Source organism: Eschrichtius robustus, chromosome 20, assembly GCF_028021215.1.
Source record: "Eschrichtius robustus isolate mEscRob2 chromosome 20, mEscRob2.pri, whole genome shotgun sequence".
NCBI lineage: Eukaryota > Metazoa > Chordata > Mammalia > Artiodactyla > Eschrichtiidae > Eschrichtius > Eschrichtius robustus.
Genome location: NC_090843.1, coordinates 25,408,367 through 25,514,225, shown reverse-complemented (window position 1 = coordinate 25,514,225; position 105,859 = coordinate 25,408,367). Strand labels below are relative to the sequence as shown.

At 42.6% G+C, this 105,859-nt stretch overlaps 1 protein-coding gene across 2 annotated transcripts; it reads right to left on the bottom strand.

Annotated features, from left to right (window-relative positions):
- Window positions 1-15,941: 15,941 nt before the first annotated feature.
- ZNF652 (zinc finger protein 652) lies at window positions 15,942-87,171 on the bottom strand. Of its 2 annotated transcripts, XM_068529955.1 has the most exons (7): window positions 86,956-87,171; window positions 50,412-50,508; window positions 38,625-39,784; window positions 35,545-35,692; window positions 35,069-35,184; window positions 34,459-34,603; window positions 15,942-26,115 (listed from the first exon to the last, which is right to left on the bottom strand). In XM_068529955.1, exons 3-7 carry the CDS (start codon window positions 39,525-39,527, stop codon window positions 25,604-25,606), a joined length of 1,824 nt encoding a protein of 607 aa, XP_068386056.1. In that variant the 5' UTR covers window positions 39,528-39,784; window positions 50,412-50,508; window positions 86,956-87,171; the 3' UTR covers window positions 15,942-25,603. The 2 variants fall into 2 exon arrangements, with proteins under 2 accessions (XP_068386056.1, XP_068386057.1); XM_068529956.1 differs by lacking the exon at window positions 50,412-50,508.
- Window positions 87,172-105,859: the final 18,688 nt, after the last annotated feature.

The window sequence follows — 105,859 nt, the reverse complement described above, 5'->3', positions numbered from 1 at the left end:
TCTGCCATCTTGTATTTTGTGGTATGCTCTTGGCCAAGTCACTTCACGTATTTGGTTTTGTCACCTCTAAAATGGGAGCCGTTGTTTCTGATATACCCACAGGCCAGGGAACACCTAAGACTCCAAGGGTTCAGAAAGGCTACGTGCTAGAGGCAGTAAGGGAGGGGCAGAGATCAAATTCAAACCCAGCTTCTGAACTGAAATATTTCTGCTGCCCCACCAGCCTCAGGAGGTGGCTGTCAGCATCTCATCATGCAAGGTGATGCAGAGATATTTGGAAAGAGTTGATAAACTCACTTATTTTTTTCTTTGGTCATCATTAGGAATTTGTTAGGAGAGAGGGGACAGGCAAAGATACACCTTTATACTTACTTAATAGCCTTTTATTGAGTGCTACTATGTGCACAGGTGCTGGGGAGATAAGTATAATTATGATATGGAGAAAAGGAAGAAAAGTTAACTCCTTACAGCAGGCTATTGCCTGCAGAGAAAGTATCTGAATTAGAATCCTGGAATATTAGTGCTGGAAAATTTCTTAGGGGTTAATAGAGTCCTTATATAGATTGGAAAACTGAGGCCCATAATGGGGAAGGAGCTTGCTCAAGTTCCACAAGTTAGAACACTCAAGTGGTCTTTAATCAGATTTATTAATGAGAAAATAGGAGTGGTCCTTAGCCTCCCACCCTGATGAAGTGAAGCCAGGAAAGGTGGAGACGGGAGGGAGAAAGTGGAGCCATCCAGTAAAAGGAAGCCAGGAGCCCAAAACAGGGTCCAGGACCTAGGTCCTGCCTCCCTTCTGGCTTACATCCTTGAAGCCTGCCATTCCCTCGCCAGGGGATGCAGGCAGAAAAAGAGGGAGACTGGCCTGTCCAGTTCTGAGCCCTGCAACGGAGGGTTTTCCAGAACTTCACTGTGGGCGCTGACAATGGAGGAATAGGAATTCTCTCGTTTCCGTTAGTTGTATCTCGCGATGCGCTTTTGGCTACGTGGCTTCGCCCCTCAGTTTTGCCATCTGTAAAAGGGGGTTACTGGCCCCGCCGAGTCGCAGGCCCAGATGGCATGAGGATCAAAAGAGAGGCGAGCAGAGGCAAGATTATTTGTGCTCGGCTTTTCCCGAAAAGAATTCCGCCCCCCCTCCTCCAGGACCTGTCCCAAAGAGGCGTCTGGAAATTCAACAGAGCCAGCCAGTCTGGGAGTTAAACAATCAGCTGCCGACGAGGGGATCCTCGGAGACAGAACAGCTATTCAGACGGCGGGGGCGGTGAGCGGAGGCCGCGCAGCGACACTTGGAGAGAGCAGCTTTGCACACACGTCCCCTCCCGGCCCCCACCCGTTGCCATGGCCGCCCCCTCCTGCTCCCCGCTCTTCCCCCCACCCCGCCCCGCCCCGCCCCGCGCCTGCCGGGCGTCCCCTGCGCTTCCTGGTTCGCGGTCGCGGGAGTGCGGAGCGTGTCACGTCCAGGAAGGACGACTTGGCCCGCGGCAGGGCCGGCGGCGGGGCCGGCGTCGGGCTCGGGAGGGCAGCGGCCACCTGGCCCCCGCCACGCCTCCGTTGGCGCCACGTTCCGGGACGGGTGCGGCCGCCGGGAGCGACGCTTCTTGGGCCGGGGAGCCCACGCCCTTCCCGGCCACACGTGGCGCTCCCGGGGCGCCGGGCGGCAGCTCGCGGTTGCAGGGCGCACGGCCTCTCGCTGGCCCCCTTGGTCACCTCAGGACACTTGCTCAACTTGAGTTGGCAACTTGGGGGCTCAAACAACTTACGCTGGGCCCCCGCCTCCGATGCCCGGAGTCGAGTCCTAAGAGCGCGAGCCGTTCCTCTGCGCTTGGGTAACAACGTTACCCCTGCTCAAACGAGCCAATCAATCGTAGAACTAACTGTAGGATGGCATCCCATGGTGGAGCGGGGTGGAGCGAGCCTAAGGTTAACCCTGTGCGTTTTACTGCTGGGGAAACAGAGTCCCAGAGAAGGGGGTTGATTTGTTCAAGGTCAAGGTCCCAAGGTAAGTTACTGCCCAGCCGGGATTGGGGCCTACGTTTTGGTCGCCCAGCCCAGGGCCCTTTCTCCAACACTCTCCTACCTACATGAAATTAAATCAAACCCACCCTGGGGCTAAGGACAGTCAGACTTTTTGCCAGGAGTGGTTTGGCTAAATTAGTGAAATGCCAGAAGATGGAAGGTTTCTAATAAAAGCCTGCCTCCAGGGGCCCAGAGTGTTATAAGGTCTCACCCACTGGCTCCACAAATCACCTGCACAACCTTGCTGGCCGTTTGCAGCCTGGCAGCAGTGGGCCTTCCAACACCCCCAGGCTGCCTCTCCCCCCAGCACACACACACAATGGCATTTTCTTCTCTGGCACCTGGAAGGGGCGGAGATGCCCAGAGACCTGATTTGACCTCTGACTGCCTGTTTTTTCTCTACCTTTAAAAAATGCCCAGAACTGGGAAAGTGGGGATGGGAGGTGGATTTGATTTTTCTACTATCTTGTACCTCTTGATGGGGTTCTTCCATTCTACCCACAGGCGATTCTCAAACTGTGTCCCAGAATAATATTTAGACATCCCTTCCTTCTCAGTCTTTATGGAGGGCTAATTTAGCCATTATCCAAACATACCATGGCAGTGTTTCAAACCACATCAAGGAGGACCCTCGGCGTATAAGTCCCACTTCAAAAGTAGCTCTTCCTAGATCCCTGCCCTGCCCTCAAACAGTTCAGAGAGGAAATGGCCAGCTGTGTCTGCTGCGTTGATTGCAAACCTTAGCCTGGTCAAGACTTTCTTTGGTCAGGAAAACCCAGAGGGGAAACTGAGAATGTCAGCGGAGAATCTGGATCACCCCTCAGCATGTGTGTGGTTCAGCAAATCACTCAACCCCTCTAGATATTTCTCTTTCCATCCCCATTCCCTTGGGGAACCACTCCATTTTCTCACCTATTAGAGAAACACCATGTCGTCTCACACTGTGATGACAGACCTCATGCCCACAGATCACTGATCTATGCCCACAGGAATAAGAGAGGCACGTCTAACCTCCAGATCTTTGTCATGCCTGTGTACGTGATGTATCCATGTAACTTCTCAGAGACTGACTAGGTTGGAACACTTGGATCGTGCACACTTGGTCTGAGGGTTTAGGAATCCTAGGTCTTTCACCTCTCTGTGCCTCTCAGGCATTAGGGCCCAATCCTGGAAGTCAGATTGGGGTCATCACAGACTCTTAAATAAGGAACCCATCTTCAAGACCACCCTCTCATTCTGGAGAAATTCCATAATTACTTATTTGTATATTGAGTATCTTGAAAGATGAGATGATCAAGACAGTTCTCCTCACTCGGGAGCTCACAGTAGGACCATACACAGAGGAAGTGGTACTTGAGCTGGGTTTTGAAGGGTGAATGGTTGGCCCAGAAAGGTGGGTTGTGATAGAGGCTGGAGCCTCTATCAGGCTGATAGAGCCTGTTTTCTAGGCTGGTGCTCTTTGCATACATGGTCAGTGTTTCTGTCATCTTGAGATGACTTGCTGGGGAAGCCAACATGCAAGTGTAAGGATGAGAAAGGAGTGCTACAAGGAGGTCCTGGGGCTGACTTTCCGAAGGATGCAGCCTCAGCTCTGCAGTGAGCTTGCAGTGTGGCCTTGATTGGTCACTTCTCTCCAGGAGTCAGTTTCCTCACCTGTAAAATGAGGGCTGAGACTCCAAGCACTGTGAAACATGGAGTTTAGACCTAGAGAATTCAGACTCTTGAAACTGAAGCCCACCTGGCTAACTTTATCCCCTGTCACGTGGAAAACAGTGTCTCCTGGTGACTGCCCTGCCCATCAGTCTAGAGCACAGGAGTGAAAGTGGAGGAGGAGAGCCTGCGCCTGGGGCCCAGGCCTGCGTGAGCATGCGGAGGGTGAGATCAGGCCAGGCAGAGGGGCCGTGTGGCGGTGAGAGGGCTGGTCTGGAGGACGGTGGAAGAGGCAGAGGGGCTGTAGACAGTTCTGCCATTTGCTGGTCAGGCGGCCTTGATGGATCCTGCTCTCCTGTCAGGCCCACAAGCTGTGAGTCAACTGATGGGGCCGCTCTCCGGATTCACTAGAATGGGTCCCCGAGTACAGTGGAGGTTTCAGATGCTCCACCGTCGGTCTCCGGAGCTGAAGTCCCCAGCTCTCTCTTTGACCCTTCTGTACGGTCTGGTAACTTGGATCACAAAGAGGTGGAAAAAACCAAATCCTTTGAAAAGGTCCCTGTTCTTTCACTCAAGACAGCGGGTGTGGGTCTTCATGGACCCAACCCAAACGTGTCACATCACCCCCCAGTACATCATTCTATTCATTCTCCTTGTGGTGCCGACCCGGGCAGAAAGATGTGGCTCCCTGAGGGTGAGGAAGGTAAATAAAAGAGTCTTAATTTGGTAACTAGCTAATGTTTGAAGTTCTAATTTTATAGGTTTCCAGGGTGAACACTATTTTGTGGTCTGAGATTGTCTGGGATATTATTTGCTAACCGAAGCCACTGTCATTTACCTCGGCCTGCCTGCATTCCTGTTTTTTACAAGTTCTGTGGCTCCAGGACCACGTTGGGCTGGCATTTCCCCAATGAGTTCCCTGATTTTAATCCTCCGCTGGGCTGGCCTACGGAAATGAACGTCCTCTAACCCGGGCCCAGCATGAGACGAAGACAAACCCAGCTGTGAAGTCAGTGCATCAGTCAAGGCAGCTCAGTGGCTTCCTAAACTGATTTTTACAAAGTCACAACCAGAAAGCTAGAAAAGTAATTTCCAAATGCTGAATGCTGACTGTTCTCATTTTTCAGTTCAGTATTCCTGACTCCAGCGGAGCACCTCTCATTACTCTGACTGGTCAACCTCTCATTCCTCTGCTTCTGACCCCTTTCAGGGCTTGATCTGGTCACTTCACACGTGAGGGACTGCAGGGGGCTGTGCTGCATTCATCCTGCAGAGACCCCTGACTTCACCCCAACATCAGCACCTGCCCATTTCTCAAGCGGGAGACTTTTCGATGAAAGTCTTCTTTGGATGAATCTGTGCCCACCCACTCAGGCTGGCCACACTCCCTGGTTACCATTCCTATCATCCACTGACAACATTACAAAATGTGATTTGCCACCATCTATGATTATTAGCCTGGAGAGTTGTGATCCTGAATAGTTTTCTTCCTCCCTGGTCATGTATTTAACATCAAGTCCACATTAATGGCTACCACACAACAGGTGCTTGGGACAGGTGAGCTGTGGCCTTAAGTTGGGCTCCCTGGAAACTGGTGATTTGGGAGCCGGAGGCTTTGTGTCCACTCCCATGCTTCTGTTTTTCTTTTTTTTTTTTTAATTATTTATTTATTTATTTATTTATTTATTTATGGCTGTGTTGGGTCTTCGTTTCTGTGCGAGGGCTTTCTCCAGTTGCGGCAAGCGGGGGCCACTCTTCGTCGCGGTGCGCGGGCCTCTCACTATCGCGGCCTCTCTTGTTGCGGAGCACAGGCTCCAGACGCGCAGGCTCAGTAGTTGTGGCTCACGGGCCTAGTTGCTCCGCAGCATGTGGGATCCTCCCAGACCGGGGCTCGAACCCGTGTCCCCTGCATTGGCAGGCGGACTCCCAACCACTGCGCCACCAGGGAAGCCCTGTTTTTCTTAAAAGTAAGCCCTCAGATAGTGATGCTGCAACAGGCCCTGTATCAGCCAGGGCTCTATCAGAGAGACAGAACCAGTAGGAGAGATATCTGTATCTATCTATAGCTATAGAGACTTATTGCAAGGAACTGGCTTATACAATTGAGGGGGGCAGCTAGACATGTCCAAAATTTATTAGGCAGGCCAGCAGGCTGAAACTCTCAGGCAGGGGCTGACACTGCAGTCCACAGTGGAATTTCTTCCTCCTCAGGGAAATCTCACTGTTGAGTTTAAGGCCTTTCAACTGATTAGATGAGGCCCACCCAAATTATCGTGGATAATCTCCTTTACTTAAAGTCGACAGACTGTAGATGTTAACTGCCATCACAGCAAAACCTAGATTGAGTTGGTGTTTGATTGAATAAGGGTGTTATAGCCTAGTCAAGTTGACACAGAGAACTAACTATCACCGTCCCTGTGGCAGGAAAGGCAAACCCATACCCAGAGTATGTGTGGATTCCAGTCAAGTCTTGCTTCATCCAGAGTGGAAGGGATCCAATGTGGCCAACTTGTTACCAAGTGGCTAGTTGATTTCTTTGAGGAATGGTGGTGCCATATCAGGGCCATGGCATTGGCCTCTTAGTGGCAGGTTGGTTGGCAGTAGCTAGGTGAATCTTGGTGAGTGGGAGTCCATGCTAGTTGGACCAGTTATAACTTTCATTCCCTGCTCTCATGGATCTCCATTCATGTACCCATTGAATGAGCACGGGGGTGACCAATGACGGAGACTGGCTAATGTCAACTGGCCCAGTTATTTGGTCTACTTGGCATGTGTAGTGTAGACATGGTAGATGTCTCAGATGGCCTTTAACGTGTATTGCGAAAATCTTCACACCTCATGCCCATTCCCATAGGTCATTCTGCATATCTCTTTACCATGCTTCCTTGTCCCTGATCTTCCAAACTTTATTTCTCAAGCCCCTGGACAGCTAGTCAGACCATTTGCCCGTGTGCGTGTTTCTGGTATGCTCTTACCTCAGGCTGCTTCTCTTTCCACGTGCAGTGGATGTCTGGGTGCGCCGCCAAAGCTCTGCCCGCGGGAGGATCCTCCCTCACTGCTGTTCCTTGCGACGACCCAGAGAGGGTTGCAGTGCAGCACGAGTCTGTTCCCAGCGTGCGTCCAGCAAGCCAACCCATCTGTGAACCAAGCTCTCCTTCTTTTCCCCTCTTCCTTCAGATGATCATAAATTGCCCCCCCACCACCACTCCCACGTATCCACCAAACATGGATAACCAGTGGAGAGGTACCTGTGTGGTGGGAGACATGGGGGTCTGGGCCACGTGCTTGTGTAGCTTACTTGTACGTCCTACTTGTGCCCTCTGTCTTTGCTCAAGTTCAACTGATGAGTCTGACAGAATCGAGCTCATGATAGGAAGTTCTGGCTGCATGAACACTGATGGCCGTGGTCAGGTGTTCTGCTTATACCAGGGTTCAGTGGCATTCCAGAAGCTGTTCTGCAAAAAGCTTATAACGATCTTATGCAAATAGAATAGACCTGCTCCAGACCCCATGTGTCTACATAATTCTCCTATTTGGGCTTGCTATAAACTCCACATAATTTCTTCACGGATGCCTCTAATGCCACAGTTGTATGGCCCTTATCTGCGAAGTGGTAGGCCGGCTTGCACCATGGCCTGGACCTGCTGAAGAACTCTTTTCAACTCTGGACCCTGCTCAAAGTTGGCATCCCTTTGTGCCATCATTTACATGAGTTGAAGCAGCATTGCCAAGTATGGAAAGATGTCTCCAAAACCCATAGAGGCCCACAAGGCATTGTACTTTTTTCTTTGAGTTGGGAGGTGCAGGATGAAATCATTTGTCCTTTCTTATGGATGCCCTAGATCACTGGACCCCTAAACATTTCACTGATGTGGCAGGCCCTAGAATCTTCTTAGGGATTATTTTCTACCCTCTAGAATAAACATGTCTTAGCAAAGCCTCCAAAATACTTGCCACTTCTTGCCCCTCCAGTCTGATTAATATAATGTCATCAGTGTAGTGTATCAATGTGATACTATTCAGGATGTCAGACAGTCAGGTCTCTTTGGACTATATTACATCAGAGGGCAGGAGAGAGAACACAGGTGGAGGGTAGCGGGAATAAGGCCATAGTATATACTTTTATCCATCTAAAGTGAATGTAAATTTTTTCTGCTTCTCCTTGACAGGGATGGAAAAGAAAGTATTCACTAGATCAGTGGCTGTAAAACATGTACCTGAGGCTGGGTTGATTACCTTTAGCAAAGATACTACATCTGGCACAGCAGTTTCAATGGGGCTACCATTTGTTTAGTTTGCAGTGGTCCTTTTTTTCTTTTTTTTTTTCCTTTTCCGCTGTGCCACGCAGCATGTGGGATCTGCCCCAACCAGGGATCGAACCGAGCCCCCTGCACTGGGAGCGTGGAGTCTTAACCACTGGACCGCCAGGGAAGTCCCCAGTGGTCCATTTTAATCCCCTAGGCGCTGTCTGTTTTTTGCAAAGGCCAGACTGGTGAATTTAGCAAGGATAGAATGGAGACTGTCATTCCTGCCATGTTCTATTAATCACCTCTGTAGCTCTCTGTAGATCAGCTACACCACGCCCCCAAAATCTGACACAGCCACTCATTATACTTTTTTTTTTTTTTTTAATTTATTTATTTATTTATTTTTGGATGTGTTGGGTCTTCGTTTCTGTGCAAGGGCTTTCTCCAGTTGCGGCGAGCGGGGGCCACTCTTCATCGCGGTGCACGGGCCTCTCACTGTCGCGGCCTCTCCCGTTGCGGAGCACAGGCTCCAGACGCGCAGGCTCAGTAGCTGTGGCTCACGGGCCTAGCCGCTCCGCGGCATGTGGGATCTTCCCGGACCGGGGCACGAACCCGTGTCCCCTGCGTTGGCAGGCGGATTTCTAACCACTGCGCCACCAGGGAAGCCCCACTCATTATACTTGAATCCACCTTGCCTCTGATGTTTAAGTGCTACCATCTGCTTCCATTATGTATGGATGCCACCATCCCTATTGCTATTAGGGAGTCTAGCTCTGTACCATGGGCTGTGGTATGCAGAGGACAGACACATGGAGCTTCTCAGTGATGATGGTGTCCCTTACCAGAGATTTCTAATCCTTTTGGTAAAAGGGGTGTCCTTCAGGCCCTCCTGTGGAATATAGTCAGCTGTTGAATTTTCTAGCTCTTCATAGTACATCCACTCCAGCACTCTCACTTCTCTGAGCCTTCCACAGCCATTTTAACTTTTCTACTTCTCTAAGTGTAGGCCATTTTTTTTCTCCCAATTTCCAACAGCCATCTTAGCAGTGTATTAGCACCATCTCCTGGGATCTTTGCTAGGGTCCATTATCAGAATGCTCCCATATCAATAAACTGTCACCTATCCAACCTTATACCACCCTATATCCCTTGATCTAGTCCCATAATACTGTCCTGGCTTCTGTTAGTACATGCTGGCTAGGTCCTGCAACTTCAGAACATGGAGGCTGAATCAGTCAGAGTCCAAGGAGGAGACAGAGACCACACTGTAATTTGGACAGGGAAAGTTCAATATGTAGAATAGTGAAGTATAATAGGGAATTGGAGTAATAAAGGATTGGCTAGTAAAAAACAAAGAGAACTCAGAAGAGTATAGGAGTAGCAGATCTAAGGAACAGCCACTACCCCTACCTAATGCCGGGATGGAGCACCCGAGGAAGAGGCCATCCGTCCCTGGGCTGAGATCCGGATCTTGCTGAGAGGATATGGTCATGGCTCGAAGGACGGCAGAAAAGTCACTGTGGCGATGAGCAGGTGGACTTGCCGCAAGTTTGCCCTGCAAACTCACCAAACTCTGCCCTCCAGGATGCCTGGGGAAGCCATGCATGGGGAGGTGTGTCACTGGAGACAGTCCACTATGAAACCTACTGAGGGGAGGGCTGGGAAATGCTGCTGGCCGCTAGGTGCTGCTGACTGTCATGCACCAGAACTGGACAGTTGGGAAGCTGTCCACGCTGCAGAAGCCAGGAGCTGGAGAAGCTGCAGGAGCCTGCCAGGAGTGACACACTAGAATTAGGAAGGAAAACCCCTTTCTCCTGCAAAGGTCCTCCATGGCCCTCTAGTGATGAAGCTTAGCATTTTGCCAACTGGCAAAGGAGAAATATTTAAAGGGCTCAGAGGCATTCTTACAGATCAGGCAGTGAAGGGTATATTTGGGGCGAAGAGGCAAACATTGACAGTGGCACAGTCCTTTTCTTCCTTTGGCAAGGCCAGCACTTCCCTGGCTAGGTGATGTTGTGGCTTGGCCCTAGTTATTGGTTTGGTAGCCAGGAGGAGAGATGGAGTAGACTCAGCAAGGTGTGCAAGGCAGAGGTCTCTGCATCCTCTTCCAAGAAGGAGTGAACCACTTCTGCAGTACCAGAGGGTTCAGGGAGACCTGGGACTCCTTGGACTCAGATGTCCCCATTACAGATCTCAGGGTTCCACCCCTTCCCAACCAGGCCCCTGAACTTGTCACAGTAGACTTGCAGTGGACGAGAATTCAACTTTATCTGGAGCTGTGCTACGCTTATATTGAAGTCCTGGACCTGACCTTCAGCTTTCCTGCTTTCTGACTGCAGGAGATGAGAGTTTCTCCTTATATGCTGACAAGACAGTTAGTTTTCTAGTGCTGCGTAACGGGTGACCACAAACAGCTGTTCTAAACAACATCCACTTCGTATCACGCAATTGTGTAGGTTAGGAGTCTGGGCAGGCTGGACTGGTTTCCGCTCAGGGTGTCAGGTCCGCTGTGCCATATGATGACATAATCATAGGAGTAGAGTCCCATCGAATTAACAGGTTCCATGGATTAGGGCATAGAATCTTGGAGGGCCATTTTTAGAATCCTGCCTTCTACAGTCTACCCTGTGGCCCCCAAAGATTCGCATCCCTCCTAAACGCAAATTACACTCATCCCCTTCCAATGTTCCCAAGGGTCTCATCCTATTATAGCATCAATTCAAAATCCAAAATCTCATCTAAATATCATCAGCTCAAAAGTATAAAGTTTCATCATGTAAATCAGGTGCAGATGAATCTGCTGAGTATCAGCCACTAAGTACAGCTCCTGGGCACAGTTCCTCTCCATCTAGGGACCTGTGAAACTAAAGAAATAAGTTAGGGCTTCCCTGGTGGCACAGTGGTTAAGAATCCGCCTGCCAATGCAGGGGACATGGGTTCTAGCCCTGGTCCGGGAAGATCCCACATGCCGCGGAGCACTTAAGCCCGTGCGCCACAGCTACTGAGCCTGCGCTCTAGAGCCCGCAAGCCACAACTACTGAAGCCCGCGCGCCCAGAGCCCGTGCTCCGCAACAAGAGAAGCCACCACAATGAGAAGCCACCGCAATGAGAAGCCCGCGCACTGCAACGAAGAGTAGCTCCCGCTCGCTGCAACTAGAGAAAGCCCACACGCAGCAACGAAGACCCAACACAGCCAAAAATAATAAATAAAATAAATAAATATATTAAAAAAAAAAAAAAAAAGAAAGAAGTTATATGCTCCCAACACACAGTGGTGGGACAGGCTTAGGACAATGGTTGTATTCTGGTTCAGAAAGCAGGAAATGTCACCAGTCCAAAGCAGCTGTTAAATCTAGTCAAGCAAACTCTATTAGGTTTCAAGGCCCGGGAACAACTCTTCACGGCTCTTGACTCTGCCCTCTGGGCTCTTGGATCCCCCCTCTTCGTTTTTCATGGAAGACAGGACATGTTTGTAGCTGAGACCTTTTTTTTTTTTTTAATAAATTTATTTCTTTATTTATTTATTTTTGGGTCCTCGTTTCTGTGCGAGGGCTTTCTCTAGTTGCGGCGAGCGGGGGCCACTCTTCATCGCGGTGCGTGGGCCTCTCATTATCTCGGCCTCTCTTGTTGCGGAGCACAGGCTCCAGACGCGCAGGCTCAGTAGTTGTGGCTCACGGGCCCAGTTGCTCTGCGGCATGTGGGATCTTCCCGGACCAGGGCTCGAACCTGCGTCCCCCGCGTTGGCAGGCGGATTCTCAACCACTGCGCCACCAGGGAAGCCCGCTGAGACCTTTTTATCAAACTGCTTCCTGCCAGTGAAATTTGGGGGACCCAAAAGCCTTCTTTCATCTTCTACTCTGTGTCTTTCTTTTCCTGTGGGTATAAATTTCTCAAGAACCTTGTGGGCTTTGCATTGATGGCACAGGGAATCACTCCATTAGACAAAAGTCTCTCCCACATGTCTTTCTGAAATAATCCCTCTTCTATATTTGGCTTCTGCTGAGAAGGCTAAGGGGCAATAACCCCTAAGCTTCCTAGAGGACCCCTGGTTTGATTGAGATCTATGTCAAATACCTTGATATAGATTGAATCGTGTCCTCTCAAAATTCATACCTTGAAATCCTAACCCCCAGTACCTCAGAATGTGATCTTATTTGGAAATAGGGTTGTTGCAGAGGCAATTAAGATGAAGTCAACCTGGAATAGGGTGGACCCTTAATCCAGTATGACTGGTGTCCTTATAACAAGGGGAAACACACACACACACACACACACACACACACACACACACACGGAGATGCCATGAGAAGATGGAGGTAGAGATCAGGGTGATGCTTCTACGAGCCACGGAACTCCAGAGATTGCCAGTAACACTCCAGAAGCTAGGAGAGAGGCATGGAACAGATGATCAGTCTTCAGAAGGAACCAGCCCTGTTGACACCTTGATCTTGGTTTTGTAGCCTCGGGAACTGCGAGACAATACATTTTTGTTGTTTAAGCCACCAAGTTTGTGGTACTTCATTGTGGCAGCCCTAGCAAACTAATCTTGATCTCTTGTGACTGGCTTCTGGATCTTTCTGAAGCCTCGGCAAAAGGTTGTATAGCCACATACCAGGGCTTTTCTCTATGCCAGTTTTTGGCAGCCATTTCTGAATTTTAGTATCCTTTGCAACCTGGATAGGCTGAGAATTTCTCAAATCATCAAGTCCCCGTTCCTTTTAACAGTTCTTCCCTTGATTTATTTCTCTCCTCTTGTATTTTACTATCAGCAGCAAAAAGAAACCAGAAAATATAGAAACCAGAAACCTAGAAAATCTCTGCTAAATATCCACATTCCTTGCTTATAAGTTCTGTTTTCCACATAACTGCTAGACACAATTCTGCTAAGCTTTCTGCCACTACGTAACAAGAGTTACCTTCCCTTCAGTTCCAATAACATATTTCTCACTTCCGTCTGAGCCCTTACCGTCAGTGTCTTAAGTTCATCTTTCTATTAACGATCTGTTCATGGAGATTGAGGCTTTCTCTAAGGCAATTTAGGATCTCTAAATTTTCCTCATATTCTTTTGACCTGCACTGTCTTTAATGTACGTATTTCTACTAAAAGTCAGTTCAAGGCAATCTACCTTTTTAGGTATTTGTTATGGCACCCTGCTTCCAGGTACCCACACGTGTCTTAGTTTTCTATTGCTACATAACAAATATCACAAATGAGGGGGACTTTCAACAACACAAGGCCCTCCGGCTTTCACACTTGCCTTCAGTTGGTGGTTAAACACCCTTGGCCATTCATTATCTTTCCCTAATGCGTCAATGGTGCTCACCGACAGCCTTCAGATTCCACTGTCTATAGAATTAGTACCTCCCCCGCCTCTCAAAAGCCTGTGATATCGCCGCCCCCCCCCCCACTCCCTGCCACCCCAGAAGTGCATTCCCTTTTACAGGGTCACCACTGATGACAGTCTGAACAGTTGTCCCACCTATCACTAGTGATGGTGTCTCCATCACCAGCTGCCTACCAAGGGTACAAAATCCCGTTTTTGACTCTGCTTCCCCTAGCCAGTCCTGGTACCAACTGTATTAGGTCAGGCTCCCAAGAATGAAAACTTGGAAAGTCTTCAAAGAAGAAGGATTGGACAGAGGTCAAGTTGGGCAGAGTGGAACCGTGATGAATTCACAATAAAGTCCTCGGCTGATCTCACAGGAGCTCAGGAGAGGGCAGCGCTTCAAAATTTCCCCCCTTGAGGCAACAGGTCCGGGTCATGATACCTCTGTGCCAACTAGTCACTGGATGTGGGCTGCCCTTGGGGAGGGGAGGAGGTGTGACTTTGGGGGAGGTGGCTGTCTTCAGCTGAGAGCAATTCCTGGAGACAGACTCAGCTGAGAGCTGTCAGCACAAACGCTCTGGAGCAGCTGGGAGAATGAGTGCCTCGACCCTGAAGAGGGGAGAATCTGGGAAGCACACCACAGCATCCACTGCAATCATTGTTTTCTCTATCTGCTAATAGATAACATTTGTACTTCGTATTAATTTTCTATTGCTGCACAAATTACCCCCAAACTTAGTGGCTTAAAACAACAAACACGTATTATTCCATAGTTTGTTGGTCATGAATCTGAGCTCAGCTTAGACAGGTGTCTCTGGCTCAGGGTCACCAAGCTACTGGCTTGGGCTAAGTCACTTCTAGACTCTACTGTGCTGGAGAGCCCACTTCCAAGCTCACTCATGGGGTTGCTGGAATGCTTCCGTTCCTGCACAAGTCCTCCATAGGCTGCCTTAAGTATTTTCATGACATGGCAGCTGGTGAATGGAGAGGTAGAGACCACGACCAAGAGTCTTTTTGTAACTAATCTTGGAAGTGACACTGCATCACTTCTGTCATATTCCATTCCTGAGAAGCAAGTTGCGAAACCAGCCCAACTAAAGGTGAGAGGATTGCACAGGGTGTGACTACCAGGCGGTGGGGACCACCCTAGAGCTGCCTGTCACAACTACTACCTGGCAAACACCAAGCTGAGCATTTTACCTGCACGGCTTTATTCAATCCTCACAGTGACCTTAAGGGAGTTGCTATTAATATCCTCCCTTGCAGATGTGGAAACAGGCGCAGAGTGGTTAGATAACTTACTCGCAGCCACAGAAGTGACGGTTAGGGGAGAAAAGATCGAGCCCAAGTTTGTCTGTGAACAAGCCTGTGTGCTTCTAACTCTTATACTGTCTCCCCTGATAACATCTTGGGAAGGTCAACGTCGTTGCAAAGACTGAAGCTAAGTAAGGGGCTACCATGCTTTAGGTGCAGGGACTGGGGGTGAGATGTACCAGTCAGAGGGCTCTAAACCCAGGCAGTACCTAACCCAGGAAGTTCAGGAATAAGGCTGGGAACACAGAAGAGCAGGCCAGAAGTCTGGGTGGAGGGGAATTCTGAAATGGTGGTGTTCTTGATGAAATCAGCTGTGGACATGAGGAAACCCTCCTTCCTCTGCAAGTTCATAGCTGCTGAATAGGGATTGGAAATAGAAGTAGCAGGGTTACACATGAGCTAAAACTGTTACTTCGTTATGCCCCCCCCCCCCCCAAAGTTCTTGCATAACGGACTGTGCAAAGTTATAAGCTCTTAGTAACTGTTAGACCTAAATCTGAGGGCGTTTCCAAGTTATCTTATTGCTGTGTAACAAACCACCCCAAATCTTAGTGGTTTCTAACAAAAATAATTTATTTCTGGTGATTCTTTGGGTTGGTTGGGCAGTTATTCTGCTGGTATTACCTGGGCTCTTAAGCATGCGTTTAGTTGGAGTGTCAGCTGAACTGAAGGGTCTGCGATGGCCTCAACCACGTGCCTGGAACCTTGACAGGGACAGCTGGGACCTCTCTCTCCACGCAGTTTCTCATCAGTCAGTGGTCTCACCTGAGCTTCCTCAGTCATGTTCCAAGAGAATTAAAGGCAGAAGCTGCACAAGGCTCCAGGACTTGCAACATCATTTCCCCACATTTTATTGGTCAAAGAATTCCCAAGACCGGCCCAGATTCAAGGGAGCTGAGAATGGCCACACTTCTTACTGGGAGTTTAATGGAAGGAGGGGCAAGGACAGACTACAAAAGGGTGTGGACACAAGGAGGCGTGACTCATCGAGGATCATTGTACCGGCAGTGGGTTAGAGGCCCCATGAGACAGGACTGACTGCAGTGTGCCCAAGATTTGACCTGTCTCCACTGCAGGGCACCGGAATGAGAGATGGCTAATCTGTGCAGGAAGCTTCAGAGTTTGGACCCAGTCAGAAATAGAAACACGTTAAGACTTAAAATGTTAGAAGATCCAGTTAAAACAACCCGATTCTGTATGAAAGTGAATTCAGGCTGCTGCTGGAATAAAATGATACACATATACACTGCTTTAGAAGAAGATTCTTCAAACTGCAGGTAGGGCTTAGTGGGTCTGAAAATTAATTTAGTAGTTCACGATCAGCATTTAAAAAATAGAATAGAAAATATCAAAGTGCAGCACAAAGATATTTTTCTTGGATCTTTAATTCACGTGTATCAATAAACTCACAGATACGTATATTGGACAGCCAAGTAATGAGAAAATACATTTCTTACTGTGGGTCACAGCCAAAGTTTGAAAGCCACTGATTTAGTATACACTGGGGTAGGGGGAATATCTACTTTATATTCATGAAAAAAGTGTGTTAACATCAGCGTCTAGTCAGAGTTACAAGATGATAGAGAATAAGAATGGTAATTCTATGATTTGGGCAGTTTTGTTCCGTTCTAAGAGGTTTTAAACAAAAGGAACCTTGAACAAGATTTCCTTTCTATGTGCTTAACTCCCTCACTGGAATCCTTAGACAGAAAGGAACAGGGTGGATCCTGCGCTTGAAAGGCTCGGTAGAAAATAGTTGATCCTCCAGTGGCTACAGTAATAGCTCTGAGGGCAAGCCTCACTGTTGGAGAATTATTTACTTGTTTGTTGTCAGGTTTCCTCCACTGGAACACGGGCTCCACGAGAGCAGGGACTGTGTCTTGCTCACGGCTGAACCCCCGGTGGCCAGGTCAGGGCCCAATACATGTTAGGCACTCCATAAACATTTGCGGAGTAAACAAATGAGTGCAGGAATTAATGGGCATAGGGGAAGGAAAAGGAGCCTCATCCAAGTACCACATTTTATAATCGTCGCTTTGCACTGAGTGTACTCTGTAAGCGCTTTCCATCTGTCTTCTTTTTCTTCAGACTGATTCAGAACCCAACTGTGATCCTTTTTTTCAAACACTGTTTTCTAGGATATGTTCAGATTATCGTTCAGCTAGACAGAGTAGCGTTACTGAAACCAATCAGCACTGAGCCAGGCAGCAGAGAATAAAAGAGAACTAATCACTCTAACTTTGGCCAGCAGCGTTGAAAACATGTTACCCTTCATAAAGAGGTCAGCAGGATTTGTGGGCTGGGCAGCCTGTTAGGAGGACTGTCACCTGAGGATAAGGAAGAAATGAAGTGAAGAAATACACACAATGGATATGACTACTTTCTTTTTTTTTTTTTTTTTTTTACTGTGAACATTAGCATTAAGTTGGTTACCGTACACATCCAAAGGCCCAGCATCTCAGAAATATCATGAAGTGGCACACCTTGTACCAGAGTCTCATAAGAATAAAATAAACAATGCTACATCAAGTGGTTAAAAATACACAAAAAAGTAGTTTTAACAGTCTATAAATTTTTTATACTTAAAATCATGATTGAGTTGAAATTAAAAAGTGCATTTCAATTGCTAAAAAAATAATATTGGTATAGTTAACACAAGGGGGGAAAATCAGTATATTGAGGGATCTGACAGGATGCTGGAATACAGGGGACTCAGGGAAGCTGGGCAAGTTTGGAGACTCAGGAGGGAAGCTTGGTTCCCCCTTACTACGGTTCCCTGGGGCCAAGCAGCTCTCCTCTCCCCAGTATCTTTCCCATCTTACGAGATCCTGTCCTATTACCTGTCACCTCCCCAACCGAAAGGCTCCTCTAAACTTCTTTGCAGCACGAGAGGTACCTGTCCTACATGAGTCCAACTTCACCTTCAGTTGTGTCCTCACAGAGGTAGGAGAGGGACACTGCCCTCTTCTGGACTTGACACAAGTACCCCAGCTACATGGCCTTAATCCTTGTGACCTAGCAGGCAGAACAGGGACCAAGCAGCTTCTGTTTTGTCAAACTCCTTTGGACAAATGTTCAACATTCAACAACAAGCTTTGTAAACCTAACGCTGAACAATTCCTGGCAAGCAAACTGGATTTTTTCTTTAAGAAATGAGGAAAAGTGCAAGTGATTTCAGTACTGTTGGGGAAAACAAAAATAAAGATAAACAAGTTACACCTGGCCCCCTGTTACCTAAACCAATCACAGCTTCAGTTTTGTTTTTCGCCAAGTGCTGGGGTTGCAAGTGGATGCCTCTATCTGTCTGTATCGCTCAGGGTCAGACTTGGCTGGGGAAAAAGGGCCAAGGAGGTATCTGTTCGCAAGGCCATTCCAGGTGCAGATGCCTCCTGGCTCTACGGGCTAAATAGTTTGGGTCTGGTGTTTCCTCTTAGTTGATTACTGACCTGCTTCTTGTGAGGAAGGTGCTGCTATGAGCACAAACAAAACTTGCGGTCAGAGAGCTGGTGAGGGTCAGGAGCCCTAAGACAAGAAACTGACACAGAGGGAACACAAACTGAATTCTAACCGGGAGGAGTGACTGCTGCAGGGGACTCCCTACGGGTCAGGACACAGGGCTGACCCCGCTGACTTGGTCCCTGCTGTAACAGACATCTGCTTGGAGCAGAGAAGGTAAGAAGCACTTCCTCATTCATACTCCAGAGTTACCCCTGCCGCTCTTGTCCTTCTCAGAGATGTAATGGCCCTGCGCTGGTGGTGGGATCTGGGAGAAAAAAGTAAGGAGGGTGGCCTTCCTGCTCTGCATTTAGCACACAACGGATCCCCAGTGGGAAGGTTCTGGCTTTCAATCTCTGGCACCAATATGTAAAAAGGCTAATTCAGATGCCTGACCCACAAGGACCTCTGACCCACATATCAACCTTTGTTTCCATCATGAAGGCTGAGCACTTAGTGATAAGGGAAAATGTCTTAAAAACGAAGATCTATAAATAAATATTGAGCCTAGAGAGAATATTCTATAAGAGACTTAAAAGTGGGATCTTTCTTTAGAAGGTGAGAATAAAGAAGCTAAAGTATTGTGTTGCTCCCTTGTGGACAAAGCCAGTACTGCTGGTGGAGCAGAATCACACTGCCCATGTCAAGAGGAAGATGCATATTCAGACTTATGGGAGATTGAGAAGAATTCATCTGATTTTCAGAGGCTGCATATATATGGTTGGGGATACAACTTCAGCAGTAAACACCAAAACTATGCCACACAGTGTCTTTCTTTTTTACTTTTGGAACAAGTCTAATGAGTTGAATAATGAAGCATAGAAAAGATATTTCTAGGATAGGCTAGAGATTCTAAAAGAACAAAATATTTCCCACCAACCTTTGAATGCAATTAAACGCAGCCTCAAGACCTATGCAGAATGTGAGTTGGTGTCTCCGGCCTTGTGAGCACACGGTCCCTTTTCACCTGTTAAAGGCAGGTAAGAAGGAAGCCGCGTTTGTTCAGAGGAGCTGGATATTTAGAAACAACTTGATTCTTTGGCACATCCGCTATAGAGACAGGCTCTTTGGTTGATCAAAACCAACAACGCAAGTTCCAGATTTCCTTCCAAAGTTAAGCAAAATCCAGCTCCTACCCCTTCTTGCCCCATCCCCCAAATCATTTTCAAGTAATTTGTAACATCCCTGATCTCACCAGGGAAGCTCAAATAGTGTGAAACTAGAAAGCGGAGGAGACACTTCTTAGGGGCAAAGGCCCTTTGATACTTGTGCCAAACGTCTCCTACATACAAAGACATGAAACAAGCCAACAGTCTGTCTCAGGGATGTGGCTCCTCAGGTGTGAGCAACGCCCCCCCCCCCCCCACTCCCCGCACGGCTCCCACTGCTGTACTGCCTGAGATTCCCAGGAGAAAAGCCACAGATTCAAAGTGGTCACTTTAGGTAGCCAGTTACTACCTAAAAGAGGCAAACTTCTAGGTTTGGGGACTGTCAAGGCATACTAAAGCAAAAAGATTTCAAACAACAAGAAACTCTTGTTACTTATTTCTGTAGAAATCTACTTTTTGCATTTTGTAAACGAGTATTCCCATTCCAAACAGCCAGTGACATCTTCAAATGTCTTGAATTTATTCATTATCAAACATAAGCATTCTCACAATATTACACTGCCCCACCAATAACATACTGTCGCCAGATAAAAGGAACAAGAATTTATTAACAGCTGCCTTCTTAGACTCCCACTTCATGTGGTTGTTAGTTAGCCTTGAAAACCTGAGTATTAGTATTATTAACTTTAAGAGGCATGATGTTTTAAGTCAGAAAGGAAAAATTTCGACTAAGGCCAAAGGGCTCAACTCAATAGCTTTCATTCACTTAAAAAAAAAAGCAATCTAATTTCCTCATTTTAATGAGTTCTATTTGTTTTCAGTTTGGGAGGAGAACTGAAAGGGAGCAAGAGACCTGTACACAGCACAAGCTGCAGTTCTGACTGTGAAAGATGAGCCAATTGCTACAATGTTTCATCAATAAGGTGCTCATGTCACATGGAGAACACACTGAAACCTCCTTTTTACTACATCCTTCGTATACTACGTATCAACAATATTTTAAAGATTAATTAGATGTGAACAGGTAGAAGAGAAAGTAACTGGAAGTTTTTGAGGGACAGAAGGATGAGAGAGGCAGATCAAACACCAGTAAAAGGACTTCTGATAAACCCAGAGAGCAATTTTAAATTAATTTGACTAAAATAACATTATGGGTACAACCTGGCACAATGTTTCTCGAAGAGGGAGAGCAGATCAGAATAGGGCATAGCAAGAGCTGCATTCGAGATCCCTTAACCAGAAAGGGGAGGCATTCGGGAAGACTAAGATGAGAAAAAGATGTGCAAAAGAGATCCTCAATGACCTTTAATTTGAAAGAAACATCTACTTTCTGGTGAAAGAAAGGAACATGAGGAGTTCAGATAAGGATAAAACCTTTCATCACTAGAGATGTAATACGTGACGAAATAAGATATAAATAAAAGTTTAAAATGTAATCTAAAAGCGACATGGGGGAACAAAACAGAAATACATAAAAAATTCACATCCAAGGTTTCAGAGCTAGTTTGTAGAGACAAATCAATTGGAATAAGAGTGAGTTCCAATACTCATGGAGGATGAATAATCAGAGGTAGGATTTAGATCAGGAAAAGAATGTTCCATGATGCTGGCTTTTTGAAGGCACTCAAGAACAGAGTGAGAGAGACTGAAGCTGCAGTGAGATAATACAGGATTAGTGAGAGCGGTACGCTCACTAATCTGTCATAAGGAAATAAAAGCCACTCCAGGAACATTATGACAATACATATATTATCAAGTTATACACAGAGTCTAACAAGGTAGAAATCCACTTTGTAAGTAGTTTCTTACAACAATATAGCTTCTACTTAGGGAATGAGAAAGAGAAGTTTGTTTTCCCGATATGCAATTCTGCAAAATAGTTTAATGAAAAATTTGATAAGTGGTACATTATCTAGTTCTTTAAACAAATTTACCGAGGCTAAAGCTTCAAAGCTGGGACAACCAAGGAGTTTGATTTTCCTTTGAATCTTGCAAAACCTATCCTCTAAGACAAAAAGATCTGATCACAAAGTCTATAAAAAGTCTAGAGAGTATAAAAGTACAGAACTATGAAAGTAGATATATTGATGGCAACTTTTATGGCTTCCATAGAAAGTGTAGAGAGGGTCTCTGGTTTGCTTTATCGAGGTAGTGTCCAGGGTTGGAAGGTCATTGTTATTTGTTATAAACACTACAGATGACAAAAGCAGGTTAGCTAGGGTGTTGCCAGTACATAATAATGCCAGTATCTCTAGCGGCTAATGACCTTTCATTCCTGAAAAAAAAATGATCTTTTGGGAAATTTCCTATCTTGGTTTAGGCAAAGGAAAATTAAAACCCAATATTTACGTGCTCAATTTTATAGCCTGAAGAATTCCAAGTGAGTTGATTTTTGTAATGGGAGATAGTTGATAAAATTCTTAAATGTAACTTATCCCTTTTCCATCAAATACTTCCCATACAGTCTGCAACAGCACCGAAATGTTCATCATGTGGATCAGCGATGTAATAAAAGTTGTCTCTTCTATGCAGTAGCTCAAACAGATGGGTTTGTCTAACTTTAGTTTTATTCTCTCTCTCTCTCTTCTTTTTTTAAACATTAAAACCCCACCTACCATTCTGTGTTTCACTAACGGAAATCTTCAAGATGTGGTAAATATATATACACATCTGCAATGGATTTCTATTTCTGCTTGATTTTCTTAAAATTTAAAACTTCCAGTGAAATAAAAATTAAGCTAAACAAGCATATCCACTCAAAAAAACATAAAAAGTGAAAAAAATTTCAAGAAGTAGAAAATTAAAAGTTTACAAGTATCTCTTCAGAGTATTTTGCCACCAGTTAGTATACAAGCGGCAATCAAATCATAGGGAGGGAGCATTCTAACCACAATGAAAAGGTACTTCCAACCAATGTAGTTTTAAAAAAGATGGTACAACTATGGTAATGTCCATGCTCAGTCATTAATTTAGAACAGTTAATGTAAAAATGGTAGACTGTAAAAGTATACGTAACTGATTTGCAAAGGTTACTTTGAACTACTGTAGTAAAGTTTTATGTGGAGACTTCCCTGCTTGCTAAAAATAAGAATCAAATCACAAATATACATGGAAACTTTTAAACTGTTCATCTTAGTTTCTTCACTCAAATGTAAAATCTGACTCAGTATGAGCCTGCCCCACTCAATTTGAGAAAGCAACAAGCAGCCTTTCATTAAGGCTAAGGAAGAGTTTATATTTGAATGATCAATCTATGAGAAAAGAATAAAAAAGTGCAAAAAAAGTTTAAAAAGCAATAGCAACTCAAGCTGGGAATTTTCAAGTAAGTCTTAACTCTAGCAACGATACAAGCCTTTGAAGACAGTAAAGTCAAGTCATGAGAAACAGCCTCAATTTGGTATCTATATAATGCTGAAATGTGGCCTTTGTTGTCTTTAAAATTTAAGTACAGATAAGGGCTGAGAACTCAAACTCCTCCATAGTTCTTTTTTTCATAAACAGATAACAAGTAGGTAATAAGTTTTGAAGAAGTCACAGGGTGCTGTACTATAGGTGGGAGGGAACACACCATACAATGCAACTTTTATTTTAGTAGAGGACCCCAGTCAAAATTTTAACCCTGAGTTTGAGTCTTAAGCTTGTTAAACCTGATGCGCATATATGTTTAAGGCTTAATTCTGCAGTTCTTCTATTCAGAAGCATTAATGTTATGAATATTCTTAATGCATTTCATTAGGCATATGTAACATGACACTGATGAGGAGTCATTATATTCCGAGCAGTTTTCCCGAAGACCACAAACCCCAAATCAGGGAAGGTATGCTTATCTAGGGAAAAAAAAATTGGAAGTTTCCAGATTGTTCCACAGTACATTTCACTAAGAACTGTATTGTGTGACAATGCTGATATTTTAAAGAGATAATCCTTTCTTTGCTTCTGTTAAGGGTGGTGGTGATTATTTGCTTAATATTGGTTTTCCTATGTAGATATTGTTTTTTCCTATGTAGATATTTTCTTATGGCTATATTCACTTGAATGAAAAATCAAATACGACTCCCTGAATTTTCCAGTGTGTAATTATAGTACACCTCATAAAATGGTGGAGTCAATGGTCTCAAGTCTAGAATTCAGAACTGCTGCCCAATATTGTAAATTTATTTAGAACAAACTAAGGTATAACCAATTAACTAAGCTGTAATTTACATCTTAAACATCATTTTAATATTACAAGCTTGGACATGAAATAATGGTATGTCCACACAAAGGTGTATATCCACAACCTTGTCATGGAATGCCAAGGAGACTGTGTAAATAAGGGGAGGCAGCCACCAAAGATATAACAGTCATAAATAAGGAATTAACTTTTCTTATTGGTTTGGGTACTTGAGTGTTCAAAGAATGTACACAAATATTTAAAACCACATTCCTTAGAAGTTAAAACCAAAAACAGGAAAAGTATGTCTTGAGATACTTTTCCGTCTCATTCCCAAATTTTCCTATGCTCATTATAGAAGACAAAGGCAGTAATCAGAAGGAAAAAATCTGGAAATATTAAACCAAAAAGCTAACAGAGAATGCGATATTTTAAAAATAGGGACTTAACCTCAATGGAAAGAGTTCCAGTTTTCCTACCACGGAGCTAATCAGCCAGAAAAGTGCTGTAAGTCTATCTGCACACTTAATATTAAAAATAAAAAATAAATAAAAGTCAGGGTTCTGATTCAGGCAAAGACTTAAAACCTTGAGGAAAGAAAAATGAAGACATTTCAAGATTAAAAAAATGAGAGAGAGAGAGAGAGAGAGAGAAAGAAAGAAAGTAGACCTCGCTTTGAAACTCAGTTCGCTGAGATGAAAAATTACAAAATTTTTAGCTACACTGAGTCCGGATAAATGTGATCAGTTAAATATAACCAATCTGTTAGCCCTTCTGTTCAGCCTTTCTTATAATGAGCTCCTGATTGACCATGCTCTTTAGAAGTTACCCAAACTCTTTCAAACCTGCCCCATTTGCGGCTCTCCTTATCCAAGAAGGCTGCTATCACATCATCGCTTGCAGAGGACAGGGCAGCAAAACGTCGTTTTCTCTCTCTCACCACAATTTAAACTGTGTTAGAATAGCTCGAAGTTGTGACTACATCCATGGATAGAAGAGACATTTTAAAAGTCATAACCAATTTGTGTTCTTATCCAAATTTCTCAGCCACTATCAGCAACATCATGTTTGTGATTTTAGTGTACTATTTTATCTTTTTGTAACAATTCTAGAAAAATAAAGCAACCCTTAAAGTGAGCAGTGTATTAGGAAACTTCCATTTGTCGTCCCACAGAGGCTGAACCTGAACACGTTTCTGGGGGAAGAGAGACGTGACTGAGAGGAAACAGCCTCCGTCACCTCCTCCTCTTGACGGTGAACAGCTTTACTCAGATTTTCAAAACAGGCCAGCTTCAGGTGACCTCCCTGGAAAAGGCTCAACCCTCTGCAAATCATTCCATTCAACGTACTAACTGAACCCAACGAAACATGGAGGACACAGCATGTCCACGAGCCTAACAGGCCCCCGAGTGTTAAGCAGAGATTAAAAAACTACCAAGTACTTATGCCAAATTCCGAAAGCAAAACCTCGTTTTTGCAATAACCTGGTCTGGAGACCCTTTCAGATACATCTAGTCTCTGAAGCACCTTTGAGTTGTACGGATGTAAGAATAACTTTGAACTATAGAAGTTATATGCATCTTTAAGAATCACATTTTGATGATTATAAAAATTTTTTCTATTTTACAACATAGGTCCAGCTACACTGAAAAAATTACACTGCTTATTGAAATACATTTCATTTTAGAAACAGACTACTAAAGAAGTCTATACAAAAACTCTAAAATAATTTCTGTAGTAAAATAAAGAGTGCATTAGGAGAGCTACACAAAGAAGAAAATTTCCGTCTTTCTCTATAATGCTTGATATACTGTGAAACATGGCTAGCTCAACTCTGAAGCCAGCACCAAAAGCTGAAAAGAATTTGTTACGATACACAGTGATACAATTAATGCTCTGGATTAATGTCACAGCCTTCCCGATTAGTACAAAGGAAACCAGGCCTGTCCCCTCTTTGAGGAGAAGTCCAGGATATAAAAGCAAGCATACCTCATCAGCTGATATGAAATTATAAAATTCCACAAGTCTGAGTATTTGAAATTTATAAAAGTCACCAGAAAATGCAAGCAAATTGGGCTTTAGTTCGGTGGTTCCCTGGTTCGACAGTTCCCTCCGTGAGCTCAAGGTCTTCTTGTCCACTCCCTCGGATGTGCTGATTCACCAAGACCATGACAAAGCTCTTGGTGGAGGCTGAGGAGAGTCTGACAGCTACAGAAATGCTCACCAACCCCCTCTCTGCAAACTCACACCGGGGCACGGAACTCGTGGAGAACACATTTAAGGAGATGGATGTTAGTGATGCTGGGCTGAACTGTTCTTCTCTGCCAGGTGCCGCAGGAACGTGTCCTCACCCTGGCCCCTGTTATTTAAAGGCTCGCTCTTAAAGAGAGCTGGAGGTGGGGGGAGGTGAGGGACTGGGGGGATAGGAAGGTGGTGCGGGTGGTGAGGGTGCGCGTGGATGTGAAGGTGCGAGAAGGGGTGGGGCATGGGCCGAGGGGTTAGCGTGCTGACGGGGTTCATACTGATGGGAGGGGCGGGGGTCGTGGGGGTGCTCCCCACAGAAGGAACCGGGGTGGCCGGGGAGGTTGTGAGTGGGATCTGGACAGCAGGCGGCACGTTCACGGGGCTGGTCACCCGAAAGCACTTCTCCTTGTGGGCCTTAAGCATGTTGGAGAAGCGGAACCGCTGGCCGCACACATCACACGGATAGGGCTTCTCGCCTGTATGAGTTCTGCGGTGCCTCTTCATGTTGGGGCGGCTGGTGAAGCTTTTGCCACAGATTTCACAGATAAAGGGTTTCTCTCCTGAGACGAACACAGACACAAAAACAGGATTAACACACTAGGCGGCAAGTATGTGCTCCGGCTATTCCTCATATTAAAAAAGGAGGTTACCACTCCTCTCCCTTATGGCATATTATATTCTAATAGTCATAAAAGAGTTCCCCAAAGTTGGGACTTAACAAAAAAAGAGCAGATACAACTAAAACTTACTTACAGCCTACCATCTGGGCTTGGTTAAAAGAAAAAAAAAAGGCTTCTACAGTAGTGATCTTCCACATCCTACAGGAAGGAGTGTTCAAACGGCTTTCCTGTGTTCCAGCGAACCAAGCCCACAGATGAATCTCTGCCTCTAAGCATAGGCGAGCTGATCTGTGAGCAATTTCTGACATTCCAACCCAGAGTAGGACTTTGCTGAAAGTGTCTTGTGGAGTAAATAAGTCTCTGCACGTCTACTCGAACACAATCCTTAGAATGCGGCTTAACACTTTTGCTATTTGGGGAAATTCTGGACTGACTCACCCTACCACACAGATTTTGCACCACAGTGTTTCTCTGCAGGCGGTTCTCCATTACGTGGGACTGTCTGCACACCTGAAGAGCGCTCAGTGGTCCTGGCGCCAGATGACTATACGCCCCCAAGAAATTCTGACCATCAAGAATGTCCCCACACCATTTCCAAATGCCCATGGGTGTGGGGAGGGTTGAGCGGCAGGCTACCATTCTTGGTGGAGAACCACTGGGACAATGAGCCAGAAAGGAAACAAAACCCCTTCGTTCTAAGGGCACTTAGGGAGGAAATTAGGTTTGGGTTCTAAGGGCTTAATTTTTAAACTTCCTAACTATCCTTTGGACTTACTGCTTAGTTCTATGCTATGTCTGCCTGCCTCTCTCCCCAGGCCATAGGGAGAAACAAAATGATGTTTGAACACACATGTCCATGATCACTTCATCCAGAATGCTGTGGCGTGGTGTGGAATACCTGTCTACATGCGCTTCAGTGACCATGTGCTTGTATCTATCATTTCCTTCACCAATGCTCAGTGTATGTAGCTTGTATCTCTACCGTAGCTCCTGCTACAAGAGTTTGCTCTCACTTCAATTATTACTCCCTTTGTTTCTAACAGGTGTCCTTATTCTACTCTGTATAAATAAGAGCTATTGTGTATGGAGTCTTACTGTGTGCTTGGCACTGTTCTAATCACTTGACACCTTATTAACCTTTGGTGATCCTCACAGCCTTATGAGGTAGGTACGCTATTATCCCTATTTTACTGATGAGGAAATTAAGAAACTTGCTGGAGGTTCTACAGCCAGTGGAGAGGCAGGATTTAATACTCTGCAGTCTGGCGCCAGACACGTAAAACAATGGCGCGTCACACCTCAACGTTTTGTGCATTCCTGAACACACAAAGGAATGTTATTTTCTTACTGTTTTCCTCCACTTTGGGACTCCTTCTAACACTACGAGCAAACTCCTCTTTATCCATATTGTAGTCCTTATTTCTTCTCTCTGCCTTTGAAAACTGACATCTCCTGTTGCCTCCTTCCATGGAAGCCAGACTTTTCCTCACTTCCCATGAGAGACTGAATCGAACCGTCAGGAGGGATCAGTTTTCTCCATAGTTACCAGTACTATTTGCTCACTATAATATTTCTTTTATCTTCCTACCTTTCATTATTCAATCACTGCCACTGCTAGGATCTTCACTGTGATTCATACTCATCTTTCTAGATAAATTCTCTACTGGCTTCTGTTCCTTCTTTTTAATCCATTTCCTCCAATTAAAAACTTCAAATTCGGGCTTCCCTGGTGGCGCAGTGGTTGAGAATCTGCCTCCCAATGCAGGGGACACGGGTTCGAGCCCTGGTCTGGGAAGATCCCGCAGGCCGCGGAGCAACTAGGCCCGTGAGCCACAATTACTGAGCCTGCGCGTCTGGAGCCTGTGCTCCGCAACAAGAGAGGCCGCGATAATGAGAGGCCCGCGCACCGCGATGAAGAGTGGCCCCCACTTGCCACAACTAGAGAAAGCCCTCGCACAGAAACGAAGACCCAACACAGCCATAGATAATAAATAATAATAAAAAAAAAAAGAAAAAAAACCCCTTCAAGTTCTATGTTAAATGGAATTGATTAAATCAGTTGTGGTATACCCATCTAATGGAGAGTGCCATTAAAAGCAATATTATAGAAGTATAGAAATGTAGTTATTAACATGAAAATCTATAATCTATTATCTATAGCCTATTAAGTAAAACAAGCAAGTTATGAACACGCATGCATGGTATTATCCATTTTTAATGAAAAATATGTGTAGGAAAATATGGTAAGAAATACAACAAATGTTACCAGTGATCATCTCTAGATAATGGGATTATGAGTGACATTTTACTTTATTTTTTATGCTTATATGTACTTCCTATTTTCTAAAATAAACGTGACTTACTTGTATAATAAAATGTTTTAAAAGCACACCTGTTTGATAACCTATCAATCCCCTCGACCCCTTCCTCCTTGACTCTCCAGAGTTAACAGTCTTCATTCCTAACAGCCATGCGGAACCAGAGCCAAAGGACCTAATCTTTAAATTATTAGTCTAATACAAGCAAACATTCTCCACTTAATTCACTAATCACTTTTTAGGTTCACTAGACACTTTATTCATTGACAGTTTACTTAATATATGGACATGTAACTTTCTGTTATGTGCTCAAACCTGGATCCAGTCCTTGATCTCTCTCATCATCTATCTCTCATTTGTAGTCTTCTAGGCTATAATGATTTGCCGCAGAAAGACTAAAAACTATTAGAACTGGCCTACCATAAATCCATGTATTCAAATTTAAATGGGTCCTTTTAACTACTTAATAATCTTTTATCCATTTCTTGATGTCCTACCAAATTTCCCACATTTGTTATTCCAGACATAAACCCACAATCCCACCCAACTCTCTCATTATTCATTAGGCCCCATCTCCTAACTATGCTAATGACTGATGATAAGGTTTCCCTGAAACCTCAAGGTAAGATTACAATGAGGCTGAAACAAGGAAAAATCAAAATGTAACATTTGAAATCAACCATCTGCACAATGTCCCACTTTAAGGAAGTGCTAGTAAATGGGTGGCTGGAGGAGGTACTAACAGCTAAGTCCATCAAGGTAACTAGAAAGCACATATGTCAATACATCTTATGATGTAACCTGATTGTTACATACAGATAAAGCTAACCTAATTATGAGAAACAGTATTGTAATGAGTCTGAAGAATGCACATAATAAATGAAGACAGAATCTGCAGGGAAGATAGAAAGAGCAAGAATTTGGCTAGTTAGCTGTCTTTTGAACTTTCAAAGGAAAAAGTGATCTGGCCAATGAACACAAGCATCCCAATCTGCTTATGAATATCCTTGAGCAGCATCAGAAATCTGTGTATCTATATATCTGGCCTATCATAACATTACAATCGTTCACCTGGCTTACTGCAATATCCACCTGACTGGTTTCACCATCTCTATTCTTGCTTCCCACCCTCCAATCCACTCTCCACACTGTAGCCAGAGCGAACTTTCAGATGTGTCACGTTCTGCTTAAAACCACTGAAGAACGTCCCACTGTCCTTAGAATAAGCTCAAACTTTTCTACATGGCTTATTCTGTGATGTGGTACTTGCTTACTGCTCTCCAGTATCATGTCTTATTATACTCCCTGCCTCCCCTCATCCCCGAATCCATCAAACTCTAACCAACCTCATTTAGTTGTACTTACTGTGCTCTCATCACCAAACCACTGCTATGCCTTGCCTGTCTATCACCCCAACGTGACTATAAGCTCTGTGAATCTAGGGACTATTTCAGTCTTGTTCGCTACAGTAGCCCCGTTTAGTAGATTCTTAATTAATATTTATAAATAAATATTAGTTAATTCTAAGACATGCATTTCCCCCCAAATATTTACATCTGTGAAACTGACATATACCATAACAATCGGTGATGTGTCATTCTTTAATTTGCAGCATTTTCTTAGCGATATATAAATGAGGTTTGTCTTAAAACTGATGGCTTCTTGGATTCCATGAAGGATGGTACTCACAATGAAAATCATTCAATTACCTTCCTTTGCTGTAATTTCCTGTCCCTGATGATCTTGTGATTATAATTTAGCTTCTAATATAAACTGATTTTAGGCAAAGAATATTCAGACCAAAGAACATAAGAGTTCGGAACCACTTGTCACTCAGGCTTTTCACTGTAAATTAGCAACTTTATTTATATATTATTAAGATTATTTAGCACAGATCAATCCCTCTGACCCTCATCTGCTTGGGTACACTGACAAATTCTGGAAGCTGAGAACCAGACTCTGGGATGGTGCTTTTTGCCCTCATGATGTCCTGTGTATCCCGCCCTTTTATTACTTGCTTCATTAAATGTGTATCAGAATAACTAAGTATGTGTTTCTGTAGTCAGACTGCCTTGGACAAGTTCTTTACTCTCTGAGCCTCATCTGAAAAATGAAGATAATAATAATAGGTTATTGCGATACGTTAGAAATTCGAGGAAAGTGCTTAGAACACTATTTGGTACATGGTAGACATTCAGTGCATTTTAGTGCTGCTATTATTATCATTATCATCATCATCATCATCACTATCACTGGACCGTAAGCTCCTTGAGGGCAAAAAACAGGTCTTAATTCATCCTGTATCCCTCGGCACTTAGCACTGTGCCTGGTACAAAGAGAATCAACAATTATTCTATGTTGAACTCACGCCATGTCCACACCATCCCAGGAAACCCTGCCTGAGGGCTGGTCGGCTTCCCTAGATAAGATCTACCTCACTTCTCTTTAACTGCAAAGAAACAGCCCAATCAATGTCAGTTCCTGCAATGGCCTTAACCCCCACCAAAACATACTCTAAATGTGGTTTCATCCAGCCTTAAAAGGGCTATCCCTTTTCTTCTTTAAAAGCTAACCCTTTTTGGATCCTTTCAGGTACTACTGTCATCCTTATTTAGTACCAAGGAACCAGAGGCCTACAGGGGTTGCATAGTTCACTTAAGGTCACACTGCTAGTGAGTGGCAGAGCCAGGTTTGTCCAACTCCACCATCCAGCGCTTTCCCAGTGTGAGCATTACAAACAATACTAAGAGGCAGATGCAAACCAGGGAAAAGAATTTTAATATCGGTGTTAAACAAGGTCCCATATATATAAATATATACAAAGAGCTATTATATAAAGAGCTATCATAAACAATAAGAAAAAGCCAAACACTGCAATGGCAAGATGAATACAGAAAAGGCACAAGCAATTCAGAAAAGAAAATATACTGATACCCAACAAGCATATGAAAAAAAATGCTCAATCTTATTTAGCAATTAAGCGCAAATTAACACAGTAAGAAACCATTTTTCACCTATTAATTCAACATTGATTTTATTTAGCATTGGATAGGGTTGGGAAAATGGGTATTTTCATGCACAGCTGGTAAGAGCATATGTGGATGGCTATTTTGCAATACATATCACCAAGTCTTAAAACTATACACATCCCTTTGCCCTAATAATCCCAGTTCTAGGAATTTATCCCAAGTAAATAATCACGGATGTGTTAGCCACAAAGTTGTTTGTCACAGTGTTATTTATAACAGTAGAAAAAGTGGAAATAGAAATAATCTAAATGTCCAATAGGGAACTGGCTAAATAAAATGGAGATAACATCCTTAACAGGACCACTGTAAAGGTTATACTGATTAAATGAGATGATGTATGTAAAGTATTTAAGATAGTACTCAGAATATATGTGCATAATAAATGATGGCTATTATTACAGCAAATTTATAAGAAGGACTATTATACAACCATTAAAATGATATTACTGTTAATGACATAATACAGTAAGATAAAAAGCAGGTTATAACAGAGCATAAAGACCCAACTTTTGTTTTATTACTATATACATGAACGTATAAACACTTATGCATAGTATCTATATGTATATTAAGAAACTATAGAATTAAAAAAATATGTGCTAAAATGTTAACAGTAGTCATCTCTCATTGATAAGATTATAGATCATTTCAATTTTCATATTTTCTAATATACTTTAATAAGTATGTACTACTACTTTTAATGAGAAAAATAAAAACTTAAGTGAATTTAGGTGGCTGTATTCCTTTAGAAGAAACAGGGACTGTTCAGCTTGCCTATTTGGTCAAAGAAGAATACTTAACATAAAGTTTTATTCAACTTATACATTAATCACAAAATGTACACTTCAGTTTCATATTATGGACATTTAAGGGCCTGAAGAAAGAAAAAGGACAAAGGGGAAAGAAGAAAGAGTAAGAAACGCAGAAGGAGAAGGAGAGAGGGAGGACCCGGGAGGAAGAAGCGCAGGAAGACGGGCAGGAAAGAGGAGGTGAGGGCAGAGGCTTAAGTGGTTGGAGGTTCCTTCCAATCTTGCGACAAACATTTACTGGGCATCTACTATGTGCCAAGCACCGTGTGTGAATGTGATACAGCTTCGGCCTTCAAAAAAACTTATTTTCTGTCTAGTTCCATAGTTTCCTGCTGAATTAACAAAAAACTGCACCCTAAAAGCGACTCAGAACTAAGAGCCTGTCCAAGAGCCACCAGATTTTAAGAGGAGAATTTGTTAAAATACTCTGATATATCCTGCTATCCACTTAGGCTTCAAAGTTATCACTACCTTTTTTTTTTTTTTTTTTAAATTAATTTATTTATTTATTTTTGGCTGTGCTGGGTCTTCGTTTCTGTGCGAGGGCTTTCTCTAGTTGTGGCAAGCGGGGGCCACTCTTCATCGCGGTGCGCGGGCCTCTCACTATTGCGGCCTCTCTTGTTGCGGAGCACGGGCTCCAGACGCGCAGGCTCAGTAACTGTGGCTCACGGGCCCAGTTGCTCCGCGGCATGTGGGATCTTCCCAGACCAGGGCTCGAACCCGTGTCCCCTGCATCAGCAGGCAGACTCTCAACCACTGCGCCACCAGGGAAGCCCCATCACTACCTTTTGAGATGTAATTTACTAAACTCCTCTCATGGCTCTTCCTCTAGCTTATTCCTTGAAATCAGAGGTGCTGCTCTGAATGGGAAAGAAGCTCACCAGGCAGGTATTTTTCTTTGGACTTAATAGAGATGGGAACTACAGAGGCCCAGCCATGGGCAGAATTTCCTCACCACTAGTTAAGCAGGCTAAGCAAGATAATCTCTTGTGGTTCTTTCTAGCTCTGCTACTCTGTAGACTAATAGAACCTAGAATCCTGTGATTAGATTTTATTTAGAAACTTGAAATATGTTTCACACTGTTAAATTTGTGCAAAGACAGCTAATTCCGGAGTGTCAAGATGAGACAGACGTACAATGCCCCAGTGTTTACAGGCGGCTATTATTCTAACCAGCTTCCTGGAGGCTGTGTGATCCAATGCTTACAAGACTCAACCTATGCTATGAAGCATATACCTCTGAAAACACAACGTAGTTAAAATACTACTTAAACTCATTTGATGGATGTGTTCGTGAAAAGTAGTGCATTTTGGTAAATAAAATCCAATCAAACTTTAAGAATATTGAGAGGGTATCCTATTAAAAACAATGTCCCTCAGGGACTTCCCTGGTGGCGCAGAGGATAAGAATCCATCTGCCAATGCAGGGAACACAGGTTCGAGCCCTGGTCCAGGAATATCCCACATGCCACGGGGCAACTCAGCCCGTGCGCCGCAACTACTGAGCCTGCGCTCTAGAGCCCACAAGCCACAACTACTGAGCCCGCGTGCCACAACTACTGAAGCCCGTGCGCCTAGAGCCCGTGCTCTGCAACAAGAGAAGCCACTGCAATGAGAAGCCCGCACACCGCAAAAGAGTAGCCCCCACTCACGGCAACTAGAGAAAGCCCGCATGCAGCAATGAAGACCTAATGCAGCCCAAAATAAATAAATAAATAAATAAATAAATAAATAAATAAATAAATAAATCAATTTAAAAAAAACCAAAAAAACAATGTCCTACATTTTTTAAAGACCCAGAACCCTCTCCTTAGAAAAATAACATACACACATATGCAAAACAAGTTTCATACAATTTCAGGAGATCCCGTGTCCCAAATAAAGAGTCCGTCATCTTGAAGGAACCCACAGTTAAAAGGCACTAACAATTCTTTTTTAAATAAATAAAATTATGAAAACCTAATTTTTCGGTATTATAAATTTGTATTTTTATATATCAGGTTTATTTAAAGCGGAATTTGCACTTAGAATGCAGACGCGTGGTTTAGAATTTTAAGTAAACAGACTCACAGGTGATCATTAACAAGTGCTTGAGACATATCTGTACCTTTCCCAAGAAATTCTTACCAGTGTGTGTTTTCATGTGTTCGTCGAAGTACTGCTTCATGTTGAAATCCTTGCCACACCACTGGCACATGAACTGTTTGTGCCCAATGTGGATGCTCATGTGGGAGCGTAGCTGGTACTTGTACTGAAACCTTTCGTCACAGTTCTGCATTGGACACAGTGGAGATTTTTGAGTGCCAAGCATAGCAGCTTTACCTGCGCCCACCCTACCTAGCCTGAGATTAGGTATATTTTTCATACTCAAAATAGAACCTGCTTGTGTCAACTATTTGGCTCTGCTATACTTCTGTAGCTGAGTTATAATAAAAGTGAAAATTTCTCAAATAATTATCACTGAAGTATATCTAACGTCTCTGAATTACTGAGAAAAGTAAAATGACTTGTCACGTGTTATTCCCAAATTTAACCTAATCTAAGAGAGCTAACTCTGTGTTAAAAATGACCGCTCTCTACCCAGCAGTGACATAACACAACGCTCAGAGCACGGGTCTGACGGCTCTGTGGAAACGCAGCCTTGTGCCTTGCACGAGGCACACCTCTCTCCCACTGCTCACCACGTATACATAAGCCAGCCCCCATGCCTGGGCCTGGTGGGCAGCACATGCCTTACCTCGCATCTGAAGGGCTTCTCTCCAGAGTGCTGCAAGGAGTGCACCTTGAGTGACATACTGCGTTTGAATGACTTTCCACAGGTTTCACAGGTAAATGGCATGTCTTTCGTGTGTGCTGCAACACAGAATGCACTTATACTCAAAAACAGTCCACCAAAAGGCTCAAACGGGAAAAGAGGTATGTCCTACTGTAAGGTGGTCATGCCATCTTAATTGATTACTCTCTAATCTGTGAGGCTTTAACAGCAAAGTTCTGAAGGAAAAAAATAACAATGTTGAAAAGAAACCTGCGTGTGGAAGACTCTACCATCCAATTTGGTGATGCTTACTGAAGACACGGTGTATTTAGTTTCAGCAAGTCAAAACTGATTCAAATAAGGCAGTTCCTCATATCCTGCCCAATCCAAAGCATAAAACACACCAAAGAACAAGGGAAAATTATAGGTGTGCGAGAAAAGCAACAGAAAAAACTTACCAACCATGTGTTTCCGTACATGAGCCATGGTATAGAATTTCTTCTCACAAATTTCACAGGAAAATTTCTTTTCTGCATATCCATGGACGATCTTGATATGTTCATGAAGGGACCAGAGTTTCTTGAATGATTTATTACAGGAAACACACTGAGCAGGATAAATAGAAATAATCTTTATTTATAGGAGCTTCCAGAAAGCCACGCCTGCTGACTGGCAGCTGAAATGGGTGTGCTTTATTATTATTATTTTTTGGCCAAGCTGCACAGCTTGCAGGATCTTAGTTCTCCTGACCAGGGATTGGTTGAACCTGGGACACGGCAGTGAAAGTGCTGAGTCCTAACCACTGGACCACCAGGGAAGTCCCATGAAATGGGTGTGCTTTAGATTCGTGGCACAGGCCAGAATCCAAACAAATCCACGGAGTCCAGATTCCAACACCAACATCCTTATGTTCTATTTTCCAAGATGAAGTTTTTTAGAGACACTCTGGGGAGTATGAAGACAATGGCAAAAAGGAAGGCAAAAAGGAAGTTCCACTAATATCAAAGAACTGATAGACTGCTTTTATCGAGTTAGCATTATACCTTTGAAAAGAACCTTCAAGTTTTTTTTTTTTTTTGTACATGGATTACCAAGAGCAGCTGTTTCCTACACATGGGTTACTATGCAGTTAATACGTGTTTACCAGAGAATACAAACTAATTTTAAATTAACGTAAATAAAAACAAGATAAAGCATACATTGACGGTTATATATCTGTAGAAGTATAACAATGTTTTTGTGGCTTAGAGAATGCATTTGGAGCCTTCATTGACACAAATTATTGAGATTTTATTATATTTTCCCAAATCTAATTTTCTCTATTATTAAACATTTCCCCCTGGCAGAATTTAATATGACCCCTCAGCTGTTGGTCTCATCCTCCCTTTTCCCGGGGAGCCCAGCTCCAGATCTCTCACGTAGGCACCTGCAGGAGACACAGGCGGTCCTGCCCAGTTCCCTGTATTAGGGATTATCACTAGTCTAGGCTATCATAACATGTATCAAAATAAAATACTTCTGGTTAAAAACAATATTAGGAGGTTCTAGGTAACCATCAGACTCTGTGATACTGAAGGGAGCAAGTTGTTATTCACTGTAAATAAAGATCTCTGAACACATTATCCCTTCAGGAAACAAGGACTCCGAGAAGAGTCACAAAGATAAGCCTCTGGTTGGATACTGCTCGAGAAAAGGACAGACAACTCCTATAAGCTATTCTGTAGGGCACAGTTTTAATTTTTACTTGTTACCAGGTCATCAGGATTAGATACGCAAAAAGAGTTCCTTAAGCAGAATCCACAAAATCTAAATACAAGTTTAAATGAAATTATGGTGAGGAATAGTGAAGAAAGTCACACAAAAAAAGGATTTATTAAATGTTTTCTGTACTTAATGAAGCAAATTTAAGTAAAAAAAAACCCAACTATATAAACATCAAGATCAAGATATACCTTTTTCAGCAATGAATCATTACAGAACTAAGTTTGACCCCTAGGGTGCAGCACAGCATTGCACTCCTTTTGGCCTGAACTGTTGCAACCAATTCAGAACCAGGCCCTGGGCACCAGTAGTTATTGGAGGGTAGGCACCATGATTCAGTCTTCTTTTATTTACCAAGCGTGTCAGAGATCAAGTCACAACTGACGAATCAAAAAGCAGTGAATTTTTAGCAAATATAATTTATATTTTAAAAAAATATTATAATTTTTAAAAATTATGAAAATATAATTTATATTTTTAAAGTAAAGCAATGATCTTGGTTGTCGATTAAAAGCAAGAAAGAGGGCTTCCCTGGTGGCACAGTGGTTGACAATCTGCCTGCCAATGCAGGGGACATGGGTTCGAGCCCTGGTCTGGGAAGATCCCACATGCCGCGGAGCACCTGGGTCCGTGAGCCACAATTACTGAGCCTGCGTGTCTGGAGCCTGTAGGCCGCGATAGTGAGAGGCCCGCACACCGCGATGAAGAGTGGCCCCCGCTTGCCACAACTAGAGAAAGCCCTCGCACAGAGACGAAGACCCAACACAGCCATAAATAAATAAATAAATAAATAAAAATTAAAAAAAAAAAAAAGCAAGAAAGAAACATGAAAAATAAGGAGCACTCCAAATCAGGAGTATTCCAAGAAACACACTGAAACAAAACAATTTCATCTTCTAAAAGAAGTTTGGCTTAAATATGGTACAAGAAATTTCTATTTTACATATCTTTTGGCGACATCAATAGACTTACCTCTTATGAATATTCATTAATAGGCATTCACATGTGCAAACCAACATAGCTCAACAAAATATAATTCACTCAACATGATATAATTAGCACACCTCTTAACCTATCACAATATAGTCCTTTCAAGGACTAGCCTCGTTTGAATACCATGTTTTGTTACCTTAACAATACTGCACCGTAGCATTATATAACCCTACTGCCACGTGGGCAATATTTTCAACCAGCTCAGCCTCGTTTAAAGTCTGCATATTCCCATGGGCTTAGCCTCTTGACAAATTCAGTCTTGTCATCTCTCCACTGGTAAAAGCAAACTCACTCCTGGAGATCTTCCATTTCCACCAGTCTGAGTCATTATGCTTTTTGTCCCCATCAGCTGCACTAGCATCTGGCACCCTTTCAAACCTTAGAAAAGGACCTCTCTCTACTCCTGACCTTTACTTGGTATCTCCCACCTTGACAGAGAAGATGCCAGAATGAATTATATTACATGTCTTACAAGAGTAAATCTCAGTGCAAAGTCGGTGTTGACTTTACCTCCTTGCCAATCACCTTGCTTTACCACCTTGCCAGATCCCCCTTCCAATGTACCTGGGTTCCCACTAGTCCAGCGTCAGTTAAATTTAATGCTTTTGAAAGAAAATGTTAAGCCTGGTTTTGAAAAGACCAAAGCAGGGGCTTTTGAAAAGATAAATTGGTGAAAACTGTCCCTTCAGCCTCTATTGTATTTATTCTCTTGGGCAGATACCAGGTGAGTGTGAACAGCCAGGTTCTATCCTGGGAAGTTTGCCCTCTTGGTGATGAAACCTACCTGAATATTTTTTTCACAGTCTGTTTGCTGGTGAAGGGACAGCTCACTTTCCAGGACAAACTTCTTGCCACACTTATCACAAATCTGCATGCGCCTATGAGTAACGTTCATGTGCTTCTCCAGGTACCAGCGAGTATTAAACACCCTGGGGCACTTCTCACAGGTCAGAGTCTCTTTCTCTTCACACTTAGCTTTCTGGACTGGCGCTTTGGGCTCCTTTGCGGCCCGCTTCTTACGCTTAGGTGGCTCTACACTCTTCCTACGACCTCTTGTAGCTCTGGGAGTAGGGGAGGCGGCAGCTGCGGCAACAGAGGCAGCTCTCCTCGTTCTCCTTTGTGTAACGCTGACTTTCTCCACTATCTTCTCCTTTTTCTTCTGCCTTTCGTTTTCTCCATAGTCATTACTGTCATCCGTGGCCTCTTCCTCACTCTCTTCCTCTTCCTCCTCACTGCTTGTCTTAAGAACAGGAGTCTCTTTGGACTGAGAAGAGACACCCTTTTCCCCTTTAGATACATTTAATGTTTGATTATTAAGGTTTACCTCCACTATGATCTGCTCCCTTTTGTAGGAGACTTCCTCCTCCTCCTCCTCTTCTGTGTCATCAGAATTCTCCCGGTCTTCTTTAACAGCATGCACGTCAGACACTGCTCTTGTCTCCCTGAAATATGGCTGCTCTTCTGTTTCATGGAGATGTGGTTTGCTCATCTTGGTGTCTACTAACACAGAATAAGGACTTCCTGATTCCCTTTTGTACACTTTGGTGGACAGGTCGAGTTCCTGGTTGGCACCATGATAAAAGGTAGATGGCACTTGACCACGACGGCTATCTTCTTGTGCCATTCCTGTTACATGCACAGCACAGTTTTCAACCAGCTCCTGACAAGAACTGACTGTGTGGCTCATTGGTAAGTGGCCTAATTTATTAAGCAGTTCAGACTATAGAGAAATAGCTTTAGAACAGGGTAATTATTAAGACTCAAATCTTTTTCCATCCACAAAGAATCACTCAAATGAAAAAAAAGGTATTCCTGGAACCTGTGTGCAATTCTTCCAGTGTTGCAGCACCAAAGCGTAAGTCAAAAGGTTTGGTATTATGGCAAGAGCAGAGCACTAGTGATTTTTCTTTTGAAGAAAGCTGCAAATGACGTGGAGCATCTTATCTGCAAAGAAAAGCAAAGAGAAAAAAGATCAGATATCTCTTATTTCCTTCTTATAGCATGCACTGACATCATACAACAAACATATCTTAAAATGATTAAACTCTTTATATATACAATTCTTTATCCTGTTTAAATGGTTCAGTGTGGGCCATCATTTTACTGGGTTACATGAATTCAACAAACATCGTTAGAATGTAAATTCTAAGACAGCAGGAGTCATTACCTGTCCAGTTCACTGAGGTATTCTTAGAGCTTAGCACAGTGACTACCAGCACTTAGTAGGTGTTCGGTGTATATTTGATGACTAAGTGAATATCTGTTTTTGCATAGCATTCATTATCCTGGATGTACTGACATGGCAGAATATATGGTCTGTATCCCCAAGGAGTTTACAGTCTAGTTACACAATATGTGTTGTCCATGAAACACGCAAGGACCTTATGCTGGCTGGTTTTCTTTTCAATATCAGTCACCACCATCCACCACGGTGAGAGCTCATGGAACAAAGGGAGTAGTGGGCTAGGTACTGTGGACCAGGAAAATAAAGCAGCTAACTGACAACTACAGAAGAGAGAGAAATGTCACTGGCCTTAAATAATTTATAATCTAGGTATAGATATTATTGTTTTCAGGTTTCTTAGAGTAATTTCAAAGTTGCTAAGTATTTTAAAATTTGTTCTATGCATAGCTCTCTAGATCCACTCAATAACCAGGTGATTTTTCATGTGTCAGTTGCACAGAAGTCTAAATTCTAAGAAACGGTAACCATAAGGTTGATATGGTTCCAAGAAAAATAAAACCATCCATTAAAAAAAAAAGATGAGAAAGGCACATAATTTGCTTTGTGACATACCTCACATTGCTGCTTAGCCAACCACCTAACCTCTGAGTCATATGAATATTACTGCAAGCACATACCCTATCTAATTGACAAAAGGAAGGAAACTAGTATTTAACGAATACCTGCTATGTGCACAGAATTGTAAAGGTGCTCATTATTTATTATTTTTACTTAATATTCACTACAAAACTTTGGGGTTGATTTTTAAACTTATTTTAAATTTTTTATCAAAGTAATCACTCAGAAAAATCATACACAGTTTTACAAGTCAAATATACTGCAAGGTTTATAACAAAAGCAGCCATCCTCTGCCTCCTCCATCCCATCTGAGTCCCATACCTGAGACAAAGGTGTTCCTTTTAGCTGTTCCTCTTCCCCTTCCCCTTGTATTCTTCTTCTTCTTTTTTTAAAATTTATTTATTTTTTTAATTCTTGAATTTTATTTTATTTATTTTTTTATACAGCAGGTCCTTCTTAGTCATCAATTTTATACACATCAGTGTATACATGTCAATCCCAATCGCCCAATTCATCACCCCGCCCCCCCGCCGCTTTCCCCCCTTGGTGTCCATACATTTGTTCTCTACATCTGTGTCTCTATTTCTGCCCTGCAAACCGGTTCATCTGTACCATTTTTCTAGGTTCCACATATATGCATTAATATACGATATTTGTTTTTCTCTTTCTGACTTACTTCACTCTGTATGACAGTCTCTAGATCCATCCACGTCTCTACAAATGACCTAATTTCGTTCCTTTTTATGGTTGAGTAATACTCCATTGTATATATGTACCACATCTTCTTTATCCATTTGTCTGTCGATGGGCATTTAGGTTGCTTCCATGACCTGGCTATTGTAAATAGTGCTGCAATGAACATTGGGGTGCATGTGTCTTTTTGAATCATGGTTTTCTCTGGGTATATGCCCAGTAGTGGGATTGCTGGGTCATATGGTAATTCTATTTTTAATTCTTTAAGGAACCTCCATACTGTTCTCCATAGTAGCTGTATCCATTTACATTCCCACCAACAGTGCAAGAGGGTTCGCTTTTCTCCACACCCTCTCCAGCATTTGTTGTTTGTAGATTTTCTGATGACGCCCATTCTAACTGGTGTGAGGTGATACCTCACTGTAGTTTTGATTTGCATTTCTCTAATAATTAGTGATGTTGAGCAGCTTTTCATGTGCTTCTTGGCCATCTGTATGTCTTCTTTGGAGAAATGTCTATTTAGGTCTTCTGCCCATTTTTGGATTGGGTTGTTTTTTTTTTAATATTGAGCTGCATGAGCTGTTTATATATTTTGGAGATTAATCCTTTGTCCGTTGATTCGTTTGCAAACATTTTCTCCCATTCTGAGGGTTGTCTTTTCGTCTTGTTTATGATTTCCTTTGCTGTGCAAAAGCTTTGAAGTTTCATTAGGTGTCATTTGTTTATTTTTGTTTTTATTTCCATTACTCCAGGAGGTGAGTCAAAAAAGATCTTGCTGTGATTTATGTCAAACAGTGTTCTTCCTATGTTTTCCTCTAAGAGTTTTATACTGTCCAGTCTTACATTTAGGTCTCTAATCCATTTTGAGTTTATTTTTGTGTATGGTGTTAGGGAGTGTTCTAATGTCATTCTTTTACATGTAGCTGTCCAGTTTTCCCAGCACCACTTATTGAAGAGACTGTCTTTTCTCCATTGTATATCCTTGCCTCCTTTGTCATAGATTAGTTGACCATAGGTGCGTGGGTTTATCTCTGGGCTTTCTATCCTGTTCCATTGATCTATGTTTCTGTTTTTGTGCCAGTACCATATTGTCTTGATTACTGTAGTTTTGTAGTATAGTCTGAAGTCACGGAGTCTGATTCCTCCAGCTCTGTCTTTTTCCCTCAAGACTGCTTTGGCTATTCGGGGTCTTTTGTGTCTCCATACAAATTTTAAGATTTTTTGTTCTAGTTCTGTAAAAACTGCCATTGGTAATTTGATAGGGATTGCATTGAATCTGCAGATTGCTTTGGGTAGTATAGTCATTTTCACAATATTGATTCTTCCAATCCAAGAACATGGTATATCTCTCCACCTGTTGGTATCATCTTTTTTTTTTTTTTAATTTATTTATTTATTAATGGCTGCGTTGGGTCTTCGTTGCTGCGCACAGGCTTTCTCTAGTTGCGGCAAGCGGGGGCTACTCTTCGTTGTGGTGCACCGGCTTCTCATTGCGGTGGCTTCTCTTGTTGCAGAGCACGGGCTCTAGGCATGCGGGTTCAGTAGTTGTGGCACGTGGGCTCAGTAGTTGTGGCTCGTGGGCTCTAGAGCACAGGCTCAGTAGTTGTGGCGCACGGGCTTAGTTGCTCTGCGGCATGTGGGATTTTCCCAGACCAGGGCTCGAACCCGTGTCCCCTGCACTGGCAGGCAGGTTCTTAACCACTGCGCCACCAGGGAAGTCCGGTATCATCTTTAATTTCTTTCATCAGTGTCTTATAGTTTTCTGCATACAGGTCTTTTGTCTCCCTAGGGAGGTTTATTCTTAGGTATTTTATTCTTTTTGTTGCAGTGGTAAATGGGAGTGTTTCCTTAATTTCACTTTCAGATTTTTCATCATTAGTGTATAAGGAATGCAAGAGATTTCTGTGCATTAATTTTGTATCCTGCAACTTTACCAAATTCACTGATTAACTCTAGTAGTTTTCTGGTGGCATCTTTAGGATTCTCTATGTATAGTATCATGTCATCTGCAAACAGTGACAGTTTTACTTCTTCTTTTCCAATTTGGATTCCTTTTATTTCTTTTTCTTCTCTGATTGTCATGGCTAGGACTTCCAAAACTATGTTTTGTTTTGTTTTGTTTTTTTAAAATTTATTTATTTTTGGCTACATTGGGTCTTCGTTGCTGCGCTCGGGCTTTCTCTAGTTGCGGCGAGCGGGGGCTACTCTTTATGGCGGTGCGCGGGCTTCTCATTGAGGTGGCTTCTCTTGTTTCGGAGCACGGGCTCTAGGCACGCGGGCTTCAGTAGTTGCAGCGTGTGGGCTCGGTAGTTGTGGCTCGCAGGCTCTAGAGTGCAGGCTCAGTAGTTGTGGCGCACGGGCTTAGCTGCTCCGCAGCATGTGGGATCTTCCCGGACCAGGGCTTGAACCTGTGTCCCCTGCATTGGCAGGCGGACTCTTAACCACTGCACCACCAGGGAAGCCCCAAAACTACGTTGAATAATAGTGGTGAGAGTGGACATCCTTGTCTTGTTCCTGATCTTAGAGGAAATGCTTTCAGTTTTTCACCATTGAGAATGATGCTTGCTGTGGGTTTGTCATATATGGCCTTTATTATGTTGAGGTAGGTTCCCTCTATGCCCACTTTCTGGAGAGTTTTTATCATAAATCGGTGTTGAATTTTGTCAAAAGCTTTTTCTGCATCTATTGAGATGATTATACGGTTTTTATTCTTCAATTTGTTAATATGGTTTATCAGATTGATTTGTGTATATTGAAGAATCCTTGCATCCCTGGGATAAATCCCACTTGATCATGGTGTATGATCCTTTTAATGTGTTGTTGGATTCTGTTTGCTAGCATTTTGTTGAGGATTTCTGCATCTATATTCATCAGTGATATTGGTCTGTAATTTTCTTTTTTTGTAGTATCTTTGCCTGGTTTTGGTATCAGGGTGATGGTGGCCTCATAGAATGAGTCTGGGAGTGTTCCTTCCTCTGCAATCTTTTGGAAGAATTTGAGAAGGATGGGTGTTAGCTCTTCTCTAAATGTTTGATAGAATTCACCTGTGAAGCCATCTGGTCCGGGACTTTTGTTTGTTGGAAGATTTTTAATCACAGTTTCAATTTCATTACTTGTGATTGGTCTGTTCATATTTTCTATTTCTTCCTGGTTCAGTCTTGGAAGGTTATACCTTTCTAAGAATTTGTCCACTTCTTCCAGGTTGTCCATTTTATTGGCATAGAGTTGCTTGTAGTAGTCTCTTAGGATGCTTTGTATTTCTGTGGTGTCTGTTGTAACTTCTCCTTTTTCATTTCTAATTTTATTGATTTGAGTCCTCTCCCTCTTTTTCTTGATGAGTCTGGCTAATGGTTTATCAATTTTGTTTATCTTCTCAAAGAACCAGATTTTAGTTTTATTGATCTTTGCTATTGTTTTCTTTGTTTCTATTTCATTTATTTCTGCTCTGATCTTTATGATTTCTTTCCTTCTGCTAACTTTGGGTTTTGTTTGTTCTTCTTTCTCTAGTTCCTTTAGGTGTAAGGTTAGATTGTTTGAGATTTTTCTTGTTTCTTGAGGTAGGCTTGTATAGCTATAAACTTCCCTCTTAGAACTGCTTTTGCTGCATCCCATAGGTTTTGGATCGTCGTGTTTTCATTGTCATTTGTCTCTAGGTATTTTCTGATTTCCTCTTTGATTTCTTCAGTGATCTCTTGATTATTTAGTAACATATTGTTTAGCCTCCATGTGTTTGTGTTTTTTACGTTTTTTTTCCCCTGTAATTCATTTCTAATCTCATAGCGTTGTGGTCAGAAAAGATGCTTGATATGATTTCAATTTTCTTAAATTTACTGTGCCTTGATTTGTGACCCCAGATGTGATCTATCCTGGAGAGTGTTCCGTGAGCACTTGAGAAGAACGTGTAATCTGCTGTTTTGGGATGGAATGTCCTACAAATATCAATTAAATCTATCTGGTCTATTGTGTCATTTAAAGCCTCTGTTTCCTTATTTATTTTCATTTTGGATGATCTGTCCATTGGTGTAAGTGAGGTGTTAAAGTCCCCCACTATTACTGTGTTACTGTCGATTTCCTCTCTTATAGCTGTTAGCAGTTGCCTTATGTATTGAGGTGCTCCTATGTTGGGTGCATATATAATTGTTACATCTTCTTCTTGGATTGATCCCTTGGTCATTATGTAGTGTCCTTCCTTGTCTCTTGTAACATTCTTTATTTTAAAGTCTATTTTATCTGATATGAGTATTGCTACTCCAGCTTTGATTTCCATTTGCATGGAATATCTTTTTTCATCCCCTCACTTTCAGTCTGTATGTGTCCCTAGGTCTGAAATGGGTCTCCTGTAGACAGCATATAGATGGGTCTTGTTTTTGTATCCATTCAGCAAGCCTGTGTCTTTTGGTTGGAGCATTTAATCCATTCATGTTTAAGGTAATTATCAATATGTATGTTCCTATGACCATTTTCTTAATTGCTTCGTGTTTGTTTTTGTAGGTCCTTTTCTTCTCTTGTGTTTCCCACTTAGAGAAGTTCCCTTAGCATTTGTTGTACAGCTGGTTTGGTGGTGCTGAATTCTCTTAGCTTTTGCGTGTCTGTAAAGCTTTTGATTTCTCCATTGAATGTAAATGAGATCCTTGCCAGGTAGAGTAATCTTGGTTGTAGGTTCTTCCCTTTCATCACTTTAAGTATATCATGCCACTCCCTTCTGGCTTGTAGAGTTTCTGCTGAGAAATCAGCTCTTAACCTTATGGGAGTTCCCTTGTATGTTATTTGTCGTTTTTCCCTTGCTGCTTTCAATAATTTTTCTTTGTCTTTAATTTTTGCCAGTTTTTGATTACTATGTGTCTCGGCGTGTTTCTCCCAGGGTTTATCCTGTATGGGACTCTCTGCGCTTCCTGGACTTGGGTGGCTATTTCCTTTCCCATGTTAGGGAAGTTTTCGACTATAATCTCTTCAAATATTTTCTCGGGTCCTTTCTCTCTCTCTTCTCCTTCTGGGACCCCTATAATGCGAATGTTGTTGCTTTTAATGTTGTCCCAGAGGTCTCTCAGGCTGTCTTCATTTCTTTTCATTCTTTTTTCTTTAGTCTGTTCCGCAGCAGTGAATTCCACCATTCTGTCTTCCAGGTCACTTATCCGTTCGTCTGCCTCAGTTACTCCGTTATTGATTCCTTCTAGCGTATTTTTCATTTCAGTTATTGTATTGTTCATCTCTGTTTGTTTGTTCTTTAATTCTTCTAGGTCTTTGTTAAACGTTTCTTGCATCTTCTCGATCTTTGCCTCCATTCTTTTTCCGAGGTCCTGGATCATCTTCACTATTATTCTGAATTCTTTTTCTGGAAGGTTGCCTATCTCCACTTCATTTAGTTGTTTTTCTGGGGTTTTCTCTTGTTCCTTCATCTGGTACATAGCCCTCTGCCTTTTCATCTTGTCTATCTTTCTGTAAATGTGGTTTCTGTTCCACAGGCTGCAGGATTGTAGTTCTTCTTGCCTCTGCTGTCTGCCCTCTGGTGGATGAGGCTATCTAAGAGGCTTGTGCAAGTTTCCTGATGGGAGGGACTGGTGGTGGGTAGAGCTGACTGTTGCTCTGGTGGGCAGAGCTCAGTAAAACTTTAATCCGCTTGACTGCTGATGGGTGGGGCTGGGTTCCCTCCCTGTTGGTTGTTTGGCCTGAGGCAACCCAACACTGGAGCCTACCTGGGCTCTTTGGTGGGGCTACTGGCGGACTCTGGGAGGGCTCACGCCAAGGAGTACTTCCCAGAACTTCTGCTGCCAGTGTCCTTGTCCCCACGGTGAGCCACAGCCACCCCCCCGCCTCTGCAGGAGACCCTCCAGCACTAGCAGGCAGGTCTGGTTCAGTCCCCCCTGGGGTCACTGCTCCTTCCCCTGGGTCCTGATGCACACACTATTTTGTGTGTGCCCTCCAAGAGCGGAGTCTCTGTTTCCCCCAGTCCTGTCGAAGTCCTGCAATCAAATCCCACTAGCCTTCAAAGTCTGATTCTCTAGGAATTCCTTCTCCTGTTGCCGGACCCCCAGGTTGGGAACTCTGACGTGGGGCTCAGAACCTTCACTCCAGTGGGTGGACTTCTGTGGTATAAGTGTTCTCCAGTCTGTGAGTCACCCACCCAGCAGTTATGGGATTTGATTTAACTGTGACTGCGCCCCTCCTACCGTCTCATTGTGGCTTCTCCTTTGTCTTTGGATGTGGGATATCTATTTTGGTGAGTTCCAGTGTCTTCCTGTCAATGACTGTGCAGCAGTTAGTTGTGATTCTGGTGTTCTCGCAAGAGGGAGTGAGAGCACATCCTTCTACTCCGCCATCTTGGTTCCTAATCCCCTTCCCCTTGTATTTACTTTCATATTTCTAAACAATTTGATTATATTTCCTTTTTTTTTCTGGCCATGCCGCATGGCACGTGGGATCTTAGTTCCCTGACCAGGGACTGAACCTGGGCCCTCAGCAGTGAAAATGCCGAGTCTTACCCACTGGACCACCATGGAAGTCCCTGTGATTATATTTCTATTTCTTGACTTTTTTTATTTTTTCAATTTTAGATAGTACCACTTGTCTCCCACTATAGTTTTCTTACCTTATTGCTCCCAACTCTCCCTTCATCCTCCCCATATAGTTGTATCACTTTTTTGTTAAGTCAGTATTGCTTACACTATTATTGCTTTTATTATTATTAATAAATAATATTATTAAGTGTTACTATTAATAAGTTATAAATATAAATAAAATATATTAAAATATAATATATAAAAATATATAAAATATATTAAAATATAAATAAAATATAAATATTATTATTAAAATAAATAATATTATCTTATTATTAAAATAATAATTTTAATAATAAAATTATTGTAATAAATTATTATTTAACATTATTGCTTACGCTTTATTGCTTACACTATTATGATTATAATACATAATTCACAACGATTTCTATCATTCCTCTGCTATTGTCTCTCTTCCATTTTCTCTCCTTATGGATTTATTCTTTTAAAAAAATTATTTAGGGAATTCCTTGGCAGTCCGATGGTTAGGACTCTGTGCTTTCACTGCTGAGGGCCTAGCTTCAATCTCTGATTGGGGAACTAAGATCACACAAGCCGCACGGTGTGGCCAAATCAATCAATTAATTAATTATAAAAAATTATTTTACTTTCATTTTAGTAGAATTTCAGGAAGAAATGGTGATAAATGCCACCATGTTTTACTTGACATCTGAATAGATATATTTATACTTTTTTGTATTTATGAAAGAGGAAATTATGCCTCTGAGAGGTCAAATTATTTGTCTAAGATCACCTATCTATTAAATGACAGAAGCAATGTTTGACTCCAGGCCTGCCTGACTCCAAAGCTCATGGTCTATTTCCACTATGACAAATGACATTCCAAAATAATTAAAACTCAATTATTCCTGTAACCACATACCTTTTTGCATCAGTTTTGTACCTTGCATTTTAAGTAGGAAAATCATAGTAGCTTTATATTGTATTGCCCAAACTTCTGACCCGTGGAAATAATGTAAACTACTATAAGTACCAGTAAATAAATTTACCCACATTAATTATCTCAAATTAAGCAAGGGAGGAGAGACAGTAAAATTCAATTAACCAGAAAAAGATAGGAATAAAACAAAATCATGAAGACAAAGAAAAATAAATGAAAGGATATCCTCTGTGGTAGTGGTCAATTTGTTCTTCCGAAATACCCCTGACCCTCGGCCTTCTGGGCACATGACAGACCTGCACTTTCTGACCCTGCCCCCTCCCCTGTAGTTGGGTGGGGCTGTGTGACTATTTAACGCCAGTACAGCTGAGTAGAAGTGATACAGGGAAGAGCAATATGAGACCCTCCAGACCCCTCTTCCCTCTGAGACAGGGACAAGCAATCCTTAAGGTGATGACTGCTATGACTGCTACCAACCTGGGACACTAAGTAACAAAATGACCCACAGGATATGCATAATGCTGTGGATCTTTAAAATTTTTTGTTTTTTATTTAATTTGAAGGAGAGCATGTTTTCAAAGCCACTGAGATCTTTTTTTTTTTTTTTTAAATACATCTTTACTGGAGTATAATTGCTTCACAATGCTGTGTTAGGTGTTGGTTTCTGTTGTACAACAAAGTGAATCAGCCATATGCATACATATATCCCCATATCTCCTCCCCCTTGAACCTCCCTCTCACCCTCCCTATCCCACCCCTCTAGGTGGTCGAAAAGCACTGAGCTGATCTCCCTGTGCTATGCTGCTGCTTCCCACTACAAAGCCACTGAGATCTTGTGTTGTTTACTACTGCAGCATAACCTGGCCTCTCCTAGCTGACACAGGTGGAATCCAGAAGTGTGGTGCTGCCTCACCAAAAAACCTAAAGTATATGGTGAAGGCTTAGGAGCTGGGTAGAAGGAGGCAAGGAAAAAGTTATCAGAGGCTAAAAGGAGAGCAGCTCATATTGCACAGTGGTGAAGAGAGTTAATATGCCATAAAAACTTATAGCTCTAGTGGGAAAATGGACTATTAAGAGAGTGTGTTGGTTACTCTTGGCTGTATTTGACACATTGTTATTTGAAAAGGATGAATTCAGAAAAGAATCAGTCAGTTTCCAATCATGAAAAAAGGAGTCCAGAAGGTCAGTGATTTCTAGGGTTAGAAAAAGCAAGTGCTTAACACACAACTGAGAAGGTCTCTGAGCTACAAATGCTGATCAGAATTCAGTCTTGAGGCAAGGATCAAGTGAAAGTTTTGGCCTTCACAACCACTGATAAAACCTCCCAACTGATTAAGGCAGTGCTGAATAAAATAGCTTTTCTAAAAAGAGACTAAAGAGAGGTTCTCTCACCAAAGCAGTCTCTTAGTCTGTTTTGCTACAAAGCACGTTTCTTTGATGTAAATTAGTTCAAATGCTATTAGTAAATAGGGAAATGATGTCAATATAACACAGAAGTCTTGTTGGTTTATACGAAATTTTCCTGTTTGATCAGGAGAAAGCTTTCCCAAATCAAAAAGAAAGCTTTAGCAATATATGAAAACACTAAGAAAAAAGCTAAACATCCCACTTCTGTACCTTCCTTTAATGCAAGTTGTGGCTGGTTCAGCTGCTTCATGAACCACTGCACTTTCCACTTTATATCTGATGAAGTTGAGGGTATATGTTTTTCCTCCTGTGTTTAAAAAAGAAAGAAAGTTTTTGATTGCTGAAGCATACACCATACCATAGATCAAATTTTTACTGTAATGAAATTAGTCTCTATTATACGTAAATGTCTTCAAGACCCCAAAATCTCAGAGGAGGAAACAAGCACCCAGGGGATTTAGTCTGTAAAGCTCCAACCGACTGATGCTGAGTGCATATGCCACTGGAGACTTAATATGCTACTGTTTTTATTTTAATTAATTTTGCTTTTATTAGTGCACTGGTTACAGTGTTCCACAGCTTTTGAGTGGTCTGCCCAATCCTGTTTTTCCCATAAGCCCTGTTCATTTTAGTGTGCAATTCTGCAGAATTCAGGAAAGCATATATGGCATTATGGCAGAAATACCTGTATTCAAAATTAAGTCAAGGAAGAAGTATGAGACCAATAAGGCAGAGTTATGCAGCAAATCTATGAAGTATGGTTAGAAAAGAATTGTGGACGTGGCTAGGGCACATGGAGCTGACTGGAAACAAATAAGTAAAAATCCAACTAAGTTTTTGAGAGTTATACTGCCAAAACGACCACCAGCCTGGGCTTGAGAGCCTATGACTATTCAAGCCTTCTTAAAATGATCTTTGGGTTCCCAAGCATCTATGGCAGGAAGTGGACTAATAAAGCTGTTCATCCCCTTAAAGGGGTATATTCCTCATTGTCCATTTGGGATACAGCCAAGGAACATAAGAGGAAAAAAAGGAGGAGGAGGAGGAGGAGGAGGAGGAGGACCAATAAGCTGGAGCTAGGGGAGCAAAGAAAGAACAGACAAGCGAGCTAAGGAGCCAAGTCAGGGTCTCTTCAAGAACATTCCGCATCCCTGGAGGGGTCCTCTCAATGACTGCTCAGAGGAACTGCAGAATTTGCTGCAGTCCACTAACTGCTATATGTCTCCTGTTCTTCCCCCTTTCAAATGGGAGTGTTTATTTTTATCATCCTGTCGCTGGTCACCACTGTATATTGTATGTGAGGGCAGCCAATCATTTGTCAATTTCTTTCATAAGTCTATGGATCAAAAAGAGCAACATCTGGGCCTGATGTAGAGGCTACTATGTGCACCATCTCCTCACGAATAGACCACCAGTCATCACATCCTTGCATCACTCAGAGATCCTGGACTTCAAGCCTGATGCCATGATTTGATAGGACCTTGGGGTTCCCTACTTGGGGAGGAAGTGAGTGTATTTTGCCTGTGAGAGAGAGTAGATCGACTATCTGGTGACCAAAAGAATAGTGCTGTTTATCATATATTTTCAGCTGTCTCCCTGGCACAGGCAGTGTTGTGCTTCCTGGCCCTGCCTAGTTACATGGGACTACATGACTAGATCTGGCCATCATGTTGTGAAATAAGCAATGTGAGTCACTTCTGAGCTAGTGAGAGACCCTTCAGACTTCATTTCCCTCTTAGCATGGTGACCAATAGTGTACAAGAAGGTGGTTGTTTCATCAGCCTGGATCACTGAGTGACACGAGCAGAGCTCCCCTGCTGATCTATCATGGCCATGCAGTGAGAAACAAATCCTTCATTGTTTAAGCCACCTAGATTGGGAGGTGGTTTGTTGCTGCAGCACAATCTAGCTAATGCAGTTCTTTATGAATATGTATATGTATTACATATATCAATGGTCTCAGTCTTAAGCTAGACAGCAGAGACAATTGCTAGGTGAAAAGTTTTAAAATCAGACAGACGAAGGGATCAATTCACATGGGAATTCTCTACTTAATAAGTTAGAAAATAAGACTTTTCCTTCTTTAAAAAATTAGAATTAAAGTGCTTTATTCTATTTTTTTTTTTTTGCGGGGGGGGGGTGGGGCACCACGCTGCGTGGCTTGTGGGATCTTAGTTCCCCAACCGGGGACTGAACCCGGGCCCCGGCAGTGAGAGCGCTGAGTCCTAACCACTGGACCACCTGGAAATCTGCCCTTTTTTGCTTTATATGATTTTAAATGATGTACACATATATAGGATTACCATATGAACATGGAGTGGAAGAGCAGAGTCTTAAGCTGGACTCTGGACCGCCAGGGAAGTCCCCCCATATGAACCTGAAAGTGACATCTCACCACTATTAAAATCAGGAAGGCTCATAGAAACGCCAACAAATCACACTGTCACAACAGAAGACACAGTCTAATTGTTCACTTTGAGACACATTTGGGCATTCTGCCCACATTTTACTTTCTTCATTTGGTTTTGGCACCTTTTCCCTTGTCTGAGTTTTGGGTGATAATCTTTCTTTATTCTCTTTCCAGAAAACTTAAAATATCTCCTAAGAGCACAATAGAGTAACCTTTACAATACCAAAACCACATTAGGGAAATTAGAACCTTCCATGTTCCATTATCCAACTCTTCATGCGTATCCTCAGTTCTAACTTACTTATTACAAATCATCTTAGTTTTTTAGAAGACTCTCTAAGTGAACATATTGAGCTCTGAGAACCTGAAGGTAGACAGAAGAGGCGAATAAGAAATAACCCTCAATGATATTTAAAGCTGCTTAAATTCATCTCTCTATGGTATTAAAACAACACAAGTTCATCTGTTCTTAAAGATAATTGTCTGAAGTGGCATAAAATAAATTCCAAAATGAAGTGGGTCATTCCTTAGTGTCTTGCTATAATTAGTGTACACAACTTGGGGGAAAACGTGGTGTGTATGTCAGGGGTTCACCATCTGAGAAGCAGTCAGTCCTAGTACTGTAAAAGCTGGACCAGCTACTGGGAAGAAAATACAGTTTTTTTTAAAAAAGTTAGAAAATATGACAGCATATATACAGATAGTAAAGTACAGCTTTCAGAATGTGCTTTTTTTCAATGCCATTTTTTCCCGAAGTGGACTACAAAATAAGTTTATGCAGTCTTCAAGAGTGTTTATTAGTTTTAAAAGGAAAACAATTTTGTTCCCTGAGAAGTTTTAATAGTTAATTTCAACAAATTTAATTTTTTTCCTATTAAAATACGTACCTATGCATCCTCCTTGTATGTTAAAAAGACCCTATTTTGGACGAGTCTTTGCAAGTTGAAAAGGCAACCTGGTAAGGTGTATCAGTCTGGTACCTCTGCTTATTCCACTCCTTCAGAGCCATGGTCCCTGACCTGTTTCCAAAGCTCAAACCACCCATGTACTGCCAGACCCTGGTCCTGCTGAATGGAGAGGTTTCTAAAGCATACAACTACCTATGACGATCAGGCCAAAACTAAAACCACCAAGAAATGGAAAGGATCAAGGAGGGAAAGATAAATGCCTATCAGCAAAGTTCTTTCAAAAAAAAAAAAGAAAAAAAGATCCACTAGGAAGAATGGACAGGATGACATTTGGGTCTGTGACAGCAATGCAATGGTCTGACACTTTAGTCAAAGCTTTCCTGCTTTTGCCGAACGCTACTCATTTTTTTCTCATTAGGAAACTATGTCAGTGATACATTTGTCAAATAACAACTAATCTCAAAGTCTTTGGATGGTCAGGTAATTATTTAACAACTACTAACTATGTGCTTACTATGAGTAAAAAAAAAAAAACAAAACTAGAAATCTGAAAGTTTGGAAGAGACACTGCGTGCAGGTGGGAAAATCAGTAAAAGTTTTGTGAAGGACAGTACATTTCAGGAAAACTTGAAGGGCAGGCAGGTTTTAGACTGGCAGAAATGAAGGCAGAAAAAGTCATTTCTAGTAAAGTGAAATTAGAATGGGGTAATAGTGAGGTATATTCTTAAATTAATATTAAGAATATTAAGAATTCTTAATACTAAGAATATTCTTAGACAAGAGACCGTGTAAGCTGTTTAGTTTTGCTAGAATATAGGGCTTGAGGAAGGGAGAGGTGGCAAGATAGGTGAGTTATTATTATTTTTTAAAAATAAATTTATTTATTTATTTATTTTTGGCTGTGTTGGGATCTTCGTTGCTGCGTGCGGGCTTTCTCTAGTTGCGGCGAGCGGGGGCTACTCTTTGTTGTGGTGCGCGGGCTTCTCATTGCCGTGGCCTCTCCTATTGCGGAGCATAGGCTCTAGGCGCGTGGGCTTCAGTAGATGCAGCACACGAGCTCAACAGCTGTGGCTCATGGGCTCTAGAGCGCAGGCTCAGCAGTTGTGGCGCACGGGCTTAGTTGCTACGTGGCATGTGGGATCTTCCCAGACCAGGGCTCGAACCCGTGTCCCCTGCATTGGCAGGCGGACTCCCAACCACTGAGCCACCAGGGAAGTCCCAATAGGTGAGTTATTGCCATATTGTGGCCAACCTTGAAGGCTGGACTGAAGAGTTTGTAGTTAATATGGATGACAAGATAGAGCATCAAAGGTTTTTAAGGAAGGAACTAATATAATTAGAGTTGTGTTTTGGGGTCAAATTACATGACAGCAAACAACTGTAGACCTATATTTAAGTATATCTTTGAGACATATATATGATAAAACAGATATACAATTAAGCAAAATAGAATAAACTTAAAATAAGTAAAGAAATTGAAGTAGTAAAAAAATAGGAGTAGGAAAATAATACCAGGAATTAGGATAAAAACAAAATAAAAGCACAAACGATTTTACACTAAATCCTATATTAGTACTGACTAAAATAAAATTTAAAATATCCAAACTGTAATTCTAAAAAGTTCTCTACAAGAATGCATTCCTCATGAAATAATTAATTTCCCTACCTAGTAATTAAACTGAGTGTAAGACTCATGTCCACACTAAAACCTTAATTTTTTTTTGGTGATAATACAGTAGGTTCTACTTTCAGTAGGCCTAATATAATGAAATCTCACCATGTCCTGTCTTTTCCTTAAAAACAATCTGTAAGAGCAGCCACTATGGAAAACAGTATGGAGATTCCTCAAATAATTAAAAATAGAACTACCATTCGATCCAGCAATTCCACTCCTGGGTATATGTCCAAAGAAAACTCCTATGTTCAATGTAGCATTATTTACAATAGCCAAGAAATGTAAGCAACCTAAGTGCCCATCAACAGATGAATGGAGGAACTTCCCTGGCGGTCCAGTGGTTAAGACTCTGCGCTTCCATAGCAGGGGGCACAGGTCCAATCCCTTCTCGGGGAACTAAGATCCCGCATGCCATGCGGTGTGGCCAAAAAAAAAAAAGATGAATAGATAAAGAAGATACGGTGTGTATGCATACGTATATATTTACACACACACACACACACACACACGCACACAATATTACTCAGCCATGAAAAAGGATGAGATCTTGCCATTTGTGACAATATGGAGGGATCTAGAGGGTATTATGCTAAGTAAAATAAGTCAGATACTGTATGATTTCACTTATATGTGGAACCTAAAAAACAAAACAAGTAAGCAAACGACAAACCAGAAACAGAGTCACAGATACAGAGAAGAAACAGGTGGTTGCCAGAGGGGTGGGGAGCCGGGGGTGGGGGGGGGGGGTGGGGGGAGGGGAGAAACAGGTGAGGGAGATTAAGATCTTGTTCTTTTATATAAAACAAGCCATATCATTATGGTAAAGAATGTGTGACCGTACGGGCTTAATGATGGGATCGATAATTAGGGTTCATTTTTTTTGGCTGTGTTGGGTCTTTGTTGTTGCGCGCGGGCTTTTTCTAGTTGCGGGGAGTGGGAACTACTCTTCTTTGCGGTGTGCGGGCTTCTCATTGTGGTGGCTTCTCTTGTTGCGGAGCACGGGCTCTAGGCGCGCCAGCTTCAGTAGTTGCAGCATGCGGGCTCAGTAGTTGCAGCATGCAGGCCCTAAAGTGCACGGGCTTAGCGGCTCTGAGGCATGTGGGATCTTCCCAGACCAGGGATCGAACCCGTGTCCCCTGCATTGGTAGGCGGATCCTTAACCACTGCACCAACAGGGAAGTCCCGGGGTTCATTTTTAACCTAAATTTTGGTACTGTCAACCCTTAAATTTTACCAACCTATGCCTCAGTCTGCCAATCTGAAAAGCGGGAGCCAAGAAAACAAACTGCAAAACTGAAAAACTTGGTAAATACTACCCTCTGATCTACGAAACACATATGGTAGTGGTGACAGTTATATGCATTTATATGATACTTTAGATTACATAAAGCACATTTATCATACATTTGTTAAACATTTATTAAATGCTTACTTTCTAAAGGTGCTCACAGAATCGACCTGGGATGCACTAGAAAAGCTACCAACACCAACATGTAAAAGTCAACTTTACAATAAACAAAACCTCAAATGACATATATCATTGGACCATATTTTAGATAAACATCATAAAGTGTTCTCAGATGCCTATATTTTATATAGTTGAAAAATATAACTAGTTTTAGTGCAATCTCATCTACCAAAATTTAATGTCAAATAATTATTTTTAAGCAGTCCATTTAATCCGTTATCTGTAAGAAATGAAATTGAGAAATGCCTGTCACGTCCAACTTTAGACAAACCTTTTGTAAAAATAAAATTTCACTGCAGTTTTTCACATATGCATTTTTTTATTTATTATAAATTTATTTATTTATTTTTGGCTGCGTTGGGTCTTCGTTGCTGTGCGCGGGCTCTCTCTAGTTGCGGAGAGCGTGAGCTACTCTTCTTTGCGGTGCGCGGGCTTCTCATTGCGGTGGCTTCTCTTGTTGCAGAGCACAGGCTCTAGGCGTGTGGGCTTCAGTAGTTGTGGCACACGGGCTTAGTTACTCTGCGGCATGTGGGATCTTCCCAGACCAGGGATCAAACCCGTGTCCCCTGCGTTGGGCGGGGTGGGGGGGGGGATTCTTAACCATTGCGCCCTCAGGGAAGCCCCACATATGCATTTAAATGAGACTGTCGGAGAGGTACTTCTCCTAGGTACTACCTAATTACCTTCAAGCATCAACAGTCTCCACATTTCCATATAAGACAATAAAAACTAATGTGCATTACTCATCACACAGTGGCTTAAGCAACCTTAACTTTCAACAATAACCCCCTAGGGCCAAAGAAGAAATCAAATACTAAGTAGGTTACACTGCAGGACCTGGATGATTACAGCATATTTTTACAACATTTTTCCATTATTCAATTCAATTCACAAAAGTCATCTACAGACAGGAGGATGTAATTTAAACAAAGGAGTTATTTTTAAAAGAAGAGTAAGAGTTTTGTATTATTGTTATCTTTCCCATTAAAATCTGACAAAGTCCTGGATACATGAACACTTTCAGCACCCTTAAAAACAATCAGAAGAACATATCGACAAGATACATAATCTTAGAAAGTCTCAGTCTAGCTTTGACCAAAGGTTGTTTTATGGAACGCAATTATCACATTTAATGCACTAGTCCATTTTCAAAATGGCTATCAATGTGAGTACCTTGATCATTAGTAGTTGATATCCTGCCTATTAGCTTTATTAAGAAAAATCAGAGACTTAAAAGGCCTTGTGAATCTTACTTTTCTTAAACTCCTTAAAAGTAACACTTTAAGTTAGAACTGAGACCTGTTTAGCAGGTTCAGATGTCCGCATCGTGGTTACCTATAATGTAAGCCATTGTGAGGGGCCTATGTATACATCAAGTTGACTAGATCATTGTGAACTTGAATTAAAAACTCATTTAGAAAATGAAAATAACTGAGAAATGCCCTCATTACATTCATACGTTATATTTTACAATGTGTGAACACCACCAGGAAATGTTGGAATTTAATTTATATATTTATATATTGTTACCGTTTTCTCATTAACAAAAAATTTTTGACACTTCAAAAATTAACATTTGGAAGAAAGTTTAACTGAACTAGTCTTAAACCAGGTATAAACAACTAATCTAAAACAAATTATTTGAAACCCTATGGGAAGGTTTAACCCAAACCATGACATACCCACAACATGTCCAATGGAAAAAGATGAATCGCTAACATACAACTTGCCTTTTCCTTCCTAAGTCTGTATTTTCTTCTCCTTGGCTGTAATTCTTAAACTTTTAAGAATCTTTGGAAAACTACAAATCTTCTCTCCCCACAAAAATGAACACATAAACATTTACATGCAATTTCAAGGAGTCTGCCCATTTCGAGAAATCCATCCATGGATCCCCCTAGGTATCCCCAAACCCCAGTCTAGGAACTCCTGTCGTACAGCAGCTTTTACTTTTCTATATTTGTAATATACATTTAGATTAAGTTGGTAAGTTAAAATTTCCTCTACCTCCTTTGCTCTTCTTTCCTACATCTTTTTCTCTGAATCTCTCCAGCATATCTATGGTCATAAAAGAATTAACAGTTGAATGAAAGAACTGTGTTGAGTAACATCATTAAATGTAGAATAAAAGATCTTAGTATAAACCCCAATATGCTAATTAACCAGATGTATAACCTCAGACAAGCCAGTTAATCTCACTTGATCTCAGTGTGTTCCTGCGTAAAAGAAGAATAATAGTACCCACACCTATTTAATCTGATAACACAGGCAAAGTTCCCAGTACAAAGGGGGCTTTCAGTGTTGGCTCCTTTCTCCTTCCTACTTGAGAGGATCATTCCTAAAGAAGTTATAGATTATGGATAGCAGAGCAGAGATTTATGTCATTTTAGAGTTTGTTGCATGCATTTTTCCACAGTGAACATGATGCAGTGGAGATGAAAGAAAAGAAAAGATGGGGAAGGGAAAGTTTAAAAACTGAAGTAGGCCATAAGCAACCAAAGGAAGAATATAAACCGAACTTTACCAAAATAGAAACCTTTGGGGTGTCAAAGGTCACTATCAGAAAAGTAAAGAGATAACCCAGAGAATGGGAAAAATATTTGCAAATCATAGGTCTGATAAGGGTCTAGTATCCAGAATATATAAAGAACTCTTACAACTCAACAATAAAAAGATAACCCAATTTTTAAATGGGCAAAACACTTGAATAGACAATTCTCCAAAGAAGATATACAAATGGTCAATTTGTACAGGGAAAGATGCTCAATATCTTTAGTCATTAAAAAAACGCAAATCAAAACCACAATAAGATACCACTTCATACCTCCTACGGTGGCTATAATAAAAAACTGGAAAGAAGCAAGTGTTGGCTAGGATGTGGAGAAATTGGAAGCTTCATACATTACTGATGGGAATATAAACTGGTACAGTCACTTTTGAAAACAGTTTGACAGTTCCTCAAAATGTCAAACATAGAGTTACCAAATGACCCGTCATCCCACGCCTACGTATGTACTCAAGAGAACTGAAAATATATGTTCATACAAAAACTTGTATGTAAATGTTCATAGCAGCATTGTTCATAATAGCCCAAAAGTGGAAACAATCCAATTATACACCAACTGATGATGAATGCGTGCATAAAACCTATATCCACACAATGGAATACTATCAGTCATAAAAAGGAATGAAGTACTGAGACGTTGTACAGCATGGATGAATCCTGAAAACATTATGCTAAGCAAAGAAGCCAGACACAAAAGACAACACATTGTATGATTGCATTTACATGAAATGGTCAGAATAAGCAAATACATGAAGACAGAAAGTAAATTAGCGATTGAGAGGAGCTGGGGTTAGGGAGGAGCAGGGAGTGACTGCTAACGGATTCCAGGTTTCCTTTTGGGGTGCTGAAAATATTTTGGAAATAGATATTGGTGATGGTTGCACAGCTTTCTGAATACACTCAAAAACACTGACTTGTACACTTTAAAATGGTGAATTATATGGTATATAAATTATATCTCAATATAAATAAACAAATGAAATGAGATGAAATAGGCTATCTGGACACTAGTAGTCCAAAGATGGTCTGAAATAAAAGATTATCTGAAAATTAGGTATTTTATATAAAAATGACATTATTGACTTACTGGATAGGTCATAAGTGATGAATTGGGCTCTAACAGCAGGGATGCAATGAGACTGAGTGGAAAATTCAAAACCACCCACAGTGCTGAGCGTCAGAGAATTTGGACTGGCTCTATTTGGGGCTCTTCCATACTGCTGGGCAGGTTACCTTACCTTTCGAACCCTCAGTTTTCTCAGCTACACACTTAAAGGATTCCCTCCCACCAGTGACACTTACTGTTTCTGCTGACTGTTTCTTTCCATTCTCTTGCCTAGCTCATCTGGTCACCTACTGCCACACAATATTCCCAACCTTTTCAACATTAAGGGCTATCATATGCTCCCCTCGCCACTCTTCCTATGCCCCTCCCATGTTCCCATGGAGCACTGTTTTTAAAAGTTGTGTCTAAGAGGGACTTCCCTGGTGGTCCAGTGGTTAACACTCCCCCCTTACAATGCAGTGGGTGCAGGTTTGATCCCTGGTCCGGGAACTAGGATCCCACATGCTGCGTGGCACAGCCAAAAAAAAAAAAAAAAGTTGTGTCTAAGAAATTGCATTTAGGTCATACTTTTTTATTTTTTGCTAACCAAATATAAAAAAGTAGCCTATCATAACTTCTTGGTTAGACTCTCCAGCTTTTACCATAATTTCCGTTTGACTTTCTGAACACTAAAATTAGCTTATTAATCTCAGGATGGGGATGCCTGAGTTAAGGGAATATGCTATCTACAATCTTGAAATAAGCATGACACTAAATGGGACTGGCCCATAGCCTTAACCATGGTATAGGTAACTTTTTCCAAAAACAACACTAGGTCTACCACACTTTCTCACAGTAGAGAGAGATATGACCACGTATAACACCATTCCTTGGATGATTCTATTCAATCCTCTGCCTTGATCAGAAGGCGTTTAAGGCAACATGCCAAATGGGATGTAGAAGCAACCTATGAAGCCTCAGATAACCTGCCATACCCATTGCTACCTTACTGTTAATAGTCCTTTTTTTTTAAAACATAAGCTGTAGGCTGAGTAAAACAAAGCCAGGTAGCAATGCCACAACTGTGTCAAAATTAAAGGCAAAAGTGCCCAATCACTCTGTAGGTGGTGCAGAGCACAACTCTACCCAACAGAGGTGTTCTGTGCTGGATGGTGGCAAACTGAGCCAATGGATCCTCCATCCCTTTTGGGAAGTACAGCTGAACATAGAGAAGAGGTTGATACTGGGGTCTGGGCTGTAACCCTAACCACACTGAGTTATGGTTAATGAATCCTCACGAGATATCCAGTGTGTCACGGCCTTGGAAGTGATGGGACTCTTTACTAAAATTGCTGCTTCTCAAACATAGGGTCTATTTGTGAATGCCCAGATCTCCTTTTTTTTTTTTTTTTTAAATAAATTTATTTATTAATTGATTGATTTTTGGGTGTGTTGGGTCTTCGTTTCTGTGCGAGGGCTTTCTCTAGTTGTGGCGAGCGGGGGCCACTCTTCATCGCGGTGCACGGGCCTCTCACTATCGCGGCCTCTCTTGTTGCGGAGCACGGGCTCCAGACGCGCAGGCTCAGTAGTTGTGGCTCACGGGCCCAGTTGCTCCGCGGCATGTGGGATCCTCCCGGACCAGGGCTCGAACCCGTGTCCCCTGCATCAGCAGGCAGACTCTCAACCACTGCGCCACCAGGGAAGCCCTAGATCTCCTTTTTTACTCTAAAGAGAGATATAGCTTTTAACTTTTTTTTTCTGATTATAAAGGCAAAGTTTACAGGTCAAATGGGTTTATGCACTGTGTTTTCTGTCCAATTACCGCACTCTACTCTTCATTCACAAGCTTTAACTATCATCTATACGCAAAGTACCAAGAGTCTAATATAAGAAGATATTTATTTATTTATTCCTTCAAATAATTATTGTATTGACCGCAACCTTCACAAGCTTAAATTTGTTTCGGGAGCAAGAACTATACACCAAAAATAAGTTACAATTGGGTCTTCCCTGGTGGCGCAGTGGTTAAGAATCCACCTGCCAATGCAGGGGACACGGGTTCGAGCCCTGGTCTGGGGAGATCCCACATGCCACGGAGCAACTAAGCCTGTGCGCCACAACTACTGAGCCTGCGCTCTAGAGCCCACGCGCCACAACTACCATAGCCCGTGCGCCTACAGCCTGTGCTCCGCAACTAGAGAAGCCACCGCAATGAGAAGCACGCGCACCGCAACGAAGAGTAGCCCCCGCTCGCTGAGACTAGAGAAAGCCTGCACGCAGCAACGAAGACCCAATGCAGCCAAAAATAAATAAAATATAAATAAATTTATAAAAAAAAGTCACAACTGCCAAATAAAACAAATGGTATTTTTTAAAAAGGTGCCATATAACTATTTAAAAGGGCAAGAAAGATGTAGAATGGACAGGCTATGGAAAGCCTTGTGAAGAGTATGAGATCTGAGCTAGGTCCTGAATGAAGGAGGGATCTGAAGAAGCAGAGAGGAAATGAGAAGACAGGATGAGGAGAGTAAGGCTGTTATCGTGAAGAAGCACAGTATACTTAGGCCCAGTCAAAGGGACTTTACCAGGGGTTAGCTGGTGATAAGGTTATAAACGCAGTCAGTGTAGGGACAGAAAATGGAAGGGTTTGACTGTAGAGCTGAGAGATGTGGGCATCACTAACAGTGGCAGAGAGAGTCAAAAAAAAAAAAAAAAGGGAAAATCAACAGAGTTTTCTCATTAGATGTGAAGGCTAAAGAAAAATATCAAAGATGATTTAGACAATTTGAATTTCCATACCCATATCTAACAGGAAAATACAGGTGGGAGAGCACATCTTTTTTATTACTGTTAAGACAATCAGCCTCAATTCAGAGATCTAGTTCTATCTTTTGCAGAGTGACTAGATAAGTTTTTTGCTAAATATTCCTAACATTCCTTTACAATGACAACCACTACCAAAAAATTAAGTCCAAACCTCCTTCAAGATTAGACCCCACGCACCACAACTACTGAAGCCTGCGTGCCCTAGAGCTCGTGCCCCACAAGAAGAGAAGCCACCACAATGAGAAGCCCGTGCACCGCAACGAAGAGTAGCCCCCGCTTGCCGCAACTAGAGAAAGCCCGTGTGCAGCAACGAAGACCCAACACAGCCAAAAAAAAAAAAAAAAAAAAAAAAGATTAGACCCCTCACTTTACCTTTCTAACATCATTTCCCTCCACATCCCTCCACAAACTCTATTAAGGTCTGTCTACTCAATGTTCCCTGAGCATGCCATATAACTTCTCATGCCAGTCATTTGTTAATCCTGCCCCGTCAGCCGAGAATGCCCTTATTTCTCTCCCTGTCAACTGAATCTCACTAATCTCTCAATATTCAGTTCAAACACCACTAACTCTTTCTAAAAATCCCCAGCCCCTATCACTTTTCCTGTGTGTATTTCCACTCTACTACTCCTGGCTTTATTACACTTATTTCATCCCGTATTGTATAAAATTTGTTTATATGACCACATTCCCATTGCCAGTGACTGATTTAGAGGTGGGTCCATTATTAAGTTTTGGACAGAGAGATTTAAGTGAAATCAGCTGGAAGGCTTCTGAGAAAGATTTCCAAACTCTTAAAAAAGAGCATAAGAAAGCACTAACCACCACCCTCTGCTGGATGTCATCTTGTCTGGATATGATGCCTGGAACTGTGGTACCCATCTTGCATCCATGATGAGAACTGGCTAAAGGACAAAGCAGACAAGTCCAAGATGGCAGAGCAGAAGGTGGAAAGAATGTGGGTCCTTGATGATGTCACTAAACCACAGATTTAAGCCAATCCTAGACTGAGGCATCTTGTTACTTGTTATGATAAATTTTCCTTATTTTCAAATTATTTTGAATTGGATTTTCTATCATTTGAAGCCCAAAGCATCTTAATTTATACAGTCATGTTTGAGATGCAAATTAGACGTCTATGCAGAGACATCAAGTAGTCAATTGGATAGAAGATCAGGGGAGAAGTCAAGACTGGACCCGTATATTTGGGAGACAGCAGCATACAGAAAGAATTTACATTTGAGGGCTGGGAACACCGGATAGAGAGAGAAAAGAAAGCTTTAGGGCACCCTACGGGCAGAGGAGAAAAAGCCAACAAGGAAGAAAGAAGAAATTAACACTGAGGGAAAATGAAAACACTAAACTGCAAGGCGCAGAAGCCAAGAGATTAAGCTTCAAGAAAGAAGAACTGTTCAGCTGCATCAAATGCTGCTAAAACACTGAGTAAGATAGAGAAAAATGACCACTGAATTTAGTGGCTGAATAATTCCTTAACATAAAGGCCACCTTGTCCTTCCACAGCCTCCTTCTCCCTGGAAAAACAGCCGTCTTGAGTTAATTAGTATGATGGTTAAGGGCTCAGACTTGGGCTGAGTTCTGGAGCTACCACTCCTAGCTGTGGGGCCTGCTCAATCAACCAGCCTACCCTGTGAGAAGGAGGGAATGGCAGCTGAGGAATGGCAGCTGGAACTGGACTCCAAATAGACAAAAGGTTTGCATTCGGTTTTTAAAGATGGGAGAGACTTGAGCGTGTTTACATGCTGATGGGAAGGAACACCTTTTACCACAAGGAGCCCATTACAAGAAAACATTTTGGAATTTATTAGAGTAGGTTAGTTTATTAAGCTTTAAAAAATTATATACAGATTAAAAAGTATGATAAAGCCACAAGCTTAATCTCTACCTCATCTCAGAACATATCAACCAAAAGAAAAACGATACACATTATACGATATAACGATATAACGATACACGATACTTATTTATCACAATAAGTAGTAATAGTAAATAGTTAATGAAAAGTACCTAATCTTCTCTTGGTTTTACTAAAAAGATGATTCCAATATTAAAACACAAAGTACTAAATCATAAAAGCTCAGATATTTTAAAAGCTAAGGAAATCTATAACATAGCTACCTAAAACTGTTTGGAATACCCTCCTAAAACACTTTGTCTTTTATATATATATATATATATTTTTTATACAGCAGGTTCTTATTAGTCATCAATTTTATACACAGCAGTGTATACATGTCAATCCCAGTCTCCCAATTCATCACATCACCCTCCCCACCACCACTTTCCCCCCTTGGTGTCCATACGTTTGTTCTCTACATCTGTGTCTCAATTTCTGCCCTGCAAACCAGTTCACCTGTACCATTTTTCTAGGTTCCACATATATGCGTTAGTATACGATATTTGTTTTTCTCTTTCTGACTTACTTCACTCTGTATGACAGTCTCTAGATCCATCCACGTCTCTACAAATGACCTAATTTCGTTCCTTTTTATGGTTGAGTAATACTCCACTGTATATATGTACCACATCTTCTTTATCCATTTGTCTGTGGATGGGCATTTAGGTTGCTTCCATGACCTGGATATTGTAAATAGTGCTGCAATGAACACTGGGGTGCATGTGTCTTTTTGAATTACGGTTTTCTCTAGGTATATGCCCAGTAGTGGGATTGCTGGGTCATATGGTAATTCTATTTTTAATTCTTTAAGGAACCTCCATACTGTTCTCCATAGTGGCTGTATCAATTTACATTCCCACCAACAGTGCAAGAGGGTTCCCTTTTCTCCACACCCTCTCCAGCATTTGTTGTTTGTAGATTTTCTGATGATGCCCATTCTAACTGGTGTGGGGTGATACCTCATTGTATCAGTCTTTAATACATCCTCAAACCTGAAGTATTTTTTCCCTTTGGTCTTATTGAAGAAATACGCTGTCAGGAGATAAGCTTTCTATAAGCTTGTGTACACAACCATGTAAGAAAATATTAAAACATTTTAATGTTCACTTCAGGAAATTCTAAAATTTAAAACCACTCCAAATTAAAATATGACCACTTCAAAGAAAAGGGGATAATTTCAAAGTTAAGACCAAAACAGCTTTTGATACAAACCACTGCATGTTGCAGAAGCAGTAACCTAGTTTCACTTTGAGTGTAGTGTTTGTTGCCCTCAAGGGATCTGCAACTTTCGAGCAAGATTTTTTCATTAAATGCCATATAACAGGTAAAGCAGAGGAGGAAAAAAAGTCAATACATCTTCATGCTACAACACATCTCAACTGTTCAGTTTAAGGGAAGAAAAGCACAGTACTTACGAACACATACATATACAAACACGCACACATATACATGTATCACATTGATAAGCTGCTGTTAGTTATTGGTGAGATAACACTAAAATGTTAACTCAAGGCTAACCTATAGAACATGTGGCAATTTAACAATCTGCTTGTGAGGCGCAAAAATCCCCAGCATCACACAAAATTCCTCTTGACTATTTGCTCCCTGGTTCAGTAATTGGTCAGTAATAACCTGAGCAGAGAAAGCTGGTGGAAGACGTTCAAATATACAAAGGTTTTTCCACATAGAATTCTTAATTACTTTTTCCCAAAACATGGTTCTCCATATTGAGCTGTGAATACTATGCATATTTCAGAAAGACAGAAATCCCAAACATCCACATTTCTGAGTGAACAACCTGTTCCAAGACACTATCTCCCTATAAGCCCCAGAGAAGTTACTTTGAGGGTATAAAATAAATTAATTAGTAACAATACACACTTTAGAATTTATATTTTAACTGCACTGGAATGTCTAAAAAATGAGCCTACGAACAGCAAAGGCACTGAGCCCAAGAGGAAGTGAACAGACTCCTGGCTTGCAGACAAATGAGTGGGTGGAGGAAACATTTATGTGGGGAGGATGATTTTTACACAATGCTTTTCTTAATCTAAAGAAAACCACAGCTCTTCGCAATATATGTGCTATAAATAGATGTAATCAGTTAAAAACCTGAATACTTGTTTGCCTACTTGTTTTGTTTTTAAATAACTTTTCTCATAACCCAAATCCAATGAGTAATCAAGATAATCAAGCCAACGTGACCAAGCAGGTTGCCCAGTTAAAGGCCTGGGGACATATGACCAAGACTAATTCCCCTTCACCTGTTTATGCTGAGGAAAATATTTTAATTAGTAATGTGGGTTTTTCTTGTAACATCTTTAAATATACTTCCCTCACCAAAATCAAAGAGTTTTCACACTGGTTCACATCAATGTAAAATTTCTACCAACTACTTTTGGCAACATCTTTAAGAAATGTGATCTAGAGCAATCAGAGTTTTGATCACAGAACCATTGTTCTAGCAACTGCTCCCTCCTTCCCCAGCTCCTCCCCGCCAAAACCCCACATCTATCTAAGATCACAAAGTTCCTGTCAAGTAAGTATTAGTCTCTTTCATAAATAGAGGAAATTAAGGCCTGCTGACTAAAAGGTGAGAGGGGCTCTGAGAGAGTACGAACTAGTTGAGTATATAACTGCTATGCTCTTTTCTCCCTTAAAATAAAACCCGATCAGAGGACAGATGACTTTTTTTGGAAGTGGAGGTGAGGGTTGCTGGTAAAGAGGTAATGTAACCTAGGTTTTCTAATATTTTTACAATGGACATGTATTCTTTTTTTTTTTTTTAATAAATTTACTTATTTATTTATTTTTGGCTGTGTTGGGTCTTTGTTGCTGCACGCAGGCTTTCTCTAGTTGTGGAGAGCGGGGGCTACTCTTTGTTGCGGTGCGCGGGCTTCTCATTGCGGTGGCTTCTCTTGCTGCAGAGCATGGGCTCTAGGCGCGCGAGCTTCAGTAGTTGCAGCATGCGGGCTCAGTAGTTGTGGCTCACGGGCTGTAGAGCACAGGCTCAGTAGTTGTGGCGCACAGGCTTAGTTGCTCCGCAGCATGTGGGATCTTCCAGACCAGGGCTCGAACCCGTGTCCCCTGCACTGGCAGGCGGATTCTCAACCACTGCTCCACCAGGGAAGCCCAGATTAATTGTTAATAATGCCCCTCTCACACATCTCTCCCAGTCTGGATAATAAATTATATGGTTACCCATTTATGCAAAAAACAAATATACTACTGTTCCTATATGGCAATAGGTTTGTAAAATGTGTATCATTTCCAGATTTTATCTTTTTAAATTCATTTTATTCATTTTTATTACACATTAGATTTTCTTAAATTATAAAAAGTAACTTATTTTAGACCTTCATCTCATTCTGATATATACCTGTCACACAATAAAATCAAAGATTTGCTTTAATCAAATACGAGAAAATCAAAATCTGATTTTACCACATCAAAATGTATACAGAGGGACGTCCCTGGTGGCGCAGTGGTGGTTAAGAATCTGCCTGCCAATGCAGGGGACACAGGTTCGAGCCCTGGTCTGGGAAGATCCCACATGCCGCGGAGCAGCTAAGCACGTGAGCCACAACTACTGAGCCTGTGCTCTACAGCCCACAACTACTGAAGCCTGTGCGCCTAGAGCCCATGCTCTGCGACAAGAGGAGCCAACGCAATGAGAAGGCCGTGCACAGCAACAAAGACCCAGCACAGCCAAAAATAATAAATAAATAAATAAATAAATTTATTTAAAAAAAATGTATACAGAGTAAATAAATCAAATGAATAAAAAAGTAGAAACTTTAAAGACTATAAGCCCCTTGAGGAGAGATAGTTCTTTTTAAAATACTACTTCAACATTCTAGCCTGTGTCTAGCTCAGTACTGAGAACATAATGAGGTCCAGATTGAGGCCTGTGCTCTAGAGCCCATGAGCCACAACTACTGAGCCCACGTGCCACAACTACTGAAGCCTGTGCGCCTAGAGCCCGTGCTCCACAAGAGAAACCACTGCAGTGAGAAGCCCACGCACTGCAACGAAGAGTAGCCCTCACTCACCGCAACTAGGGAAAGCCTGCATGCAGCAACGAAGACCCAACTCAGGCAAAAATAAATAAATAAAAATAAATCAATCTATAAAAAAATTATTAAAAAAAAAAAGACTCAGGAGGGACTTCTCTGTGGCGCAGTGGTTAAGAATCCGCCTGCCCATGCAGGGGACACGGGATCGAGCCCTGGTCCGGGAAGATCCCACATGTCCCGGAGCAACTAAGCCTGTGCACCACAACTACTGAGCCTGTGCTCTAGAGCCTGCGAGCCACAACTACTGAGCCCACGTGCCACAACTACTGAAGCCCACATGCCCAGAGCCTATGATCTGCAACAAGAGAAGCCACCACAATAAGAAGCCCGCGCACCGCAATGAAGGGTAGTCCCTGCTCGCCGCAACTAGAGAAAGCCTGCACACAGCAACGAAGACCCAACGTGGCCAAAAATAATAAATAAATAAATAAATAAATAAATAAATAAATAAATAAATTTATATATTAAAAAAAAGACTCAGGAGCCAGCCTGATAAGCTCCTAATGGACAAAAACAGGACAACTGAGTATCAACAAGGATGAATAACAGTAATGCACTGAAACATTTCAGATATGCTTAAATCCATTGGTCACCTTTAGAGGATGCTAAGAGAACCAACTCATTCTTCTGAAAACTGGTAAGTGAAGGGCAAGAATCAAGCATTTAGTCTCCATTCCTATCAGATCTGTACCTCAAGGAAACTAAATATTTGTTGAGGGGAAATTTCTTTTTATAGAAGTATTCCAGCTAATAATTGAAGAAGAAGTTATAGTGTTTGGTATTATTTTGCAACCCATAATGAATTAATAGCTATAGGCAAAGATCATCAGTGGCTGGTAACAGTACCAAAGAAGAAACAACCAGCACTGTACGTCTCCTGGTAGAATTATACACCACCAGCTATTAGTCTTGTCCTGCACCCACAAGAAAAACTGAACCTTAATCTGATCAAGCCTGTAGATCTAAAAGCCAATTTACAGGAAGTAAAAGGCACCGAGGAACATGTTAAACGATATCACATGGATATAATCAGCACAATCCAGACTATGGGAGACTATACAACAAATGATAGGGATTCTTCAAAAAAAATTCCAAGGAAAAAGAAAGAAAGAGAAAAATAGGAAGGAGAACTTATAAAGAGACTTAACAGACATATTAACCAATCACTCTTCTTTACACCTTAATTCAACATTCTAGCCTGTGTCTAAATGTTGAAAACACTAACTGAAAAAACAATTATGAGTCAATTGGGAAGTACAGACACTGACTGAACACTTAATGATGGTCAGGAAGTCTTTTACTATAATCATGGTATTAAGTTGTCTTTTTTTTTTTTTTTCATACACACACACTGTATTTTATTTTTACAACAGATAAATAAACTGACACCAAGCATTGTAAATGGATGACCACAACAAAAGCAACAATGATTGCAATTACCAAACAGAAACACACTCATACTATGTCATAATATTGACATTCAGTCCAGTAATCCTCCACTGTAACAGCTCCTTTCCTTTGCAGTGAAAATTGATTTGTATATTCTTTGCCTCTGAGTCCCTGTGGGATTTTTTTTTTTTTTAATTCAAACAGAAAGTCACAAAAATTATAATCATCCTCATCAGTTCACTCAGTCCCATGTAATTAATTTTTTTTTCATCTTGATCTTTTGTTAGCACTTTTATGAATTCATCAGTTTTCCATTAGAGTTCTGAAAATGCTTATTCATTCAGTTCAGCAGTATAGTCAGTTACCAGAAACCTGTACTTGTCAGAGTCTTTTCCATGAATTCCTTGAAGATGAAACCCTTTTATAGGAACATTTTTGCAAAAGCATCAGAGTACACCCAGAACTGTCTGTAAATGACAAAAGACTTAAAAAACCACTGACCGAACACTTAATGATGGTCAGAAAGTCTTTTAGTATAATCATGGTATTAAGTTGTCTTTTTTTAAAAAAAGAATTTTTGTATATAAAAATAATATGATATGACATTTAGAATTTCTTCAAAGTCATTGGAGGGACGGAATTATAGTGAGGGTGGATATATATGAAACAAGATTAGCCATGTACTAATAATTGCTGAAGCTGGGATATGGGTATATTTTGGTTCATTATATTTTCCCGTTTATATATTTGAGAATTTCTATAATATAAAAAGGGTTTTGAAAGACCAAAAATATCATAATTTAGAAACATACAGGACACTATAACCTGACAACAATGGAGAAAAAATATTTTGTGACAACTACAATTAACTCTAAATTAACCTTCTGACATAACTAAGGAATTACAGAAGTAAAATATAGTTTGAAAATCCCTCTGTATTATGATTACATTTAATTTTCTTTTATACAACTTAAATTTTATGTCTCTAAAAACTATAATGTAAGCAATATGGTATATTTCCCTTTTTTTTTGTGGGAGAAAAATATTTATTATTAAATAGAAATAAACCCAGCTATACATTATGGTTAAGTGTAGAGTACTTTGTGTGTACTTTTTTTTTTAATTTAATTTTATTTATTTTTTTAAACAGCAGGTTCTTATTAGTTATCCATTTTATACATATCAGTGTATACATGTCAATTTCAATCTCCCAATTCATCACACCACCACCCTCACCCCACACCACTTTCCCCCCTTGGTGTCCATACATTTGTTCTCTACATCTGTGTCTCTATTTCTGCCCTGCAAACCTGTTCATCTGTACCATTTTTCCAGGTTCCACATATATGCGTTAATATACGATATTTGTTTTTCTCTTTCTGACTTACTTCACTCTGTATGACAGTCCCTAGATCCACCCACGTCTCTACAAATGACTCAATTTTGTTCCTTTTTATGGCTGAGTAATATTGCATTGTATATATGTACCACATCTTCTTTATCTATTCGTCTGTCAATGGGCATTTAGGTTGCTTCCATGTCCTGGCTATTGTAAATAGTGCTGCAATGAACATTGGGGTGCATGTGTCTTTCTGAATTATGGTTTTCTCTGGGTATATGCCCAGTAGTGGGATTGCTGGGTCATATGGTAATTCTATTTTTAATTCTTTAAGGAACCTCCATACTGTTCTCCATAGTGGCTGTATCAATTTACATTCCCACCAACAGTGCAAGAGGATTCCCTTTTCTCCACACCCTCTCCAGCATTTATTATTTGTAGATTTTCTGATGACGCCCATTCTAACTGGTGTGAGGTGATACCTCACTGTAGTTTTGATTTGCATTTCTCTAATAATTAGTGATGTTGAGCAGCTTTGCATGTGCTTCTTGGCCATCTGTATGTCTTCTTTGGAGAAATGTCTATTTAGGTCTTCTGCCCATTTTTGGACTGGGTTGTTTGTTCTTTTAATATTGAGCTGAATGAGCTGTTTATATATTTTGGAGATTAATCCTTTGTCCATTGACTCGTTTGCAAATATTTTCTCCCATTCTGAGGGTTGTCTTTTCGTCTTGTTTGTAGTCTCCTTTGCTTTGCAAAAGCTTTGAAGTTTCATTAGGTCCCATTTGTTTATTTTTGTTTTTATTTCCATTACTCTAGGAGGTGGATCAAAGTGATTTATGTCAAAGAGTGTTCTTCCTAGGTTTTCCTCTAAGAGTTTTATAGTGTCCAGTCTTACATTTAGGTCTCTAATCCATTTTGAGTTTATTTTTGTGTATGGTGTTAGGGAGTATTCTCATTTCATTCTTTTACATGCAGCTGTCCAGTTTTCCCAGCACCACTTATTGAAGAGACTGTCTTTTCTCCACTGTATATCCTTGCCTCCTTTGTCAAAGATTAGTTGACCATAGGTGCGTGGGTTTATCTCTGGGCTTTCTATCCTGTTCCATTGATCTATATTTTTGTTCTTGTGCCAGTACCATATTGTCTTGATTACTGTAGCTTTGTAGTATAGTCTGAAGTCAGGGAGTCTGATTCTTCCAGCTCTGTATTTTCCCCTCCAGACCACTTTGGCTATTCAGGGTCTTTTGTGTCTCCATACAAATTTTAAGATTTTTTGTTCTAGTTCTGTAAAAACTGCCATTGGTAATTTGATAGGGATTGCATTGAATCTGCAGATTGCTTTGGGTAGTATAGTCATTTTCACAATATTGATTCTTCCAATCCAAGAACATGGTGTACCTCTCCATCTGTTTGCACCATCTTTAATTTCTTTCATCAGTGTCTTACAGTTTTCTGCATACAGGTCTTATGGTATATTTCTGATTTAATAAAACTTTAATCCCAAATATGCTAACACAGAATGATCAAAAGTATAAAAGAAAAATTAAACATGTTAGAAGTAAAACAATTTGCCTAATAAGGTCATCACTCAGTCAAGATCAGAATCCAGCCTTTAGAGAGCAGACATTACTGTATCCCAGATACTAAGTTAGCTTTTAATGTTTCAGTGACAGGACAATAAAACTGAACCACAAACTTCTGTCTTCATGTGGAACTTACTATGTAGATCTGGCTACAGGTAAGGTTTTAGATCTATATTGCTTAAGTACATAGCCAATATTTTAGTAAGAACTGGCATTAAAGCTACTTTATGTGTGTTCTCCAACTGATATACTACACAGTACATTCTGCCACCTTCATATTTACAGGTCCAACTAGGAAACCATTATCCAAAGTACATGTATGTTTATAGAGAGAGACTTGTGGGTGTGCAGAAGACCATTTTAGATGATTTTCTAAATCTGCTGTACTATGAGGTGACCAGGATTCTCCTCTTATTCAGTCAGTGTTGTGGTGTTGCTGTCACCGTAAGTACAATGGCCGTAAGCATTTCACTGTATAAAAGTCATATGTAAGCACAGGCCATAGCCACGGTTCTCACCATTAAATGAAAAACTACCTTCTTCCTTCCCTGGTTTTCTCCCTCCATCATGAGTCAGCAAATATCATGTATTCTCAGTTCTAAGCTCCATTTTACTGTTTCTAAAACAAGGATGCTACATACTTTTCCTCAGTTCTAGGATGTTATTGATTTTAAGTTCTTATTTTATGGTCAAGTTTTTGGAAGATCCAAATGAAGCAGCTATAGTCTCTGAGGATCCAAACCTCATCTTCATTTTGGGCTTGTTCCTTCTACCTTACCCCAATATCTAATGAACCAACAAGTCCTGTTTTTAAAAACTGCCTTGTCCTCCCTGTTCCAATTGCTAACGTAGCCTCTGAGTTCAGGCCCTCATCATCTCATACACAGATTACAACAGTCTTTCTGCCTCCCTCTTTCAAACCACCTTACACAGAGATTCTTTAAACTATATTTTCCTAAAGAATTTGGATCGTGTCACTCCCTAGCTACAAACCTTTACTGGTTTCTAGAGCCTTGGAATAAAGTTCAGTTCCTTAGCAAAGCATTCAAAAGCCCTCCACCATCTGCGCCCAACTGACTTTTTCAGTCTTGGCTCCCAAAGTCCTCCCCCCCACCTAACATCCTCATGCTATTTTTCAAATGCACCTTGACTTTTTCCACTTCTAAGCCTTTGACTATGTCATTCTTTCCTTCTACCTAGAACATCATTCCCCCTGCCATCCATATGACCATAATAACATCCTAACCACCTTTTAAGACCTAGCTCAAAAGTACCTTCCTCATGAAACTTTTCTTGACCACCATTTTTGTTTCGTAGAATGCTTAGGGGGATTTTTATTTTCTTTTAAAAGGACGTGTAAGCTAATGGAAAGAATACTCAACAGTTCTGTTTAAGCTGGGAGGAAAGTGATTTTAAAAAATCCATATCCATGTGATGTTGTCAATTTCTTCCTCCTCTTCCATAAACTAAACTGTTTCAGGGAATGATTTAAATTAATATAGAGTTTGGATGCCATGGAGTGCCTCAGGAGGGATTTTCTGCATTAGCAAGTGCAGAGTGAAAGATACTCAAGTAGTACCCCATCTGTAATGGTATTCTGCCTCAAGACCAGCACTTTTTTCTCCTTCAAGAACTGCTTAATACTTATATTCTCTCAGAGACAGACACTGCAGACAGTGTAACCATCTGGCACAAGTTAATTTTCTAGTAAACAAAAGGTGGCTATTTTCCATGTGCTCCTGGAGACAGGGACCTGTAACTGGACTGAAAAGGGTTATCACTGTGCAAGAGCTACACTCATCCATGTTATAAACCATTTTTCTGCATGGACACAAGAAGGGTGGGGAAAAAGACCTTCAGACCTACCCTAAAATAGCCTTGGAGAGAATGACTGTGAACATCAAAAGATAACTTTCAAAGATAATAATGTCAACGAAAACTTAAATTTGTCTAAACAAATATAGACATCCAGATACATTATATATGGTATATACATAGGTACACTGTATGACTAAAATTAATCTATGAACAGATATTCAAGCTTATTCAAGTATAGAGTTTAAAAGCTTGATTTAGGATGTTTCCAAATAGAAAAATGATGTTAGTTGAAAAACTAGTGATATCTGAATTAAGTTTGGAGTTAAGTTGATAGTAATGTACCAGTGTTGGTTTCTTAGCGTATGTAAGACTTTAAACAATAACAGAACTAGATGAGGGGAACTACACTCAATATGTTGCAATAACCTATAAGGGAAAGAATCTGAAAAAGAAAAAAAAAATATATATATATATCTGAATCACTTTGCTGTACACCTGAAACTAAGATGACATTGTAAATCAACTATACTTCAATAAAAAATTAAATTAAATTTAAAAAATTTTAAAAAGAGTAATATATGTGAAAAAATCTCAAAATCCTATACAAATGTTATACTTATTATTATGCTTTGTGTTTATATGGTTTTCTACTTTGTTCGTAAGATATAACCATCTGCAATATTTTCATATCTCTACCTTTATTATAACTAAACAAAATGTCAACACAGTGAAGTAATTTTCAAATGTTAATTTTCATAGTTTGCCAAACATACAATAAACGTGTTCCAACTTTAATGTTCCTACCATTTTATTTTACCTGTTCTAACAATTATAAGAGAACAATGAATTTGGCTAAGAATGATTTCAGATTAACTTCTCTAATATAAAGCACTCAACTTTTGTAATATATGTGGAGCAAGTAATAAGCACGGAAATATGTAATTGCTTTTAAAGAAATATTTGTTTTCAATTTAGGTTTCAGAGTAATGTGGAAGACTAAATTATTTTATCTTAAATGGCTGTTAGGTAAAACTCTATGTATCAGTAATAGGTTAGGAAATGGAAGCAGAGTTATAGAAAGAAGGAAAATAAACTTTTAAGAGCATTGGACCTTAAACTCTACTATTATTCCATAAACCACAAAAAGACCACACAGTTATTAAAGATTATCAATCACAATCTATAATATTTCTATATACAGTTAGTTGTACTCTGTTATTATAATATTTTTAAGTGTAGATTTTAATCCAAGGTTTTCTTTTTATAACCAAGAAATAAATGCATATGTGTTCATTTTGAGGAAGAAAAAAGAAGAGAACTGGATGAGGTGGTATATAGGTACTCTCTTTGTAACTTTTCTGTAAATCTAAAATTATTCCAAAATTTTAAATTTTTTATTTTAAAAAGGAGAACTTACTGGGATAACACAAATTGACATAATCACATTAATTAAAAGATTTTCTTTGAATTAAAAAAACAAGTTGGTTTATTAGTTTTTCTCAAAAGTGAGTTTTTTTTAAACTATTTTTGCGGTGGGGGTTGGGGGGGGGGGGCGGGCCGTGCCGCTAGGCTTGCAGGATTTCAGTTCCCCCACCAAGGACTGAACTGGGGCCTTCAGAGTCTTAACCACTGGACAACCAGGGAATTCCCTAAAAAACTGTTTTTTTAACTTTGATGTTTTTAAACTTTTTCAGGTTTACTTGGTAAAGACTATCAGTTACGAAACGGGCTGGGTTTTTTCAGCAGGATCCACCTACAAACACGTATAGGTATGTTTTATGGCTTAAATCCCAAACTGGCTAATGCCAAGATACCTGACTGACTTCTGACATCAGCTGGTATGGCCGACTATAGCTCAGAATGCTATGTGAATATGGAATAACTTTCCTTAGAACAGCTTAGCACTATTTTCCTAAGTGTGAAGTGTGCATATTTTTGGACCCAGCCATCGAGAATTCCTCATTAGTAGATAATACCACAGGTATACAAAGATGTGTACACAAGGGCATTCATTATAGCACTATTTAATATAACAAAAATTTGAAACATAAATAATGATACACACAGACACTGGCATACTACATAACCGAATTATGACATAGGTTTATATTAACAGACACAGAAATATGTCCACATGAAAAAAAAAAGACTAAAGAACATGTGGGAATGGAATCACACAATCTCACTATGTAAAACTATGCATATACAACTATGCGTATATATGCTCATATTGAGAGATATCTCAGGACAGGGGTAAAGATGGGGAAGGAGATATTTTATTTTTTTCTTTATATTTTCTGTAATCCTTAAATAATTTTGGATAAGCCTGTATAATTTTTTTGAAAAATAATAAAGCTATTCTTCATAATGCTATAGAAGCAATTTGTTTCACACTCAAATAAGACATTAAGTACCCAAATATGTAATTTTTAAAAAGTGATCCCCTGTTCATGACTGAAAATGGCAAAATATTTGTTATTAAACTTACTGTAAACTATAACCCTAGAAAGCTGAGAAACAGTTCTACTATAAAAACATCAGACATTAGCCAAAGACTCTAGGTTGTCAATTTAACTGCAACATTAGCTATATAATTTTAGCTTATAGACAAGACATGTCACAGTATTATTATGCTTAGCTAGAGCTAAACTATAGTTATAAATATCAAGTTATTTCACAAAGATTCTATTTATAAATATGTACCTTAGCTGAGATCAGTCAATAGATTTTTTTTTGCACAAGCAACAGAAATCTGTCCTCTTGCCAAGGATTTATCTTTCCATACCAATGAACTGGGGAGCTGCAAGAGAACTTATAACACATTCAATATTCTCCATTATATGAGAGATGAGGAAAGATGAAGCTTTAAAATGTCAAATGGTTCCTGTAAGGTCAACAGCTAGTTGATGGCAGAGCTGGGCCTATCACCCAGATTCTGGTCATAAGGCTCAAAATGAATTATTCCTACATACCCATTAGGATGGCTAAAATTAAAAATACTGACAATTTCAAGTGTCGCAAAGATGCAGAACAAATGGGACTTTCATATGTTAACTGGTGGAGATGCAAAAGGGGACACTCTCTGGAAAACAGTTTGGCAGTTTCTTATAAAGTGAAACATACACACACCATATCATCAAGCAGTCCCATTCCTAGGTATTTACTCTAGAGAAATGAGAACTTACATTCACCCAAAACTGGAAACGATCCAAATGTCCTTCAACTGGTGAATGAATAAACAACCTGTGGTACATCCACACGGTGGAATACTACTTGGCGATAAAACGGAACAAACTGTTGATCCACACAAAAACTTGGATGAATCTCATAGGCATTATGCTGAGTGAAAGAAGCCAGTCTCAAAGGGTTACATACGGAATGATCCCACTTACACAGCATTCTCCAAAAGACAAGACTATAGAGATGGACAACAGATCAATGATTGTCAGGGTGGAGGGTAGGGGAGAGTATGAATGAAAAGGGATTACAGAAGGAGTCTTTGGGTGATGGACTTGTTCTGTATCCTGATTGTGGTGGTGGTTACACGAATATATACAGGTATTGATACTTAAAGAACCGTACACATGCCAAAATGTCAATTTTACTGTACATTAATTTAAAAATTAAAATAGGGACTTCCTTCAACGCACTGCAACTACTGAAGCCCGTGCACTCTAGGGGTCTGTGTGCTGCAACTACTGAGCCCACGTGCTGCAACTACTGAAGCCTGCACGCCTAGAGCCTGTGCTCCGCAACAAGAGAAGCCACTGCAATGAGAAGCCCGTGCACCACAACGAAGAGTAGCCCCCACTCGCTGCAACTAGAGAAACCCCGCGCGCAGCAACGAAGACCCAATGCAGCCAAAAAAAAAAACCAAAACAACAAAAACCCCAGGGACTTCCCTGGTGGTCGAGTGGTTAGGACTCTGCGCTTCCACTGCAGGGGGCATGGGTTCGATCCCTGGTCGGGGAACTAGGATCCCGTATGCTGCACGGTGTGGCCAAAAAAAAATACATAAAATAAAAAATAAAAAAAACTAAAACAGGGCTTCCCTGGTGGCGCAGTGGTTGAGAATTCGCCCGCCAATGCGGGGGAAACGGGTTCGAGCCCTGGTCCGGGAAGATCCCACATGCCGCGGAGCAACTGGGCCCGTGAGCCACAGCTACTGAGCCTGCGCGTCTGGAGCCTGTGCTCCGCAACAAGAGAGGCCGCGACAGTGAGAGGCCCGCGCACCGCGATGAAGAGTGGCCCCCGCTTGCCACGACTAGAGAAAGCCCTCGCACAGAAACCCAACTCGCACAGAAGACCCAACACAGCCAAAAACAAAATAAATAAATAAATATTAAAACAAAACAAATAAAACAAATTACTTACTCAGTCTATGGCTTCTAAAAGCCAGAAATATTTATGGATTTTTAAATTCAATTTTAAAATTAATTTTTCAATTAGCAAAATAAAATGATTTGATGGGTCTTTTCCTATAAAATCTCAATGCCAAGAAAAGAATACATTCGACTTGGCAAGTTACATAGCCTCGTTTTGTCTTAATTTCCCTGTTGGCAAAATGGGGATAATAATACCTACCTCAAAGGGTTATATGAGAATTAAATGGTAGATAATAAATAAATAAAAATATAGACATATTCACAGTATACATAACTTTGGGTATGGAAATGGAAGACAACTCCAACCAAGTAACTTTTAAGTTTTGTCCTTCCAGAGAACCAGGTTCTGATGATCGCTTTTCTGATAGAGCTGTCTCTGAAATATAGTCCAAGCCCAGAGTCTGATTTTCACACAGAAGTAAAAATTCACTACTGAGTCCTTGATGTATTTTTATTCTGTAACGACTGTACACAAATAAATTGTTGTTTAAACCAGATTCTGTGTTAAAGAAGATTACACTGTATATATTTGTATATATTTTTTTGTACATATTTCTCAGTCCTCTCAATTCTACCTAACTTAATGAATAAACAGGTAGCCTGTGCTCATCTGTGTGTGTGTGTGTGTGTGTGTGTGTGCGTGTGCGTGTGTGTGTGTGTATTAATAGCAGGTGTCCTACCTCTCAGAAGAGCACAGTTTAAATGCTAGGCAAAATGAGAATCTAACCTTAACCTTTCCAGAGTTTCAGGTCTTTAAGAATTACCCCTCTATATGGAGTAAGGTCATAGATATGATGATTTTCTTCATGCCACATTTCTTAGCTTGCTACTTTCAAGCTCATACCTTTAAGCCCAGCTTTTCGTTTTATCACTCCCCACCCCCATTTAATCCAGTAAGCATTTGCTTAGCATCTACTTCAAGAAAATACTTTTTGTTAAGCTCTATTTAGGGCAGTGATTTTCAAACTGTCTGTCCCAACCCAATTTTTACAAATGAAATAGAGTAAAATAACAGACTGCCTCACAGATGGTAAGGGTAAATACTGTTTCATGAAGCTTTTGTTTCAGTTGTGGGTGGGGACATGTATGTGAATGAATAATGTAGGCATGCGTATACTGCTTCTTACTGTGGATCATGGTCCAAAAGTTCGAGGAACAGTGTTACAGGGATCAAATAAACATCAGCTCTAGATTTAGAACAGTACAACCCTGCAACAGTTGGCTTCTCCGGACATGTTTTTTGGTACTCACTGTACCACCTGAGCTTAGAGACACAAGTCATCTTTAAAGAAAGAAAATCTAACTTTCCGTTTGAGGTGATGAAAAGGTTGAGGAGATACTGAAAGGCAGAACAAACTGTCCTTTGGTTATTGTTACAATCCCCGACAAGCTGGAATGGATGCAGGAGTGTATACTTTCTTTATCACAACCTGACAGGAGGAAACTAGCCATTTGAAATAAGATAATTTTTAAATTAAAAAAAATTATGTAGTATACACTTGCATGGATCAAAAATTTTAAATACAGAAGAGAATATAGTGAATAGAGCAGCATTACTCATGACAGCTGTACCAGAAACAATCCAAATGTCCATTAATGGTAGAATGGAGAAATAAATTATAATATATGCATACAACGGAATATTATATGAGAATAAACTAATTATTGTTACATATAATGATATGGGTGCATCTTATAAGCCATACTCAAATGAGTACATACCGTATTACACTTACATATGGCTTAGAGATTTTCCATAGTAATACACAGTGTTTTCATTCGTTTTTGTAGCCATATAAAATTTATTCAGTTGCATGAATATATGTTACTTTATTTATCCAATTCTTACTGATGGGCATTTAGGTTTTTTCCAAACTTTTGATGAGTTAATTTAAATGACTTTGTATGCTTGGTATGCTAAAAAGAACTCTGAAGGGCTCAGGATCTTTCAGGCAAGGTAACTTCAAACTCTAGCTCCTAGTATATTAATACAGGAAAAGTCCCTGGGCATCTGGGTCACAGTTTTAAGAGGAACTGGGAAAAAATACATATTTATGCACAAAATTGCGATCATAAACACTCTCCTTGCCACCCCCTCAAAAAATGAAACACTTCCCATGTATTTCAATGTTTCTAGGCCACTGATACTATTCTAGATCTATTAAAATGATACATTCAGAAGGGTGAAAACAATTCATAAGAACCTAGTTACAAAACTCATTTTATAGCTCACACAGTGTAATTAAGAAGTTATATTCCATTGAATTCCCCAAACTGAATCAAAATTCCAAAGCTGAAAAGTATAAATGTGTAAAAGACTATATTCTACACTAGCATTAAAGACAAAAGGAATCACCCATCACTGCATATCTTGGTGAAATCCAGGTAGAGTCACAACCCTCTGATGCCACATGCATAGTAAAGACCAAACAATCAGGCTAAAGAGCCATTCTTTGCATCATTTCCATTCTTATTCTCTTCCAACAAACACTTCTCACCACACACTGATTGGCCTATCAAGAAACTGACAAAAGCAACTAGCTATCTGCTAAGCCATTTGACTCTAGTAAACTAGAAAAAATAATAATTAAAAAAAGAGCACCCCTTTCCAAGAAAAATTTTACTTAGCAAATGTATTATATTTGAGAAAAAAATATATAACTCAATCATCTAAATTTTATTTGTTTAGTCAGTCTGGGCTCACACAGCATTAATGATGGTGTTATTAATATTATACATTCTGGCCGAGGTTAAGTTTTTTCAAGTGTTCTGCAAAGTCTAAGGAAAGTCTAAGACCATTATTTGCCAATCCCTCTTTATCAGCAACCCAATACTAGTGACTGATTCCACTGATGGGCAAGTCCCTAGGTGGCTCAATAATAAAAGAAAATAAGGCTTAGCAGATTTCCTTGAGGTAAATCCTAATGCATTACTGATGTGTCTACCTTATCTGAAAAGTCTCTAGCTAACTTTGGTGGGTTCATAGACTTATCACAGTGATATTCTGCAAAAATGACAGAATAATTTAATTCTATAGAACCCAAGAAATCCTATTTTAAAAGCTCTATGCACTGAATAAAACTGTATACATGCTCTTGAATCTACTTTTCAAAGTAACCAGTCTCTTAAACTATATTTAAAAAAGGAAAAAGATAATGTCATATTTTACCATAAAACTGCCTTTTTTGACTAAAAACCTCAGAAGAGCAATAGGAATTCTTTAAGAAAAAATGTTCATAAGTGTTTTCAAAAATCAAAGGTAACTGCTATATAAACAAACAGATTAACTAAAATAAGCATCTGATGTCTTCACTGATTCTACCAAGCAATTTATGGCTTGCATTAACCATGAAAATTTACACAAGGCTTTGCACGTGATTCAACTCTGGACACAGAACTTACTGAGCTACGTTAATGTCCTAAAACACCCCTTTCACCGCATAAGCTCTGTAAAGGCTTAAAGCAAGCACAGCCTGTGGGTAACACTGTACAATTTGGAGCCAAGTTTTATTGTCTCCACCAAGTTCAGCCAGCCATAGAGCAACAAATCAAAGTTCCAATAAGCACAGTGCACCTGCAAGACTTAGGTATGCTCCAAGTCAAATATTTGCAATTTTTTCATCCCAAATCAGCACAGATGAAAGTATGCAGATCGCAGAACCAGCCCTCTAAATCCTGTAAGCCAAAATGATCTGTAGTTTCACTCCCACATCACTTGTGTCCTACCATTTATTGAGTCCTTAATGCGCATATGTGCCAGGAACTGTTCTAGAAGTTTGCATATATTATCTCTAATACCTATAACAAATCCTGTTCTGCTGATGAGGAAACTGAGGCTAGAGAGGTCAAAGTGACTTGTCCAATGCCATAAAGCCAGTGGCGCTTTATTCAAACTTCGTTCTGCCTGGGTCCAAACAGCCATCTCCCTGATCCTCCCTCAGCTAAAGTCACTAACTCCAACAGCAGTTCTCCTTTATCAAAGTAAATTCAAGTGCTAACTGTCTGAAATGATGACAGTAGATGAGAAAAATATCATACCTAAAACCACGGCACAAGACCCAGGATTTCCCAGCGAGAAAACTCAGTCACCTCCTTTAGAATAACTAGTTCCAAAGGCTATGATTCAAAATCAACTGACTTTTTAGAACAAGGGAAATGAAACTCAAGAGTGTATTCACATTTTTGGTGAAATTTTCTAAAACTCTTGAGAAAAAGGTGATTTTTTTAAGCAATTCACTTTTACAGTTTACTTCTTTGATAGGCTTCAGACATTCAAAAACAAAATCACATCAGCAGCATTACTAATCAACTTTTTTCTACAGACTTGAAAAGTATCTTCTTACCACACTACAAGATTACTTCTCATACTTAGAGCAGAAATGGAAACAGCTCTGGGTGTCACGAATCAGATCTTGAGGCCACAGTTGCAGAAAGTAGGTGCTGTTTCCCTTGAGTAGGAGCTGCTGATCTGAAACCTCCCAAGGGAAGGGTGTCTGAAGAAGGGTGTCTGACAAAGAGCATTGAAAAAACTAAAGCAAGCTGTTTGTATTAATGAGAGTGAGCTGCTGGCACCACTACTCCGTAAGTGTTTCACTGCTATGCAATTGTTTTCCAGCTTCCAAGCTCTGAATCTGGCAGAGAGAATGCTGTTCTCACAGCCATATGAGTTACATGATCAGCTGCTTTGTGGTGTGTGGGTGTTTAACTAGGTAAGTGACTGGTTAGAAGAGGTTCTGCAATATTAAATCAAGGAAGCACACTGTCCCCTGAGATTTTAATGATTTGTCACTATACTACACTGACAAAGAAAAGCAACATATTTGCAACTTTGAAATACTTTGAGTTTAGGATAGGCAAATAATTTCTGACAGTAAAACTTAAGGCATGACATGAAAAAAATATATAACCTGTAATATAAGCCACTTCAATCACGTTTATTGAAAATCCTTCCATTAAAACATTTAAAAATGGATGATTCTGATGGCAACATCACCCTGAAAAAAGACATGAAATCATATTTAATAAAGTTGAAAAATCTTCACAGAGCAGGTGCTCTATTACGGGAATAATAAGGCCTTTTTTTAAAAAATTTATTTATTATTTATTTTGGGCTGCATTGGGTCTTTATTGCTGCACGCGGCTTTCTCTATTTGCGTCAAGCGGGGGCTACTCTTCGTTGTGCAGCTCGGGCTCTAGCTGCATGGGCTTCAGTACTTGTGGCTCGCGGGCTCTAGAGTGCAGGCTCAGTAGTTGTGGCACACGGGCTTAGTTGCTCCGTGGCATGTGGGATCTTCCCAGACCAGGGCTCGAACCCGTGTTCCCTGCATTGGCAGGCGGGTTCTTAACCACTGCGCCACCAGGGAAGCCCAAGGCCTTCTTTTAAGAGATGGGATCAACCTCAAAGAACACAAAACAATTCCAGATAGATAGGCATCAGAAAACAGACCACTGACTGTTGTTGAAATATATTACATTTAGAAGATAGTGCAAGGAATATACGTTATCAACTGGTCAAATTTAGGCAAGTTATTTTGAGTTCAGTTTTAACTGTTTCTGAAACTCTCACATACATCTCTCTACAGGAAGACAGGGAAATGATACCTTACAAATACCTAACTCACTGTGATCAAAGAACAGAACACAAGGATACATATTTAATCTACTTTGTTGCTTATTGCTCAGGACCAAAGTAATGCCAATCCTCGAGAGAAACAAAACAAAGCAAAACACAAAACTCAAATTCCTTTCACTTTTGCATAATATAGATCTTAACCTGAGGTCCCAGGACCAGGCTCAAGATGACTGTAATTGCATACAAAAGTATGTGTGTCTATTTCACCGAGAAGAGGGTCCTAAAGGCTTCCATGACTCCAAAGAAAGGTTAAGAACCACTGAAGTAGACTTTTCCAGAATCCCTAAAACTCATCAGTGAACATTTTAAACAAAATTATACTAAAGGTAGTATCTATCTGCATACATGTGCACCGTCCTGATACAAACATCCAAGATGCCTGCCAGCCCTATCACAGTACAGCTCGCCACTCTCAAATCAGCCCTACATGGGAACATCACCTGCACACACTCTCACATGCCAGCCACAGCAGCTCTTCATTCCCTAAGCATACACATGTGTCAACAAAGCATGTGCTAGTTGCCATTCCCAGAACAATACGGACCTGGCCATCTCTGGGAAAAAATACACGTTCTTCCCAAAATATTACTCTATATATTTACTGTGCCTTGACCACAGACGTTAAAAATTACAACAAAAATAAATGAAATTTAAAATAAAATGAAATTCCCACACACCATATGTATGTAATTAACTGGGAAAAAAGCATCACTCAGGTATTACTGAGGGTCCATGGGAGATGCATATAGGGGAAACACTGTAATAATGATGCTTGAACACGGGACAATCAAAGACAGACTCACGCAGCACCATCCTGAGAACATGGTTGTAGAAGGCACCCTTCTCCAAAGGCAAAAGCACATTCCTTTGATTGGCACAAGCCATTCCTGACAATGGATCCGCGATGACAGGGACTGTTCCGCAATCAGGAAGTGTGTGTGTGTGTTTTGTGGGGGAGGGATATGCTAGATGTGATCAAAGACTGGCTCTCTTCAAGAAGAGCATATGGGATCTTAAATCGTGAAGACAGTCTTCGAGGGTGAGGCAGGGGCATTTATCATTTCTACAGGAGACATTCCTCGACAATGAACATGTTCTGTGCAGATGTAACGCGGATGTCACTACCTTTAGTGGCTCCCATCTAAGAATCTCAAGCAGAGCCTGATTGGAGGGGAGGAGGTGGTGGGGGTGGAGAAAGGTCTGCATTACCCTCCGGGTGAGTGTGGGGCGGGTGTACACTAGATACATTTTATCTCAGGCGGCACAATACTCCCGGGGGTTGGGGGTTTGGGCGCAGCCGCAGGGCAGGGGAGGCAGGGGGTGCAAGCCACCAGCTTCAGGGCAGGCGAATGCTCGGAGGAGGACCGGTGCAAACCTCCCCCTCGGCCCGCTAACCCGTGCAACACCAGCCTCCCCGCGGGCCGCGGGGCGAGCGGACTCTGCAAAACTGGAGTCCAGCCCGGGTCCGGGAAGGAGGGGGCGAAGGTGCAGAAGCGGGCGCCCCCGGCCCAGGCTCGGGGCCAGAAGAGCGCAGCGCCCCGGGCCTCCCCGCCGGATGGGGGCTGCTCCGGCCTACTGGACGCAGCTGCCTTGGCGAAGGGCTAACCCGGCGCCCAGAGCCCCAGTCGGCTCAGCGGGCGGCGGAGAGGAAGGACTGCTGCCAGGGGCGCAGCCGCGACTGTGGCGTGTGCGTTGGGGGCAGGGGCCCCTACTCACCCGGGCCGGCCGCCTCCGCCTCCGCCGCCCCGACCGCCGCCTCGGCGGTCCATCCCTGCGGCGGGGGGCCTGTAGCCGCGGCGCTCGAGTAACAACCACCGGCCGGGCCGGCCCCTCCCCCCTGCCCAACGTCTGTCCTCAGGGCCGCTCCGCAGTCCCGGCCTCGGCCGCCGCCGCCGCCGCCGCCGCCGCAGCGCTACGTGGCCGCCGCTCCGACGTCTCGCGACTCCCTTCCGAGCGCGCGAGGGCGAGCGGGGCCGGCGGGGCGGGCGGCGCGCGGGGAGGGAGGCAGGGGAGGGGGTGTGCGTGTGTGCTTGTGTGTGCGGAGAGGACGGCAGAGAGGGAGGGAGGGAGGGCGAGCGGCGGCGAGAGCGCGCGCGCGCCCGCGGCCCCTTCCCTCTCCGGCCCCCCCGCCCAACGGGGAGCCCGACACCTCCCTCCGCCCGCCCCCCTGGCATCCCGGCGCTGGGCGCGGCGGCGCGCATGCGCAGCCCTCGGGGCCAGCCCCGGCGCACCTTTTCTCCCTCCTGCCACATTGTGAGCGCTCCACCGCCCACAAAACTGCCGATTCCCGCTCCACCCCCGCCTCCCCCACTCCGCCCACTCCCGGGCACCCAGGTAAAGGCGTGGAGTGCGCGTGCGCACCGCTCTCCTTGGGTCTGGGGGCGTGGCTGCTGAAAGGAAGCCAAAACGTAGAGTGGGAGGGAGCTTTGGGTTCTGGGGGGTGGGATTCCACGAAGTAGGGGGCGGGTTAAGATTAGGGAAAGGTGAAGTGAAGAAAAGTAGGCCCGAGTGAGATTTAGAAGTAAAAGAGCTTTTTTGGTTTATGAAGTAAGGTAAGAAAACAAACAGCTTGACTCTGGCCTCCTTGTTACCGAAGAGCAGTATGAGTGACAGAAGACAGAAATAAAAGAGGCAAAATATAAGCAGTAGTGGTCATTCGCTAGAGTAATGGGACAGCTAACAAAAACGAGAAATTTAGAGATCACCCAGAGTGGTCAGATGAACAAATTTAGAGCAGTGCTTGTTCTGTGGCCAGAAATAGGGAAGGGGATATGTGTGTGTGCGTGTGTGCGCACACGCGCGTGTGCTGAGAAGGGAGCTGCCAAAAGAAAGGAAGCCTCCATTTAAGTATTATAGCATTATGACTAATTAGCTATTAATCATTAATATAATTAAGGGTACTATTAGCTAACAAGGTAGCATTTATCCAAGTTCATAGCCAAGAGAAGTAGTCCATAATTGAAAGTGCTTGGAGTACAGAGAGGGGAAATGAACCCAGCAAGGTAAAGGCCTTAGATGGAGTAGAACCAAGGCATGACCTTTCCCACCATAAACCAAACTTCCTTGATGTTTTCCAAAGTTTATCTTTTTTTTTAAAATAAATTTATTTTTTCATTTTTGTCTGTGTTGGGTCTTCGTTGCTGTGCACGGGCTTTTCTCTAGTTGCGGCGAGCAGGGGCTACTCTGTTACGGTGCATGGGCTTCTCATTGCGGTGGCTTCTCTTGCTGCGGAACTCGGGCTCTAGGCGCGCGGGCTCAGTAGTTGTGGCTTGCGGGCTCTAGAGCGTAGGCTCGGTAGTTGTGGCGCATGGGCTTAGTTGCTCTGCGGCATGTGGGATCTTCGCGGACCAGGTATCGAACCCGTGTCCCCTGCATTGGCAGGCGCATTCTTAATCACTGCGCTACCAGGGAAGTCCCTCCAAATTTTATCTTAATTGGAATTCCTTATTATCCTTCCATTATTAAAAGCACACTTAACAAATGTTCTTGCACTAAGGCTGAGCTCTCAACATTTTGAAGACAGATGCAGGTATTTCTCCCTAAAATAGCAGCCCCCCAAAAATTCCTGTGGGGAGTAAAATGACCTGAGTCTGGGAAAAGGTTAGGGAAGAGATTGAAACTTTATAAAGGGGTTTGAGGGTTAACTCTGTCCTTAGCTACTTCCAAAAACATATGCTTGGTTTTTATTACACTTGGACTCCATACTCTAGGGATTGCAATTTAGCAACTTTGGGTCATGTTCTTCAATAGTGAGTGTCTTCAGTGGGTAAACACTAAAAATGATATCATATTTCAGCAAGTAGAGAAAATCTTCAGGCAGAACAGGAGGAAGCAAGCATAAGTAGTAAAAGAAAAGACTTAGATTCAGTGTGAGAAATAACTTGGCATCCGTGGAGGCTGGTGAGCCTAGAATATCTGACTGAGGTGTCCAGCTTTGCCTTCTTGGACATTTGATCCATCCCCCACCCTCTGCCTGTCAGGGCTATCCTGCTTGGAAGAGGGGTATGCAGAGTGACGGCTAAAGAACCAAGTCTCTAGGAGTTTCTACCCACAGGCCAAACCTCTGAAGGGCTCCTAGTCATTGGAATAGTAATATGGTCACCTTCCATTTGAAGCATGCTTTATGGTTTTTGCAGAAAGTTTATGTCCATTATCAGATTTTGCAGCAACCCCATGAAGCAGGCAGAACAGGTATTATTCCCAGTGAACGAAATCCAGGCCAAGGTATGTTTACTGGCTCAGCCCAAGTCACCCAGCCCAGTCAGCAATGGAGGCAAAGCAGGACTCCCAATGTGCTGTCCTCTTAAAGGGTTTAACAGGCCTTCTCGGAAAAACAGCTACATATTCCTCTGGATTGAAAACAGGTAGCCTGGCCATGTGAGGGATAATAATTCTAATATTCAGTTCTACATCTGCATCTCCTTTATTTCTTGTTTTTTTTCGTCCTTGCTCTCTCCAGGCCCCTGGCACTTGCCCTGTGTATCTGAAGCCTTGGCAACTGGTACTTTGGGAGGCCGTGGGCCTGGCAAGGCGATCGCATTTCCTCTGCTCCCCCTTAACTCTTCCCCCTTGAGAACCTGCAGGAAGAAGGGCTGTCATCACTTTGCTAGTCCCAGTGCCTCCCTTCTTCGTCCTGGCAGTCATTATAGGCAACATTTAGCACCCACATCTGGCCTTATTGGAAGACGAGGCTTCTGTCATCCTGGTTTCCTGGCCCTGGATAGTTCTTCACTAACTTTCTCATTAAGGCCGTGGGCAGAAACCAACAGAACCCCCCGCCCCCCCTTTTTCTTTTGGCCACGCCACGTGGCTTGTGGGATCTCAGTTCCCTGACCAGGGAATGAACCTGGGCCATGGCAGTGAAAGCCTGGAATCCTAACCACTAGGCCCACCATTTTTTATTTTTTTTTTTGATTTAAAAATTTTAGTGAAAATTCTTTATATTTTGACAGCTCTGGAAACCTTCACAAATTTAATTTAAACAGCAGCAGAGTTATCTTGTTCCTGTAAGGTGAGCTGGACAGCCTGGTACAAGCTCCCTATTCACTGCATTTCTTTGCTCCCCAAGTTTCCAGGGGTGTACCCCCAGTCAATAATAATTCTTTCCACCTGTACTTATAGAGGGGCAGTGGCTGTGGCTCCCTGCCCACCCATTAACTAATGTAACCCCGTCCTACTGCACCGGACTTGGGGCCAGAGCCCTGGTCATGGTCTCCTAGGCCCTAATACTTGTAGTGCTGTGACCTTTGTTCAATCACTCCACCTTTGAGGCTTTGTAAAAAGAGGGGATTATATGGCTCTTAGTGCCTTCCAGATCTGATACCTAGGATTCTACTTTAGAAAGTTGACTGTGTTCGTTAATACCTTGTAATTCCATTCCTTTCCTAAGAGTCACTATCCAATTCTCATCTTTAAGCCCTTCCTACAGGAAACTGCCCCTTTTACAGAATGGATAAAGATGTCCTGGACTCCCCTTTTGTATTCACTTTTTTTTCCCTCAGATCTCTAAGCGATAATGTTTAAAGACAGCTCAGAAAGCTGGACTTCTGGCTTGTCTGCCATGGGGCTTGTACGCGTGCGTGCACTTGTGGACATGTGTATATGTGGTCCATGGGCACTTTCATTCTGTGCCCCCTCAGCTCCCACCACCCCCACTAAAATTCCAGAGAAAAGTTAAAACAAATGCCAGAATGCACCAAAAGGCCAGGTGTGTGAGTGGAGCTGTTCTGCTTTGGGGATGGAGGTGAGGGAGGCTATTGAGATAGCCACTGTCACTTCAGTCTCAGCTGGTTTTAGCTGTAGCATGGCCTGGGACCATCAGTTGGTTCATAGCTCCCTGCAGCTGTGGTCTCTATACATCAGCTTCTCCATTTGAAACATCTCAGAGTTTGGATCATGATTACTCTGGTGTCCTTATCATCAAATTGCATTTTATAATTTTTTAAAAAACACACGTATGGGGACTTTCCTGTTGGCGCAGTGATTAAGCATCCACCTGCCAATGCGGGGGACACAAGTTCAATCCCTAGTCTGGGAAGATCCCACATGCTGCGGAGCAACTAAGCCCGTGCACCACAACTACTGAGCCTGTGCTCTAGAGCCCACGAGCCACAACTACTGAGCCTCTGTGCCACAACTATGGAAGCCTGTGCGCCTAGAGCCCGTGCTCCACAGCAAAGACCAGCCACCGCAATGAGAAGCCCGCGCACCGCAACCAAGAGTAGCCCCCGCTCACTGCAACTAGAGAAAGCCCGTGCGCAGCAACAAAGACCCAATGCAGCCCAAAAAACCCAAAGCCAAAACCAAACAAAAAAACCAAAAAACAAACAAAAAAGATGTATGTGACAATTTCTACAAATCTTTCTTTTACAGTATTTCATTTAATCCTTCCCTCAACCCTGGGAGGTAGGAAGGGCAGAAAACATTTCCGCTATTTTTTTTTAACATCAAATTAAAAACAAGGTCCGGATTTTAAGGGTAACATGGCCAGAATGAAATCCTGGGTCTCCAGGGTCCAAGTCCAGGACTTGTCTGTGACACGGTACTGCAGCCCTTTGCTGGACACCATACAAAGCACATGGAACAGATGTGGTCTCTGCTGTCTGGAAGTTTGGACTCAGATGGCCAGCCACGATTCTGGTCAACATAAAAGGACAAAGTGATTCACGGTCGACTCACATACGCCAATAAAGAAATGAGTTAAATAGATAAGGAAAGCCATGTTTACCTGGCCTATTAATGATTTTTTAAATTCCAGTTGGGTAGAAAGGACAATGTTAATGAGGCTAAGGTTTTAGGCCAGTCCCATCTGCCTACTTGCATGGCACACGGAAAAACTATTTGTAGCTGCACTGCATGCTCTTTCCCCTTCTTGTCGTCAACATTCTATCAACCTTCCTGAAATAACTACTAAGTGTCTGTCTTGCAAGGTGGGAATCAAGGACCATGAAGAAATCATCTCTACCCTCAAGCAGCCTCTCTAACCATTTTCCTGATTCAAACCACTTGTGAAAGCATTAGTTAACCCTGCATCTACCATCTCTACGGATGAAAGGACAGATTAACTTAGTCTCTGTCTGTCCTGTTGTGTGAGGGCCTGAGATTCATCTTTATCCATGCAAGATGGCCAGTTAGGACAGTAGAGAGGTGGGCTTTGGGATCTGAGGGACGTTGGTACTACCCCAGAGAAGCTAGGCTACCACACTACCTGCAATAGCTTAGCTTCCTGGATATCTAAGCAAAGGCCAAGAGGAATCCTGGGGTTAGGGAGTGTGGGCAGCCCAGGGCAGGGACCCACAACAGGAGAACATCTCCCATCTCTAAATGGACTGTTGCAGCCCAATTCCTCCCCTGGGGGGTTCTGCCTCAAGGTCCATCTACAGGGGAGTGATCTAAGGCAGTTAGGCCCGAATTGTGTTTGAGTCTTTAAAGAGGCTCTCGGATTCTTTTAGGCAGCATGCTTAATTGTTGTCTGTAATTGATGTGACATATGCCCCAGAGGCATGCACTGAGGTCCAACTGAAGACATGGTTTTTAAAAATTGGAATTAATTAATTAAAGAAGGTGGCTGCATGGGGCTGTGCGTTAGTGCCAAACTCCGTAACCGTAAACCTGGCAATCCACCCAACCGGCCTCGCTACCTGAGGAACAATCCCGAAATTCTCACAGAGGTGGGATGGGAGACCTGGGATGCAGTGCAGGACATGGCGGCTGCAAGGGGGAAGGACAGGGCTCAGGGTACCCCCTCTTAGCTTTAGTGACCCTCAAAAGGCTCGTCTCAGGAGAACAGTTTGGGAGCCCCAAGAAACGTGTTGGGGGGGCCAGAAAACTGCAGAAAAGGGAAGGCATGGCCAAAGGAGGTGTGTGAGATTATGGGGGAGGGGTGGCAAAGGGGATGAGGGTGTCTGAAACTGGGGGCTGCAGAGGGAGCTGGAGTTGTTAGCAGGACTGAAGAATGATGGAGGCCCTCAGGTAGCGCCTGGGAAGATCTGTGGGTGGAGAGGACCCTGAGGGCGGAGCTCAGGGGAGGTGGAGCCTGGATGTGGGGGGCAGGAACACAGTGCCTGGGGCCTCTGGCATTCAGAGGTATTCATTAAACCCCTGACCTGAGATCGTTAACAAAGCTGTGGCAGCTTTTCACAGGAGTTGGGTTAAGAACAACAATAACAACAATAATAAAAACAATTAATGAGACCTTACCTGCAGCAAGTTGTTCCTAGAGCTCTGTAGGCATTAAGTCATTAATTCCCCTGGCCCCTCAGGGCCACCTTTTTCTAGAAGTGATGGAGGTGCTAGAGGACACAGTTAATCCTGTGGGGCTCAGCCTCCTGCCATTGGCTGGGTGGGTTCGTTCACATCCAGAGGGGTAAAATCCAGGGTTCACTTCCCATTTCATAAACTGTTATAATCTTTTGCATTTACTGAAATGATACTTAAATGGGATGAATATAGAAATGTAGAAATCAGCCATCACAACATGTCTAAACAACTTTGATGTGAAAACTCAAGTCCCACCTGACAGCACCAGGCTGGACAATATGCTGCAGTGGAGAGTGACCTGTAGATGACCAGGGAGGGACCAGGAAGTGACCATCTGCTTGAAGCCCTAACTGGTGGCAAGGCTGAGCCTTGGCCTGCAAACAAGGTAAATTGGAGGATTTCAGGTGTTTACCCCCCACAGACCAAGGACGGAAGTTTAGAGTGAGGGCTAGAGGTGAGTAAAAAGAGGAGGATCATTCTAGATTGCGGAGTCATATGGGATGGAGCCTGGGAGCCAAACCTTGAGCAAACCTACTGCCAATAGTGACTACCCTTGCAGATTTCAACCGTTCTTTTATTTATGTGTTTCACGTAACAGTGACTACAAATTACACACACTCAATCCAAAGACAGACTTTCACTTACATGCCATAGATGGTGGGAGTCATCATCGTTACCCTAGTCAACATCAAAGACAGCAATATAGACAAAAAATCTCAGTATACCTAAACAGAATGGGTATCCTGGTCATCCTTAGGTCATGGAGCAGCGGGGATGATGCGCCCCATTAATGAAGAGGGCAGGTGAGATACAGAGCAGGATCTGAGCTTCTCTGAATCTCAGAGTTGGGCAGAAGAAGAAACTGTGTCACAGCTGAAGCGCCATCACCATTCATATCAGGGAAATAAGAGGGACCAGTCCTTACTCTTCTGACCCTTGCCATCCCTCTAGAAACACAGCCTTCCTTCCCTTCCCTGTATTAGTACAGAGAAAGTCACCTTCTAGAAGGTACTAGAACTTTCAGGGCTTGAATACCAATCTCCCTTGCAGATTACATCAAAGAACATAGAGTAAAGCGTTATATGGTGGACTTAGGGAACGGAGTATTCTGGTTAATCAAATAATCTGGTTTTAAAGTAGTACTAAGCACATAGTAACATTTGGGACCTACTAAGATTATTCATTGTTTATCCAAAAATTCAGATTTAACTGGGTGTCCTGTGTTTTATCCACTTACATGTAAACTTCTAGGAGATCCATAGCCACTCCTTTGGAGTTCCTTAGAGAAAAAAGCAACAGGAAAGAGATATTCTTTTATAGCTTCAGGTTCACTGGGGACAGAAAAATGGGGACAGAGAAGATAGGGAAGCAAGAGGCCCTAAACCAGATGCCCATCGACTCAGAAGCACACTTACCATCACACTGGGTGCATGGGTAAGATGTCACCAGGTCTTTAACTGGCCCTGTGTCAAACCAAACAGTTGTTTCAGAGATCTCAGGGAAGAGCTTAAGACAAAACATCACCTACTCTCTAATATTATCCAACACAGACGGAACCTCACCTAAGAATGGGAACAGACAGGGGCAACTTACATCCCTCATTTCATTTGGCCAACAGAGACGAAGAAGTTGAGTGCTCCACTGAGCAATGTGGTGCCATTCAGAGGAGCTGCATATCTCCTCTGTGCCAAAGAATCCCCTGGTGCTTGGAGACCTCCTTCCTATCGTGTTGATGGTCCTGTGGAAATGGGCCCCATAGGAAGCTTGGTTCTGCTCTGCGTGGCATTGACCGTGCATGTCTTTTTCCTGACCAGGTTGCTGTTCTTAGCACCTACTAAGCACCTAGATATCCCCAACTTACTGAGTGCTTTCCACTGTCCTAAATGTTGCACCTCTGTTATCCCATAGAATCCTTCCAACTTCCTTTTGAGGTAGGTATCCGCATTTCACAGATGAGGAAAGCAAGGCAGAGAGAAATGAAGTAGGAAATGACTTAAGGTCACATAAGCCTTACGTGAGAGACTCAGGATTGAACCCAGGTAGTCAGACTCCTAAACCTGCTCTTTGAACCACAACGCTGTACTGTCCAACACCCCAATTCAGTCACACCACTCTCCTGCTCAGAATTCTTGAATGGCTCCTGCGATAAGCAGAATAATGGCTCCCTGAACCTGGAACCTGTGAATATGTTACCTTACACTGGTGAAAGGGACTTTGCAGATGGGATTAAGTTAAGGATCTTGAAATGCAGACCTTAGCCTGGATTATCCAGTGGGTCCAATCTAATCACAAAGGTCCTTAGAAGAGAGAGGCAAGAACATTAGAGTCAGAGAAGGAGATGTGACCAGGAAGCAGTGGTCAGAATGGTGTGATTGCTGGCTTTAAGATGGGAGAGGGACAAGCACCAAGGAATGTGGGCAGCTTCTACAAACAGGGATAGGCAAAGGGCTGACTCTTCCCTAAAGCCTCCAGAAGGAACACAGCCCGCTGCCACCTTGATTTTGGCCAAGTGAAGCTTCTGACCTCCAGAACTGTCAGCTAATAAATCTGTGTTGGGCTTCCCTGGTTGTGCAGTGGTTAAGAATCTGCCTGCCAAAGCAGGGGAAACAGGTTCGAGCCCTGGTCCGGGAAGATCCCACATGCTGCAGGGCAGCTAAGCCCGTGCGCCACAACTGCCGAGCCTGCACTCTAGAGCCCGTGAGCCACAACTACTGAGCCCACGTGCTACAACTACTGAAGCCCGCGCGCGCCTAGAGCCCGTGGTCCGCAACAAGAGAAGCCACTGCAGTGAGAAGCCCGCGCACTGCAACGAAGAGTAGCCCCCGCTCGCCACAACTAGAGAAAGCCCACGCGCAGCAACGAAGATCCAATGCAGCCAAAAATAAATAAATAAAATAAATTTATAAAAAAAAATAAATAAATCTGTGTTGTTTTATGCCACTCAGCTTGTGGTGATTTGTTACAGCAGCAGTAGGAAACTAATACAGCTTCCATTGCTTAAAGGAAAATCTGAACTGCTTTGCAAGGCGTTCAAGGGCTTCATGCTATCTTCCCCCTGTCTAACTGCCTGGCTAGCTTATGCACCCCCCCTCCCCAACATGCTTTACATATTGAACTTCTTCAAGATCCTCAACAGCCATGCCCTTTCTTACGTCAATGCCTTTGCCTGGAACACCCTATCCTCACTTGTTTGTCTGGCAAACCCCTCATCCTTTATGTCTCAGCTAAAACAATACCTCCTCTGTGAGGCTTTTCCTACTTCCCCCAAAGGAACGTAGGGCTCCTTTCCTGCATTTCATGCCTCTGCTGCAATTCATATGCACTTCTGTTAAAGCAGATATTAAGGACCGGTCACTTCCCTCCCTGGGTTAAAAGCTATTTGAGGGCACAGGACCTCTCTTCTCACCTTTGGTCTCCCTTAGTACCTAGCATGGTTCCCAGCACATCAAATAAAGGTCCCCAGAGAATAGAGCTCTTATCCTGACCTGTGTAGTGGACCAATGATGCAGCCCCTCCGGCCCCGTTTCTCCGTTGATAACAAGCGTTAGGGGGAAATCATCCCTTCCCTTCCCTAGTGAGAGATAACGACAAAGAAAGTGAGACACGGGAGTGTTTCAAGTTAAAAAAGAAAAAGTGCTAATCAAAGTTTTGTAATATTCCAGCTGTACCCACAGTAGACAATGCTTCCTCTCCAAGTCTCGGTTTTTTCAGCTGGGAAATGGGTCTAGAGACGAGCTGCACAGAGACAGGAGCTGTGGCCGCGTCGCAGCCTATTGTATCCCCTGCATCTACACTGCTCTTGATTTTCAGGTGAATCCTCTGATGCTGGTTGGTGAAGATCTTGAGGGAGGTTTTTCCACATTCTTCGGATTCATGGTTTCTCTCTAATGTGCACGCCAATGTTGGGTCTCATCTTGAGCGAAAGTTTCCGCACATCACGTTCTATGTAATTAAGTTCCCGGACACTGAGTCAGATGTGCCTTCCAAGCCTCCAGACTCACCCGAGGACTCTCGCACGGACACATCAGATACAGGTTTCTTTCCAGTAAGAATTCTCTGGTGTTGTATAAGACGGTTAGTGACTCTACCCAAATGAAGGCTTATTCACATTTATTACACTTCTGAATTTCTTTCCTTTATGAATTATCTGATGTTTGATGAGAAGTAAAAGGCAAATGAAGGTCTCAATAAAGCCCTATTACATACCCAGCCCTGGGCTGAGGGACTCCAAAATGTAAGGAATGGCCTCTGCCCTCTAGACATCTACAGCCTGGTTGGGGAGACAAGACTCATGTACATAATACAGCTGGGGAACACGAGACACTGCGTAGTCATACCAAACCCCAAGGTTTAATAGAATTCAATGGGAATTCAGAGAAAGGAGCGGACAACCAGAGATTGACTAGATGGGAAAGTTGTATGAAAGAGGTGGGCCGTTAACTTGACCTGAAAGGATGGTAGAATTGAGGCTGGAAGAGAGGAGAAAGGTGTTTCCATTGAAAAAGAGAGAGAAGAGAAAGGAAGGAAGAAAAGAAGGGAGGGAGGGAGGAAGGAGGGAAAGAAACTCTTTCTAATGTAGGGATTTGCCCGTTGATTTAGGAAACTCCCACAAACTTAGGGCAGCAGCCTTTGAAAATTTTATTTCTCTGATGCTTTTCTTGTTTTAGAGCTCAAGCCCCTTTCACTTCTACCAGGCACACCTCAGAAGGAATGCTCTACTGCCGCATTGCACATGCCTGCCGCGCCCCACATGCCACCTCCACAGCATTCTTGGGGCCCATTCCAGTTTCACAACCAGGTGACAGAGGCACCAAACAGGGAGAGACCCCCCACCAGGAGAGGGGCCCAGGAAAGCACCCAGGAGGCTTGTATTCAAGAATGTGGGAGCTCTCTGTCCCTCCCACCTGCCCCCACCATCACTACCTCTAAAAAAATTTCCATATGGGATGCTGACACTTAGAGAGGATGAGGGTCATCAGATCTGAAGCCCTTTTACGTATGTCAGGTTTACAGAAGTTTTCTGGGAACATTAGGAGTAGGGAATGCTTTGTAACTTTTCCTTATTTTCTGCATTCCACAGAGAGCAGCAGATGAGCAAGAGGGTGGAATTTGCAGTGTCTCATCTTGGTTAGATAGTTGGAGGACTTTTTCTGCCAATTACAGTGGTTAAACACTGACTCAACATCCAACATCTGCATGAGAGGTTAGAGCCTTCATTCATGGACAAGTTTCAAAATGAAACACAGGGGTACTACCTCTCATGGGCGATGTAGTCAGAGAACAGAGAAGAGTGGATTTCACCCTCAACAAGGTTGCTGCTTTCTGGAGAAGTGGCAGGACCTGGTATTTCCCAGCATGGTGAAATCGGGAAGTGCCTTTTGCAGCCCTTCTCAGTTTCATGGCCCAAATGGTTTGTTTGGACGTGGAATTCTTTTTTTTTTTTTAACATCTTTATTGGAGTATAATTGCTTTCCAGTGGTGTGTTAGTTTCTGCTTTATAACAAAGTGAATCAGCTATACATATACATATATGGACGTGGAATCCTTAAGCCCTTAATTCTGTCCCTGCTTCCTGTGTCACTTCCCTAGGAGACTGAATTCATGAAGGGCGGGGCCTAGGCGCCCCCGCCCCCGTGGGGAGAACAGAATGGGGGCTGATGTCCTTGGGGTCTTACCATGTGGACATCCTGTTGGAACATTCTTCACTCCTCCCCAGCAAGGCACACTCTGCTCTGTGAAGAGTCCAGGCAGGAAGTAAAAGAGATCTCTGCGGCCACAGTGGAAATGCCCAGACTCTCAGGAACCCCGGATGGTCATCCAGTCTGACCACACATCCCATTCTGTTTTCATTATTAGTGTCTGTCCTGACTGCTAGTTCATGGGCTCCCCCAGGACCGGAGGCATGTGTGCCCTAGACACCATTAGAGCCACTTCAGTATGTATCACAGTGCCTGGCACAGAGCGGCTGTTATTAAATATTTGTTGAATAAATCAACTATAAATGTGGAAGTGATTCCCTTAAAGAGCTCTTTGCTCTTGCTCAGATGTTGAGTTACATTACAAGATGGGTGTGCTGGGGGTGCATAGGGACACCACTGGGTAATAATAAAAAGGGCTAGAAATGCATGGGAGGGCTCCAGAAAATAGCCCCAAAGTTCCATTTGTATCTGCTGAGTAACAGGGAACCCCTGCAGGTTCTTCAGGTCACCGACAGGGGAGGGCAAGCAGGCGGGGGTTTTACAGGCTGTACTCGATCTGGAAGCGGGTAGGGTTACCCGAAGAACCGTGCGTCTCCTTGGAGCCAGCTAATCACTGTGGCAAGCTCCAGAGACGACTTTTGTGGCTGAAGGGTGAATGTTTCAGCCGGGTGAGTGTCAAGAATGCGGTAAGAACTCTAGTGAGCCTTGCTGCTGTGTGAACTCAGAGCTGACGGTGGGAACAGAAGCAAGAGCCAGTGCAGTAATAGCCAAAAATGGCCGAAGAGGAAGACGCCTTGGGACCCAGCCCGGGATCCTGGCGTTGCACCGTGTGGAGTGGGGGTGAAACCAAATAGGAAGATTCTTCTTTCTCCTGAGGGCGGAGGCCATGTCTTAAGCATCTACACCCACAGCCCCAAGCAGAGTGAGTGCCTTGCACACAGTAGCTGCTTAATAAATGCTAGATAAATGAATGCTGGTGGGCTGGCTCTGGGAGACACTGAGGGTGTGAGAGCTTGTGGAGGCCCCTGAAGCCCTGTTTACTGTCTTCTCTCCTCCAACCACCTTGGCCTACTCTTCTGTGTTGTCCCCCCTCTGCTTTAAGCCAGAAGATGTTCCCAAAGACTGCGGCTCTCTAGGTGAACAGCAAAGAGTAGGGAAGGTGACTCTAGCACCTGCCAACTGGGTCTCAGCCTCAGCTGGTCAGGTCACTCCCTCCCTTCTCCTTGGGGTTCCCACTGCCGATAGGATACCACTCAGCCCCCCACCCAGTCATCAGGTGTTCACATTTCCTCCTAGTCTTTCTCTCTTTGATCTCATCTGGGCAGGCAGGGACATGTCACTGCTGGAAGCCTGGCATAAGCAAATGTGCGCGTGCATGCACACACGCCCCTTTCCCTGTCTTGGAGCCATCGTCTGGCCCTCTGCCCCTGGCCTGACCCATCTTTATGAGACCGGGGCTCTTCCTCTCCAGGTGCTGAATGTAACGTCTGATGCGAGAGAACCAGGCATTTTGCACATCCGCGTCTGCGGCGTTGGCCTCCCTCAGGGGCTTGGGGAAGATCCACCCATAAGGAAGGACCTTCCAGAGAGACGAGAAACCAGGAGCCTGACCTCATGATGCCCACATCGCCTGGCAAGGAAGGTTTCAGTTCTGCTGTCCTGGCCCAGACCCAATTATCTCTTCTAGCATCCACGCCTTCCCTGGCTCCCCTCCAGGCCGACAAGATCTGCTCCAGTTGGGGAAGGATAAGTATGGTCTAGTGAGTAGCAGCAGGAGAGGGAATCCCCCAGGATCTCGGTCACATCATACCCTGGCTCTGTGCCTCAGTTTCCCCCTTGAGAAAGTCTGCCCCTGCTTCCAGGGTTAGGAAGTTCCCTGGTCTCACTGGGGAAGAAACCCACAACGGTGTTGTGTTCCCTTGCAGCCAGGAGCCACCCGCCCTGCCCTGCCCCACCCCAGGAGGACTTGTTAGTTGGTGAAGCCCAGCCAGCAAGGCAGGGTCCTGCAGCATGAAAGCTCGGAGAAGCCAGAGCAGGAATAATAATGATAATCATCAGCTGTGGCGTCTCAACCATCCAGGAATGCGAGGCCCACGCCCTGCGCTCCCCACACCCCAAGACACTCCGAGGGCTCCTTTCCCTTCATTTTATTGCAGTGATCCCACACTTAGCCATTCCCAGCCCAATCCATTTGTGTTCCCAAGGACTGCAGTCCAGCTACCGGCTCATCCAGCCCCCAGGTTCCATGGGAAGAGTGAGCTCGACTAGAGGGTCGAGGGTAGGACGCCAGGCTCCTTGGAGCCTCGGGCTCCTGGGTTTCCCAGAGAAGCACTCTGGCCATCCCTGGCCTGGAGCACTTTCCCACAGACCCATTTTTGTCTGGTCAGCTTGAGGTCCAGGAGCTTTGCCTGTGTCAATACAAATCAGAATTCAAGTCCTGGCTGGGCCACAGATTAACTCACGGTAGGACCCTGGGCAAGTTTCATTTTGTTTTTAACTTCTTTGGATTCACTGTCTCACCTGCCCAAAAACTTCCAAGGTTTCCCCTTGTTCACTGAAGATAAACTCTGAATCTCGTAGTCCAGCATATGGCTGTTGAAGATCTGGTTCTTTTTTTTTTGGCCATGCCATGCAGCATGCAGGATCTTAGTTCCCTGACCAGGGATCGAACCAGGGCCCCCTCCAATGGAAGGGTGGAGTCTTAACCACTGGACCACCAGGGAAGTCCCAGAGATCTGGTTCTAATTCACCTTTCCAACCCCACTCTTCTTCACCCTCCAGATGCCAGCCAAAAGTGACTCCTTGCTGTTGGTCATGCATATCCCATGCTTTCCCATTCTGGGGTTGCCATCCTTCTTTGGGAATGTCATTTTCTTCATTTCTACCTGGCCAGACCTTCTTAGCCTTTGAGGTCCAGGCCAGAGATCATTGCTTCCATGACTGCCTGACTCTCTTCCCACCTTGGAATGCTGGTTCTTCTTTGTCTGAACCTCAAGCCCCTGGGTCCACCCTCTGCCCTGGTTATGTGCATATCTCAACTTGCCCACTGGGGTCATCAGTGTGCTGAGGTCTCCATCTCTGTGTCCTCATAGCGCCTAGTACAGCATCCTGCATACACGACACATGCTCAATAAATGTGTTGGGCATAAATTGTGGCAAATAATCATCCCCACCCTATTAACTTCCCCACACAAATGTGCTTTGAAAAAGTAAAAGTAATTATTTTAATATAAAATTGTATGCATGTGTGTTCTCCCCAGTTTCCTTGGGGTAGTGGAATGCAGGTACCCAAGTATCCGGTGAAGGTATTAGCTCCCTGGCGTTGGGCCGACATGCGGAAGGCTTTTCTCAACCAGGCTGGTCCAGTCTGAACTTGGGCTCTGCCTAGCAGGAGGCGAGCTCTTCCCTTCCTCAGAGAATGGCAATCCCATCCCTGGGGGGCTTCCGTTTTTATAAGCCCCATCAGCCTCCATGCGCCATGGGACTCATATGCCAGCAGGACCCCTGGATTCAAGTGTTGTTAAGAGATGAGAGGTTGGATGTGTTTAGACACCTCTCACCTGGATCCTTATGAGAACACCTTGGAGCAGTGTTCCCTGCTGCTGCCTGTTGGTGTTGTTAATAACAGTAACAATTACTTCGGCAATGCCTTGTATTTACTTAACGCTTTTCTCCAGGGAGCTCAACTAATCTTTCCCTCATCCCCAGAAAGAAGAGAAGGACCGTGGCAATGAAAGAGAAGTGAGCCATTGCGGCCACACTTTGAGTACAAGCATCCTTTATTCTAAGAGGTAAATACAATACGTAGCACTTCAGATGTGTGGAACTGATAAAGTAGGAAAGCAGTTCATGCCCTGGGACCCGAAACCTATGACTTAAGAATTTTCCCCCAAATCAGATCCTGAGTGAGATGACAACTCTCATACTGAGAAGTTACATCTCACCGATTATAAAATCTGAGCATGCGCCCTTCATATAGGTTCAATTACTTACAAATTGTACACACAGCCTACTATCATTATATCTCAGGGCACAATATATACTTGGGTGAGGTTTGTTTTTAACAATGGTGGAAAGTGTAATTCACATATCAAATAGTGACCTTGATAATTACAAATTACAAAAAAAGTTTTGTGGCCGTCATCGTGTTAGACCTGATCAGATTGTCCCTGTGTTAACCTCCTGATGGGGCTGACAAAGAGCTCACGTGAGAAGTGCCAGTGGTGTCACTTTCTCGTGTGCTAGTGCTTGCTGAGTTAGGATGATCTTTAACCGGCAGTTCCTTTGCAGGAATCTTTTTAAACCCCGTGTCCATTTCGTGAAGGTTAATTTAGTTCAATTTAGGTAATATAATCCGTAATGTCGTTTAACTAGGCAATGGAAACTGTGATACTTTGCAGGTTTCTAGCCATGAGCTAGGGAGTGGGGGAGCCCTGTCAGCCCCTCTGGTACCCTTGCTTCTGTGTTTCCCCCTGCAGACCCCACGTGTCATACATCGCCCACGGCTCCGTGTCCAAGGTTCCTTGATTCACTCTGAAGGGAGTCTTCTGCAACCCCACCTCATTTCCATCACTGCACTACCATTTCCTCTTTCTCCAAGCCCCTCCTGGCTATCTCAGCCACCTCAAGCTCAAGCTTGCTTGCTTTCTTTCCTTTTTCTTTTTTTTGGCCACGCTGCATGGCTTGCGGGGATCTTGGTTCCCTGACCAGGCCCTTAGCAGTGAAAGCGCAGAGTCCTAACCACTGGACCACCGGGGAATTCCCTCAAGCTCACCCTTTCTAAACCTTCTTTGTCAACCCCACTTTGCTCCCTTTCTTCCCCATCTCCAATAAGGACACCACTAAACACTCAGTTGCCCAGACCAGAAACCACAGGGTCAGTTTCCCCTCCTTTCTGCTTGCCATCCTTCCAAATTAGTCTACTTTCTTTCTTTTTTTTTTTTTTCTTGAGCAGTATTTTTATTTTATTTTATTTTATTTTTTAATTGAAGTATAGTTACTGTACAATATCATATGTTATAGGTGTACAATATAGCGATTCACAAATTTTAAAGGTTATACTCCATTTATAGTTATTATAAAATATTGGCTGTATTCCCCGTGTTGTACTATATATGCTTGTAGCTTATTTTTTTAATTTAATTTTTATTTTATATTGGAGTATAGTTGATTTACAATGTTGTGTTAGTTTCAGGTGTACAGCAAAGTGATTCAGTTATACATATACATATGTCCATTCTTTTTCAGATTCTTTTCCCATATACGTTATTACAGAATATTGAGTGCTATACAGTAGGTCCTTGTTGATTATCTGTTTTGGATATAGTAGTGTGTATATGTTGATCCCAAGCTCCTAATTTATCCCTACCCCCCATTAGTCCACTTTCTAAGGGCCCTCCTTTTGGTGTCTCTGGCCCTGACCATTGCTGGGTTGCTTAACCAATTGGCCTCCCTGCCACTGTTCTCGTCCCCTCTCATTTCCCCTCCACATTGCTGCCAGAGAATTCTTTCAAATACAAGAGTCTGATTTGGGTCCCCCCTTCCTAGCCTCTCCACTTGCCTCATGCCTAGAGGCTAAATTTCGAACTCTTGGCAGAGAATTGCCAGCCCGGACCCTGCTGACCCTTCCAAACTGCTCACTCCCAGCCACCCTCCCTGCTCTCGACCCCCGGGCAATCTCCCAGGAGCCCCACCTTGAATACCATGTTCCCTTCTTGGCCTGATGACTTATGTTACTAAACCTCTAAGACTAGCATGCCCCGCGCCTCCCAAACACTGAAGGCAGGGAAAGTTACTCCATCATCCAAGCGCTCCAGCACTTGGTATGAAACGCTCTTGTATTATGCTGAAATGTGATTGGTTAGCTGTCTGTGTCCTCCATAAGCCACTGGTTCCTGAGAGCTTAGACCACATCTATCTTATTTCTATCCCCTCCTTCCTAGCGTGGTGCGGTGCAGGCTCTCTGTGAAGCGCTGTCCCATGGACATGAGGTGTTGGGAACTTCTTCCCACCCATCACCTGCACTGCCCCCTACTCCACCCCCCAAAGGCTAACACTTAAAAAACAATACTAGGTACCAGGTACTGTTCTAGAAGGCTTGGGCATATTTGCTCACTTAATCCTCACCACAACACCACGACGTTGCCACTCCTGGCATCTCCATTTTACAGATGAGGAAACTGAAGCACAGAGAAGTTATGCATCAGTTCCAGGTCATGCAGCTAGTAAGTGGCTGAGTCAGGAGTGAAATTCAGCATCCTGGATCCAGAGCCCTGATTGTAACCTCGGTGGCGTGGAGTTGGCGCCATGCCACTTCACTCAGCCCTCTCCCTGTTCTCCCTTCCCTCCACAAGAGTGGCTGCTGTTCCAAGGCCAGCTGAACACCCTTCCACCCTGCCCAGGCATGAGCTGAGGGTCCGGTGACTCAGGTGGCTCTCTCCCCCGAGAGGGAAGGACAGACATGACAGTCTCCCTCTGGTCACCCCTGCCCCACTCTCCTCTGGGGCGGCCCCGTGCCCAGCCACTCCATTCCTGGGCCAAGGGCTCTTTGGGGGAGATCTGAATCCTGGTCTCAGTAGGTCCAAATCGTTTCTCTGGAAGGGTGTGCCTGCACCGCGCACATGATCCCCTCCCCTGCCCACCAGCCCCTCGGGCACCTGGAG

Bases quoted from the DNA above. Each gene is read 5' to 3' on its own strand.
- ZNF652 (XM_068529955.1), bottom strand. From the start codon at position 39,527: ATGAGCCACACAGTCAGTTCTTGTCAGGAGCTGGTTGAAAACTGTGCT. The intron at 35,693-38,624 runs GTAGGTTTCATC...TATCCTGCTCAG, and splicing joins ACTGTGAAAAAAATATTCAG to TGTGTTTCCTGTAATAAATC. The intron at 34,604-35,068 runs GTAAGGCATGTG...TGTCCAATGCAG, and splicing joins AGAAGCCCTTCAGATGCGAG to AACTGTGACGAAAGGTTTCA.